The sequence below is a fragment of the Falco cherrug genome, chromosome 1 (genome assembly GCF_023634085.1).
Source record: "Falco cherrug isolate bFalChe1 chromosome 1, bFalChe1.pri, whole genome shotgun sequence".
NCBI lineage: Eukaryota > Metazoa > Chordata > Aves > Falconiformes > Falconidae > Falco > Falco cherrug.
This window is the reverse complement of record NC_073697.1, coordinates 122,478,260-122,622,438: the sequence shown is the minus strand read 5'-3', so window position 1 is coordinate 122,622,438 and position 144,179 is coordinate 122,478,260. Positions and strand designations below refer to the sequence as shown.

The window sequence follows — 144,179 nt, the reverse complement described above, 5'->3', positions numbered from 1 at the left end:
GCACAACTTTCAGGCATTTTACATAGTTCATATATATATGCCTTATGGCAATCTACCCAGTCTACCTTATTAGCTATCAAAGGTCCGGTATGACCTCACCCAGGAATCCATGCACCACAGGTAGAAAATCACTGTTCTACTGCTTTTAAGCTGTATTCTTTAGTCTGGAAAGACTCAGGGAGATCTTGCTGGACCTTTGGAATGTGGTGCTGCGTCTCAAGGTACTTCATCCATTTCCCTGCCCTTTTCCTGATTTACAGAAAGGGCCACAGAACAACCATCGTATTAACAGACTGCACAATATTAGCAGGTGATCAGCTGCTCTGAAAGAAAACAGTTATGAATCACATGGAAGGTAAACATTTGTTGAGAGAGCAAAGTTCTACCTTGAAATCCCAACAGAATGGAGACAGGGAAGGATACATTTAGCCAAGAACCTGTATCTGCAGTGATAAATGATGTATAAATAATTTGTATTTTGAAACTAAGCTCTGGGATGAATGTTTTATAGTGGAGTAAATTCTAAGATGACTGATGCATTAAAGCAATGAAAAAAAGCAAAAAAAAAAAAAAAAAAAGGAAACCCTCCCAAATAAAACAAGCTAGTTATTTCTTAGACTTTAAGTACAGCTATACGTGGAGATGTATCCATTATCTAAAAAAAAAAAAAAAAAAAAAAGAAAAAAAAAAGACGAGGCTGTAAAAGAAGAGAATAAATTCTTGCAAGGTCCTTAAAGAATTGCTCTATTTTTCTCATTTCATGTCATTCTTGCTCCTAAAATACTGAGCCTCCTTGATACTCAGCCCACTCCTCTTGCTCCTGCATTTTTCCTAAGGTATAGACTTTTGTCTTTAGAACAGAGCTTGTGCATTCATCTGCTGATAAACTGTTTATCTTAGCTTTTATGAGGGCGCCTTGCTGCAAGCCAGCCAGAGACAGGATCCTGGGTGTTTGTCTTTTTTTTAAAAGAGGGTCCGGGAAGTGACGGGTATTTATACCTCCCCTTGGCTCTATATATCATGGGAGGTGGAACTCCACTGTCTCTGTTTCTCGCTTTTTCTCTCAGCAGCGTCTTCTGCCGTAAATCTGAATCTCTCAGAACAGTTTTCTTGGCTGCAACCCCACTTGGAGGAATTAGGTCTTTTTATTTATTTATTTATTTACGCAAAAGGTTTGCAACAGAGGAAACCCAAGGTTCTTCTAATTCCTCCCCCTCCTCTACCCCACCTAACTATCCTGCTTTTTGTGCCAAATACTAACATCTCAGCAGTCAAGAGAAGAGACCAGAGCCGGTTAAGCGTCTCACAGTTTGCAGACCAATTCATTATAGAGAGAGAGGCCAGTCGGAGAACTGGCAAACATGAAACAGAAACCAAGGTATTTTTTATGTTAAAAAATGACACTTATATTTACAAGCAATGGCTCCTGACAGGGATCTGAATTTCCACACAGGCAACATTGTTTATCCAAACAAACTCCCTGTAGCAGCATATATTACATATATACACACATGACAAGTAGGAATGCATTTATCCTTTTTTTGCCAGCCTGCTTATTAAGATAAACAACTACTGAGATAAACCAAGTTTTTATTATTCCTTTTTTATGAAACACTAAAGACAACTGAGTGACAGGGATTCAATGAACTGAAAAATACAGCAACCCCCCAAACAAGCCCTGTGTGCATGTGAGTGATTCATCGATGCCAGCTACTGAATAACCCTGATACATAACATTTCCCACCTCTGATATTTAAAAAGACCCCCTCGCCCTTTTAGCACCAATGGAGCCCTTCAAATGTTTTATTGCTAATTGTCTAATGCTATGTGATGAATGGCTGCTTGACTGAAAATGACAACCCCTTTTCTCTGAACTACTTCATTTTCCTGGCTCCAGTGGGGGTGAAGAGGAAAAAATAAATCCCATTACATCATATTTAGCCTGTTGGTTATGAATGAAGGAAAATTAAACTTCTTTTAGAAGTACTTCTATCAACTAAGTCCAGAGCCCCCAGGTCCCTTGCACTCAGTAAATGTTGCCTCAGATGCTGGGGCAAAATGTTCCAAGAGACTCAGGAGTTTTTTGGAAGCACAAAACCCCAAAGGCAGGGTCTAATCCTGAGCAGAGAGCCAGGGGGAGCAGGATCACAAATATATCTAATTCAGAAACCCCGGACTAAATCTAGAATGGCTGCACTTTGTGCTCACAAGTGTTTTGGCTACAAGGTAATAAAAGAGCAGAATTTAGCCCAATATGTAAAACAACTCCTGACTATAGTTTTGCTTCAAGAATAAATGCAGCAGAGGAAGATCCCACAAATTCAGAACTGCTGCTTTATTAGGCAGTCTTCAAATTTGCTCTGGCTAGAGTATCTGCAAGGATAAAGGAGTTTAAATAACTAGAAAAAGATTAAACTGCATGTCTTTCCCCAGCATTTTGTATTTACCACTTCTTTCCCGCTTCTTATGCTTTATCCCTTTAGGGAATCTGATCTCTTCAAAAGATCACAATGATCAGCCAAAGTTGTGTGCAGAGCATTATCTTTGCAGCCACTAACAAAATGTCACAAAATACAAACTCCCAGTGGCAGGGCTGGCTGTGAAAAGCTGTATCTTCAATAGGATACTTTTCAAAGAAACCTGTAACTTCAGTGGCAAATGGAATGATTTCCCCTTTCTCTCACAAATGATGAGGCAGACACACACATGGGGGTATGGGATTAGTTCAGATACAGAAACATAGACAAAGGAGACTGATTCCAAACCTGCTCATGTTCAGTATGAATCTCTGGGATGTGTTTCTTTGGCTTGGGAGTTTCAAGTCTTTGCTTGTGAAGGCAAAGGGACCCAGGCGAGTAAAATAATGAATCTAGGCTTCCCAGACACAGGTCTGACATTTGCTCTCTCCCTCTGACTCAGGCTTTGACTGAGTTCAGGGATTAATTAGGCCATGCAAACGAGTTAGGTTCTCTCTTCTGGCAACCTGGTCACGTAGGGAACCCCCACCCCTCCCCTTCCCCACACTCTCCTTCCCCATAATGAAGCATGACTGTAGTAAAACAAGTCTTTTGATGGTGCCTCTTCTCATCACTTTCAAGACAAACAATGTCTCAGAAGCCCCCCAGCTGCTTTTATTTTTCTTATATCTACAGTTACATCTTGGGTGTGTTTACTCTTCCTCATTAAATATGTTGTTCCCCTCCTTTTTTTTTTTTAATATCCTTCCTTTATTGCAGTTTACACAACACATCAATTACAGGATAGAGTTAAAAGCTTTCAGAGCCATTCTTGGGTATAGAGCAACATCCCACACCACCACCATCTCTAAAGGAGAATTGACACAGGGTATATAGGGTATACTAGGAGTATAAGACAAACAGCCCCACAGCAAGCAAAGAAAGAAGTGGTCACAAATTGCTACTTTTCTCACAGCAAAGCATCACTTACGTATAGTCAAACTTCCTTTGATAAGCCTGAGTAAGGACTTTGGTGTTTTGTTTTGTTTTTTTTTTTTCATCAAAAATATTAACAAGCAACCATTACCCTTCTCCTATTAATACAAATACTTGGAAAGTCTAAGATGGCATAGTAAGAAAAAACAACCTATCATAGGACTCACGATCAGCTAGACTTTCCCACATACCCCTTGGTCTTAGGATCATTTTCTTTCAAGCAACATTGAAATAAGAGGACTTCAACTGATGCTGCTTAGCAAGCCTTCTGAAGCCGCATCACCTTTTAAAGTACTTGTTTGCATAATGAACACATCAGCAGTTCAATAAGATGCCAGACACAATGGCCCATATTTTAACCATTATTTGGATTTGTTTTCCCTCTCTCTATATGCGTGTGCATGCATGTGCAATTGTTCCCATGTAGGAACAGCCTTTCCATTACTCCCATTCTTGATAAGTCAATGTGTCTTTGGAACACTATTCTGTTTTCATTTACAAAAAGATCAAAACCAAACAGAAAAGAGTGTTGCCCTTACCACTGTGGAAGTTCCACAAGAGTTCTCCATACACTGAACATGAAGGCTAACTTTTGTAAGCAAACTGAGCACTTTAACTCAAATATTAGGTATTGAAACAGACTTGACAAGGGATTCAGAGAAGAGGTATGCCTTTGTAACAGAAAAAGTAGCAAAAGGAACACCGCTGCATTTAAAATGTCTCATGGCAGAGATGGCTTTTTATGCCACTTTGACTTAATATCTCTCCACTTTTCCCATCAAAAAAGAAGGCAGGAATAACCTTTCTCTGCAGACCCTAACCTAAATCACTCTCTCTAGGGGGACAATTCAGCTCCAGATATCAGAGTCTGCCTGTCATCATTCTGTGTTAGATCTCTTAAATAAATAAATAAGCAGCTTTCCCCCACCAGCCTGAGAGCCCTTGTGTGCCTAGGCTTAGGTCTTGCCCAGTGGCTTACTGCTGCAGGACCTGGGGGGAGCAGGGCAGGGGGCGAGGTGGGGGCAATCGCCCTCCAACACTGGGAACTGTTTGTAAATTACCCTAAGCTTCCCTTAGTCATTATTCCATTAACTGCCTCTTGGTAGATCTGTCAGTAACTAAGCTGGGACTTATTTGTAGAGAATCAGAGGCTATTTGCTGTACTAAGTGAGCCATGAGAGCGAAAGGGTTTGGGATTTATTTGTAATTACAGTCGGGATTTTTTTCTTCTCCTTCTTGCCTGGACCCCACTGGTACTTTCATTCACATTCCCTAAGCTGAAGCTGGCGCCAGGATCACAGGCTGGCCCTGTGTTTATGTCATTGAGACTAGGACAATATTTCAGTGTGGAGCCAGACCGCAGGGATCCACTCTATAAAACCCTCACTAAAAATAGACAGCCGCCCTGCCCCCAGGCCCGCGGACCGCCGGCACCCTGCGTGGCGCACAGCCCTCGCCTGGGCCACACTCAGCCCTCCCCACTAGCCCCTGCTAGCCCCCGGGCCCTCCTACCCCCATCCCATCCCGTGCTCCCCCCAGTGAGGGTCCCCACGAGTTGCCCCGGGGGCTGGCGGAGCCATTCAGGCTCCAGCTGGCAGCGGCAGCCCCCCGAGGCCTCCTGCCTGCTCAGTGCGAGGGGATGGCACCTCGAGGTGCCCGGGCTCCCTGCTTGGGGATGGCGGGAGCGTGCCGAGGCCGGCCGGGACGCATCCTGCACCAGGGCTCTGCTCAGGCCGCAATGCAGGGACAGCGAGCAGTCCCAGGCACCCCTGGCTTGCTGGGCTGTGGTGGCTGTCACTGGGAGAGTGACAGATACCTGAAATAGCAGTGCCTGGGACTCCTTTCCCTCTGTAGCTTGTAAAGGCGTGCAGAGAGACCCCAGCGGGACAAAACTGGGTCAAAGACTTCACCTCTGTCTGATAAATCTTTCCTGCAGCAAATTAAAAAAAAAAAGAGCCGAACATTTCCATCTCATAGCTGTCAATTTTATTCAGAAGCATGAACCGGGGCAAATCATTCAGCCTTTTCAATGGCAGTGGTGCATGATCCCGCAGCTTGGGAGGGTAAATGTAACTAGAGTGTTTATTGATCAGTTCAACAGCTATATAGATAAGATATGAGGAGCTTAGCGTGCAGATTTTCAAGGTAAGAGCCTGATCCTGCAGCTTACATCCTGACATTGGAAAGGGCTTCATTCAAGAAGCCTGTGAAGTAACAGAAAAAGCTCACGTGGATTTTAATGGGCAACAGAGTCTTCCAAAAGACAGCAACAAAGAGCAACTGAGCCTCTTGATTCCCTTAGATCCCTGTTTGTTTAGCTGCTGAAAAAGCATACTCAGAGGCAGCAGACGTGAGTGTGCCTACACACATAGGTATCCCGAGAAGGGATGCTGCTGCCACTGAGCACCAACGAATGCCAGTCTCCGAGAGGAACAAACCCTTCAGGGAATAGCTTCCTTCCAGATTCCTGTCACTGAATCACTGTCCTGGCATAGGTCATGTTTATTAAGTCAGCAGGAACTGGACTCAAGCTTGAATGCTTGCTCAAACCAGTGGCAAAACTACAGTGTGTGCAGGGGAAGAGCCAGATGCTGAGCTGTGACACAGAACAGCTGGCAGCGAACCGCAGGGTTTGCCTAGCCCGAGGACCCTGTCTGACTCTCACCCAAGGCCCAGGCCAGCCTAACTGTTCTCCCGCGGGGCTGCACGGCTCATTCCTGGTACAGGTGCAGCCAGTCACCACCTGAGCGGGGATGGTCTGAACTCAGAGCTCTGAAATCCCAGGCAGTGCTTTAAAACCCTGCTGTGCCACACTTGACACAATGCAACTTGACTTTGAGTTGATTGGCTCAAACTACATCATTCACTGGGCAAAGAAGCCATTTTGTACAAGGAGAGAAGACTATTGTATCATGGACCGAGCACGTCGGAAAATAATGGCTCCTTGTTGAAAGGCTGTTTTGGAAATTTTCAGAACATCAAGAACACATATACAGTGGTATAGAAGGACAGCCGTGGTGTTCTAAAGAGATGTATCACAGACACTGGGAAGAGAATCCAACAGATTTCATACAAACCGGCACATGTTTTCTGCACCATGCTATGTGTACTCAGCGCTTGCTCAGTGATTATTCTGTCGAGTTCAGCCTCTTCCATCAGTTCACCTTGCTTTTTCAGCTAAATGTATCAGGTGAACGCTAGTGCAGTGTAATCAGGATCCCTTTGCAGGAGGCATTGTGCATGTGTTGAATGGCAGCTCCAGGTCTGGATTCTGGATCTTCTCAATAGATTCCACAGATGAAAAGTGAGAAGATAAAAGCACACAAAGTACCAAACCGGCTTGTCCAATGTCACAAAACAGCAAAACTGAGAAGAGGGCTCCACTTTCCCTGCTTAAGACTGTCTCCTGTCTTTTGTAAGAGTATCATGTTGGCAGAGAGAGGCCATGGGGCCTCATGGATTTCATAGCATCGTCTAATTTCATTACAGTAGAAGTTAGTCATCAATTAGAAAGGGAGATCCAAATCAAAGCTTCATGAAAGACAACAGCAAAACTCAACAGCGCTGCTTTATCAGCTGGCAACAAACATGACAAAATAAGAACTGTAGCTACAGGGAACAGTTGTGCAGTGTGTGAAATACTGGTTGCTCTCTGCTCAACTTCTCAAAGTAATCCTTGCAGCAAGGAAATACTACACAGACAAAATTTACTTCAGAAGCAGCCTTCTAAATTTAATGTAATTGTTGCTTTTGTGGAGCTTCTCACTATTTTAGCTGAATTCTCAAATACTAATCCTGGGGATAGAGGACCTTCAACTGCCTTCAGTCAAAAGCGTGATATATAAAGGAATGAAGCTGAAGGGCCTTCATGTGGAGGAAGCACATTTTTGGAAATGAAGCATGTTCTATCATGTGCCATTAGTGTCTGAGAAATGGCCCTGAATTGTTCTCACACTTCACGCTGCATCTTTTCACTACTTGAGCAAACGCTGTCTGTTCCCGCTGTACTTCTATAGCCAGTGTGTGGCCTTCTTTTTTCATCTTTGGAGCTCGCCGATCGTATACCTGTCAATGAATATGCAACGAAAGGAGACTATTGCAGAAATAGGACTCTCTCTGGTTTATTACAGTAATTAGATGCTGAGTAGTGAATGAAGCAGAAGATTGCAAGAAGATAAAGGCAATACTTGCAGGAACTGACCATCGTCACAAAAAAATGAATTCTCTGAGTTCTGCCAAAGAATCCCTGTGCAGTAGCATATAAACCACTGAAAACTCTTCCACAGGTGGCCACTAATGTGTATGTCTCATTTTCGACAATGCTTAAGCTATGCAGCCTCAGTTGGGACTCCATTCATAGCAGGGCGTGCATTCACAACAGCTGCAATTCAAGCCAACTGGAACTGTGCTTTGAACATAAAAAGTCCTGATATGAAATACCAGCTCTTAGGTGGCTTGAATAAGCACACCCACAATTAGGGGATACTCGATAATTTTGACTGTAGATCATCTATGTCTTGGTTCTCCAGCCATAAAATGACATCACACCCATGGTGATACTAGAAGATTAAAAAATATATCCTTTCAAAGATTTATTATTTGTATTATCACAGTACCTAAAAGCTTGCACATGGACTGACCATGTTTGGTATTCTACAAATGTGTAAGAAAAAGGCATCCCTGCCTTCATAGCATAAATTAAAACCATGAGGTAACAGATGGTATGACAGAAGAAAGACAATGGAACAGTACTGTCTGCTGGTTTGCTTCAGCACACCTGTGCCTCAGCACCTATGCTCATAATTTTTTTTTCAGATAAAACAGAAAAAAACGCTTTCAAGAGAAGGCTTAAAAGATACAGATACTGTAGTAAGACCCAGAAAAAAATATCTGTACAGCCTGTGCACTATGCTATACAGCCTGTGCTCTGTACATTTTGATGAATGCAGTCTCTTTCAAAAAGTCAGTGCTGTGAACTGCCAGTGAATCTGTTTTAAATAATGCTGAGTGCTGGAGAGGTTGCCTCCATACAGAAATGATCCCATATTAAGAGGTAAAAAACCTGCCTACATATACTACGGAAGGACATGGCAGCTTGAGTTTTCCACCTAAAACAAAACAAAGTCTCTATTATAGTTATTTGTTTATTCTCTGTACTGCTGCCTGGCCAACCCAGTCAGATGTGAAGAGCCCACTCTCTCAGGCCCTAGGAATACAAGCTATAGGGATTGCTCTCACCACCGGTACCTTATTAAGTGATGGCTTTCCCAGGTCATTTGAAAGGTAATCACTTCTCTTAATTTTAAAGGAAAAGTTGTTCTGAATCTGCTGATCTCTGCAAAGTGAACAAGCAGTCCAGAGAATTTAGTAATCAGCTGGATTTTATACATATTTTCAAAGTATTGCAGGTGTCTGCTGTGGGAGCAATCTGCGGACTCCCTTGAAAAGTTCATGGAAATGTATTCCTTCAAGTCATTACCCAGCCTTTCTCCCTACCCTCTACCATTTCAGGACAGGAGTACATATACAGCTCTCTCTTTTCCTTGGCATCTGGACAACTCTTCTACTGTCACTGCCCTGTAGTCCTCAGCTGGCATAAGAATTCCAAAATAAATGAGCGTGTTGTAATCAGGAGAAAAATATTGTGTCCTTGTGGTGTTGATGTTTTTGCAGCTCAGCTTCTCAATGGCCACCACAAGTTGAGCTGCATATTTCTTTACAAAAATATGCTTGCATCGGTAACTTGGCAGGCCACTCACTGAATAGGCATTTAGCTACCTGTTTACTGTCGCCAACAAAGTTCAGTTGATGAAATAGGGGCGAAGAGGCACCCTGAAAAACAGCACACGTTTAGCAAGTCGGCGGCCAGTCTTTACGGCAAGCAGACTTGTACTGCAGATCTGGTGGCCAAGAGGCTTTCACAAGTTTCTGTGAAACCCAAAAGCTAATAGCAAGAGCAAAATAGAACAGAACGTCTTTAAAGAGACAAAGATACTGACTAAATATCTAAGTTTAACCATGTTTCAAGAAATCACATAAGCAAAATAAGCCTCAGTGGGTAATTTACAAACCTGCCTCCAGGCAACTAAAGAAGAACATGAGCCAATACTCAAAACCAGCAAGGAAGTACTTAAAGGTGTGTGGCTGTGTGCAGTCACACAGCCCGAGGGAACGCATTACCCAGAGAACTGAAAGGGCCAGGATGGCATTTTTAAAGCACTCACTGTCAGCTTAGCTCTGCCAACTTTATCTCCTGCCAAAGCACATCCAAAAAGGCAGGTCTTACCTGTGTTCATCTCCCAGAACCAACACTCTTACTGGGGCCATTCAACTTCCAGTATCTGTCACTTCTTTCAAAAAGTGTCTCAATGTCATTTCCAGTAAAACTGGATGCACAAATCCAGGGTTTTTTTAATCTCCCAATTTGTTTTAATCTGTAGCCTCAGTGCTCCTGCAAGTGTTTTTGCCTGCCCCCCATCAATTCACACCAAAACCACCTTCAAAGTACGCTAATTTGCACTTCCAGCCCATGCCTTCTTGCCAGCCTAGAGGGTGCAGGTAGAGCCAGAGCTGTGTATTTGTTCAGGTTGGAAGATTTAAGTCATGACCACTCATGCTGCCCATAGTTTTCCAATGGCCTTTCAGAGGTCGCAGGGGAAGGACAAGCTCTGTGGCCATAGACTGGGGCAAAGTCAGCACCAGGAGCTGGAGGAGATGCTCCCACACCCGGGCGGGCACTGCCCAGATGGCAACGTCACCACCGTCCGGGCAGTACTCACTCCTGACTAATGACAACCCAGCTGATCAGACTACCTACTCACTCCTCAAACTGTTGAAGCAGCACACAAGTGTTAGTGCACTGCTGCGCTGGGCTCTTTGCTTTCTCCAGCACAGCTCAGCAGATTAGGACAGGGACAGAAAGGCCGCAGAGGAATACGTACAGCACAACTGCACCATTTTTTCCACAGCTGTGGATTTTTCTTTTAAAAGGGTAGTGACTGTGTGTTATGAAAGTCCACAAAATATGAAGCTAATAATAAACTGCTAAGCATCATGTGGAGTCTAAAACTGCTTAATTTCAGTGGCTGCTAACATGCAGGCTATTTAGACTCGTTAACAATGTAAACCAAAATAATTCCTGTATGAATTAAAGCATGGGAGACAAGAACTGTTACACCAGCAGGAGTCGCTAAATTATGCTGAAAATATGTACACCAAATGTACATGGTGACATTGGCTCTTTTTCCACAAATTTCACATAAAAGAGAATTGCCATACTGTACCATCCAGTATGAAAAAGCATTCAATAGATATTTTTTCATTTAAAGAATAAGCCAACACAAGAGACATTTTCCAGAGGTAAAGTTCAATCCATCCTTCAGTTTTTCTTATAACTTTGCACATAGCCTTAAAAAAACCCCAAACCAGACTTGGACACGCAAATTCGGCTGAAGTGTGACCACCTGAATTGATTTTTCCTTTAATGACTTCATCTTTATTCATTTCCCTCAACTTTCACAGAAATTATGCGTGCGCATGAATAATGCATACACAGGGCCAAACACAAACTATTTTGAGAGCACAGCTCCTCCTAAATTTTTTCATGGGAATACATACTGTGGTATATGTATCTGATGGTACATCAAATACACTTTTAGAGTTCATCATAACTCACATTTTTTGTTTTTCCATACTTAAAAAAAGGTATTGGGAGGCAAACAATTTATTACACACACCCCCCACACCCCCCATCTAATAAGAAATATGAATTTAGAGGGGCAGTTAGTGCAAAGGGCCAATCAATCTTCAGCAAGTTTCTCCAAAAATTAATTGTACTCCCCATTTCTACACAAAACTGCTCCAGTACCAAGACACAGGGTCTCACAATGCAGTTTCTTTTTGATTTTGTTGTTGGGACACCTTTACAATCTGAAGCACCCTTCTCAAGAACAGACATACTGAACAGGAGCTAACAGCCCTTAGTCATCTCTTGGTTAAATGAACTAGAAAGAGTTGCCTAGGTATCTTGCTCTAAGGAATGTCTTCCAGTCCTTGAATCATTCTTACAAATCTCTGCTGATACTTCTGAACCTTTCTGAAGTCTGACTTCCAGAACAGATGAAATACTTGCATTAGTATGGATCTGTATGTGGTAAATCTGGTCATTTGGCAAAGAATTAAAGTTAAAATAATGGGTTAAACCCGAAATAGAGGAGACAGTTAGCAAGAAAAATACCAGTGAAAGACATTTGTTTGTCTCTTCAAATTAGATTTTTAACATGAAAGCTGAAAACTAGATTATTGCCTACTTGGAATATAATCAAGAGCTGATGCTCAGTACAGCTGCATTCTCTCCAGCTTTCATGGCTTCAGTGGATGCTTGAATGAATCTTCAGTTTGTTTTTAAAATTAATTGCCAAAACGAAAATATTTTTCCTCAGCATTGGTTGAACTGATTTTCTGTAAACTGATTTAGCAAATAATATGGAACATGTTGAAAGTGAAATAATAAAGCTATCTGTCACAAAAACAATGGACCTCTCATCATCTTGCACATTAGTGGCCCAACAGTATGGATCTCATTTACTTCATACTTGCTCCAAAGTGAAAGCTATCATCAAGTATGTAAAGGATGTTCTATTCATAAATGGTAACTACATTTCCTTGAACATAATTTTATTCAATGGATTTAAAAAATACAATATTGGACACTGGACGCAATCTCTGCAGAACATAGGAGATCAGTGAGTGCATGGGATAAATTTTCTTCTGTGTTGCCCCTTTCCCCAATATTGCGGGAGTCTGCTGATTTACTTTAAGCAAAAATATTACCATAAAAACTCCAGCTGAGTAAATGGGCTTTTCAAAGCTTGTTGCATTAAGCCTTTTATTTTACCTACATTCTTACCCAAATCCTACCTTGACAGATGCAGATAGAAGAACTATGGTCTTTGAGTAAGTCCAGAATTGTATATATTCATCACGTATTTGTATTTTAAAAAGCAGTACAGTTTCAGTAGCCTCACTCTTTGAAAACTTGTAGGACCCAATGCCAGCATGAAGCTCGACACAGAAATAGTTACCACTTGAGCTTACACAGAAGAGAAAGCTCCATCACTTTTCAAGTACAATGCATTAATGAAGGGAGAAAGTCAACAGTGCTAAATTCATCCTGAATGTTAAAACCACGGACTGCAATGGCACTAAGGGTCAGAGATGAGTTTGGCCTTCTGTGGCTTCGGCTATCTAATTTAATTAACATTTACGTTCTAAAAAAACCCCCATTTGCAAGTACTAAGTAATATGGTAAATATGGAACAAATTATCAGCAACAGCAGGGGAGACTTAAAATATGCATCTTGCGTTTGGAGTCGCTCAGAAACCTGTGGTGATGCCATCACTCAAACAGAGTAATCTTTATGAGTTTAACTTTGCCAAGAATGCATGTGCAAACCATCACCCAGCGACTCACCCGCACGGAGGACACACCAGCTGCCCTTGGCTGTGGAACTGCCCAGCCACGCGGACCCGTGCCTGAATGCTCTTGCACAGGAGGTGTCTCCCAGCCACTTAGGGCCGTGCTTTTCAATCTCTTCCGATTTGAAAACCCTCACCGCTTTTCTAAGGCGTGACGCGGATCCCTGTGTGGTGGAGCTGAAGGGTGGCGATGGCTGCAGGCTGCAGCCTGGGGGGCTCAGGGCGGCCATGAGGCAAAGGCCTGTCCCCGCCACTAGTGCCCCAGCCCAGCCCTCAGCGCCCCGCTTGCCTCAGAGCCCCGAAAGCGACCAGTACCTGAGAGGTGACAGCGACTGTCGGTGGCTGGCGTAGAGGAGGTGATCCACGCGGGCTGGGGCACCATGTCTGGGTGGGGACCTGCCATAACGTCGCGTCAAAGGGCCCAGGGGCTGTGGAAAACATCGGGCGGGTTTTTTTCATCGCCCTCGTTTATGACCCCTTGGTTGTTTCCCCCCTCCGGCCGCAGAGCACCGTAGGCCGTTACCTCAAGGGCAGGGCACCCCCAGGCGAGCCTGGAGGCCGCCATTACCTCAGGCTGCCCAGGAGAGGGCGCCGCGCGGCGGCGGCGAGACGCCATTTTGGGCGGCGGTGCGGGGCGGTGCGGGGGGGCGCGGTGCGGGGGGGCAGTGCCGCCCGGGCAGCGAGCCCCGGCCCGGTCCCCGAAGCACAGGCGGGCCATCGGGCAGCCAGAGCGAGTGGCACCGGGCAGCCTCGGCGCGGCCGAGCGCCCACCTGCCCCGCCACAGCACACAGCGTTTTCCCGCCATCACAGCACACAGCGTTTTCCCGCCGCCACAGCACACAGCGTTTTCCCGCCATCACAGCACACAGCGTTTTCCCACCATCACAGCACACAGCGTTTTCCCGCCGTCACAGCACACAGCATTTTCCCGCCGTCACAGCACACAGCGTTTTCCCGCCATCACAGCACACAGCGTTTTCCTGCCATCACAGCACACAGTGTTTTCCCGCCGACACAGCACACAGCGTTTTCCCGCCATCACAGCACACAGCGTTTTCCCGCCGTCACAGCACACAGCGTTTTCCCGCCGCCACAGCACACAGCGTTTTCCCGCCGACACAGCACACAGCGTTTTCCCGCCGTCACAGCACACAGCGTTTTCCCGCCACCGCGGGCTCGGCAGCGTCAGGGCTTGGGGCTGCTGAGGTGTGAACCTGCACAGCCGCAGCGCTGCCCCAAAGTGGTGAAGTTAACGAGGACGAACTGACTTAGGCTGTTAAATATATATCAATGAAAAATACCGGTAGTGTTGCAAGGGGTGTTAGGTTGGCATGGAGGATGATGTGGGTATTTGTGATATGCAGCAAATGCAAAAGACGGGATAGGAGGTTGTGACTGAGCTCCCAGCTCAGCTCTTGTTGGCGTCAGGGGAAGCTCTGGGTGCGCAGGGGGGGCTTGGGGCGAGCCCTGGCGCTCGCAGCAAAGCAGGAGCACGGGGCAGGAGGAGACCACTGCTCTCTTTGCTGCCTGTACTGAAGGACAGAGCTGCAAAGCTGAGCAGCACGAACCAGCATGATTTAGCAGAACCACCAGCCTTTGTAGTGACTTTTTGTAAAATTCCCACCTCTGGTGTCTGAGGGAGGGTGAGGCACGCGCGGTGCTTGGCAGTCATTGACGGGCTCCCTCGGCACCTGCCCGCTGCCCTCCTGTGCGGCACAGCCAGGGCTGGTTACCTGCTCGCTGCCTGCGGGGACGGGCTGCGGAGGGTGCTGCCGGGAGGGAAATGCAGCCAAGCCGCAGGGGGACGCATCCCGGCTGGGGCCGTGAACACGTGCAAAGTGCTGCTTGCACACATCTTCCCGAATGCAAAGACAACGAGCAGCTAAGAACGGTGCAGGGGTACGGCCACCCCTGCAAGACGGGGCGAGGGGCCGGCGGCGCTCCGTGGCTGCTCTGACAGAGTCCCTGGAACAGCCCGCTGCGGCTGAGCCCGTGGCGGGTGCGTTTGCGCATGGTGCATCTCACATCTGGAGACAGGCGGCGCGTAGCTCGTGGGCTGGACCTGTGCCAGGGTTAAGCCCCCAGTAGTCGGAGCTGGATCCCTGGTAGCACTCGTGATGGGAGGTCAGGCGCAATGAAAGAGCCCTAGTAGTTTGAGAAGGAACACACCAGCACCTCTCCTGATGGGAGGTCAGGCGCAGTGAGCAGGAGGGCCCCCCTCGTGCTGGCAGCTCCGTTCCAGTGTTTGGCCGGACTCCAGAAGATTAAAATAGAGCCTTAGACTGTCCCCTCGGCAGCACTGCCAGCTAGAGCCCTGACAATCCTGGGGTTGTACTCAAACGTGAGTCCCTCGGGAGCGTGGGCTTTACCCTAACAGCTGAGGCACTGAGTAGGTCGAAGCAGGCAGGGTTATTGCTTTTGTGACTCAGACTCGAGGAAGAGAGGGATCAGGATGGAGCCACGAGAGAGCAGGGGATCGGAATGAAACCACAAGGCACAGAGGGGGAAGGAGCAAGTGTGCCCCAGAAGAAAGCTTAAAAATCCTTGTTCTGCTGGGGCCGGGTTTAAAGCACGTATAGCCATGAGAATTGGATGTTAAACTATTCAAGCCCAAGTTCTGATTTAGCTTCTTTCTACAACTGTTTCAGGGAAAGAGAAGATAAGCAAAAAAAAAAACCCCAAACCCCACCCCCCCAAACCCCCAGTATTTTCCTTTTGCAAACATTTTAAAAAGCAATATGGGAAAAGGCGAAGGCCATGCAGGTTCTTGTGAAGAACTCCTTGTAGGTAGAAAAGTCTTTTGTGGTCCAGAACTGATCACAGCTGAGGGGAACTAGAGCCACATTCTCATACACGTGTGACTAATGGTAAGTGCTGGAACAAGACGCCTGATTTTCAGAAGTGAGAAGCACTCCCAAGTACCACTAAACCCCACAGCAGCGGCAGATGTCGGCATTTCGTACAGAAGGGTGTTTCAACCTCGTCAACTATTACAGATTTATTTATTACCACTTAATGAAGGCATCCACACTTGAGATGTTTTGCTTCAGGATTTTCAGAAAGTGATTACAAACACTGCCAGGCAAAACATTTTGGCATTGCATTTTTTTTGGAAAATCAAATTTGGTTGAAATTGTAAAATAATTTATTTTGAAAAAAATCACATCAGTTCAGTAAAAAAAATCCCCATATCACCAAATTCAGTGATTTTATTTTTATATTTCCAAAACAAAGTATTTATATTTACTGGTATGAAAGGACGCTTAATCTTTAAATTAACTTTAATGTTAGTTTATAAAGCTCAAAAATTGCTGCTCAGTTTAGCATTTTTTTCTTTAAAACTGAGTGTGTATATGAGCAGCTGAATCTACCTGAATTTTTTTCCCCTGTGTGCTTGCCATGATAAAGATGAACTTAAAATCAGAATAATTAGACCCGTTATTCACACAGGTAAGGAGCAGAAGCCCTACTGATTAATTAGGATTAATTATTTAATATTTATTAATTAAAAACTCTTAAGAAAATAGAAATATTTTAGTAAGCCTTGTCTAAATGAAAATATATTTGTTTGAAAAGAGTTTGAAAACAACAGTCTGGGGAAGAGAACGGCGAAGCTTATTAATAACATTTTTTTCTGTGTTTGCAAAACAAACAAAAACCCCAAATCAAACCCAAAGCTTTTATTTAAGGACAGAATTAAAAAATAAGTTAACAGTTTGCTCAGCGAGATGGCAGTTTATATAAGTTAATACAGTTGAATGGAGCAGCGAAATGGTTATCTTTTGCTGTCAGAAGAACGAGTCAAAAACATGCCTATAAGAGTTTGTTAGCTTCTTTCCAGTTGGTTTAAAAGCATTTCAGTAAAACAGCATAGAACACAGAGGCAATTATAGAACAGCACTGTCCTTCAAGAAACCATGGCAAAGTTGTTGCAAAGGTCTGTAGGAATTGCACTGTTCACCTACTTATCTTCTTAAATAAAGAAGAAATCTCGGCTCAGGGCAAGCAAAACATACGAACAACCAGGCTCTAAAAATGCATGGTACATGCAAAAATGCAGCAAAGTAATTTAAGTACATGCACACAAAATTCCTTCTTTGTCTTGTGGTGTTTTTTCTAATTAATTTCTTAGGTTACTGTACATGCCTAATTACTTGCATTTGGCTTGGGTTTTTTTTTTTCTTTTACTGACTTAGTAAATGTGGTAGCAATCTTAAGGTTTTGAAATTAAAAATCAAGGAATCAGAAATGACTGACAGTCACATTTTTTCTTACATTTTAAGAATTACTTTGCTCTGCTGCTTAATTCCGCTTTGGCTGTGTTTTGAATAAAATATATTCCATGTGAAAATATCCACAGATAACTCCAGTAAGATGCTGTTATTCTGAAGCTTGCAATGCCTTGGCATGTCATGGCTGAAATACAGACATTTGTCAACATTTACATTACCATATATACTTGTGCACAAGATACAGCTAATCGACTGATGATTTTATAAGGATGCCAGCCAGAAAATTGTGTCCCTGCTCTGTCACAAGCTCTTTGTGTGATCTTGGGCATGTCACTTACTCCAGTTATGACATTATCTGTACAAAAGGGAGAACAGTACATGGAATGTTGAGAGGCTCAGACAGTATGGTAGTTAAAATATGGTTAGCAACCTGCCCACCTTTGAAATAAGGTAAACAGTGACCCAAAGCAGAATTCTTCCAGTTTTACTTCAGTATTCAAAATGTGGAGTTGTTCGTATTTCTCTTGCTTACATACCGTAACCTAATTTTATACTACATGGGAAATGTTGCTGTGCTTTTCTGTCTACAAGAATATGTGAAAAACAGAGGAATCACAACAAAAGACTGTGTTTCACTTTTGTAAGGTAATTCCCTCAGCAGGTAATATTTGGGGTGTTTCTTGACTACAGGCAGGTTATACATATCTGCAACACGGTACTGTTGCAATGTGGCCTGGAAGCAGGGATTCACACCAGGAACGCACAGCGGATTCTGCCAGGCTGTCACTGTAAACACGCAGCCGAAAGCTGCCGAGCCCCTGCGACAGCCCTGGGCTGGGGGAGAGGGCTCAGCCTGCCGGCCTGCGCGGTCGGGGTGCTGCTCACTGCCTTGATGCAAAGATGCTTGCGTGGCAGCAACTTCTGCGGTTGTAATGCATGGATTAGAAGGGTGCCACTACAAATCTGACTGCCCAGATATCACTTCTGTATTAAGGCATTTACATTTATATAATTTGAGTTTCAACTTCTGTTGACTTTGATGAGAGGTTATTTTTACCCACAGACTCTGGAAGCCATGCCTATTTCATTTAGGTTTCTGAATATGTAGACCAAAGTCAAAATTTGGAGACCATATTTGAAAGCTTGGCCTTAGAAAAAGTCACTTCCCAATAAAAATAAAAGAATTCAGGGAACAACACAAACTACATTCAGATTTCCATGGATTGTAAAGCTCATATACATGGGTACTTGAAGCTAATCAAATGGAATGTATTTCAAAAAATACAGTTTAAAGATTATACACAAGTACACATGGTATTTAGGATTATGTGAATGTATACAATAGCATTTTTTTGTTAATGAGGGAGAAGACAAAGTATATAATTTTAGAAGATCACAGGAGCTGTAAGAATGCAAGAGCACTTCAAGTCTTCTAAATCTTAAAAGAGCTAGGTTTCTATGATATTAGATCAAACAAAAAAATCTATGTTAAGAACATTTTTATGACAACGATTAACTTGAATAAACCTAAGATTTCTTTTACTAACCAATCTTTTTTCTAAAATAGTATTTAATATCTGAAGTTATAAAAAATATTTGTAGTCCTGAAAATTATTTTTATTGTCTATTTTATGTACTATACATGCCTCTTTCAGGAATTATTAAAGAAGCATGAGTCATACGGCACTCATTTACTCTTGGCTCATGGCCATCCTCAATATATATTTTGCTATTTTCAAACCATTTGCAGGTACATATGCATGAAAATATTGTTGTGTCAAGTCCCAAGATCACAGTTAGCACAGCACACATTGTTCATCTATGTATTTACAAAGTTTTAAAGCACATAAAATTGTGCATTATTGTGTACCAAAGTTTAAAATTTAACATACGCTTGGTTGCATATATAGCAAAAAGTTACAATAAAAATCTGAACAAAGACAACCAATAAACAGCCAAATTGCTATGTACAAACAAGGCAGGAAGCAATTAAATGCTGCCTTGCACATTTCACTTAAATTACTTTTTCTCTGAGGGGAAAAAACCAAACAAGCCCTCTTCCCCTCCCCCAAGTCCCCAATAACCCTAAACAGTCTTCATTTTTATCAGCAAAAAAACTGGAACTCCCATTGCATTCAGTAGGGGATTCATTTGCATAATAAGGGAGAGAAATTTGGTCCCTATTATAAAATGTAGCAATATATTATGCAGTGTGTATCCCCCTCCCCCACCCCCCCACTCCCCCAACACGTAACACAGCAGCAGGGTGGGCTCGCTCTCTGGGCCCACCTCCGACAATGGTCCCTGTGACCTCTGGGGGAATACTCCATGAGATAAAACCCCTTCTGTCTTCCTTACACATACCAGTTTTTACACCAGCATAAATGTGTTGTCATGATGATTCCACTGATCCAGATCCTCAGCTGGTACTGCGCCAGCCCCGTGAGCGAGCGGAGGGATGCCGATGTATACAGGGTGATGCCTGACTCAGCTTCAGTGGAACCACTCTTGATTTACACTGGTGCAAAAGAACCTGGAATGAGGTCCAAGGACAGCAGGATTGGGCCCAAACTGACCTTTATATAATAAAGTCAACCACAAGAAGTCTGTGCATTTAGCTTAAGATCTGCTGAATAAATTACTACAGTTCACAGTAATAAGGTAGATCAGTGCTACACCAATCACTTTCTCTAATGTTAGATCAATTTCACATAGCTTTTCCAAGAAGGAGAAGAAAAATAACAATAAACATAAAAAATATTATCTGACAAGCAAAAGAGGTTTTCTGTAGCCTGGTGACAGACAAGCTTAGTAACACATTGCCCTGATATAGGATGACTGGTTTAAAGGTTAAATCGTGCCCAAGTACTTGCTGTAGTACAGAAAGACGGAGGAAGATACTCTACCTGGCTCTTACTTCCCTCCAAAAGCCCAGTATGAGAGAGCTGGCTGGGCAGGAGCCCATAAACACCAGTACCGAGGAGGGGTGGTCTCTGACTGGTGGGATCTGTACAACTTTCAGCAATGTATGGGGCCAGCTCCAAAGCCCGTCATACCCACACAAGGGCTCCTCGTGACCTCACGAGTGCTTGCCTAGCAGAAGGGAGGGCGCCCGCGCAGGGGGAGCTGCTGGCCAGAGCGTGCTGCGGAGGGGCACGTGCAGCCCACCTCGGGGAGCGCTGCCCTTGGGGTTTGCAAAGAGTGTACTGGGCGAACAGCTCTGCTTCTCACTTCTGGGCATGATTTAGCCTTATGAATTCTACTTCATGGAGTCGAAAGATAAATTATACTTACAAATAAACTATTCTAGCTATTTAATGTTTTTCTGTAGTGGAAAAATCAGACTCAACCTGATGAAATCTCTGTTGTCTGAAAATTCAAGGCCTCTTTACTAAAAATACTTTTTGCTGATGGCAAAGTTCAACACCTCAGAGAAATTCAGAGTAAGTTTCCAAGCTGTACACTGTATTTTCAAGTACACTATACCCTTGTTGTTTGTAAGGCTGTATTAAAGTTTTACATAACAGTCATGAGCCATGCATTTAAACACCTTGAAGGAGTTGACCAGCAACTTAATGCGTTTCTTTATGCCATAGAGAATTTAAAGATGCACTATCTCTTTCCAAAGCACTCTAAACATAAATGTTCAGGATAAAATATTCCGTCTTCCCCCTCTCGCTTTAATGTCTGCATTTCAAACTATTAATTACAGGTTTCTCTGTGTGTGCTCTTACTGTATAGAAAAATCCAGTTGTTAATTAATATCTAAAGGGAAAGAAAAAAAACAGAAAACAAGTATGGGAAATAAATGCTTGAGTCACAGGTTTCTTGAGGCAAACTGTCCATGGGCAGACTGCCTTCTTGCGGATGCAAGGAATTCTGAGTGTAAACCTTGCAGTTTACCTATATCTTGCTTCCTACCAGCAGAAACAGGAAAGTTTTAGACCACTAAATGGGGAGATATGGTCCACGTCTTTTTTCCCTGTGGAGTCATAATATTAAAGCACTGTATTCTTTTCTAGCCAGTCCAAGTCATGCCTAGAAATAGGAGGGACTGGGTTCAGCCCAGGTGAAAACACACTCCCTGAAAAATGCAGGACAAAGGTTCTGTGGCAAGATATATGAATAAGAGAGAGATTTGCAAAGCCTAAGTACCCATTTTAGAGCAGAGCTTCAGCTGAAATAAGGTGGGTACAGACTCACTTGAATGAGCTGTGTGCTGGCTAATGAAATTCTAGTATGCAGTGGGCTCTGAGCCACACCGTTTCCCATTTCTGTGCAAGAATCCTTGGAGGGGCACTCTAGCTCAACCTGGAGAAAGGGTTCCTAGTAATTAAAGCAAACGTCTGAGTCTCTAACATTAATTTTATTCTTGATGGTGAGCCTTTACCTCTAAGCTCTACTCAGAAGAGTCACTCATGCCTTTATGGAGTGGGGACAAGGGTAAGTGTTCTGCAGGATTCTTCTGAATTGCAGTAGTTTCTTGTGAAATGTGAGCGATCTTCCTAAGGGAACTGCAGAAGTACTATGATTAGTATTATGACAGTACTTGAAAGGCACCACTTTCTACTATTATTTGTCTCTGGGTGTTCGTTACTATTCTTTTAAGGAGCTGCTTTAGTCAGTCACCCGCTGAATAGGTAGGGAGAGCAATTTTGAACAAAGAACACGTATTTCTATCAAAAGATAATTCAGTACTTTATAACCAGGAGTATTTAAAGTCAGAACCATCAATTACTATTTTGACTATTAAACTGTGTGGAAGAACTTCAGTCAGGAGGTAATGGGATCAAGGAAGCATGCCTCTGTGGCCATCATTTAAACACTACTTCTGTATGACAAGGTTAAAATCAAGATGGGGTAGACCGTGGCTAGCATTGGCACTCTCAGAGTCAAATTCCATCTTAGCACAGGAGATTATGACGAAGTCAAGCCCTTTCTACTAGAAAAGGATCCAGCACTTTGTTAGATACATGACTACTTCTGGAAAAGTCCAGCAGACGGAGTAGGCAACAGATTTTTACATCCTAATCTAACCAGCAGTGTATACCTGTTCTGCTGTAGATTTTTCTACTTCTTGCCCTCGCTGTTCCTGAAGAGCCAAAGCAAAGCAGGGTGGGTTTCATTTAGGAACATCTTGTTTTATCTCATCGCTTCCTGCAAAAACATATGGCCTCAGCATATTGTTATTTTTATTCTTTAATAGACAGTTTTACGGCAGTTTTACTTAGAGGCTAAATAGATTAGGGAGAGCCTGGGCTAGGTGCTGTACACTGGAAAACAGTGTAAATTAGTTTGACTTCTGGATATGAGCATTACATTGTTCTGGCCCTCCCTGGTGAAAAGCTTTCTGCTAATGAATGTAATCTAATGTAGCAAGCTGTCACTGCCTTCAGGGACAGTGAACCATCACTGTTCGGTTCTATGGTGTGTGAGTCAGGTTTTCCCCGTGCAGTTCCATGTGGCATAAAACATACAATGTATGTCCTTCTAGCTGCAAATTGGCACTGACACTTCTGCTCCCCCCCCTGCATCTTCTCACCCACAGGAATTTTCAGTATGGGTCTCATTCCAACCCTGTGGAAGTGAAAGGAAGTCTTTCCATCCTCACTGAGCTTTGGATCAGCTAATGAATGAATGTTTTTGGTGCAAAAAGTGAACTTCCCTCTCCCAGAAAGAAAAGTTACAAACTTTAATCCCTTATAGAAAGTTTTTGCCCTTGTATCACTGCGAAGACTCTTCTTGGCTTCCACACACTGACCAAGCATAAAATAGTGAATAACATTTATTTTTGAATTTATGGATTGAGTTCACAGGGATTTTAATAGCACCAGGGTTATGGAAGTGCTATTTTAATAAGGACCACAGATCATGGGCCCAAATCCTTACCTTTACCTCAAGGACTTGTAAACTCAACTATTTAACTCAAATCTCTTTATTGGAGGCCTTAGAATGTATCCATCTGGAGGCTGAAAAATTGAAAGGTAGAAGGCTGCGCAAACATGGAGTGAGGGAATTTAACCAGCAGGAATGTGGCCTATAAAATTAAACTTCAAGAACTGTTTAAGAAAAACTAAAGCTTGTGCAACAGCTGGGGTTTCTCTCTACATTAGTTCATTTTTAAGTGACTCAAATGTTATGGTTCTCATTAATACAGATTTAATTTTTGAAATCATCTTCTGTAGTACTGTAAGTCTTATTCTGGTTGCAAAGGACAAATCACGACTCACTGTGATCTGCCTTTAGACAAATAAAGCATGCTAAAACACCACCTCCCACCCTCCTTATGATATTAATATTTATTGGTGGCCCACATAAAACATCTTAGATTTAAAATGCACCCCAAATTTCCCTAATCTGAATTGCCAGAATATCCCACTTGCAGACATGGTGACCAAATACCCCGGAAGTTTACCATGAATATTCAGGAACAAAAGTAGGGGAATTTCTTTCCAATGGGTGTTTGAAAGTGCCACCAATATAAAGAAATGTGCTCTTTTGTGGTGGGCAGAAGAAAAGACCAAGCTTCACTTCAATCTCACTTAGACCCCACATATTATTCCTTCAGAATATTCGGAATTCCTTGTCCTCATTCTGCCTGCTCTTGACCTCAAAGGTTCACCTCCTAAGCTTTTAAAATAACTTGCTACTTATATAATTTGAAATCTAAGCTCCTGCAAAAAACCACTGTGATAATTATGTCAGGCTGTGACAGCATTCAGAGATGGTGTTGACAGCGTTTTCTAGATATTGAAAGGATTTTCATTTCTATGTAAGTGGCTAGAAACTCTGGGTTGACTGTTACTAGAACAGTTAGCACTTCAGTTATATGCAACCTAAATCCATTCAAGAAGGGTGAGAAGTAGAAAAATTTATAGGAAATGGTGGAAAACAGGTTAACAGAAGTTTAGGACACAGCCCTAACATGAGGACACCAAGGATGTTACAGTTTCTGCTAACTTGCAGGCAGAACCTCTCATGCTTAAAATCTTGCATGCTCAGAAAAACATGAAAATCAAGAGAACTGCAAAACCTGATTATTAGATTTGCAGCCACAGACCGTTCTGTTATGTGGTGACTGTTACGACTCTACCTGCAAAAGCTGCAGATGCCAATAATAGTGCTTGCATCATGACAGATACCCCTGTATGACCAGAAATCCGGTGAAGTCCAAAGATTAGAGTTCTTTTGAGTGGCATGAGTTGCCATTTCAGAAGCTGGATTTTTACAAATGGTTTTGAAAGTAATGGCCCTGCACGCGTAATGCTCACTATTTCATTGGGAAGCAATGGGAAGCAATGCAGAAGTCTAGGGTTAAAGCGTGCTGCTGAAGACTTCTGAGACAGCAGAACCCGACTGGTCATCTGGACCCATTATCTGTTGCATAGCATTGTGCACATCCCTGTGTTCTACAGACTGTGCGCTCATTGCCCAGGACTTGTTCTCTTCACCCAGAAGTGGTGTTTTACAAGGTTCCACATGTATCCTATGGACATTCTGCCTTGACTCCTCATACTTGCCTTTCCCATCTTCTGGAAGGCTGGATGCATGAGGTAAGAAAGTGCTCCGAGACCCATAGATGGGAATCTTTAACTGCTCACTGGAGGTAGGTTCTTGAGACAAGTCTGGAGATCTCATGAGATGCTGAGTGTACACACCTTCAGACAGAGAGCCAGACTGTGTCTCGCTGTGCACACGCAGCCAACGATGATGCCGGCTGAAGTAGTTGTAATGTTGATGTTTCCCTAGCTTTTTTTTCCCTAAAAAGCTCAGTGGCTGCTTGGAGCCAGAGGACTTATCAATGCTTTTTGATGTAAGCCCTGACATCGTTAGATTGCCTATACTCTCTGTGCAACATTCAGCGTTAGTATCAAAGGCACTACCCTCCGTCAGGCCTTCTTTCAATGTTAGGCAAGGCTTCATGTCGTGGACTTGGAGAACGTCAGGTGCACTGCCACCCAGGCCACTGCCTGCCTGCTGGGATATGTCGTGTGAGGAGGAATAAATCAGGTCTAATTCTCTGGGGCTTAGTGCATCACTGGAGTCATAGTCACTGTCGGTCGGAAGGAAAACTTCAGAGCAGCCTTCTTCATCTGAGCAGGGCTGGGAACCTGCAAAGAGAACTGATTAACACTAGGAAGACAAGCACAGGAGAGAAATTGCTTAATTGTCAGTTATGTTTGGTTTTTGGTTTTTTTTCTTAATTTAGAACCAAATCTACAAATCTTAAAATGTGTGTGTGTTTCCTCTGTGGAACTGTGCATGGGCCTAGGTGACAGCAAAGACAGTAGTCAGGGAGGATTTGCAGATGTGTTAGAGAGGTGGTGGTAGAATTAGCAAAACCAAAAAGGATTAATTTATTATAATAAGTACAGGGAAGAATTTATTTTGAATTGGGACTAAGTTCTGAAGGGATCTGTTTTCTTTTATGTTGTTTTCACCAGAGTTCTTAGACATGGAGATTTGGGAGAGAGAAAAACTCTAATCCAGATTCTGGTTTTATTAAAGATGTCAGTTAAGTTACTTCAGATTTATACCTCTGTGACTGTGAGTAGGGTGCAACTGTATGTGTGTGTAAAAGGCTTGAGGCCAGACATGGAGGCAGATGAGCAAAACCCACCCTTTTGCCCATCAGGTGCTTTATGCATGTTCAAATCCAAAGCACGATTCACATTTGAATTTGTTGACCAAAACTCACGCTAGCACTGAAATCACTGCTCTCTTTTGGCTACAGAAGGATCAATAAAATAGTAAATAGTGGCATATGTGGCAGGATGGGTTGATGCGCTGGATGGTTTATATTAGATCCAAGAAAAAAAAAAAAGTAGATTCTATACAGTGCTGACTATTCACTTTGACCTAAGGTACCATGTAGCACAGCAATAATGAACCAAGCCCATGTAGGACAAGGTAATGCTCTACTTTACATGGTGCGAGACCTAAGGATTATTCTGCTTGTAATACGGGGCAAAATAATAGCTCACAGAGAGATACTGAGAAAGAACCCCACTGTGCTGGAGCGAATTAAAGCACCACCATCTTTGGGTTTCTTTCCTCTTAACCTAATCTATTCAGAGTAGATTTATTAATTTTTCTTAACTGTATAAACCTGCCAATTTTTTTAAAAAAACAACCTTACAAAAATGTTCACGGCAGTTGTTTAACACAGCATCTGCTGCTTTTGTTTCTACTGTTTCATTTAATTGTTGCTTAAAAACAGCTCAGCAGAATGATGGTTTACATTTTTCTCCAAAGTCCTTATTCTGTTAGCAAATTGGGTATTACTGTTTAATCTGCTTCATCTTTATTTGCTGTGATCCATTTCTTTCATCAGTTTAATTTTCCCACTGTTCAGAGAAGGAATAATGGCCAATGAGGTGGGTACTTACTTGTTTAATTCTGTGTTTTAAAGTGCTTGTCTAAGACACTGAAAACACTGAGGTATGTGAAAATGAGTGTTAAATCAAACTACTGTTGGCACTAAAATTTGCACTGTCAAAACAAAGCAAGAGGAGCATTGGAAAGAATGGCTTCAAAGCAGAGGAACACTCAAAGCAAGGAAAGAAAATGACGATCAGAGAAAGAGAAGGTGACACATGGAGACTATGGAAAAGTCTGACTTAGATTCTGGACAAACTATTACAAACTATAGTGTAGAGTAGATAGGTGAGTGATGAAAAAGGGTCAATAGCTTTTTCTTAGTAACTCATGTCTCACCAGTCTAATAAAATGCTGAATTTGCACAATTAATACACAGGCATCCTGAGATTTCCGCAGAGCATTTGACAGGCTTCTTTACCACAGGTTTTGAAGCAATGAAGTTGTAATTGAGATGAAGGGAAAGCTCCCTTTATTTATTAATCACAGATTTTTGGTGTAGACAACAAGTGAGGTAGCCAGCTTTCACTGTGGATGGATTTTACTAGTTCTGGACATCATGGAGAAGTCAGTGATAACACTTGTCTCTTCCAACCTGTTTGTTAAATGATCTGGAACAGTGAGGTGACACAGTTGGCTGATGAGTGATTATTCCGAGTAGTTGAAACAAAAAAATGGTTGTAAAGATTGTAGAAGGATCTCAGGGTATCGAGTTGCAAATTTTGGTAAAATGATTGTTAAAATACCTTGGCAGGTATGGGAAAGGTTCACTCCTTTTAGAAAAAGAACTGTTACAAGTGAGTTCAAGGATTTCACCTGACGAACAAAGAAAAGTTCTCTTACCATTCACAGCTTTTCTCCTTTGTGTCCTAGCCTCAGGTGAAGGGGGAGGTGAAGGAAGACAATCTAGATGTGAAGAGGTTGAACTGATTTTCTTTTGAGAGTGTTCCTCTGAAAGATCCACAAGCTTCTTTATGGGTAGGCCAGCTGCTGGCTGCTTGTATCTTGCATACTGCAGTGCTTCTGTGATCCATCTCATTTCTCTCCAGATCTCATCAATTTGCTGTAGGGAAAAAAATGGTGAAAAAGTACAGTGAAGTCTGTGTATTAATTTTATCTAAGTATGTACTTTCTTCAGGTGTCCAAGTAGGTGTGTAGTCACTGCCAACAGAAGCAGGATCCCCTGACAGGACACTCAGATTCAGGTGTTAGAACTGCCTTTGGTTAGGTGCTTGTTCTCTTCCACCACTGCAGAGGCTGCTTAGAGCCATCACACTCTCAAATTAGGTACCTCAGTTAAAAACCTGTAGTTAACAGGGGTGAATCCAGGCCTAAACTCTGACATGGAAAGGAAATGAAAATTGTCTTATGATGGAGTAAGAAATTTGATCAATTTTGTAGCACACTTGAAAGTTGGTTTCGTTCTGTGTTGGAATGAAAGCAAGACTTCTTGAGCATCCTTGCAAATCCAGGATTGTGTTCAAAAGCAGAGTGCTCAGAACAAACCTAGTTCTTAACAGAAGAATATACATACATGTGGAAGAATATGTATATACATGGAGGGTTGAAGCACAGGTATGAGCCAAACTGCAGGTTTCTCCCTTACCATCATTCCGGTCTGTATACATTTTAACAGTATAAATCTACACTAAGACAGTTCTAAGACATGCCTGTTGATGGCAATAAGAGACAAATGCCTGAATCAATATTAGGATATAGCTTTAAGTATCTGCAGAGAGAAAGATGCTGTTTAATGTGGGTCTTGAGAGTCTTTTAATAATGGAACACTTAACATCTTCAAAGTAATTCAAGATGTTTGATGACTGAGCAAATGCTGCTGCAACCAGCAAATTACAGTGGCTGTATCATGTCCTTCTGCTCCAGTATCCCTTCTAGAACTTCCCTTGTACTCCTCTTTCTACAGAAGATTCTGCATTTAAAGAAGTGATCCTTCATAGTAATATTGCAATGTTTCAGGGGAATTACAGCCCTATGCAGTTACACAAGCTGCATTCTGCAGGAATGCAAGAACGAGAGCCCTGGGTCAGTAAAGGGACAGGCAAGAGGGAGGGGTACTTCGTGCAGTATTATCAAATCGGGCAGTGGCAGAGGGGTCAGTGAAAATGGGACCGCAGACTGATACATTCTAAGTCCTCCAACACATACTCTTACCTGGAGATGCTTCTTCCTAAAATGCACATTCAAAGTGTGAAGTTCATTGCTGAGGGATACCGTAGATGCCAGATTAGCTAGGGTAGTTCTTGGTGAGCGGTTTGGGGGACAGGATAGCTGGATAGCTGGATCTTTGTTTTGACCTACTATGGCCACTTTTACATAAAGGTGAAATCCCGACTCCAATGATGTCAGTGCAAGCCTTGCCACTGAGTCAATTTGAGCTAAGAACATACACTGATAAGAATAGTGAATGGTTCAGAATTAATTCATAATCCTACATCATTTCAAGACTTCAGTGTAGCTCCATGAAGAGAATGTCAGTTAGCAAACGTCCCACCTATTTGATTTTGGAGATTTTAGGTTTCCTTTCCGTGATCCTCCCTCAGCCCTGAACAAAATTAATACTGCATGCAGTTTAATAAAATGCTAATCCTGATGCCATTCTGTAGTGTCTCCTGGGATAATGGACCAGTCATTTTAATGATTCTTTTACACTTTAGGAACATTTGAAGCATTATGCTTATAAATTATTTGAAGCATTATAAATTGCAGTTTAACTTCAGGTTTAGTTTCAGTGCCTGTATATTTCTTTTCTTGCTGGCTGTGTAATATTCTGGTAAAGACACTCGAAGTATCTTATCTGCTGGTTGGTTTTTGGTTGTGTTTTTTTTTGTTTTGTTTTTTTTTTTGGTTTTTTTTTTTTAATTTTTACTTTTCAGTTGCGCTCTGACTCCTTTTCAGAACAGCATTTATATAGACTCCCTTGCTCTTTACAATGTTTGGTTTGTGTAGTGACTTCAACACTGTCTTAGATGTAGGATCACACAAATGCTCTTGCGGTTTTGTGGTCACCATTGAAGATTGCGGTATGTGGTGGGCTGAGATACTTTGCCAATAGGTGGAATACAGCTGGTTTTCATTTGAGAGGAAACCTGACAAGGCTAATACACTGTCACAATAATTCAGCACAAAGCACTGAAGTTTAAAATGTTCTCCCATATTTTCCCAGCGTATGTATCTGACTCAAACACTGAGTCACATATATACGTCATGGAGTCATATGGAGAAGTCACATGGAGAAGAGAACTGTCTGTACAGTGCACGCATATTAATATACATAAACTTATTTTTGGTGTGAAGGATAAGATTTTTCCAAATGCTCTTGCACACTGGGAAAAAGCTAGATTTTCTGAGTGAGAATGGGAAGATGAGAAGGAAGGAGAGGACTGAGCGGTGAAAGGACAATGGAAGATTCCTCTCTGCTGCATGCCAGGTTGCCAGAAGCTTCAAAGTGGGCAAGGCAAAGAGGATCTGACTTCAAAGCAAAGAAGAACAGAAATCTTATCATCTTGTTCGTAATAATGGAGGGCTGAATCCCATTATAAATGGGATAAATGGTTGTCTTGGCCTCTATTCCAACAGAAGGTTGCTTGAATATGAAGAATATAGAGCTGTAAAATTATCTGCACCTCACTTGTAGAATGACAAATTAACTATGTCCATAGATGCACAATGCAAAGGTCATGAATTTTATCTATAAATAAGCAATTGCCAGAATGGTTTGCGAAAGGGCAGGCCTGGCTGTGCTGCACAGTGGGGTGTAGTTTGAACATCCCTGAGTTGAGCAGCTGAAGTCCTGATCTGGGAACAGTACAGGAAAATCAGTGTGAGAGACAAAGGCTAAGCAAAGTAGACAAGTATGGTAACATTTGTGGTCCTTCTGCGTTGGGGGACTGAAGCAATATTACTGCATAGTGCTGGACTGACTTACAGATGCTTTTTGGGCTAAACTGCCATCTTAAATGCAGAGCTGCTTTCTTCACTGTGATATCGTTGGTGAAGATTGTCTCCACAACCTAGTCTGAATTTTCATTTTATTTTTTTAAATTGGCAAGTTATCATAATGAAAAATGTTCTCAATTAAGGAAGACAAAGGAGAAAAACGATTGCACAAATGAATGCCCAAGCATAGTGCTACTTACATTAGATGGGAGGGAGTTTTACAGGCAGACTGACACATTTCTTTATAACAGTCTAGTATAACTGTCATTTGATTTTACCCATAAAAATCCTTGTATAAAAGCAACTACTAAGGAAATCATGTTCTGGGTTTGAATTTCATAAAAACAGAATTGCACTTTTGATACAACTGCTCTTTTTATGATGTCTGTGAATAATTCTCCATTTAGATTTCAAATTACAGCCCTATGCAGTTTTTAAGAAAGCCACCTTAAAATCTCCTTGGAATAGTCAGAAACAGACTATTACCTGTATGTAGTCTATAACTTGCTGGTGTCTTTGTTTGGCTGCAGCGACTTCACTGTCTGAAATTGCTTCCCTTAGGGATTGCTGGGTTTTCAGAGAGTCCAGCTCTATGACAGCAGAAAGGCGGCAATACAGGCTTATAAATTTTTCCTTGTAACAGCAAAAATGAACTGTGAAAAGACCAAGTGCAAAGGAAACATTGTTATATTCTGGTTATGAAATATGAAATCCTTAGTCTTCAGTACACAAACTTTATTAAATACAATTGCCAACTCTGGGTGAGTTACTTTAAGCTAGAAATAAATAATACAAGCTCTTAGTCTCCTCTCATTTACATTGGATTTACTCTGTAACTTCACTGATTTCAAAAGAGCAATTTCTAATTTATATCTAAGTGAAGGGATAATCAGGTCCGTAGTATGCAACTCCAGAGGCTATCTTGCCCTCGATAGCTTTAATTAGAAAGGCTCTTTCTAAGGCTTTTATAGCTCATAATTTCTTTTATCAAGAAAGTAGTGACATGACTGGAAAATGGAACTCATCTTTTATTTTTTTAATTGAGTGTTTCAGAAAGAAAGTATCATTTTGAAGGATGATAACTTTCTCATGGGCTAGACTAGCTTAAATAGTAACTTAAATGTAAATGACTCAGTAGTAAAAGCATTTCAGTGATATCACAGTTTGGGTGAAACAAAACTCTTTTAGGTGTTATCATCATCCTCTGAACTCTGATGCAGAAGGGTAACCCAGCAAGTTCAGGCATGACCTCTTGCTTTGTGTAATTTGACTTTGGAGCAGCACAGAGCTCTCTGAGCTGCCTTTAAAAGAGGTAACTAGATAACGGAGTCCGGCTGCAGTGCCATGGAGCTTCACAAATGTTAATTTACCTGGCCTCTTAAAGCTACATTATTCCAGAATCTGCAATTGCTCAGGCAAAACCTACCAGTTATCTCTATGAACTGCAGTACAGGCATACCAAAGCTTGCTGAGGGAGAACAAGTTTTCAGAAATACCTCCCCATTCATTGGTGCTTCAATAAACGCAAGCATACAGCGTGATTTTGTTATAGCAGCAAACGCCAGTTGGGTTACTACTGCTGCTTGTATGGATTGTGGCATATTTTTCAGGGTGTTTAAAGTGTAAATTGCATATATTATCCTTATCATAAATATTAAAAAAGAAACAAAACCAGTGTTATATGTCTACTTGTCCCTTGCAAACAACATGGTAAGAATAATTGAAGAGAATTTCTCAAACTAAGAAACCCAATCACAGAAGCGGAATTAGCATAACAATAAAGGCTTAATCTGAACATAGAAATCCCACAAAAAAGAGTGAAAGAAAGAACTCTACATTCTGGTTTCTCAATGATGCCTAGATATTGCAGGGATCTAGTCTGAATACTGTGTGGTCTTACAGTACATATGCCATATGTGGTGGACTCTTGAGTGAATTACAGCTGCGGTTTCAGCTTCAGTGCTGAAGTTTCTAGCCTTTGTGGTTTTAAGTCAGACCCTTTAATGTTACTTTAACAAATGTTACTTCAACATAGTCTTTTGTGGTTATGCAATTATATATTTGGTAGCCACCAGCTAATGGGGAATGGAAGCTTCTAATATTTGAGATGTGAATCACAGTCACTTTATAGAACATCAGGGATACATATATAATAAGTCATACAGAAATGTCATCTGCCTTTGGCCAGATGATTGCTTACTTTAAAAAAAATATTCAAAAGTAAAATCCAGCTTTCCATACTGTTTTCTCCACCATGAACTGCTTTTCCACTGCTAAACAGAGGTCTGCACCCAGAATGATTTTTGAGAGATTACTCTGTCACGTTTAGCTGTACTGCATCGTCCCATTCAGTGTCTATTGCTTTGTCAGCCCAATGCATAATACGTCGCAGAAGTGAGAACGACTCCTGCCCCTGGCCTGTATACCATATAAAGAGCATTAAATAGTCTGTGTGGAGGTTAATTTCACCAGAGGTGAAGATGCTTCATGCATTAATTTGCACAGCAGATGCAGCAGCCACCTCTCACAGGGAGAAATGACATGGGCTCAATACACAGCCCAGCTGTAGGCTTCAGGGTTGCATGTCAGGACGGTAATAGGTCTGGCTTTAGGGCACCGCAGCCATGGTTATATGACCCAAAGCACTGAACTAACTCTTCTAGTTCAGTTATGTTAGTTTTATTTTGAGGGGGTAACTTTGCCTTGACAGATTACACCAGTTTATGTATTGTCTGTCTGTACAACTCACAATTTTGTGGCAGCTCAGCTGTCATCTGTCCTCCCACAACCAGCATAAAACCCCAGTGCTGTCACAGACACCACTTTGCTGTGGTTGGTGTGGCATAAACACAATCAGGTATTCCTGCCTGATCCAAATAAGGCTTGTGGTGCTGGATGATGGCAGGTCATGGATCTATTGTGACTGCAGAAATGCAGTCCTGGTAAGACCCTCCATTAACGTCTAGTCGTTGTTCTCCTACATTAGTGACTCCAACAGCGCTTAGCAATGATGTATCAGGAATAGTGTGGTAATGGTCAAGCACGGGAACAGGCTGCCCAGGGAAGTGCTTGAGTCACTGTCTCTGGAGGTATTTGAAAGACATGTAGATGTGGCACTTAGGGACATGGTTCAGTGGTGGGCTTGGCAGTGCTGGGTTAATGGTTGGACTCAAAGGTCTTTTCCAACCTAAACAGTTCTATGACTCTTTGATTCTGTGGTGTCACATAAACACCAGAGAGAGATATCACTGAGCTCACAGTTGCCACGAGACACGTATTCTGTAGTGGCTCCTTGTGTACTGACTCCATCCGTTTTGGCTCGTGTCTTTGTGCCTTCTCCAAGGCAGAGGAAAGAAAGAAATCCAGTTTTACAGTCCAGAAAGAAACAGAAGAGACTAATGTGTAAGGCTCAGCAGTCCCCATACTTATAATATTCTTCCTATAAAGAGCTATTAATTCCTTATGAGCTGCTTTTATGTGGAACCTTTCTTTCCTCTGTGGACCGAAGAAGAAGAAATGAGAAATAGAGGACCTTGAAGCTAAAGCATCTTATGCCTCAGTGAGATAGCTGGAAAACTCTGTTTTAGGGAATTCTTACCCAGTCAGCAATGCAGTGGAACAAGAGGGTTGAATTTGCTACAGCAGAGGATGAGCTCCCTAGAGAAGCAGATTCAAGTCCAGTGCTTTGGCATTTTTCACGACAGGCTTTTCCTGCACCAGAGCAATAGGACTGAGTCTTCTGCATTTCCCCAGGAAAAACATGACCCTCATGTGGGAAACTCCACTCAGACCTTTCACTAAATTGTGAGGGCAGTCAGACCTTGCAGACCATCTGCAATAAGGAACTGTAAAAATTATTCTCTACAAAACTAGTGATTATTCTTGTGACAATTTAGAGGGATTTTTTTCTTTTTTTTTTTGCATCTCCTTTCACACTCCAGCCTTGCTATGTTGTGTGTAATTTTTGGTTCTGTTTTTTAAAGAACATCATCTTCCAAATAAGCTTATAGGCACATACTGGATAACTGTGGGCTTTGGTCTACGCTTTGCATTTCAATAATGATGGTTACAGTATATGCTTTAACCGCTCTGCTCCCTCTATAACTTGTACACAGTTATAGGTAGTGTTGTTGCCAAAGCCATCGTGTGATTTATTGACTCTCCACTGGGACAAGGGGGAAAACAGATACAACTTTGTGATTTTATTATAAGGAGACTGGGTTAATATTTCTAGGTGAAGCAAGCTACTATACCGAGTTCAAACATCTGAAGAGGGAGGTTAAGAAATCCTGAGTGTGGGGTGTAAGGATTATTCTGTCCTGGGGCAGTGCAGACGTCGTCTGAGGCGGGGAGCAGGAGAAGAAAGGAGACATTGTGACCCAGTTCCAACACCTCCTGTGTATACAGACGGAAGTGCTTAGCCTGTAGAGGGACACGCGCGGGGGAAGAAATAGGAGAGAATTACAACATGGCACTTATATAAACAACACCCCAAATGATATAAAACATTAAAGAAAATTTGCACAACATCAAGCTTGGAATTTTTATAAAACATAAATATTTGGGGGGGGGGGGGAGCGCTAAATGTGGGTTCATGTCACTACATAAAATAAAGATTTAAAGCTGCAATGTTCCACATTAAAACAACACACACAGGCACAACCCCCCTGAAAACAACATTTATGTTTCTTATTAGGCAGAAAATGATCACATGCCATGTGCTTTTCAAGATTATGATTGCATAATTATGTGAAAACATGAAAATGGATTCAATTAAAAACCTTTAAGATTCAATTTAGGGTTGGTTAAGAGAAATATGCAGCTCTCCCTCAACACAGCACTGAAAAGGTTTAACAAGTGCTGCAGCACGAGAAAATGGCACACACAGGAGTTGGCCTGAGGCTGCCGTAGAGCTGCTGTGTGCAGCGCTGCATTTTGCCCTGGGTATGCACCGGTGTCACTGTCCATGATATGGTTTACCACAAAAATAATAAAAATACTTAAATAAATCTGTTGAATTAAAAATTCAATTCATTAACATAGAAGTTTAGTCCTGAGTCATCAAAACATTTACAACTATGTTAACTGCAAGGTCATGTTTATGTCTCTCTCTCATGCACAATAGATGAGCTTAAATGCTTGGCTGAACTGCAGCCTAAGGAACATATTGCACATTGAAATATTTTAGTCCCTAGCTTAAAAGAAAAAAAAAAAAAAAAAAGGCACAAAAGCTATAACCTCCAAACCTCCAAGAAAATACACCAGCACAGAGACCTGTACAGAGCCCTATTGAATTACAGTGACTGACCACAAAGCAGCACGCCATCTGTCTTAATTTTGGATCTACTTGAGTCTTACTTGGCTCTTCACAGGCTAGACGGTGCAGGACTGATGGATTCCTTTTTAAAAGCAAAACCTAAACCTTTCAAAATCAAGAAATGTAGAACTAGATTAATTTATTTTAAGGCCACATCTTTCTAGCTGCACAAATGGACCTTGAACTAAATATAAAGATTACTTACTTCTACTTCAAGCCCTCTTTACCCTTGTAGACAAAAATAAAATGGAATTCATGTAAACAAGAAACAAACTCCTTAGCTTATTTCTTCATGGATCTTTCACATCATAGATTATCCTCCCTGACTTTATTTATTCACATACGTATTTCTTGTACCTAAATGTAAAGCCAGAAGCCAGATACCTCTCCTCACCCACAGCAATCTGGAGGTCTGGAACTATGTGTTTTAAAAGTGCTATGTTTATCTGTGTGTAAAAGAATAGCAAAACACTGTGCCTTCGGCAGGGCTTCCATACATCCTCACTATTACCTCCAAATGAACAGTCAGTTGCCCTGCTTGCCTGGAAAAATACCTATTTTTCTTTGCCAGCTGGGTAAAGGTGCTCGCAACTACTAGTTTCATTCAAAAGTGCTTATTTGCACCTGCCTGAGGTTGCACAAATATGCTAGCAGATGCAGAAATAGGAACTCACTGAAAATTTGTGTCTTAATACTTGTATGTTCACATATGCAGGAAAATACGTGTCTTATTGAAGATGTTCCCTGCATGCACACTTAGGATAATGGAATACAAAACTTCTCTGCTGTTCTTTTCTTGTAGCCGTAACATTTAATACCTACTTGCAAGTTACACAGTTTGTAGCTTTTAGTTGTGTTCTTAAGAATCAGTTTTTAAAAAGGTGATAAATACCATAAAGGAAAATACCTGATGCAGAGGTAGATTGATCTGTTTAAGGAGAGCTTTCACTGCCATCTGGAGCTCATACAAGAACAATTGAGTAGGGCAGTCTGAAGTATGATCCATACTTTCCACAGATTCTGAGCCAGAAAGTGTTTGGATCCATTCCCACTCATCTCTGTATGTTGAGTCAAGTTAAAATTAGAAATATAACAAAAGTTCAATGCACAAGCAGGAATTCAGTGTATGTGCATTTGGGATCTGTTGATAGTTTAATCCTCATACAGCAAAACATTCTAAACTTGTGCAATCCTGATTGTTTATGGTTAAAAATCTGACTTGAAAAGTTCAATTTTTCTAGCACATGTACATCAGGCTGAACATTCCTTGCAAACCTCTGAAAGTCCAACTACCTTTGACATATTTCACTAAGGCTTCACACTCCGGTTTTCTTTTTTGCATACTTCATTCCTTATCTACCATGTTATTTTAAAAAAAACATGCATTGGAAATCCCAACAGTGATAATTAGCAGGAAGTTTAATTTCTGTGACAGACTCTCTTGAACTCACTGGAGCCAAAGAACTTCCTGGTTTGCTCGAAATATATCCATTTTAGACCAGATAAACATGGGAATCATCTTTCTGGATCAAATCCTTAATTCACCCTGTCCAGTATTCAGTCTTGAAAAGCAGCCAGCACCAAACATTCAAGAAAAAAAAATTACAGGAAACCCCACTACAAGATGAGTAATAGATGTGGTACAATTTGCTCCTAAATAAAGATCTGATCTTAAACTTCAAGAATCAGAGATTGTTATAAACTCTGAAGCATTAGGCTTTATATTTCTTCCAAATTTTTTGTTAGCTTTAACTACTACATTCTGGATATCCTTATTATCCATATAGTTATCCAGTACCTTTCTCCTCATGCAAAATTATCAGCTGGTTGCTGAAATGATGTGGGATTAAAAAGCCCCAGAAAAAAGCCAGTAAAATGCATCGCCCACTGGGCAAGGACTAGGCAGCACAAAGAAGTGCACTTGCCCAATAGACAAGGGAAGCAATGGCCAAGGGGGAGAACGGCTTTGCCAGAGCACAGCAGTTCAAGGGCTGATAGCATTTGTCTGAATATGTCTTTTCAGTTGCTGCATGTTTGCTGTGGATTAGAGTGAGAAACCAGATATTACACAAGGGCATACACAGAAAGATCACCAACACCGCATGGTCAGTGAAAATCAGTAGAAAGGGTGACATTTAATTCACTGGAGGCTGAATCAGGGCTTCAGGCTGTGATCTTCCTAACAGAAACATGAAGATCATTACCACTGTGCAGAATCTGAGTGACTACAGGACACCGTCCTTGGAAGCCAGAGGGCTCATATGTGCGTGTTCTGGACAGCCCTTCAGACTGCTGGGTGCACGCAGGGTGCCTGTTTGGTTCAGCGCTGATCTCTGTGATGCTACGCACCCGAGCCAAACTTTGCTGGCACCTATCATTTTGCAATGGCAGAATTGCCTTAGTGTTTAGATTTGATCAGTTGTTTCAAACTTAAAGCAAATGTTCTCTTCCTACATATGTGTGTGTAAGTATGTATATATTCACTTACTTGGAGACATTGCTGTTGTCTCGGATTTTAACATGACACAGGACGTTAGGCAACTTCTGCAACACAAGCACTTTGATTTGATCCACAGAACTGCAGAGTTTAAGGTAACCCAGATACAAGCCGGGAGGGAGGCGTTGCTGACTTCGTTTGTGATAGGAAAGTATGTCCTGTTTTAAGAGAAACAGTCCTACATAAAAATCTTATTTTTTTCTCCACATAAGTGGAAGAGTTTGGGATCAAAAAGCAACAAATGTTTTTATAGCTGTCTTTTTGTTTCAACAGTGTTCCCAATTCACAAAACATTTAAGCACATGCTTGAAGGTATAAATAATCTCTGGTAGTTTGGATGCACTTGGACAAGTTTTTACTTAAAGCCATACACAGGTTCCCTCCACGTCATGCAGGAATTGGGCCTAAAACCCTGAGGTTTCAATCTTCTACAACTGTAGTATTTAAACTAGCTTAAATAACACCCACCTCTGCGATCCTGTCTGATCATTTCAGCAGGGAGCTGGGTCACGAAACTGATTCAGCTGAAAAACAACTCAGGAAAAAGAGCAGTCATTTTTCAGCCAGAGCAGTTCCCTAGTTTGCGTTTGGTACACAGCTACACCGATGGAGCAGAGCAGCACTGGGAAAAAACTGTCACCTGGGGAAGGTGGGAGAGAGGGGCTGCATAAGCCAGTACTGTCACCAAAGAAATCCCTGTGGAGTCCCAGCCTACATCTCTCAAAAACTGTTTCTGTATCACCTGCTGTCAACAGGAAGAGTATGAGTATGAGTGTGAGCTCTATGAGTATGGAGGTTGCTGGTTTGCAGAATTTAGTTAAAGGCTATGTTTTCTGAACAGATGTATTTATCAACAAATAGAGCTTACAAGGAATTAATAACAATGGTGTATTTGCAGAAGCCAGGAGACATTTTTAAGGCTGTGTATAGCAGTCCCCCAAAACTACCCTAAAAATGATGTCCGCTGCCATCCTGAGAAATGTGTGCTTCTGCAGTGGGTGAGGATTAAGACACCTGGCCTCATGCCTTTACTCTTGGAACCATCAAATTATCTGCCAGTGCTATGCTTGGCTCTGACCAATGCAATTAGACCCTCATTTTCACAAGCACTTCATGAACAAAATACCCATTCGATGATTAAACAAGTAATAGAAGAAAGGGTGGGCATTAGATAGGAATGTGTAAACCATTAGGGGAACATTTTTTCCACTAGGATCTCTGTGGAAATCTGATCAGGCCTGCATTTTGGGTTTCCTAATATAAAACTTTTGCCCAGATTGACATTTTTCTACACCTTTAACACATTTTAATACATTAAATCTAACATAGATCAGGTAAGTTTTATTGTCTTTTGGAAATTTTTTAACGTTTCTAAAACCTGGTAATGTGTATTTTGATTGCCTGTCAGTTTCCGGTACAAAAAGCACAGTCTCTGCCCAGGAAAGTGCCTTTAATTCAAAAATTAACCACAGCAGTCATCATCTAGTTGAGGGTGCTAAAGAAGGGATGAAGACAATGGCTTGTCTTCTAGTATTTTGGGTAACCGTGCAACTGAGTTTTAGAGAGATTGGCTCCTGACATTTTGTGAGGAATCGGTTGCTGTTACCTACAGAGGACATGTGTTAATCTTTATGTGAGCTATCTATTCTTAACTTGAGGTCACAGATACCTTGATTCTTGCAGGGCTGAAAACCCACACTTCTCAAAGATGTTAACTGAACTGACTATGCAAAACAACTTCTAAGATCGATCCTTACCTTGGTATTTTTCTAATTGTGAAGCCCAGGGCCATATTATGCAGAAATTAAAGGAGACTTACAGTCAGTAAAGAATTCTTTAGCAACTATACCAGGCTCCAAGGAACTCTGAACCTCACAGAACAAGTTTATTAAGTAGAACAGTAAGGTTTTAAACCTAGATTTAATGTTCAAGGTTGGATGGAAAAATCTTATGGAGTGTAGAAATTGTAAGTGTCTGTATAGGTGCTTAAGAACATCCCACAGAATTTTAAAGGGTTTTATATCCCTTGCTACAGAATTCTACAGCATGATTTCCCGAAACTGATAGAAACTACTATTCTCTGCTAGGTCTTTGAAGTAATTTCTTTAGAATCTCATGGATATTTTACATATTAAGGATCTGATCCCAGACCCACTGGAAGTAATATAAGTCTTCGCTTTCAATGGGAGCCTTGCCATTAATTTTATTGGGCACTGGATTAAGGCCTAAAATTCTACAAGACTCTTCCAAAAATCAGGGCTCTGGCACAGGCTTTACAAAAGCAAATAACATACAGTAAAGTAAAATACATACAGAAATAAAGCGCTACCTGGATTGTTATAAGCAAGATGTCTAATGCTGTTGGCTCCTCTGGAGTTGAAAGGGATTTCCTCTGGCTTTGTAGTTTGGATACCTGCATCCATTTGCCATTAAAAAATGAATAAAGACTCTCCACTTCTCTTATAGTAACTATCAGCATATTGCCATGTCGATCCTTGATTGGCTCATAAAAAACTCTGCCTAAGTTGTGAGTTCCCAGCAAATTCTAGAAGAAATGCAAATTGTAAAATGACAGTTATTCATCACATATCAGGAGAGTGGTATTTTTTGAAATTTTGTGCTCACTGACATCAGTTCTATTGACTTCAAAAAAAAAACCCTAGACACATAATGTTTCTCAAACCCTTCCCCTACAGTCATATCATTCAGTTACAGAAGGAAAAGTTTTTCCCCAGGTTGTGTTTGTGGGTTGAATTGTGGATCCTCCGATGTATTTGGTCCAGCAGTATTTAGTCCAACTTTTAATGGAGAACATCAGAAAGACTTACGACCCAAAGCCTTTGTTGAAGGCAACACTGCAAAGTAATTCACTTATTTTGACAGAACTTCCTATTTTTGCCCAGTAATGTAAAGATAAAGGATGCAATTTTCAAAAGCACTCAGTGTTGGTCTAGTGGATATTCCTTTGCTATCTATGAAGCCCTTCTGATGTGAATTTACTGAAGAGCTAGGTGCTTATCTTAACCTCCCTGTAACCAAATGTCAGAGATGATACAAAATTATTCCTCTACCAAATTATTCATAATGGACACTTCAAATATTTTCTGTTAGGGTCATTAACTATAATCTCCATTTTCTGTTCTGTTTTTAAAATTATTCAGATTATTTTCAGCAACAAAAGAGGCCCTCATATCTGTGGTGAATGCAAATAATTCTATAGCTAAATTGTGGTGTGTTTGTGAAGGAACACAGAAGAATTTGAAGAGACACAAACCCTGTTTCTTTTACTTCAGATACCAAGAATGTGCTAGACAAAACTGGCAGAAACTAACAAACTACCAGGGCAAAGCTCTCCAGGAAAATATGTGAGGATTAAAGAAAAGTAATTTTAAAAGACTCCACATAAAATACATATTTTGGTCAAAATCCCTTTCCTCACACAGTAAGGCATCTGCTTATAGGTGCAAACACACTCAATCCAGTGACCAGCCACTGAAGAGATTCCCAGATGTCTTAAAGAAAAATGCCTAACATTTAAAATATGCTCATTACTTTGTGACTTTTCAAGAGATCTACAGTAAGCTGGATAGAGATGGGGGTAGTTTAGAATGCAAACTTGAATTCACAGTGTAGCACATTGTATGTTTGGGGAAGTGCCGTACATTAACTTAATGACACTGTAAATGGATAAATTATCCTGAAATGATTTATCTGTACTTAGCAGGCAATATTTACTTATAAACTGTATTATTAAATTGTTTATAAACTCTAGGTAGTCAGCACAGTGACTGCCCTTTATGTGGCATAACTTAGCTATTTCAGCTTTATGCATCCCTCTCCAGGGGATACTGCTGATGTCTGTATAACACCTTCCCTCTTCTTTTTTTAACTGTTCTGCCTTCTGAGGTTAGCCTCCATCACTGCTTAACACTGCGTGTCTTGAGTATACACTTTGTGTTAATCCGTGTGTCCACAAATCATTGTGTGTGGGACAAATCATTGCAGGTAGGTATTAGCCATCTAGTTGTCATATTAATCACTGCAACATAGGAATGTGCCTAGATTAAAACAGTTTTTACTGTCACTGACTGTATAGTCTGAATGGCATTCTAGCATAGAGAATGTGGGTACCTACTACTATGAATATGTGACTAATTCTTATACTAAAAACATTTTGTGTCTGCTTAGTTTGGCACCCCATCACTTGTGTTTTGTTTGCTTTAGTTGTGTAGTGGTAAAAACAGGCAAAATTACAGTCCCTGTTGTCTCTAAATCTACTGATCTAGCCCCTTAGCAGCTGTGTTGTCACTGGTCTTTTCCATTCTGTCCTAAATTCCTGCAGAGCCAGTCTATTAACTGCCTCAATAAAATGCATTCAACCGTATAAACTTTATTGAGATCCTTCCATTGGTGGATCCCATTAGGCCACACACCGTTGGAGGTTGGCAGATCGGTGACAATCCCTGTGTTTGTCAGGGGACCAAGAGAACAGAACAAATGTTAAGGACAATAAATTTGCCAGAAATTCAACAGAGCAATATACCACATGGACACATTTCCTATATCTCTGTGCTTCAAGCTCTGCTCTTAACATCTCCAGCAGCAAATAATACACTCAGTGTACTAGGAGTCTTGTTTATCTCGAAATGCAGTCCGTGCATACTGGCAGTGCACAGAGGGAGTGAAACTGAGCTAACCAAAGGAATATGTGCTACCTAAGCTGAGCTAACCACACTGGAGGGACCATTCAGCAGATATAGTTAAAACTTGCTCTAGTGACAGCTCAAAGGACTGACAAGCAGCTGCTGCTTAGCACAGGTGGTCCTCCAATAAAGGTACAGCGGACGGGCATTCCATATATTTCGGGATACTTTGGGGAAATCAGTCAAGACAGGTGGTTGCCCAGGAAGGCTACTCTCCTGTACGGCATGCTTTGCCAAAAGATGTAAAACAAACCCCACATGGATACTCTTAATAATGGTCACAAAGTATCTGGCTCTCGTAGCTGCTATAAAACCTAGCTTATTGCATGGCCTGGCAATAACAAGAGGGATGGCTATATGGCTAATACATGAGCCAGGCCATATGAAGGCCTTCATTAATTCCATGACCGTACCATAGAATTTTCTGGGAAGCTTTAGTGACTTCATTCAAACAAAAGGCAGGAGAAAGTGAGGCCTGGATATACTTTTTCTGTAAGAATCATGCACACATCTTTTTGAAAATAATGCATTTTGCCACAAAAGTAAGTATTTTATAGAAGCGTCTGCCTTCCAGCTAGAGAATTCATGTTATCATGAAACCCATTCTTCAAAAGCTTTACAACAAATGCCAGAATGTTCTGCCGGAGAAAGTTTAATCACTGTTCGCATAACAAATAGTGGACTGAGACACAGGTTTAATTGACCTGTTCAGTACCACTCAGGTTGTATCTGTAGCACAGGTTGGAATGGAACTGTCCTGAGAGTCACGGCTATGCCTTAACAATGTGCTATGAATAGTGCATGTAGCGCTGCTGTCCTTACCCACTGTGCTGAGGCATCAGCACAAGATCTATGCGCCACTTAATCTCTCTTAATCTCTGTTTTTATAGGTCGAAATAGTTCTCTGCACAAAGGTACATTTCACCTTGAAAATTTTGGTGGTTCAATTAAGAAATTAATGAAAGATCCGTTTTTATTCCCCCCCTGACAATCCACAACACCATAGCTATCCTGCTAGTCAAACAGTGTAGTTCTGCCCTAGAAGCTGTACTTGAGCCGTTTGTAAGCCATGGGTGAATCAAGAGTATTATTTTGGCAACTTCAGCAGCCTACTTGTCCTTCCTGTTGGGGACAGAAGCTATCTATTGCTGCAGCTTCCCATATAGCACAAGGGAGTGCTAAATCTTCCCCACAGTTTAAATATTTCATTAATATATTAATAATTAATAATGAATAGGCCTTCTAAGAGGCTTTTGAGTAGCAAATATTAGCATTATAACTCTTAAATTCCCAATCTGCAAACCCACGGGCTTATCTGTGGTCATTATTTACTGGTTCATATCTGTGTTTCTTCATCTGCCACTATTGTTTCTTTCCTTTCCTTTTCCTACTCTTTACTTTTAATGTAACTCCTTCCTTCCAGCTGGCAAGGGAGGCTCAGTGGCTCATTTCATTGTAGACGATAGCGCTGCTCCGAAGAACAGGCCAGTGGGGAGTGGGGAACCATAGGACAGCTGGCAGTACTATCCCTTAGCAATCAGGAAATCACTAAGTTGATAGCTAGAAATATGCAACGCAACCAACCTGGAGCTGTGCTGTGGCTGAAAGCATCTTTTGCCTGGCTTGAAGTGCTGTTGATGAGGACACAGATATAGACATATTCTGCCTTAGCCATCTAATATCGTCCCACATGCAAGACAACTGCAAAAAGATAACCAGTTCAGTCAGTTTTTGTTCTCAGCATTTACAAAAGCAGAAATGAAACTAAAAGCATTTTGGACTTGGAAAAATCAGTAGATACTGCTCATTCTGAATTTCTGCGGATGGCAATAGCCTAAATAAACATGAAACAGATCTTGAGTGAGACACAGAAGTTGTTCTGTAAACGTCATGCACCTGTTTCAATCGCTTTTGGGACTATTGCGTCCCCATTGATTGCGTGAAATTGATTTACTTTGGGGTGTAAAAAAAAGTGTGAAGATATCTTGAATGATGGCATAACCACAATACCAACTTTAAAATTTCTAGTTATTTCTTTAGGCTTTTGCTCTTAAATGTTCATAAAACCTTTATTTACCCAAGTAGTAATCACTTATGTAGGATCATACTTAAAAAAGTTAATTGTGCCACTGTCAGTGACTCAGAATTTAAACCATATAAATGGTTTGTGAAAACTGCATTTTAACATGAGTGAATGATAAAGCACTTCATCATTTAGCTTTGTAATAACATTGTTTTGTGTATTCAGAATGATGAAGGCCTATGCATTGCTAGCAGCAAATACCTAGAAGCATATTTAACCAGGCTGCCATTACCTTTGTGAACCATAGGAAATCCTGCATAACTGAACTGCTGTGAGAATCATCAATTTCCACAATTGGGATTTGATCTTCATTGGTTACTAATAAATTGTCTTTGTAAAAAAATATAACAGATAAGTAGAGTCCCCTAAAGAAAGAAGGAAACATTGTCAAACACCTTTCATGTCTGTTCACATCCATGCTCAATTTTAGTCAGAGAATTGTAGATGTTAAGCTCTGAGGAGATAAATCAAATCATCTGGTCTTAACTTGTGTGTTATACAGATCATGCAACTTCAGTCAGTGAATTCTGAAAAATATTTGGGAAGCTTATCACTTTAGATGACGGGAGACTACAGGAATCTAAGAAATTACAAATCAGTGCAAGCCACTGACATCAGTTCTAGTAAGAATTTTGCCAGAGTAAACGGTATACAATGGAGGCTTTATGTCCTTTAGAAACCAGAAGTTTTACTGAAACTTTTTGTCATTAAATGAGGGCTTAATTCTGCCCTCTTTACTTCAGAGTAAATCTGAAGTAACTCAGTTGAAATCAGGTGGGTTATTTTGGATTTACATTAGTGTAACTGAGTGTAATTTGGCCAGCATATCTGCACAACTGTTTATAGAGATCATTCCTTTCAATATTTACCCTTGCAATTAGTTACATACGTTAAGTAGCTGCCTTAGGGAATTTAAAGACTCTGGAGAGCTCTTCTGAAAGAATCAAACTCTTACCAAAATACAAAGAAGAAAAAGCAAACTGAACACTCCTGGCAATGAAAGAAGAAATAATACAGCATAAGCAACTTCCGTTTGCTTAAACAAATTATCAGGGCTGAGGGTTGTTTGAATCACACTGGGTTGCCAACCTAGCCAAAGATGTTAGAGTATTCTGGAAGTGTTGCTTGTGGCCAATGGGCTATTAAAACATGTTATCTGAGCTCTGCGTTTTATGTTATGAATGAAATACACACCATAGTTTCATTACTAAGCAGCAGCAGAGGCAGTACTTCCAAAATACCTCAGTAATTGCACTTTGTGTCGGCACAGAATTTTTCACTCTGTTATAATTTGAATCCATTTCCAACAGTAACAATGAAAAGATTCTGTTGATTTCAGTAGGAACTTGAGCATTATTTTCCTATCAGCTGCACCCGTCTTACATGTATGTGATTTGATCAGGTTCGTTCTGATTGATTGCTCTTTCATTGGTAGTGGAACTTTCACATATATTTCTAAGGTGCTTTTCCCTATTCTGTAAGATCAACAACTTCTGGCTAAAACTCAGAATGTTTGGGAGGTAAAATGAATGACAAACCGTTTCAGAGTCTTCACAAACTTGTTCGATGAATGGAAAAGGTGCTTCAGGCTTCTGGAAACGGATTGCTTGCGACCAGCATTCTGTAATTTAGAACTTTCTAAAATAGAAAAGAAAAAGAAAACCAAACCCAGCACTTAAATTTGAGTTCATATCTCATAAAGAATCTTTGTCTCTTGAACCACAATACTACATTTCAGGCCGTGCCCACTATGTTCCTTTCAAAAGACCACATTTAGAAACATGTTCACATACAACCTTTTGCTTGTATTTTTATTATCTTAGTGATCTGCAACAGCAATTTCCTTATGTGCAGCAAATTCAGTTGGTAAAAATGTTTTGCTCCTAGACAACGTATAGCTTGAACCAATACTATGTACTCTTAATGTTCAGAATGGTTATGAATTTTGCAAGTGGTCTCAAAAATCCAAGAAGCGATTTGAGCCATCAGTCAACATTTTAGGGTGCTGTAATTCCTCAGTTTCTATCCATATATAGCTTAAGTTTCCAAGAACTCAGTAATTGGTGCCCTGCCAATGACTAACATCACAATATCACCAGTCTAGCCTAAGTAAGCTTTAAGGAAACAACTAAATTGACCCTCACTTTCTCTGTATCACATTAAACACATGTGCTTTTGTTTGTTTTTTTACCTCATCACAACTTCCACTCACCTGTATTGCTTCAGAGCTTTCACAGTCACATTTGCTCCCTAGTACTGGATTCCAAGGAAGAGGTGTTTAACTCATTTGTTCACTTCACATCAAAGCTGAGACCTGCTGTGTGCCCACAAGGATTTCTGGACCAGCTCTCTCAACAGAAGAATTTTATAAATTCAAATATTTGCCCAATATTCTAAAATAGGTGATTACATTTTTATACATGGTATTATTTTTACCTTTCATGAATTTGACATAATGGCTTTCCTTCTCTCATGCATTCCCTGACTTCCCTTGTAAGCCCAAGAAAAACCTTCCAGTGGGAACTGCACCTCACAAGCTCTGTGAAACAGCTGTGTCCACCTGTATACCTGTAAATGGATTTTAGAGGGTATGCCAATAGATGGCAGCCTGGAACATGAAGGATTTAATGATATATAATATATTGCCCATTGTTGTCCACATATGGCATTTAAAAGGAACCGTTCGGGATTTTTTTGCATTGTCTTTAGTGATATCCCTCCCATTTAATAGTATTGTAAGAGAAACAGCAGAAAAATTTAATTTACAAAATGGATTAATTCTTCAGATATTTACTGTGATCTGAAAAGAAAGAGAAAAAGAAAAATGTAACTGTGAAACTACATCTCAGTTTTCCAGGATCTGACTGTTTATTTGGATGAAGCATGGATACCCATCCAGACTGAAATATGACACATTTTGAGGGATACCCTTCTCCAGTGGGGAAAAAATATGGCTCATGAAGAACTGTTTGCTGAAAGCTGCTGATTGGTCTGCTTAGGTGTTTCTGGAGTAACACAGTTCCCACTTACCTCCAATTCAGAATAGGAGGTGTCTGTCTGTGTCTCCCTAGTGAGTTCTAAGTTTGAACATTTAAAGAACATCTAAATTTGCTATTGTCAAAACCCCATCTGTAGAAGTGCTCAACATATTTTTAAATGATGAATAAATTCGCACCATAATTTGCACATTGAAAACCAGAGAAAGAAGACACATTGTTAGCAATAATTACCACTCTGCTGAACAGCAAGTACAAAGAGAACAAGGTTCTATTGGGGGTGAAATCATACAATTCAGATGTATGAGACTTATTAGATCATCAAATCCATTGTATTTCCAGTGCAAACTTGTTCTCCATGGCGTAGTCTCTAACATACTGTTCAGTTTTGTTTCAATACTCATCCAAATCCACCACTGCTCCTTTGATGCAACTGATCTTTGTTTTCTTTTCCTTTTAAAAAAAATTAATTTGTTTTTCTATCCACATCTCCTCAGATAATTTTTATTTTACTGTGAACTTTTTTCAGTCTATCATGGTAATGTAAACCAAATGCTGCATGAAAACTCCTGTCTTACTGTTTCCTTCTTCCGAGGTTAAGACCAATTTAGGAATATAAATTTCATTCTAATTCTGCAATTTTTATTTTCTTCTATATTAAGGATGGAGGGAAAGAAGGAGGAAATTGCTGAAGGCAAAGCAACATAATTCTGTATAAAACACCCAGAGACTGCAGTATTAAAATAAGAGGGCACATTACAAGTGAAATATATGTTATTGGGCTATTCAGTGGTTTGGGTTTAGTCCACAGCTTTGCAGAAGCCAACAGCAAAAGAAATAATGTAAAACTAGATGGAGACTGTAAACTCTCCCGCATTGCTATTTGCTTTTGTTTTACAGTATAGTGTGTCTGGAAGCCAAAAAACATGGAGCTGAGATTAGAGGATAATTTGGATCTACAGGAAATCGAACTTTGTTATTTAATTAACTAATAAATAACATAGAGTAACCTGTATAGAAAAGTACCAGTAACAACAAAGTAAGTTTACATTAATAAATGATACAGCAATAGAGCTGTGAGCTCTTTTAATAGGAGCTCAGGAGTGGCCAAGATTAGAGGGTTGCCAGTGATTAGATTTAGATCAGAAGTATTCAAACCTGGATTGAAACAGGCAATTAACTACCAAGGTATATTTACAAAATTAGCAGTTTTTCTCTTCTCAGGTAGGATATATAAATGTTTCTTTGCCATTCAGTTAAATACAACAAATACTTAAAAGCAACACAAGCTGGTTGTGGAAAAATTAGAATAAAGTTGCATACTCAGGCCACTAGTGTGCATCTGGGGTCTCTGCTCTAGAGGAATGTCTGCTATGCCATGCCATTTCTCTGAGGAGGAAGATCATCTGGAATTCTTTGTCCTATCACTAGACAAGCGGGTGCCTCTCCTCAAGTGGGGCAGATGTGGAGTAAATGGAATTACCTCAGCGCAAAATTATCTGAGATCTTAACCCCAGAAATCAGACAGCCCGTGGAACAGCCAAGTATCATTTAGGGTGACCCTGAATTAGGAAGCAAATTAGCACAAGATGAGCTAGATCCCAGTCCTGTTGGAGAGCATAAAATGGGGTTTAGAGTTTTCACGAATTGTGTAACCTTATGAAAATACATCAAATAGCTGGAAACTTCCAGACAAATTCAAACTCAATTTAAAGCCACACATTTTTAGCAGTGCAGACAACTGACACTGGGATAATGTGCATGGAGACATAATTCCACACAGAAGTTAAAGGCATAAGTAGTGGCCAGACACCTCAATAGCTTGAGACCATGATAGATTCTGTATTACCTCACCTCTAGGTGGGATTTCTTTCAAAATGAAAATTCTGTATCTCATGATGAAGCTATTTGCATGACAGTCATATTACTGGGTGACATATTTTGGATTAGAAAGACAGGCTCAACAGCTGAAGTTGTAGCTTCTTGAATTGCCCCTGAAATTCTCAGTCTATGGCTTGGTTCTCAAGCCTGCTTTTGTAGATTCTCACAAATAATTATAATCTAAACATTTTAAATACCCTGTGGAATCAGAGATCCTTCTCTCTGTTAAATGCAATAAAACTAGGTGCTCTGCTTGTGAATCAAATTAAAATTAGAATATCTTTATTTCACCTCTGACTTGCCTAGTAAAACACATTTCAACGAAATTTCAGAAAGAAAATGTCTGGTAACCTTTCTTAACGAAGCATTACACAATTACTTAATCCACTCAGAATTGTTTAGAAAGAATGATCTACAAGAAAAAAATGCTTAAAAAATACATTTGAAGTGTTGCCAGGACATACAACTGTAGTAACTCAGTTATGATAGTCTGTAGCATGGTATTATGAAGACAAATGGATGACTGTTGTTTGTAATCATCAGGGTTTTCCAGAAGATTAAACATATGAAAGCAAAGCTTCCTAAGTAATTCCCGAGATTTCATCATATCACAGAGCAGGTTCAAAAGTAACAGCTGATCTAATTCCAAAAGCTCTTAAACTCACTGTACATTCCAATGTATTCTTCCTGGTATTTTTGTAAGCTTGTTTTCTTCAGCCCCTGCAATGCAAAGCATGGGGCAAAAGGCAGGCTGCAGTGCAAAGCCTGAATGAACAGACTTGGGCAAGAGATCTGCCTGGAATCTGGGCAATTTAAACCTCCCAGGTCATGCTGGAGCAGTAGCACATAGCTTTGCTTTTCTAGCTCCTCAGTATTCTGAGGCTTTTGCCCATGTTATCCAAGTAATCTCAGACCTTTTAGATCAATTACCCTCAGTTTTTTCCAACTCCCTTGCACTCATCCTCCACTCTCCTTTAGCCAGCCTGAGCAGCAAGAATGTGATACTCCGCAGAGAAGTCACTCCGTGAAAAGCCAAGGTGCCAGTAGCCCAGGTTTGAGTCCTGTCTCTGTCTTCACCAGCTTTAATTCATGCAGAACTTGATTCTGCTCTCATTTATAAACCATGACAAATCAGTGGTTGTAAGCAGATTCAGGCATACTCTACAAACAATGTCCAGCTATTTACTGACACCTCTAAGACAAACAAGGAAAAGAGAGGGTACAGTATTAACATATAATCAAAGAAGAGTGTGGTAAAGAGAAGCATGGCAAAGAACAAATAAATGCCTGGGGAGGTCCTCAGCTTATGTATAACAGCATATCCATGCTGACTTCTGCCTGTGCTAGACGAGTCATGCTAATTTACATTAATTAAGACTCTAGCTCAGGCCTCTGCATTATATGAAGTGAAAGCCATTATTTGGGCTTTTCAGTCATATACAGTAGCTTATCTCAGGTCCTTGATCAAACTCCTCAGCTTTCACTGAGGTTGATACCCTCAGATTTCACTGGCGTTCATAAATACCAGAATCAAATTTCAGAGTCAAACTGGTGTCATAATTCTTAGTTTTTCTGCAAACTCTTTGTCTTTTTTCTTACCAAATTACTGCAATACAAGGGATTGACATCAGTCATATATTTAAGGCAAATTCCAAAGGCTCTCCTATTATGTTACAGTCCCGTTTTATCCAGAACATTCTACTGTGTAATGCTAGCATTGCAAGCAATTATGAGATTTTTATTTGGTTGGAGGCAAGGGCGTTGCTCAAGCTGACTCCACAGTGTAGTACTGCCACATGTAAGCTCCTACATCCTCTTTCTGACATGCAAGAAAATGCTCTGAGCTAAACAGATTTCCTATATTGTTGTTATTTATTATTTAAGGAAAAGGAGTTAGGAAATCAACAACAGAGTTGTCTGTGCTTTGCTTTGAGACTGGGGTTAATTTCTGGAGCAGTGGAATTTTATAAGAACCAGGCAGTGGTATCAGATTCTCAAAAGAAGGGATTTTCTGCATGTTGTTTATAACTGCTTCTGTTCTGGGCTGCTATGTCAGTAAAACAATTTATACTAAGAGTATTTTCAGATTTCCATCACTTATTCCCTGTTGACTAGGAAGGTGGCTCGAACCACCTGAGATACGCACTAACTTCAGAAAGGAAAAACTACCATGGAAAAAAGACTTCTTTAATAGCATGAAAAAGCAATGTAAGAGAATACATCAGCTGTATTTTCAGTAGTAAGACCACCTGCAAGTGATAATGCTTGTATGAATTTTAATTAGAGAAACAACATTTTCTTGCAGTATGTCCTTTTCCTTTCCCAGCAACATAGCTGAATAGTTTAAGTTGCTATGGTTACAATGGGTTGTGGCAGACTGTGGATCATTGTGATAGTGACATATTTGCACTTAAAGAACAAAGGCTGCATCTTTCCATTTCAGCCAAATGATTTTAGCCTGAAGTATTTCTATGATTTAAAATCAATTGATGCAGCTTGACATAACAGTCATACTAGGTGAAGAAAAATGAAAACTTCATGGTAGTTCAACTTCTCAGTTTAAAATAAGTTCCTTTGCAATGAAGCATTATTCCAGTTAGAAGTTTATTTTAAGAAAATAAATAGTACTTTTCAACAACCCGTATAGAACCGGAGTTTTTATATATGCTTTAAAAAGAATGCCAAGCTGTTGCCTTGGCTGTTGAGCTATTAAAGGCACAGTCTGTTTCTCATGAATGAAGAGCAGAGCTGGCTGAGATTTGAACTTTCTCCGAGTTTTGATCCATTCTATTTGAAAATGTAGCAATCTTATCTTTCCACTGCATTGTGCAAGTATTTTTCATTATAGATTGGCATCACATCCACTAGAGTACTTAGCGTCTTCCATTTGGAGGCAGCCAAGTCTCCTCTTTTGATCCAAAACAGTTGTTAACTCTCTAAAGTATTTCTTTATATGAAAAAATAAAAGAGAGATCCTTGAAACATTTTAGTGGAATCCTGTGTGAAACTAATTTGCAGGAAAAAACAAATCAATAGGTGTGTAGGGGCAGAGGGAGAAAGGGTGTGTCTGAGCTTGTGTGCATTCTAGCTTTCAGATGTTTTCATCCAACTAATTTCAAGGGTTAAGAGCAAGATAGTGCGCTAAAGTGATTCCAGATGGGTCAATATTAATATCTTTCTTTTCCTGATGAATGAGAAGGTATGACCTAGTTAGAAAACTGCTAAAATTACAGGCGCCACAGAGGCTTCAGCTGGTGCCCTACCACATAGATATTTATACTTACCTCTGCAATTATAATGCTGATGAGCTGCTCTAACCTGCTGAAGGAGACGTTCCAGGGCCTCAGTGTGTCCCCTGTGCCGAGGTTCTCTTCCACTGCAGTCTTTCCAGTCTATTTAACAAAGGAAATAAACAGAAATGAAACACAAAGGTGCAGAAGATTTTAAAATATTTTCTTGCCTCTGATACTTCTTGGCTTTAGAGGAGTTTTACATCTGGGCATGCAGGAAAAAATGGCAGTTGTTTTTAAATCTGCTGTTGCTACGTGTACAATAAGTTTCCTTTGCCTTGTGCCAGCTAGGTAATTAATCATAATAATTATAAACAAAGAGCTCACAATCAGCTCCTAGAAGCTCCTGTAGTGACTGACTAGACAATGGCTATTTCTCTTCGGTGCATAAATGGTCTCTGTTACCACAGTGCCGGAGCTGCTCTCAGCCTGTACTGTACTGACACTCTCAGTACCTCACTAAGGTCACACTGCGGCTCCTTCTGCATTTTGTTGAGACACCAGGAGCCTAAACGGCTCTCTTACAGTTATAGCAAAAGCAATTGCAAAGCAGAGAACGAACAGCTTCCTACAGCTAGAGCTAGCTCTGTAGCCAGAGAAACATGCTCTGAGTAAAATCACTTCTGAAAATCTGCTCCCAGCAGAGGCCTGAACAAACGCTGGCAATTCTTGCCCTGGAGTCTACGCTCTGCTCAGCACTGCACTCGTGAGGCAAGAAGCTGCGGTTTCTGTCCCACATACCTTCAACTACAAAAGACTGTTTTCACTCATTTGCTGCTAGCTACAATCTCAGTCTTGATCATAAAAACCAGACAATCTCATAACAAACAGGAGGATGAAAATGTGCGTATCAGGGAGGAGCTTTTAAATTCCAGACTTGACTATTTTCATACTTTGATTATAATGAGAAAAAAGTATTGCAACAGTTTCCTGATTCAAAGTAATGGTGGATCAAGGTATTAAGAGATCTGTCTGCAAGGCAGGCATGCTTCCATCTTGCTGGCATAGAGGCCGTGTATGTATTCACAGCCACCAACAAACAGTTTGCTCACTCACTAAATATACAGATCTAGTTTCTAGTGCAAGTTTGGAGTCAGGCATTCCTTCCAATGGGCTGACTATGCCAGGGATATAAATACGTATTCACTGCCATTTGGTATAGCAGCTAGAGTAAGCCCCTTGAAAGGGTGGAAAGAGAAGACATTTGCTATCCTGATAGCCTGTGGGCAGTTGTAACAGCTGCAGAGTGGCTGTCCTGCACGTCGTATGCTATTGCAGAGATCACGGGCCAGTTGCATTTATAGCTCTGTGTAGGGAGGCCAGTTCTTAGATCTCCTGTGAGCAGCCCAGAAGAACCAACTGATAGTCAATCAACCAATCTCAATCAACCTCGTGGTTTCTCTGTGTCAGTGGTTTCCAAACTTTTTGAGCCTCCAGGTTGCTGACTACCTTAAAAATGACATGGAAATCAGACCAGCTTCCTTCATCGTCCACCACTCACATGCTAATAAATAAGCTAGCAATGTTACTACCTGCTATGATTTCACAGACCAGCTGCACACTCTGGCCACCACTTTCCAGGCTGCTCCTGCGTATGTGGGGGAAACAGGAGGACAGTGGCAAACATTCACTGCCATGCTTCATGGGTGCATCTCCAAGGATGTCATTAACCTCTGGTGCTCTGGGATTGGAATGGATGAGGATTAAGCCCTGAAGCTTTCATTTCCTTTGCGTGTTCTTCTGGCTGCCGTTACAGACAACTTTGCAGAGTATTAATGTATTCACATTTAATTTTTAGCTTAGGGCCATATTTTGTTACACAACACTGGTGTAATTTCAGGTTGCTGCCTTCTTGCCAAGCAGGAATCTGCTGGTTTTCAAACCCAGTGGTGAAGGCAGTCACATGGATAAATAAGTGCTTCCCCCAGTAACTGCAGCATTAAATAGCATCTTCTCTTTCAAGCTCTAATTCTGATGTTAGTATTACTTAATGAAAGAATTTACATTTAGGCTCTGACGGTCTCACTTGCTGTAAAGCTTACACATGTGTCACTAAGGATACTTAATGAAAAAAACACATTCTTGCCAACTGTCTATATACAGTGAGCTAAGTCTGCTTAATGATTCTGTGTTCATCAATAAAGGAAATATACATATATAGCCATGAAGAAACCTTTCTTTTTGCTGTAAACTCAGAAAAAGATCCCATATATATCACATGATGCTCTTGCTGTCCTGCAGGGAGATCCAAAAGCCTGCTCTTGTTACCTTGGCTGCCTTTCAGAGAAGCACCCCCACAATGATGTCCCAGGCACTTCAGTAGTGCTCCCATGGATGGTATTGCTCTCCCTGGTGGAAGCAGGGTCTTCACCAAGTTCTGAGCAGCTGCACATGACAGCATGGCCCTAATGCCAGCAAGTCTAGGACTTTCTGCTACTCTAAAGCCCAGAATCCCTGAGACACTAAACATGGGAAATGAACTTAAATATCTGCATAGATTTTGTGTTGATCCACTGAAATCTGCAGGAAAACTTTCCTTACATCTCAAAGCTTTTGAACTGGCACATATTGTCAGATTTCAGAAGGTTAATAATAGTGGACAAGAAATAGACAGTGAAGACAATGCAATATGCTCAAAGCAAAAGTTCATATCGTACAAAGCTACAGTCTTAAATGTCACGTACCTTTCCAGGAGTGCAAGTTCCTTAGGGATATTCAGCTAAATAACTAGCAGCTACTGTAAAAGAGTGTGTTCCTCAGCTGATGTAAACTTTTGTTTTGTGGGGCCAAATACCTGGCTATAGTCAAGGTAAGTGCATGTTATGAAGTTACTCATACTCCAGAGTAGTGAGTTATCCACATAGCCAAGAGTAGAATTTTGTCCCACGATTGTAGCACATTTTTGTTCTCAAACAGACTATTTCTTTAGCCTAGTTCTGGCTTTATTCTGGGGTAAACAAGAGCAAAACTGAAGCAAAATGGGACAATGGTACTGCAAGAGCTTTGTTTATCCAACCCTTTCCATTATGGCTGCTGAGCATAGGTACAGCTTCCTTTATTTTCCCACATTAGCATGCAAGGTTATTAAATTGTTACATTAGCCTTATAAAAACAAGTGCTAATGCAATAAAATGAAAAGCCCCACTTTACTGCATCAATCAATACAAGGGAAGCTGTAATATTCTGAGCCAGTTTGGCAGCGAACACTAAGTCTGGAAAACCAACTAACAATACAATGTGATTATAATAGATTAAAAATTGCAAATGAAAAATCATAGTCCTAACGGAGTCTGAGAAAACCTGTCATAGGTTTGAAAAGGAAGAAAGGCTTTTGGACACGTGTGGAACATTTTAGTGCTTAATAAGGGTTAGATCCTATCAACATGCATGTCCACATTGTTTTACATACAGGATGCTCCAAGAACGATCCATTGCATGGGATCTATAATTCTACAAGGCAGAATATAAAATAACATTACGATACATGTCATACATGTATGTGCTTTGGTTCTAGCAGTTCAAATTCATGTTTTGATCCATTCAGGCACTGACAAATGAGGTTCCATATAGCAGAACTCTATTAAGAGAAATGAAGGTCAAAATACTTCTTGTTTTTTTAAGTGTGACTAGATGAAAATGTACTGTCAAAAGACTGATGAAGAATAAAAGGTAAGACGTATACATATATGATTATTTTGCTTATTTTTGAGGGGTGGGAGGAGCTGAGGGCTTTTATTGATTTAATTCACTCCAAGATGACATGGCAATTAAATCATGATCTCCAGAATATTTGTCTTTTTCTGTTTCTGAAGACATTCTTACAAAGCAACATCACTAATCAAACTAGGAGGGCAGACAAACTCAACCTACTTGAAGGAGAAGCATTTTCAGGAGTAGATTTGCGTGGAGGTCCCCATCCTCTCATGTTGTATGCTGAAACACGGACATAATACCTCTGGCCCTGCAAATGGAAACAACTGGAGTCAAATCTATCACTTGACTCAAAATCTTGGCTGTAATAACTGGAAAGCAGTCCCTCCCAAAGATGTTTTCTTTGAAAAACTTGAACAGCTTTCATTGGCATCAGCTGATGCACCATGACAGATTGAAACATAGTACAAAGATTTCAGGACAGGTTATCTGCTGAGCATTAACAGAACACACCAATTCCAGCTGACAAACCACAATCTCTTCTACCAAAGCAGAACCCTAGGAACTCTTATCAGACTTCAGGAATAGGGACTCTCCTTTTTCCTGTGGTATTTAACAGTCTCTCTAGCAGCCCAGCAATGGAAGAGGCTTTGTTTGGCTGCCACTGAAATCAGTCAGACCTTTATCACGGATTTTGATGTATAAATCTAGGCTAATGGAAAGCACTTTTAAAAGTCTAACTTTTAATTTAAATATGCTATACACTGTGGAGAGAAAAGACAAACACACAGTAAGCACTATTCTTAACTGCTTATGGAAGTGACTGTGCAAGCTTGCTTGATTTTAACTTAAGAACAGATACTGTTTTGTTGTTAGAAAATGAGAAACAGAGTAAATGCATATTGTGGCTCAGCTCCCTGAAAGACGGTGTGCTTTGTATCAAATATTTCTTCAAATAAAAGGCTAGAAAAAAATATTTTTTTTTCTATTTTATGTAGAAGATTTTGTACTGTGTCCATTGCTTACTATTCAAAGTCAATTCTCTCATTTTGAGAGCCCATATTTTGGGGCACTGGTCAAGGGTCACATGCATACCTCCCCCTTCTATAACTTTGTAGACCTGATTCAGTGTGCAGTGAATTCAGTGGAAAGGCTCCAGCTCAGTGGGTGCTGGATTAGGCCCCTCTGATGATGTTTCCAGTGCAAATAGTTGCATTATGAGCAAGCTTTATTTTCATCAGGTATTTTGTGAATCAAAATTTGCTTGCAAAAATGGTCCTGAACAGCCTGTAGGAAAAAGACTTTCAGACACATGGTCAAAACTACTCTGCTTAAGAATCCATATGAGTATTCATAAATTTTCTCTATTGCTGACCCAGTTCTTATCAGTGTAAAACTTTTATACAAAAATACATTACAAAAATGAAGATGATTGCCATCAATGTGTGTGTTCCTGGAAGAAGCAGAAGAGAAAGAATGTTATTTTAGCTATTGGCCATCAGAGTCAGGACTAGATCTTTCACGAGCCTTTGATTTGCACCAAGGTTATCCTGTGATCCACAAAACAGCAGCTTTCAGTCCAGGCTTTTCTGATCTCCCCTAAGCATGACAACTTATAAAACAGTTCATGCTGTCTGTTTATTCCTTTGTGACTTTCTGATTATGGATACCAGACATATTATGCTTAATGACTGGAACTTGTTGCTAGAGGAATGGCACACTACAGTTATTACCAACATATTACCAGGCATGGATGAGAATTATCAGTGTCTTTGTATCACTGGTGCAGCAGGGGCCATCAAGATCTAAACGAGTCATTTGGTACTTACTGTTCTGAGACCCATAATGGTGCACCTCAAAGACTGAAGGTTATCCATAATTATTTCACCAACCAAAGGAGAAAAGTCTTCTGAAGAGCTCCATTCCACTAGGAAACAAATAGCAGGAGAAAATCAAATCAGATACCAGTCCAAGCAAAATAATCAAAGTACTCGAATCATTCACAGGTTACTTTTTCTCTTAGCAGTTTCCCATTCCATGTGGATACAAAAAGTCATGTTTAACAGTAATGTTTAGCAAAACTTCACACAGTAATTAAATTATATCTCTGTGTACGAGAGAGAAAAGCAAAATATTGCTCACAAGCTTTTCAGGAAAGAATGCTTAAAAATACACTGCAGTACAAATTACCTTCAGTCAACATTTGCCCTCATTTAAACAATTTCCTTTCAAAGAAAGAGAAGCAGTGGGAAAGAGTAAGCAGAGGATTTGGGCCTGATAATCCCATTTGGCGGTTTAGACATCCAAACCAATAAAAAGTACTGCTTTGCAACTGGATCTACGTAGCTAGGCATGGGCAGAGTCCTTTTGGTTCCACAGGTTCACAAAATTCTCATCACCAGGCCTTGGCTAATTTGTATTGAAATATCCTCCTCGGGACTAAGATCCGACACTCACCAGAGTCTCTTCATTGGTTTCAGTGGATTCTGGCTCTCTTGTCCAGGCCTGCTGCTGCTGTGGTTGCTGAAATTACAGAGCTCCACAAGCACCTATGAAGTTGTATCCACTGTTGAAGTGAATTCAGTGGTGCTGGGCTGACACATCCTTCCCAACCCATTTTGCAGCCTAAATTACAATGGGTACCTTCACCAAAGTGCTGCCGTCAACTTGTACAGACAACTCATATTCCTGCTTAAGGAGTTATGAAATCAGTAGTCCTACTGTCAGTACTCTTTGTCAGTGATTGCAAAAATGAATGTGCATGTAAAATAGTATCAATCAGACCATGAAAAACCACTAGACTTAAAAAAAAGTATGTCTGAAACTGATGGCTGCAGGTAGGAAAACAGCCTCTTTTGCTTTAACTATACTTTATTAATATTTATTTATGATTAAAGGTTAATCCTGGAGTCATACCTCTGGGATTTAGTAACTTGTACCTTCAGACTCAACTTCCAGGAAAACCTTCAAAAACATAGTGAAATTAATCTCTTAAATTATTCTACTGTAGGCATGGGAAAATCCCATCAATATTCTGGATTTACACTGAAGCAGACAATTCAACTCAAAGGTTTCCCTCCAAGATTCACAAAATAATTTATAGATATTTTATTTGCATATTTTTTAGTATTGGAGTCACTAATTTAGAATAAATCAGAGGACAGAGATATTTTAACTTCAGCATGTGGAATTTCAATTTTCTGGCCGTGTCATACCGGTATTTCACGTTAAAAGAAAAAGGCTTCGCAGAATTTTTTGCTCAGCATATACAGCATTTAACTGCCAACACATTTTTCTAAAATAGCTAAGTATTAATAGCATAACTCATTTTTCCTTTCTCTCCTAATTGCTCCTTTTCTGTGATTGCAGTTTGTGAATACACAGCATGTTCTGCAACATTTTTGTGTTTGCTGCAATGAAAAGGATATTGGTTTTGTCTATGGTCTTTGAACTTTTTCACTGCATATTTTTCTAGTTTTCCACGGGTTTTAAATGTACAATTACTTCCACCTTTAGTGGAAGCTATCTCTGTACATTAGAATGAAAATGTAGAGACTGTTACGTTACCATGTTGTAGGTTTTTGTTGACAACTTCATTATAGGAATACTTGTAAGTACCATCAAACTTGATGGCCTGTCAGAGGTTCCACTGTAAACCATGGGGTTTAGTGTTTATAACTCCACCGTATTAAATCATTGAGGACATCATATACATGCTGCAAACTTAAGACACGTTGTCTGTTTTCCAGAAGGATAAAATGGAGAAATTCTGTTCGAACTGCTGAACATGTTATCAACAGGCATGTGGTCACTTCAAATACCATTTTTTTTCCCCAAATATTCGTGTAAAACAAGATAATGTCACTCGACAGATTCTGCCAACAAATCCTGCCTTCACTGAAATCCCCAGGCACGACTGAATGCGCCTCTCAGCATGAGGGGCAGTGGTAAGGTTGCACTTCAGGCAGCACAAAACAAAAGCCAAGGGTGAAATAAGCAGCTTTAAGCTGCTTTTGAGCTTCCCGGTTTTTTAGCTGTTCTATGGACTGGAGACTGCCCAAACATAAACTGGTAGCTCAAGAAGTATATTTAAATTTGGGTAGCTTACACAAATAAACATTGCAGCCCTGTTCTTGATGTGGGACTCCTTCTCAACCCTTCCACTTGTATTTTGGTGTTTAGAAAAGCGCTCCTAATATGTAGAGATCATAACACACTGCCTGAAGAGGAATTAACTGCCTTAATCTAAACAGGATTGCAATCCTACACATTTGCAAGCACGTGTACAGCAGCAACATCATGATACTAGTGTTATGACTAGCAACAGCACGTCAGTTTGTGCACAGAAATAAGGACCACTGAGTTCAGAGGAAGCTGTTACCAAGGGGAGAGAAGGCTGACATTGCCTTTAAAGCTATCTCAAGAACAGCTGAACAAGTGGGTTCTGAAACAATAAATCACAGCTTTGCTCTGATGTTCTAGGGCAAACTGTAGCCCCAACTCATGCTGCTAGTGAAACACCAAGTGCAGGGCCAACACCCCCATCCAGTTGCTGGGGGACACCACGATCTACCAGTCCCTGGAAGGACAACTACTCGCTAGGGAGAGCAGCCAGGTCTGCTAGTCCTTTCACAAGGTACTGACACTATCACAAGGGACCCTCTGGTTCCCTCAACCTGCCGAGTCTTCACTGGCTGCTAGGCTGAGGCTCAGCTGGGCTTCCCATCATACAGCCAGTAATGCCGGCATTTTGCACTTATCTCTTCAACTTACACTGTGGTGGCTGAGACCCATGAAATTGAAAACATAGGAACATGATATTAGCTTGTGGATCAGGTTATGGTTATTGTTATGACTGAGAAACCCCCTTTTAAAGGATATTTACAAGATGGTGTATACAAAGTTACTCAGAATTCAATTTTGAAATATATGTATTTTAAAACATCCCATTTGGAAAAAAACCTGCCCCCCAATTTCAATAAAAAATTCCATAACTGAAAAATAAATATTTTTTGAACAGCTGTGTTGGATTAGTGCCTTCTTTCCCCCCTTGTTTCAAAGTACTGCTGAAAACATATCAACAGTATACACTGAAGCATTGCTATTTTTGACAAAATGTCATTCTCTGACTCATGATATCTGTCATAAAGAAGCTCCTGAATTTTTTTAAATTTTTTGCTTACTTTTAATTTTAAGAAGTTGGGTTTTTCTGCCATGATTTCTACTGAATCAAGTGAGAAGGGGATGACATGGTATAGTTTTAAAGAAATGCAAATTAAGTCATTTATCACTTAAACTCCTGTTATACATTGCCAGATTTCAGCTTTCTACCATAATGGTAATCTGAAAATAATAGATAAATTTCAGCTATAGTAATTCATTGGGTATTAAACCTTTTAGAAGAACGTGAATACCACTGCCTCTATTTTATAGATGGGCAAATGGAGGCAAGGAGAGGTAGAGCATCTCATTTACTCAGCAGGCTGCAAAACAACAAGGTACAAACTCCTATGACCTGTATTACATTTATTGGGCCAGAGCTGCTCACACTTTCTGGCTGTGTGGGATATATATATTTAGTTCTTTCTGGTACCAATACAAAGCTACACAACCATGGCCTTACCCTTGTGATTAATGTGGATCTAAAAATTATGTAACTTTGTGCATGAGCAACCCATCATGAAGTTTTTGCTAAATCTTTGCCTACTTTCTGAGAGAGTGCTGGAAGAGACTGCTTTGGTAGCAAACAAAAAATACCAACCATTTTTGTAACTCTGTAGTACTTGGGACTTTAAGAAAGAACAAAAGGTGAACTAACCTCAGCACTTTAAAAGTTCAATATAAAAATGCTCAAGCGTAGAAACTTGAAGATGAAGAGGGTCCTTTATAAGAGCCCAGGAACAAGAGCTGGTCTTGTAGACTGTACCAGCTGTGCTGCAAAGGACCTGAAAGCTGTTGGGTGAATTAAGGATGGAGCATGTTCCAGTCCTGTTCTGAACACCCCAAAGGGCTGCTTTGTTGTGAACGCTGAATGTCTTTGCTGTTGCGGCTTTCCATCTGACACTTCACGTTATGTCAGAGCAGGGGTTTTTTGTGTGTTTAATATATTGGTGACTATGTGTTTTAATGAAGGTGCCCTGTATTCCAGAGCTAGCAAATGCACGATGTGTTGCTGCGGTCGCCAAGATAAGTAGTAATTTTTAAATAAACAGCAGTATAAACAGTTACATAAAACTCATGTAAATTGCTGGCACATAATTTTAGACTGGCTTAAGTTATGTAACTTACTTGTGGCCAAGGGTGTTTTTTTTTTCTAATGCTCAATTCATGCACTTTAAAATAAAGGGAGAAGTTTGTTTTCACCTGTTTCTTTTCCATCTGCTATCTTTCTGTTATACTGCGCACACCTTAAACAGCTTATCAGAGAGATTGACAGACAGACAAGAAGCAAAGTGAAGGCACAAAACATCTCCTGGCCTTATTGTAGATTCATTCAGGAGCACACCTCCTGACTCAAATAAATAGCCTGAGCCACAGTAGAATTTGTCACTTCTCTTGGCATTTGTTTTTGCTTGCACTTAAATTACTCACTGAATTGCTGAGTAGATTAATTAGGCTGAGGGACATGAGTCCTGTTGCTAAGTTGATGGGGTCTACAGAATAGTGTACTGAGCTGGGATTCTGGGTTTTATTCATGTATTTGGTACTGACTTGCTATGTGACCTTGGGCAAAGCATTATGCCACTCTGGCCTTTAACCCAGACTTAAGCAACAAAGATTCTCCCTCCTTTGCTTCCTCTCCATGTCCAGGGCCTAGGCTGAAGGACACTAATCTTAGCTTGTGCTTCCAAGGGCCTCCAAACAAATAATTGCATTGTTCAATAGCTTCCTTTGAATTGTAAAGCTGAGAGCACTAACACCAGAAACCACTTCACACCATGCCTGCTGATCTTTATGAAATAATGTTAATAATTTACACTCGTAATGTCTTAGAAACTTGATTTAAGGATATTGAAAATTCATGTGAATAAAATCAGGATGAAAGTACCTAAACAAATATTTAGAAGTATAACACAAGTGAAGAGAATTGAACACTATGAAAAGAAGGAATCAGTTTGTTGGTGCAGACAGCATCACCAGCTCAGAGAACATAGTTTGCAGTATTTGGTCAGCTCCTCCTAGCTGCCTTGAACTGTTCTTTCCAGCCTGAATTAAGAAAGGAACCCAATTTTTGCAGATTTACGTTCAGGCTCTGTTCATGCCATTCTCATGTTTGGAAATTCTCCAAAGAATGATAGAAGAAAGACAAGTCATACCAGCTGTAGGGAGTACTGACAGAGATCTCAGCATAGTGCTTCCATTAGGAAAAAACAAATGTTTGGCACTGAGGAGTTCGTATTTGTTCCCATGGATTTTTTTTTTTTGTGTGAAGGGTATAATCCATCCATAAACGCACACTAACACAGAACGCCTGGAACCAGTTGCATTCTGCTCAGTAAGTGTAGAGAGGGAAAATCTGATATGAGCCACAGCATTTACAAAAGGGACAGGTGAACTTCTAATCTGTTCGTTTTGGGACTCTGACTGGGATTTACTACAGTGTCTGAGGGACTTAGGCATATTGCCGTGCAAACACAGAAGTTAAAACAGCGTAGTCATGGCCTAGGACTAAGATTTCTAGGTACTACTAAAAACCTGAGCTCCTAACTGCTATAAATACTAACGTTCATTGTTTTGGATCTTTGGATCTTGTCTATTTCAGTTATTTCTGTAAACTTATTCAAGACTGTACGGGATCAGTAGAAGCATCAATAAGGCTGAAGAGGAATGAAAAAGATGCAGACAGCACTGTGTCCACCTGAAGTAGATAAAACACAGCTGTGTTTTAGTGTGAAAGAGCTACTGGTGATTCAGAGGCCTCTCCTCACAACAGTCAGAAGGAATAGTGCCGAGAAGAGTACCAAGAAGAGCATTCCTAGCCTATTCCTAGAGAGCACATCTTCATTTGAAACTTCTGTGGCTATAAATCTTCATGATACTCGTTTCAGAGAATTGTTTTGTATCAAATACTTTATTTGCAGTAAAGCTTCTTCCCAAACTGCCGTGGGCTCTTTGACCTTTCAAGCCTGCTGATAACTGATAATGTTAGCTAACCTTTCTTGTGGCCCTCTTTCTGGATGTTCCTTTGGCCCAGATCAGAACACTGTATTTTATGTCTTGATGTTTATGGAAAGTGTTACGACAGCAGGCTGGGTGTCAAAGACACATCTTTGCTTGATCATGATTTCACTAGTTCATCTTATAGCAAAATCTATGTTATATAAATGATTTATAAGATACTATTCTTATTGCATTGTAATAAAATTCTCATCAGGAGAAAATTAAGAAATTGACCTTTTTTTCTCAAGTATTTAATTAGTGTTTTCCTATTAGTAATTCTTTATCCATTTTTAATGAGGTCAGCTATTCCAGTACAAAAAGAAATTTTTTCCTTTCTGCTAGTGAAAATGACATCTTACTAATATTTTATAAATAACTAAGAAAATGTGCCATGTGGGTGCACATTGCCTTCCAATGTGGGCCAGTGGTTAAAAAGCTACCATGGATTATAATAACAGCCAAGATTTGGGTCTCAGCCCTGCAATGACAAACATATCCCACTCTGGCTGTAGAAAGAAAAGTGGGAGAAAATACATATTAGAACTGTGGAAAGGAATTGGAGAATAAATGGGGTTCTTATGCAAAGGCTTCACATCCTAGAAAGGTATAACAGGCTTGGCTCTGGTTCTGCAAATTTCCACTCCCAGTGGGTATGTTTTACTCATGTAATCTGTGTAACCAAAGCTGGTGGGGAAGCTTGTGAACACAAGGAGTACTCATTTGCATGAAGCATGCATAGATTAGGCTCAGCTTCTCCCCAAAATATAATACATTAAAATCTAATTAATAATGAGCAGTTGGGAAAATGCAAACAAGTAATCTATCAGACTGTATGAGACAAACCAGAACACTGACCAGCAAGCACTGTTAACAAAGAAAGTAAATACAGAAACGCTGATTCAAGTAACCCGTTCAAGGGGATTCTCCTTTGGTTCACCTGTAATATGTTTTTAAAGAGGGACTTAGCTGCACAGATATTGATGAATCATATTTAAGGCTTTTATTTCTTTACAAACTAATCCCTACAGTAACTTAAAGAGCTTTCACCTTTTCCTAGCAGTGCAGCCAGGTGTTGTAGGCAAAACGATCTTGATTTGAGGAATTTTTACTTAATTTCATTTATTGCCAATTAACACAAACTTCTGATCACTCATTCAGAGTGAGAGGAAAGAAAACATAAACAAACAAACACACATTTAAGTGAACACCTTTCCACTGCCTTTCCCAGGCTCAACTTAAGCCAAACACCTATCCCTCCCCCCTTCCTACTGTCAACTTCCCTTGTCTTCACCATGGGGTTACACTCAGCAATGGGCTTTTCCACCACATTTAGAGCTAGCCAGGAAAGTTGTGACCAGCACCTGGCAACTCCTGACCTCCCCCCACACCAGTGTCCCTTGGCTACTGAAACCTGTCATATATGCCCAACACAGCACTCAGGCGTGGGCTAAGTAGGTGCTTATGTACTAACTCATTGGGTGCTTAGACATGAGCTAATAGGGTGCTCATCTGTGAACCATCTGAGTGTGCATTAGTAAATTAAATGGGTGCTTATGCATGAACTGATTGGGTGCTCATACATAAATTGATTAGGTGTTCATGCATGAACTAATTGAACACTCATACAGGAAAATGGTAAACCCTGCAATTTATGCTCAATACATGAGGTAAGAGATTGAAGCAGATCTAAAGGCTCGATTCCAAATTTACATTCATTTATCAGTTCTGTGGGTCAGATCTAATTACTAGAACAGATTCAGATTTTGGTTGGAGAGACAAACTGACTTTGTTTTAGACCCTTTATGCTTGTAAATGGTCCAGAAAAGTTCATGATGGACCAGAGAAGACTTCAGACAAAGCGGTGAGCAGGAAAACTTTGCCATAACCCCTCTGAAGACATTCTGGTTTTGTTTAAGTCTCCAGTGAGGAAGCATTCCCAAACCCACGAATCAAAAGATCTAAATCAGGAACCTCCTCCAAGACAGAAGCTGAAGGTTTTGAGTTCCAGTCCGGCTACTGACTGTAAAAAAAGTCACCTCTTCTATGAAATACCTATGAACTGGAAGCTATAATGCTTGGCCACATGCAAATAACTTAAAAAACCATACTAATTTTGATAAGTCAAAGTAAACGTAGAAGGTAAAACAAAGTCTAAAATTCAGCAAGATATGAGCCTTTTTTCTTAGACACTAAAGGCACTTAGAAACTAGAGCCTGTATGTCTGGGTTTTCTCATAGCCATTCATCTTGAGCTGCTGTTCAAAATCCTTATAAAACACAAAGCAGAAGAATGATTGAATTGAGTAACTGGTGTCTGATCAACTACATCAGTTAAATATACTGTCACTTAATATGTGACCCATGTTCAAAGGTGTTTTAAATACATATCAAACTTAAAAAATAGAAGTTATTAATTTTTATGTTGTCCAACACATACTACAGACATTCACAGGCGTTAGAAATAGAAAGGTTTGTTTTAACATTTATACATTTCTGTACTTGCTAGGCATAAAAATAGAAGTCAAATTGCACAGTCCTGTTAGCTACGAAAATGTAATGTGCAAATAAAGTGCCCAGGAGACCTAATAAAATGCCATAAATGAACTACTGTAAAAAATATCAGACCACACCTATTCAGCAGGATAAATTCAAATGTCTGACAAAGAAATGTATTCTTTTTTTTTTTTTTTTTTTTTTTTAATGGAGTAAGAACTGTTTTGGGGAAAGAAAGAATGAGTTTCAAAATATACAAAGAAACTTTGAATAAGTGAAAAGGATTTCAAGATTTCAAGATCAAGTTGAATGCAGAATGCTACTTAATTCCACAATAGACTGGAAGAAGATCAAGCAGTGACATAACTTCTACTTTAGAAAGATGCATAGGTATTAATATTAAAGCACCACATTTTCATACCTTAGATTCACTTCTACAAGCATTCATTTCCATAATCAGGGTTCTTCTAGAAATCAAAGATAACACAGACTTGCTGTCTTGGACTTTAACACTGCTATGTGCACTGTTAATTGTCACCAAAGTGGGGAAAAAAGCTGGAGATGTCATATATATATATATGTATTTAAGGCTTTGTGCAAGCTCTGCCTGTAATACTAGCTAAATCTGTCTGGAGTCAAACCTACTGTACAGTACTAGGAGGATCACTGCAGGAAGCCTGCTATGGAACAAATCCAAATTTGATCAAACATGGCAAGACAACTATTGACAAATCAAAGACATAATTACAAAACATATGGAATATGCTGTTTGTGCTCACAGGGACAAGCAGAAGCCCACGCAAAATGATGATTATTTGGTTGTAAAAGGATAACCCAATACAGAATCACAAAAAATATGTAGATAGTTTTTGTAAAATCTTTGAGGTTTTTGACACCGAAATTTTCAACTAAAAGTTTCCGTTGGCACAGTGAGATGTCAACTGAGAATCTCAAATACAGATGTTTTTTGAGCTACAGAACATATATCATACAGGTCCAACCTGGCAGGCTTCCTCGTCCCATGATCTCAGGTGCTGTTCCTTAATAAAAGGCAGCTCCATTCATCCTTTAGTTGAGACTTCCAATGGTAACACCAAATTGCACCAGCCTTTCCTGTACAAAGGCATTTGACTATAACCAACCCATATCATGCAGACATGTGATAGCAATAAACTGTGGCTACTGCATATCTAGCTAGGACCGAACCAGTGATTTAAAGACAATTTAAATTATTCTCATGCAAAAAATTCTGAAATGAACCACAAATTGCCTTGGAAGAAGGGAGGCAGGGAACGACTTTTTGTCAAAATTCAAGCAAGACTCCTTCTCCTGATCTAAGCCAACATGATTTTTTTTTTTTTTTTAAGAGCTACTTTGACATAGAAAAAAAAAAAAAATATCTCCATCCAACAGAAATCCTAGAAGGCAGCTGGGCAGTCCTGACAAACATGAAATATTCTGCTAAAATATCAAACTAAAAAAGGTAACAAGGGCTAAAGTGGCCTAGACGGCTTAGCATCACTATCTGGAAAATAACTTGGCATCCAATCCACAGCTACATCCAAACAGAGAGAAGATTGGCCCTGTTTGCTATATCAAACATGGCTCAGATTTTTTTCTCTCTTCCTCTCTCTTCAAACATAAATAGTTTCAGGCTCTTAAATAAATTAGCTCAGCTTTGGTTATACAAACTGTTTCATTTTTTTGCCCAAAGGGAATATCGATATTTGTTTAAAAATGGTAAATAATATATAAACGGAGATTTTCCATTGCATAGTGATCCTTTTTAGTAGGTAATGTGCTATGTCCATTCTTCTTCCTTATCCTATACTTGGGGATCACAGCATTGTTGTGTCCCAATAGACTACTTCTATTGGGAAATGGATGAAAAAAAAATTATGCTATATGAAGAGGTTTACTTGTACTTATTAAATATAAAAGCAAAATAACAATCAGGTTTAAAATGCGCAGAGAGTAAGTGCAACAAAATTACTTACCATTACTTATAATTATTTTTTTTAAAAGCCTTATGTGTGTGCCTTGTGTGGAACATGTGAACCCTAGAAAGGCTAATTAGTGAAAGACAACAGCTCTTAAAAGCCCTACAAGCACTTGCTGCTGAGCTCTGTTAGGACTGTTACTGGGAGGCAAGTGGTGCCTATCTGGATTATGTTGCTGCTAGGATTCCTTTGCATCAAGACAGTTACAACAGTGTAGCTCTAGGATAAAAATACATCATGCAGTAACAATATGGCAGTGTAACAGAACATTTTACCCTAGCTTCAACTGTGCAAGTTATTTTGTACATTAGTGTGGAATGTTTTGATTGTATTTTCAAAGATGTAAAACTAAAGCAGGTCTTAAGTACTTCCACAATGGGATGTGAAGTTTGACTTTAGGGCATGATTAGCCAAGGGCAGGGTTTTTTCTACTCAATATTACAGTGATTCTTCACATCCTTCCAAAAACTGGCTGGGGTGAGGTGTCTCTGGCTTTGACTCTTTCTCTAGCATGGAGCAGATTATTACTGTTATTATTGATTTATGTCATGCCTGTCTGCTTCCAGCCCCAAAACACTTTACTAAGTTACAATATACATAGGAATAATTTCACATCAGCCACGACCATGCTGTAGCCTTCTCTGGAGGGAAGCTGAAGGGAGCCATTAGGATGGTGCCTGCAACATTAAACAACAATCCAGGAGAGGAAGTAAAGAATACTCTGGCTCCTTAAAGCAATGGCTCAACAGAATGCAGTCACTGAACTGCCATCCAGCTGGGACACCAAAGTCAATACCCGTTCACCCTGTGTGGTTAAAATTAAATCTCCTAATGAAGTGAGATGGTTTTAGTGGTTAGAGAGTGAGTGCAAAGTATTATTCTCCTGTATTATTATTTGTAAGTTATACAGCTAACAAGGGAAAAGATCACACACAAGAAAATAGCAGACAGTTAGATAATGTTCCAAGGCCAGTTTCTAAATGACATTTGGGCAAATAAAGCTTTGGAAAAACTATGTTGAAAAAAAGATGACACAGAAAAAAGGAATTGGCAGTTTCTCACTGTTTTTAGGGAACTATGCTAACCAAACAGAAGTGATGTCAGTTTTTATCCTCTGTAATTCAGGTCCAGAGAAAAGAACAGTATGGTATTAGCTTCTGTTAATGAGCAGGTATTCCCTAAATATTGCTTTAAATGCTCCTGAATTTCAATTTTCTTAGAAAAAGAAAATAAATTATTGAGGGGAAAAAACCCCGCCCTAACAGCTAATTTTTGTCTGTGGATTAGCAAAGTGTTTAGATGGTTTTCTGGATAGGAGGTTTATATATATCACTAAAAAGATCCTCACACAATGTTATCAAGCTCTCCTTTCAGGGCTAGTAATTGCTAGCTGGTTCTAATCATTCTTGCAAGTGATCATTTGAAAGGTTCATTTTATGACCCCTCAAACTAACACAAAGAATCTCACTCCATAATGTAATAAACAATTCTACACCCAGTGCTTAATTAATTCCCGAAAGTCACCAAAAGAAGCTATTAATGATCTTTCTTTTTATCTAACCATAAATATGCAAGTCTCCTGGGATAACGGATTTAAAAAGAACATTCTGGCAAAACTAACTGTCAACTTGATAAAGCATAAAATGATCACCAATGAGAATAACTCAAAATACAACAGCAATGCTACCTAGTCTGATTAGAAAGTTAGGTCGGGTTGGATTATATTTGTCTGAATATTGTGTTTACCAAAAAGAGGACATGGTGCAAAGCAGACTCAACCTAAATGAATACATAAAAGAAAGATACTACAACTTTTAAAAAAATATTTTAAAAAATCAATTCTATTTGGGAATTTGCTTTACTGTGAAAATATCAACAGTCATTATAATTAGAGCGTGGCCAATATTTCAAGGTTGTTTAAAATATATGTATTAAAAAGAATAGGCTGATATTTTCAAGAGACCTTAAGTATTTTAGGAGCCTACGTATTGTTTTCACAAGTAAATCAGACAGTAGGAAGCCCTTAAATGAAATTTAGTTTCCTGGCAACCCAAGCTATTGCTGAAAATTAGATTTAGGCTTCTAAAGGGCTTTGATGTTTTTGAAAATCACACTTCCTGCAGCACTGCACAGCTGACTAGGTGTAATACAGTAATTTACCCTTCTACTGAGGCTATCAGGAATGGAATCACTCTGATGGCTTTACTGATGTCTGGGAGGTTGGGTTTTTTTCCTTACACTTTAAAAAAAATTTTTCCTGGACATAGCCAGTGATGACTGGAACCTCTGACCAGAAACAGGGGGGGGTAAAGAAAGACAGACTCTGCCTTTTCCAAAATAAGCTCATGCAGTCCTTTGGGAGATTGCACTTGATGCCAGCAGAGCCTGTGCACCAGCAAGTCCCACCTTCAGTAGAGCTCCCTGAGCTATTGGACCCTTGATGGACTGGGGCTTTTTGAATCTCTCCTGTTGAAGCAATCCCTGTGACACCCACACAGAGAAACATGAAATTCTCCTGCCCCACAGCACAGCCATTATGTTTTTGCTATATGTATGGAAATCCAAGTTTCAAGTACTTCTCAGATGAGTTTTTGATTATTAATACAAGGAAACAAACACAACAGGAAACGTTAAGAGAGGCACAGTGGGAAATAACCAAGAATTTTCAGGCTCCCCACCCCTTGACTCCCTTGTGCTAGGTAAAGGCGGCCTCAGATCTTCAGAACAGTGCTTTTCAGTTTCTTGACCTGTGGAAGGACTCAGGCTCCCACCGGAAGATGGACGCTGTGGACTGCTGCCCTTAACACTGAAGAACATACTGTTCCAAGCATTTTAGAAAACCTGGAAGTTCCTTTAAACAGGAAATTTTAAAATTTCTCATTTTTGTTCTAATCTTCAATAAAACTTTTTTTTTTTTAATGTTGGAATTTCCTGTGGAACAGAAATTCTGTTTTAAAACCATTTCTATTAAATGCTATTCAGATGGAAGCATTTTCCTATTCATTCCACTTTGCAACTAACTGGTGCCACCCCAAATGTATTGCTCTTCCAAGAACGATGTGGCAGCCCTGGAATAGCTAATTAGTTGGGCTGTATGATGCCTCTGCCAAAAGTTTCAGCTTCCAGAGGCATTCCTTTAAGGAATGGTGGTGTGGGTTTGGCATTTACAAGGATACACATGGTTTTGGGAGCCCACAGGCACCAAAAGTTAGCTTGTGTTTCATAACTGCTCATCTCAACCCAGTCATTGAGTCCTAACCACAGTGAGTCAAGCAAACTTCTTCAAAGCACTCATGGAGAAAGCTTTTGGTTAATTTATTTTTGTTTTTTAATAAAAACTGTCTTTGGGGAATCTTTTAAGAAAATTCCACTTCTACAGCTATTAACTGGGAAAATAATTATATTCAAACATTACTGGCATTGTAATATAATGTCTTGTAGATAAATAACTTTGTCACTTAGTCCTCAGAGTTTCTACATTGTTAAGGTAAATGAAACATGTCTAAATCCAGTACCTTTATACTTGGTCACCACAGCTGAGTTGACACTCAGAGGTTCTTGGAAGGTGACAGTGAGTGATGTACTGCTTGTTACCATGAGACAGACATTGGTTGGCGCCTCAGGGGCTCCTGGGAGAGAAGAGAAAACATCAGCTCTTCAGCACAACAAATCCTATTCAAACAATGTTTCTGAGTCTTCAAAGAACCCACTGAAAATCACCCTGCAATTGTGAGCTTTGGGTTGTAGGTGTTTGTGCTGTCTGCCTTTTGAGCATTTTAATTAGTGCCCCTGCTAACAATATCCTGCAGACACCATTTGTTTCTATCATGGTTTTTGGCTCCTTTTGGTTAAAAATATCTTCCTGCATATATGTAACCCAATAAAACAGATTCATGCTAATTATGTCAATGAAAAGCCTCTATAAATCTCTTGGGGTGGGTAGGAGGAGAGAGAAAGGACAAAAACCACAAAGAGCTAATTAAACCTTTATGGTTTCACTAACAAACTCAAATTTATCAAATAACAGAAAACAATTTTACATTACTGTGATTCAGAAATTGCAAATTCCACAAATGTTTCAGTGCAATAGTTCTAAAACCTTGTTATCAGTTGAGGCCCAAGATTTATTTTTTTTTTTAAAAAAGCTCGATTTGCAGAATATTAATCAGACTCAATTCAGAAACCAAACACAAAAAGTCATGACTTACTGCTGGGATTGATTTAAAAAAAATCATTACACATACTTACTAAATACAGGAAATACAGCAGTAGTGTATCTAACACAAGGAGCACTACATCTATCTTGAAGAAGTAATCTTAGAATACAATAAATTTGAGAAAATTATCTGTAAGTAAATTTATATAAATATGGTTGTAAAAATGTTAATGGCGATGATTGTATGTCATTGAATATGATATGGCTAAAAGATCTACAGGTGGAAAAATTCAGCCCTGTTTTACTCCTTCCCTTGGGCCCAAATTCACATTTACTTTGGGTACAGACTCATTTGTACAACTGTTTAAAAGTAACCCATTCTGTGACTACGCTGATGAAATGTTATACATGGATGCCAAAATTATGATTATGTTTTCACAGTTTTTGTGTGTAAAATGAAATTGCATTGTTTGATCAGATTTTTAGAACTCCATTCTTCTAAAACAGAATACATTTATTTTTTAAAAATCAAATTACAACAGAAAAAAGGCCAATGTTCCCATCCCTCTTTCTCCCTATTCATATATTCTTTTCTAATCATCCTGGTTTAAACTCTGAGCACATTAAATGAGATCAAGGAGTAAATGAAGAGAAATAAGCAGGACAGAATCATTAGTTCCTGAACCGAGTCTGGAGGTCTAATTTTTGGCAGCCCACTCCTTTAGGAGCAATGTGCTTGCCGCTCTCAGATTTGGTTCTCGATTGCTCTAACATCAATTTCCTTCTCACTCTTGGGAAGGCCATTTAGACATATACCTCATTTTTCCCACCCTAACATTCGTCTGCTTCATGTCAGTGGTTTGAGATCAGTTAGTGAGAGTGTCTTTGCTCAACAAAGTCAGAGTGTTCTCAGTTGTAGAGTTCTTGTCTTGGAATTTTGCAGCTATTTTCTTCTACTTACTAGCGTGCTCGTAGCCTGCCTTCATGCGCTTGTATAGCCTGTATCTCCATTCCCATGCTTTTAGTTGCTTCTCTTTGTCTGTGTTGTCTGTACCAAGGCCTTCATTCATCACTTGTGCGGACAATTCAGTAACTCGCTGCTGTGCTTCCTGGACCAATGTACTCAGATGCACTGACCTGCATTCCATGTTAAAAACTACCAAGAAAAGGGAAAAATAAGTAATTGCTTGGTAGACTTATGTGTCAAAATTCTGGCCTTATCCATACTGGTATAACACATGGAAGGTCAAATCCCTGAACACTCTTGTCTTCCGGGAGTTATCTTATCATCAAGTGGATTACAGTATGCCAATTTAGACACTTATGGATCTAGCCGCTCAAATGGGATTAATGAAATGCATAAATTGAGCAAATTTTTCTTCCAGTGTTTCTCATATGCTTAAAAATGTTTTTATTAGACTGAAATTGCATATATGTTTTAAGTTGGTGGAATATTAAACATGAATAAAATAATACAGCATTTGGTTTCTATCCAACCCCTACTTTGCTGTAATATCCTAAGCTTTCGTAGAAAAAGAGAAGGTTGTAGCAGTTATAAACACATACAATATATAAATTTCTACAAGCAAAGAGAGATCTAATTGGTAAACTTAAGAATGAGAGTTTTGTGCCCAAGAGCCATGGCTGGTATGGAATGGGTCCCTTTCCAGGTTTTCTTTGTGCCACAGCTTTGCCCATGTAATATCTAATCAGTCCACTGACAGGCTGGACAGATAGCGAGCAGCTTCACACACGGAGAGTTTGTTTTTCTCCAGTGCTTAGAACAATTTAATTTGACATTTAGCAGTTCAGATTGTCTGTATGAACTACTGCATGCTACATAAAGGTGAAAATGAAGATCACATAGTTTACAAACTAAGATAGGTTTGATTTTAGCACAAAGTCCTCAAGACTGCCCTAAACCAGTTCCTCAATTATCAAGTGAAATGGGGTGAATCGATTCCTTTTTTTCAGAAATGCTCTTAGCCTGAAACTGTTCAAACTATTTGCAGTTTAGAAAATAGGACTCATAAAGGTGTTTAATCTGAAAAGAAATGCAACCACTGATCTGACATTCAATATGCAGGAAATAATGTACACGAGCAGAAAATCTGAAATCACAGAAAATAACTTGCAGAAGAACTCTGAGACAGCCTTAATTTAAAAGGCCCCTATTTACCAAAAACACTGCCACAGCACAAGCAGCTACAATGATGGGGAGTTGCTGTGTAGGGACAGCCAGGTCCCCCCAGCTCTGACAGGTTTTTGACATCAAAACACCACATGAACAAAGATGTCTGCGCACACGAATGTCTTATTCCTAAACTGGAATCTTAGTATTATGGGACAAATCAGATTGGAAAGGACCTTCTCTAGTCCAACGTTCTTATTCAAAACAGGGTCAGATATAAGGTCAGACCAAGTTACTGAGGGCACTACCAGCCTGGTCTTGAGAACGTCCCAGGATGGAGGCTTTACAACTCTAGGCAACCTGTTCTACTGCTTTACTGTCCTTATGGTGAAAAAGGTGTTTGTTTTATCCTCTGAACCTCTCGTTTTAACTTTTGCTCTCTCTTATATCACAACCGAAGTTTAGTGGAGTCTAAGAATAACCCTGCATACTAATGTGAAAAGTGCCATGGGATCTTTAAAGCCACAGGAGGAGAGCAAATAATTACTCAACGCCTCTGACATCCAAAAGGTTGTTTTTGAAGAATGTTTGTCTCTAAGACTTTGCTTTCAGAAGCTGGCTTGAAGCCATCCTTCTTGAAGTTTGATCATCCTTCATATGGACATCAGAGACATATGGCTAGGCTTACTGGAATCTGCTGGTATCTTCAGAACTGCCCATTTACTGGGAGGCCAAAGGCGATACGATTTCCTGGATCCATGCCTGCAATAAGCATATAACACATCTGATAGCACAACAGGACTGAGGAAGGAGTTTTTATGTGCCAGAACTTCAGGTGATTGAGAAATGGCATTGGTTCAAGTTCTTGCTAAGGATCTGGCTCTATCTGCTCAATCAATATTCTGATCCACAATTGTCAGGTCTTGGAAATGTGTCCAATTAGCCACAGGAAATTTTAATCTTACTTTTATTTGGGTTCACACGAAGAAGCCAAGCCAAACCATGAGTATATGATGAATAAGGGTAACTGAAAAGATAATGCAGTGGACTTTGCCTCTTCCCCAACTAAATTAATATTTTAAATGCTGTACTCTATGATCTTTCTTATTTTGTGTTTAAGAGATGTTGGGTTCCTGTTAAGATTTACACTGTCTGAACTCCACACAGAAATGAAGATCATAGTTTTACTTTCTATTGTTTTATCTGCTGCTGTATCTTAGGCAGAAATGCAGGTGATACAGATGGAAGTTATCTATCCTCCAGATCCTCTCTTCTACATTGTTAGTTTAGGGCCTATAATGAGATTTCAGTTTGATCACTACAGCTAGTATGGTAGAAAAGCAAGAGTTTTCTCTGTAGGAAGCTTTCTGTGTGCACTTGGAATGGGGAATTCCTCTACCTTGCAGTCTCCCAGATCTGTGCATCTGTTCTATACACTTCCAATCAGATTAAGAGATGTTTGTGTCCTGTCGCAAAATTGGGGTGAGTTAGAATTTTCATCAAAATCCCCTCCCCTCCCACTTAGCCTGGGGAAGTCTTGTTCAACTGCCCACCACAGAGAAATAAAAATGCTCCCACTGGGTGCTGGATCATGTTTTTGCAGCCCTGAGATCATACAAACAGAAAAGACGGGTTAAATACAGAAAGCAAAGCAGAAAGACTAGAGAGAATAGAAAGTGACTGTTATCAGTTCCACAAGAATGAAGCCACATACAAAGATGCTGTAAACCTTTGTTCTGAGTGCTGAAAATAACATTTTGCCTTTTGCTCTCAACTAGCAACAGTAAAACCTTAAGGTAAAAAAAATGCAAACCAAACAATCATTTGCTTTTTATTGAGAATACTTTATCCATTATTTCAATTAGAAAAACTAAAAATCAAGATAAGTGAAGTGGAAATTTGGTGGGTATATTTTGAAATGGAAATGAGGTGGTTATATATTCATATTCTCTGTGTTCATAGGCATGTTTGCATTAATTACAGGAAATGAATACTAATTTATGATTGCCCCTGCTCGCCATCAGACTGCATTTATTTACAGATGAGGTCAATGAAAAATTAGTTTAGTCTTTTTTACTGCTGTTTAGAACACTCAAGACTGTGTTTTCCTCTAGATTTGTCATGGTTAATGAATGTTGCTTCAGCAGTCAATCATGTACTCTAAATGCTGTCACACTTTTTTTTAAAGCCTCAGTCATGAACCATGACAGAAAAATAAACAAATAAATATAAAACTAAAAAACTCTTTTCACTGAGCAGCTACACTATGCAAAAATCTCCAGGGAAGGTTAAAGGAGGCCAGAATAAATGATAAGTGCTGTGGACATAGAAAAGCAATAAAGGTGTACCAACACTGAGGGTCTGGCAAAAAAACTTAACACACACATGCACACACACTCTCCAGTGAAAAAACTGGCAATGTTAGTAGCCTCAAGGTGCAATTTCCTGGAGCACCGAGATTGACATGCCAGCACTAAATGTTGTTAATTTAACTAACTTCAAATTAATGGCAGAGTCTGCAGTGGCCGAACCCCTCAAACACAGTCTCATTATAGCCTTGCTGGGAATGTCCTAAATATAGGCATTGACAGTTTAAAACAAATTCGCATACATTGGTGTATTTTTAGACACAAGTAAGGCGTCAGAGTTTGTGTCATGGTATACAGTTGATTAATTGGGTTGGTAAGTCACCCTCCAACCCACAAATTGTGCATAAAAATGCCCACGGAGGAATACAAAGGAGTTTTATAACTACAATATGTAGTTACAAGCAATATTGGTATTCCAGTAAAGCAAGGAGGTCTGTTTTGTGTTTAGAGTTTCTCTGGTTCTGTAGAACTTTGAAATTCTCACTTAAGTGAGGAGTCTGTGGGTAATGGAAATGATAGATTTCAACACAACCTGTCTCCTGAAGGCAGCATAGTCAAAATCAAAAGGATAATCAAAATAAACCAAAGTCTAGACAGCCTATCGTCCTTTCATTTTTGATGACAAACTCCGTATTTCAGACCACGATCTTTGAATCACTCAGTTCCTGTTTCCGTATTTTTAAAGATTTTTTTCTCTGTATTGATATTAACTCAACTGCCCCAGTGTTAATCACCAACCTGATTCATCACTTGCTGTATCTGACATGAAGAACAAAAAAGATCCACTGAGCATGCATTCAACAAGCAGATATTGCTGCAAATGTCCTCCAGCACTGTGGCACTGTTGTTGGTATAATCATCTTTATGATAAAACCAGGGAGTTTTTCTTTGTACCTAATTTCCAAAACCAACAGCAAATCTAATCTCCTTTATTAGACAATTATCTCAGAGAATTCAGTTTTGGTTCTTTACTTACAGTGTGGGCTTTCCTTTGCCCCAACATGTAGAAGGGTCCTAGCAATAGGGACGTTGTTTGTCAAAATGGCAATATCCAAAGGAGTCAGTCCCTCACTGTTCGGTGTGTTCAGGTCCAGTTCCTCCAGTGTGTATTGGTAAAGAAGAATCTGAACAGCATCCAGATCTTGCTGTTCTACGGCCTCAAAAATAGCTTCATTGCACTGGAAATTCTGTGTATCAATAAAGAAAAAAATTCAGTAAAACTTTTCACATGTCAGCGTTTTAGAAATATATTGAGAAAAATCATTTTTGTGAGATTGCTCCAAAAATATTCATCTCCAGCCCCAGCTTAGGTTCAGGTAGTAACATGGAAATTTCATGGAAATTAAGGTCTGTGGGAAGATTCAAGTAAGATTCAAACTCATACAAAACAAACCCATACTTATTAGACATCTGTCCTGTAATCAAACAACATGAAGGACATTACAAGTTTTCAGCGTGAAAGTGGATGAAAGTGATTTTGGCAGAGTCTTGGACTATTGATTTTTTCAAACTCAAAATTTTATATAAAAATATATAAACTCAGGTGACCAAAATCCAAATCAAACAAGCTATTCTGGAGAAAATCCTTCACAGCTCCGGTGTGAGCTAGTAATCGGTACTGTTCATTCAAACACTTCAGTCATTTCTAGGTGCTCATAGTTTTGCATTTAACTTCTAATTAGAAGCAGCTTTGAAATGTAAGGTCCTTAAATAAAGAAGTAGAAATGAGACTGAAAAAATTGACTATCTAGTGTGCATGTCCAGAAAGTGATGTGTCTGAATGGCAGAGAACACAAGCAGACAAAACCAAGAACATACATGGCACTGACTTTCGAGCAGGGAGGACCACCGAACCTTTTCCTTACCGATGTCAAGGAGATAAATGAATGCTATAATACAAAAGAAACCCATCGTTTCTTAACTGAGCTGGGGAGAAGCAGGTGCAGGAGAATAGCATGGCCTGCAGGGCTCTGTTATGAGAACATCCTTCTGGAGCCTACAGTGATGACGTTATTTGCCAAGATTCTTTAAATTCTCTCCCAGTGTCCCATTGCCATCATTACCCAATAGGTTTTTTTCCCTCTTAAGAATGAATTAGTAGAAGCAAAAGCCCAGCTAAACAAGGAGGGCTCAGCGTGTGGTCACATAAAGGAACTGAGATCTATTTAGACATGTTGTGCCAATAGGCATACTAAAGAAGTGGATACATAAGAGGGCAAGCGATCCAGCTACATGATGTAAAGTAGCTTCCTGTGTCCTGAAACCCACCTGGAGGAAACACAGAAAATTCTTATAAGATAATGTATTCTTTATGATATAATATTGAATTGAAACTGTTCTCTACTGTGATTAGAAATTAGCATTTCAGCCACACCAAAACTTACATTTCTTTTTTTAAATTGGTGAAGTTTAATTTAGCACATCTCTGTCCAAGTTTTGCTGTCAGTAAAACAACACTTTCTGAAAGACCACTTATCTGGTGGAATGTCTTTTGTCTCCTCCTAAAACACATGAACTAATGGTTTGCAAGCAGTTCTGAAAACTAGAGTCCACAGCTACACCTTGGGATTCGATCAGTCCTACAGGGTTTGTTTTTTTTCAGTTGTGCTTGAAGTTAAAAGTGTCTTCAGAAATTCTCAGGCCTTACAGAGAGCTTCTGGTCTACTGTTTTGCATGTGAAGTCTTGGTGCCTCACTAAGAAATTGCAAAGATGATGTTATTTTAAAGTTTTAATGTGGACCCCACCTATGCTGAATATTAGGGATCAGCAGAACAAGACAACAGATACACATAAGATGACCTTTACCCAAAACTGTCAATATAGAAAAATGAGTTATGTTAGATGACTATCTAAGGATGAGGTGAACTATGTATGCAGCAATAAAGCAAATCTAGGAGTGCAGTGCCAATTTGGAAATCTGCTTTTTAGACAGAAGCATAAAAGATAGCTCATGCTGGAGAAATATTTTTTCTGTAGATTTCTATGCAGAATAAAAGACACTACTTAAACAAGTGCTTCACCGAAATGGGTCTCTATCCAATTCTTGCTTTCAGATTCTTCTCTAGATAGTAAGATTCAGATTCATTTTGTTATCAAATACTTAGATCATACTTCCGTGTTAGGTGTAAGAGAAAACTATCAGAAAAAGGAACAGTTGAATGGTAAGCAGCTAGATTTATTATTCTTTATCCACTGCTCTATTCAAGGCAAAAAAATCTGTCTTTCAGGGCACATACTGTCATTAGAGAGGGTACATCTCCAGAAAATTTTAGAAAAAAAGGCCAACACATGTTTCTTTTATCATAAGATAAAACTTAAAAATGACAGAACTTTTTACTGCAATGCAGCAATATTTCTTTTCATTCCAGTAGCTACACATATCTGCTGTATTGCTTATATAACACCACCTTATCCTGAAATCAGAGAACCTACGCTTATTCTAGGGTCTTGTCCCTATTCTGAAGGGATGAAGGGCTCTAGCTAGAAACGAAAATAATTTTAATTGATTTTAATTAAATTTTTTATTTAAAAAAATATTAAAATTACATTATTAAAAATATTTTAATTAATGGTATGATTCTGATACATGCGATACATCATCAAATTTCACTCAAGACAATGGCATGCATTTAAAAGCTGCACATCACTGTACTATGCATTCAAAATTAACATAAATTGATCATTGATGTTCCACCTAGAGGGAAAAAACCCCAAAACTGTGCTCCTTCATTCTTTGAAACTTCATTATTATGAATGCAGAACTGTGAACTGATAGACTGTTTTGTTTCATATAAATTAGAAATGCAACATATATTTACCAGTTCTTCAAAACTATTTATCAACATTCTAAAAAGCATTAATTTCATCACAATTTAAAACCATTTAAAATTCTTTTTCTCCTGATTTTGGAACTTTCTCTATAGTGTTGTTTATGTAAATAAAGGGTAATTATGCTTCAGAAGCATCTGCATTTTGATCCAGTCAGAGAACAAGCAAAATGGTATTACTCTTGTAATTACTTATAGTTAGGAAAACCTACTTATTTAACAGTAAATTCATAAAGAGCTTACTAACAAAGGGAACTGAAGTAAATTGAATGACTATTAGTTTCCATTTCTTTTAGTTAAGTTCGTTTTGGGAAACACTGGCTAAGAATCTGACAGCTGAACAAAAGGTACAGCTTGTGAGACTACTCAATGACAGGCTTGTGGTGCTCGCTTAAGGACAGGAAACTATGTATTTCTTGGTTCACATTTCCACTTCTGTGGCACAGGGTACACATACAGTTTTCCCATTTTTTTGAAATCAGAATAGTAATTTTTTTAAAATCTGTTTTATGTGTGTGCATAAAAGTTAAACGAGTTAGCATTTGTAGAGTGCTACCCTAAGTGGTCAATACCATTATTTGGCTTTAATTCCAGTTTTGTGTGAAACTCAATAAATCTTGTAATACGTCTCAGGAGTTTCTTGTGTTATATAAAACAAAAAACCCCAACCCTGTTACATAAAAATAATAAAAAAAAGATGGCTAACTCCAGTATTACAGCTGAAATTAACCCAATGAAATGGCTGACAAAAGCATTTAGCCCTTTTCAAATATATATACACACACACTTTAACAACAGATTTTACCTACCTGAGTGATTATTGTAGAATTATTTTAAAACTTTTGATTTGAATTGTTATTTTTGGATTCAGTTATCAAGATTTAGACCTGCCTAGATGCCTTTGAAAATGCATCTTTGGATTTTTGCTTGCCAAATGAAATACCTGAAGTATTTGTGAAATTTTGGTGTTAAGTTGCTGAACAGAATCTAAGCGCATGCTTAAGTTAATTCCTCATAAACACTTGCCAGCTAATCTGTTGGCTCAGGTTCACCAAAAGGAGAAAAGTAAAAGCAAATTTCTATTTCTTTATTTCATTAGAAAACTGATTGAAAAAGCTATGCTGATTTAAACAAGAAACAGAGCATCAATTTTAGAAGGTACTTCATCCAATCCAAAGAATTATGAGACCAAATTGCAAATATCACGTTTTCCAAATGAACAATTTGGACACAAGAAACAGGCTGAAATATGTTGGCAGGTCTCGTGACTTCAGGGTATAAATACATGGGAACCGCATATGGGCTTTCTAACTGGGCATGTATGCATCCCTCATCCACGTAGCTGTGCACATCTAACCATGCTATGGTGAAACAGCAAAAACATCTACCTCATTTTCAACCATGCCAGTAAATTGCCCCATTTGCAATGTGCATCGAGGCTAGATCTCCAAGTCCAGAAAAGTGTTCTATATACCTGAACAATTTTCCCCAACTATGTTTTCATACAGAAAACAGACATATATTTGAAGATTATATAGTTTTCTGCAAAAAGTTCGTCATATTATATGTAAAAGACTCTCTGGTATTGCAGCATGATTCAGACATCTTCAGCCCACGGGTAAGAAATACAAATAGGGGTAAGACATAGTACATTTTAGACCCCATGTCCTTAATTTTTTACACCCCATGTCCTTAATTTTAGTCCAGCTGGTATTGCCACAAATACTAATGAAAGCCTTCTAATTTCTTGGCTTCTTTTACATTTACTAGATTACTTTCTCCTGCTCTGAAAAGACAAAACCATTGGATTCAAAGAGAAACTGAATCACATTTACAAGTGATCAGGTAAAGTTTAGGGGCAGTTTTTACATTGCTTTTTCCTTGACGCAGTCCTGCAGCCTCTAATCATTAGCTAGACAGCTGTGCTATGTGATTAATTTATTTAGGTGTTGCTCTGATGCACAAATGTATATACTGAAAAGGACTACAGTATTGCTTTGCAGTAAGTAATAACCATGTTCCAGTAAGTGATTCAGTGCTGGAGTGTTTAGAAATGCAATCTTATGTAGCTTAATTAAAATGAAGTGCCCCTTTCAAGATATTTGCTCCAGGTTTGACTGAAAAAGTCCACTATGTGCTACTGGAGTTGGAAAAAACGTTAAAGCAGTTTCTCCAAAGACTTGTTTTGATAAACATGAGTTCAAGAATAAAGCTATTTTGGGACATTGCTATGTCTGCAGCAAGACAACAATTTACTGAATGGAAAGTGTTTCACAGCAAGAGAGAATGGAAAGAAAAGTCTTCACTAGCCAAAGCCGAAAGAAAACAATTTCTAACAAATGTTGCTCACTTGTCTGGAGACATGATTTTAGCTATTGACTTAGCTCTGTAGCACAGAAACTCAGTGATTAGAAAATACATCAGCTAGAAACTTGAGCTGGAGTATTTCCACTCTTTCACTGATGGATTCCTTGCTATTTATTTCTAGGGAAAACTGTGAAAAAAACCCGGGCAGAATGGATAGAATGGAATCCAAAGCATTTTGAGTTCAGTGGGAGCCTGACTGTTGTGGACACCAGCTCAGACCCCAGATGGGTAATACTGAGAGGTACCTATGCTCACTGTAGGTCAGCAGTGACAAGAGTCATGCTATTCCCATGACAGCATAGTAGGTTGGGGAAAACAAAAGTAACACAAGTCTATATCCCATTAAACTACCATCCACATCACAACATAAAATCAAGACTCCTAATTAAGATTACTAATTGCACAGGAAGTCCCACCACCTGACTGAAAGGGAAGACAAAGTGAGATTTTAAGTAGTTAGCTCTGTGAATAGCAGAGGATTTGAGCCACAAAAGCAATATGCTGCTCCTCAATCTTTGGGCTATTCTCATTTGCAATTTCTCTTCTCATTAGTTAAGTATGACAAAAGGCCCCATATTTGAAGAAGTGTGTAATTTGAAGTGTATATTTCAATAAGCACTGGTCAGAAGATATCTAACAGACAGGCATTCATTCAGTCTACATGTCAGTCTGCTCTGGCATGGTCCCCAGCTCTAGTTTATCCTTCTCTCTCACTCACCTCGCCATACACAAGCTTGCAATTGAAAAAGAAAAGGCAAGAAAAGATAGTGGCTAAAAAATTCATCTTAAGAATCTTTTCCTACAGTTCATACTTAGAGACCCAAATTCAAATGATCCCTACAAACTGAAAGCATCTGGAAACCCACTACCTCAGAAGCGCGGTTGTTGGCTACTATGCTAAGGTTATTCTCCACTATCGGGCTCCGATTTGGTTTCAGGCTTCTCCTGTAAATCAAAATGTATTGGCTGTGGCAGAGCTGAGAGGAAGGAGCCATGATCCCCTGCTTCCTTCAGGTCATAGTCTTTCTTCACAGGAGAGGGACAACAGTCTCTTGACTTTCTAATGCACTGAAGCTACATTTCAGCTTAGCTCTTCCATGGGGCATGCATGGATCCTCTGAGTTCAAGAAGAGAGTGATCCTAGGGGATAGGGTCATTGAATTGATTTAAAAATTATTTTCAATTATTGCATTGATTCATATAATTCCAGTGTGCTTTTTCTTCTGACTAAGTGTAATATTATCTGGCTCAACAATATTTAGCGTTTAGTCCTGCATTGCACTAAGCATCTGCCTTAGTGCAACAATGGTTCCAAGAGGTGTCTCCTGGCGCATTCACAGACACTTATAAGTCATGGCTCTTCAGAAGAGGAGAGGAACTCTTTCCTTCAAAATAATTCAGAGAAGCTGAGGGATGTGTCTGTTCTTCCTACTTGTGGAAAAATGGGAATTCATGTTTTTTTGGCAGTATCAACAGCAAGTTCATCTTCCTCCAGCAAAGATAAAAGATTCTGTGTGCACTGAACTTACACTGTGCCATTACTTCAGCAACACAGTCCATTCTTCAAAATGTATGTGCTGGAGGTTGTGTAACTTCACCAGCACTGGCATAAATAGGAGCACTTGTGAGTGTTAAGTCCAGCAGGTGCTGATACACTTTCCTGTACTGGCACTAGATTGCCCAGCTGTATTCTGTGACTAGGGTAGGGAATCCAGGCCAGACTGCTTCATGCGTGATCTCCTTTTTCCATGATCTTCTCTAGCGATCATCAGCACAGTCTGTGAACAACCTTGTATTTATCTGTCACAGCATGTAAGTTCCACTTGCACTGTTTGGAAAAAAAGATGACTTTAATAGTCATCTTCAGTTTTCTTAAAATACTTATTTCCTTTAAAAGAAGCACTTGTGTATATGTATTTAATCCACATTTTGTCACATTAATGGCAAGTTAAGATCTTATTCCTAAAATAAAGCATTATCACTTGAGTAAGGTAGCTTTTCTTCAGCCTTCAAGAAGGTCTGACTTTATTTTGACACAGGATCATAAATGGTAAGCCTGGGAAGAATGTACAGCACTGGTCAGGGAACAAAGTGAGATGATGAAAATTGACAGATTAAAAGCAAAACGATTAAGGAGATTAATAGGACAGTAAACTGGCAATTTGATAAATATCAAGTAATTACCATTGAAGTCTTGCGGAGACTGAGCCGGTCAGATCGAGCTCTGAAATATGCTTCGTCAAAGGATGTATGACTCCCCTTAAGCTTCTCTGACAGGTTCCGATACAACCGCTTTGCAGCATTTGGAGAGGATGGCACGCTGTTCTTTTTAGTCTGAAGGAGACTTAAGTTATGCATTTGCTGTGTCATTTTCAGCTAGTAGTTTCTAGAAGAAAAACAACAGCTGTTTAACAGCGTTTTGCTACGCGAATGTTATTGATTAGAACTGTATCATTGAAATGCACATTGCAAGGCTTCTGTGGCAAAATTCACTTTCACACACACAGTTTTTAAACACTCAGAAACATTTTTTTGAGTTTGTTCCATGGCAAATTGCTTTTTATGGAATTAGTCCCATGGATATCTATGGGGAGGATGAATAAAGGATAGAAAAATAAACCAGACCATTTCAGAACTATTCTCTAATTTGTATAAGAAGAAATGGTTTAATTTAGTGAGGGAAATGGCCTTTTGACAGAGTGAGTTCTGGTAATACAGGTGTCAGAAACAAACACACCCAAATGTAAATGTTACTATACAATTTGGATAACATATACATAACCTGCATTTTGTCAGTACAAGGTTTTCTTGAAACAAAACTGAAGCAATTGAGAGGGGGGGAAAATATCTAACTGATTACAGAACACAATACAGGACTGAAATTTTTAACTGGTCAAGTGACTTAAGTTTGACACAAGCACAACTGTGGCAAGATGTGCTTTATTTGCCACATTACTATCTGCTAGCAAACCGTGTGCTCCAAAGACCTGTGATGTTTTCAGCTGGGTGGGTGGATTCTCTTTCAAAGCAGTATTTCTCACTCGGGAAGTATGTCTGGATTAAAAATATTTTTTCATCTCTGAACCCATCGCAAGCTACTACAGAAATAATGCGTGAAGTTACATTTAATTTGCATCAGATGCTGACACGTTACCATCCAAATATAGGTTCATTGCTACAAAGAATGTTCTTTTCTTAGAGTTTTGAGGAGCATTTGGCAGGGAGGGAACCTGCTCTGTGACCAAGACTCCTAAGGCATTAAGTTGTAGCAAGTAACAGCTGAAACACGGAAAATCTGTTTAAGCTCTGTGGTAGGCATAATGAAACATATATGCATTTTTAGTTTTAACTACCTATGGCCAACTCATGCCTATGTTATTGCAAAAAAAGCCCTTACACCCCATGTTTTACAGTTAAAATAATCTGTGATTCTAACTGTTGCTGTTTCCAGCTTCATACTGAGCAGTTTCTTCCCTCAGTTAGTGGACAGGCACTGGTTTCGTCTGTATATTGTGTAACTTTATCCTGCTCTGTTTGCCCTGTCCAATTAGACTAAAAACTCTTCCAAGAGGGACTGCCCCCTCTCTCTTAACACTGTCTAGCCTAGTAGGATTTGCATATCACCTCATAATTAAACAATAGTTTCTATGCTGTATGATTACAATAATTTTTCCATATTAGGAAAAATTGAATTAATATTCAGCTCTCTGGAAATACTTTATGTGGGAATAGTTTTGCCTTTCTGAAGGGAAACTAAGAACCAGATTTGACTCAACTGCAAGCACAGGAAACAATCCCCAGGGATCTCTATAAGTGAAAGGTGACGAAAATGCACAATTTCTTCATATTTCCTTTTTCCCTGACAGGGGTATTTACACATTTATAAGACAGTGTCTCCCTAGAAAACCTCACAACTGCAATAGGAAATCTGACTACCTTTTCAGACTATCTTTTTGTGGAAGTAAGTTTTAGATTCTTTGTACTATAATACAAATCCTGTAACTTTTTGTTCTTGTGGTCTCAGCCTGCATCTAAGCAAATCAGACTGCAGGACCAGACTCTAATAACTACTTACAATTATGAAAGCATTCTTTACTAAACGCTCACCCTGCTGTTGAGGCTGCTTGTTATCATGAATTGGTTCCTAAGATTAAAGACACCACCCAGGTCTTGTAAGCTGTCTACATCTTCCTGTCTCATTTGTAAATTGTGGTGAAGCACACATCCTGAGCACAAAAGTATCTGATAACAATAATCTCACATATTCTCTGACTCATAGGGTATTGAAGAGAGACCAAATCTGAATGAAAAGAGACAGAGTCAACATAATTGTCATATATGATGAGAAGACTTTGTTAAATTAGGTGCACAATCAGAAGGTAATTACGTGAGTTGCATCTCTGAAACGTACGTGCAAGAGTGGATATGAGAGGAAACAAGTTCCCTGGGTCTCAGGGAGCAACAATACTACCATGATTTTGGACTGCTTTTCTCTGAGCTTGTGGAATTACCTTACTTCAAAGGTGAAGTGAAGCTCACACAAGCAATTCATCCTGCCTTTTAATTATTACATGCATTTCAGCAGTGCCTACAGTGTAGGACTAAGTGGAATCACTGTCTCTTCAAATAAAGCATTTTATTTTCTGCCCCAAACAGCAGGCTTGCATAGACTAGATAGAAAGGCTGAGTGGAAACCAAGGAACAGAGCAAAATATGTTTAATCAAAGTCTCTGTCATGAGAAGTTGTTTGTTAACATCAGACTAGAACATAACACTAAAAGTATGATCACCAATGCCAACTCGCCAATGTTCCAGACATGCCAGAATTATTTGGAACCACATGCTGGAATCAGTGTGGGTTAGGTTTTACTCTATGACAGTTGCTGAAAAGTGTTGAGTTTTAGTATGGGACAACTTAAAAGACAGCCTTTTGTTTTACAGACACATTCATGCAACCATTTGGGAGTATAAACATGAAAAAAATTCTTTTTAAGATGGTCAAAACATTCCATTCACATCTGTCTCTGTTTAGCATAGATTTAACAGTTCAGTTTATTTTCAGATATTTGTTCAAAATAAGCTTAAGAGATAGTTGATTATCCCCAAAGCTGATTACCCATCTTCCACTGTTCAATGTTATTAGTATTTTAAAGAAACTCAGCAAATTACCAAGTATAATAATTTCTCTGTTAAAGTAACTCGTCCACAGTTTTTATGGGTATCAAGAGCTACAAATTATCCCACATAAATTTCTCTTCTTACCTCTGTTCTTAAGAATTTCTTCCTTTAATCAATGAAGTACAGGTCAAAAATCAGTCCCAATTTGTGGATAAAAATAGGCCAATAAATGTCAGGCATGTTTGTAAAGGAAGCTTCAATTTCCCAAAATCATTTGATTCCAAGAGTACAGTCATTGAATACCAAATACCACACAGTTACTAGTAAGCTCATGAGAGAGAGAACAGTTTGCATTTACCACACAAACAGAAATATCATCAAGGCAAGGACAAAAAAAGAAGAGCAGACTCATTCAATACTTAATTCAAAGGTAGCTCAGCATATTCCACTGTGTTTGCTTCAGGATTACATGTTTTTTTATTTAAAAAGCAACAGGCTCAGCACCTCTGAGTGGACAATATTGCATTATGGATAAATTCCAAGCTTCATCAAGCCTGTATGCCAAAACGTAGCAAGAAGCTATGTAGACATTTAGTAAACTTACATTAAGTAAACTAGGCAAACCTATTTAATAGGACGTCTTATACCTATTGTGGTATTATTAAAACCAAACAGGAATACCTGTTATTAAAGCTAATATGGCTTATGCCTTTATCAGTCGTCCCTAGGCTGATAAAGTCCTCCTTCCATCTTACTAAACTACCTGCTTGTTGACTTCAAACCTCTAAGTTGCCTGTGGAGAGGACAGCCATTGAAGAAGAGCTGATCCAGGCTGGAAATTTTTGGTGTTGATGTGATGAGGCATTTATTTATATTTAAAGTCATGTTTATAGAAGCTGTAGTGCTTGTAGTTAATAGAACTAGTATTGTGACAATACTCCCGAGGATTAAAGTAATTACTAAAAAAGAAATTTGGCCAGCCTGACTCCTGGAAAACCCAATATCTTCTCCAGCCTTCACTATGCAGGAAGTCTATTTGTATCCATCTCCTTAAAATCAGGTGCCCAGGTGTCTTTCACAGAATGCCTTGAAAGTCAAAGTCAAGCTTTTCTTGAGAAGTGGACAAGTTATTTTCAGAATCCAACTTTTTACACCAAACAGCTTGACAGCACCATTTTCTTTTATGAGATGATATTAACATGAGCAAGCAAAGGAGAAGCACCTCTCAGTCCATGAACAATTTTCCAGGAAATCTGAGGGTTTCATAGGGTGTTCTAGCCACACATCTCCCAATACACATTCAAAACTCCGAATGGTTTGCAGCCAGTTCTCTGTTTCAATGCATACGCTGTAAAAAGAAGCTAGGTTCTCTAAATATGTTACAGCACTCTAGGATGCTGGTGTAGTCTCAGAACCAAAACAAATTTAGGTATCATTGGGCTGCTAGCCTATGTTCCCAACCCAGAAAAGCCTAGCAGCAGTTTATACTAGGTCTGCTTGGGCCTGTTCCCCATGGCATGGATTACCGTTAGTATTGATTCTATCTGAACAGTTTGACTACAATTCCTAGGAGTTGCTGGAGTCCTTTTCACCTTGATCTGGTTAATGAAACAGGATTTATGCATTCAGAAGAAAACAGTCTGTTACTAACCATTTATACAATGGCTTCTGAGGACAGTAACAATAAGTTGTCCACGTTACACATGAAAGCTTTTTCAGTACACAGCCAGAGCAGATCCCCAAGACTAACATTAATGTAAGGAGAGGACAGACTTTTATAATCTCATGAAAGTTTCTCTTAAGTCAAGCAGGTGAATCTATAGAGAAGCTAAGTAAACACTAAAAATTGCAGCTATTCAATGATAAACCAGGTGGCATCACTGCTATCCACACAGAATCAGTGCATCACAAATGACTCGAAACATGTAAATGTGTCCTGTATACTAACCGTCAATATCCTGAACTGAATTAGTGCATGGAATAACTGTGAAACAATAAAGCAATAGGTTGGTTACATATATGTGTGTATATATACATATATGGTTGCATAATATAATGCAAATTAACCACATTTTTTACCAGCGTGCTGAAACAGTAAGATACAAAATGCTACTGAATATTATTGTACTTAGCATATTTTCTACTCACATACAAGGTATGAAATTATAAAAGAAAAGATAAAGGTGAGCTGCATATTCTGTAAAACCTCCTGGAAGTGCGATCTTATTAGGTTGTAGAAATGACTCCCGGGACACCAACAGAAAAGATATTGGGCAAAATTATGGGTAAAATGTATAATAAATAAGGAGTTTAGACAGCTCAATTCACAAGATTCTATGATTGAAAACTTATTATTTTTTATTGTATGTTGATATTCTGTTTTTACAGACAAACTATTTTGTAAGAGCTGTCCGGCTCCTTTTTTAAATCATTCATTCATTTTGGATTTTTTTACAGCCATGTCCTCACCTCACCGATCGGGTAGAACCCTGAAATATGCATTGTCTTGATTGAAATAGCTAATCTCTCAACTGAAATGCACTTAGCCTGAGGATATATCATTGTCACAGCCAAAAGTGTTACAGTATATCCAAGACTAATGGTTTAGAAACAGGAGATGTCCAGAACAGATCCATTTGAGATTTTAACCTATGGAAGTCTCTGGACATACCTAGGATAGTCAGAATGAAACAATAAGGGCATCTCAATATGGTTCAGAGTAGCCCTACTAGCATTCTCACAGCAAGTTAAGAACTACAGTAAGCAGCATGTTACAAGGTTTCCCAGTAAAAGCCAGAACTAGACAGAACAGCAACAGCAGCTCCCCTTATAACTAGTTATAATTAACAGTAGTTTGCATTTCCAATAACTAAAAACCAGAAAACTTACAGCAGTACTGTGTTACCCTGGAAATAACCACCAAAAGTCTTGTCCGTGTGACTGTCATCCTGCTGTAGCATGTACCAAACCAGCAACCAGAGTCTTCCAACACACATTTCATGCTGCACATACTGTAGCTTCATCTTTGTGATCAGATTTCTACTTGCATTTCTAAGCACTGAAATAACTGTTTTATTCCCCAACAGCAGGATGCTTTAACAGCCAAATTCAAATACAAAGGAATATAAATTCATTACCCTTATTAAAGCCTTTTCATTTTAACTGACTAATACTGACCCAATATTCATGTCCTTTTAAAAACATATTGCAGAGAGAGAAAAAAATCTAAACTATAAATCACTGTCTGTTGTATGTGACATACATGCTGCACTGTATAGACAGGTGCACCAGCAGGACACAGCATAGCTGTAAAACCATTAACTTCAGATTTTAGGAAAACACAGTTTCTAAGAAACCACTCAATACTATGTGTTCTTGAATATGTTTATTAAAAAAATTTATACTTTAAACTAAGAGTTAAGAATATATGCATTAAAGAGTTAAATTTGACTTACCAGCTTAGGCTATCCAAGGCAAAACGTGACAAGTTGCTGGTAATCATCCACTGTCTTCGTTCAATGAACCATATTGGCTTTGCTGTCTCTGCTGGTTCAGCCTCTGGGCAGAATGAGTAAACCTCTTCCTTATACTGCATGAATGATCAGATATGAAAAAGCTTATTACTAGCAATTACTGAAGTCCAAGATCACTGATAAGATCTCAGAGCAAAACAGTATTTAAAGCAAATAGTGCTGTATCACAGGTAAAACGTTTGGTGCCTTAAGTCTATACTAGTTACCTCTGTAGCTATAGGAATGATGAATATATAAAGCTGTTGCATCCATAGTCAAAGATTACGTGACTTCTGTATGCTTTTAGCTTGTTGTATCCCTTAGAATTGATCAGCAGCACAGCACACAAGTAGAAAAAATAATTACTGACAGAGTAAACAAAACTGCAATTGTAATTAATTTGCCATGAAGTATGAGCAAAAAGACATTAATATAGCCATCTTAAAGCAGTTAGTTTTATGTTAAACCAATAAAGGGGGGGGCGGAGGGGAAATCACCGTCCTACACTCAGTCCAGTAATGCATGTTGCATGTGATGTATTGTTTCTTCTTTCTTCAAGCAAGCTATCACTACAGCTGTCTGCAATCATAGCAACAAAAGCAGCAACCATATCCATAGCTATGTCCATCTGCAAGATCATTTGAAAGCTCCCTGCCCGAACAGGTTACACTTAAAGATTATTAAATGAATAAAAAAATGTATTTTATTGATGCCTATGTCTCGGCTAGAACAGATCCTTTAATGTCTGCATTTAAGAGCTTCCAAAATAGTAGAACAGTGATATTTCAGAATATAGGGGTTTTTACTATAGAGCAAAAACCACAAATGCTGTATCCCACAGAAACCCAGAAAGATGCTACAAAGTCAGAATATGGAATAACCATACACAGCCTTAGAATTCTAAAAACAGTGTAGGTGAAACAATCCAGAAAATTGTTATCCTTCTTGGACAGTCCACTGGGTTAAATTCATGTAACCAGTACACTCCTATGTAACATCTGGCAATAGAAAAAAAATTAAAGCACACTAATTCCTGGGTCTGTCACAGCCCATGATTATTAATATTTACAGAAAATGTATATTTTATTGTTTTTAAAGGGATACCAGAACTACTGTTACAATCTGCTGAAAAATTTTCACTAGTTTTATTCAGCCATAATGCTTAATTTTTGGAAAATTTTTGGAAACCTCCCAAAAGCTGGTGGCCAGTCTGATTCTCCCACCCTTTAAAACACAGTTAAGGATACTGTACCTCATAGCAAATAATGTCCTTTTGCCAAAGTAGCTGAAGCTAAAAATCTGGTTCTGGGCCTGACATTTGTATGTATTTGAGTTTTTTAAATCAATCTGGATACAGACCAAACCGTTTTTTAAAAGTTTTTCCATATGCATACATATATTTGTGGGTGCATACATAAACCTGCATATACACATATTTCAAAGACATAACAAGAATATCAGATGCAACTACCTGCATGTTTTGCTGCAGCAGAGGATTACAAAGTGCTGTGACAATATGCTACACACAACATTTCTCCTCCTATACTGTGAAAATCACAGGCTGTACATGTATAGGAGTCCCTCTTTTGTTCTGCTGCTTCTAAGGATCATTAGTCAGAAGGCTGCAGGACAGCTAGCTGAGGTCACTGCTCCTTGCCTACAGAAGGAAGATTGGGAATCTTCTGAAAACCACCAAATCCCTCTGTCACTTGGATAATATCTGGGAAAAAAAGCATGCTGAAAATCTGAAGCATCTAAATTAGTTAAAATTAAATGTAAGCATAAAAATTCCATTTTCAGGGCTGTGCTGAATAGGGATGATTCCTCTGAGTCAAAATCCCAGATCAAGTTTTTTTGGTCTGTATAGACCCCACCTATGGTACTCACTCGTGAAAGAATTCTCAGTTTCCAGCTGTTTTCAGGGGAAAAAGCTAAAGTGAGCTTACTGAAACTAGTCAGTCAATTCTTAAACATTTTCTATCAATTTCTCATTGCGGGTTGGTACTCTCCCTTCTCTCCTTTGCTTTCTCCTTTCGGCTTGGTAGAAAGTAGACCTTTTGCAGTTGCCACTTCAATTTTTATAATGTTTAGTACTTCTGTATTGCACCTAAACATTATTTAGTAGAATAGTAGATGATGTTTTCTTGCCCAAACTAGTTCTATGAAAGACAGTTTGTTTATACATATTTCTAATCTTCCTGTCATATGAATTTAGGTTCATTAAGCTGTTCAAAAGCCAGAAAACATGAAACAACACTCAGTAAGGTAAGAGAAGTAATCATAAATTTCCCAAATGAAAAACCATTGATGAATGAATGTGTGTAAGTAAGTGTGAGAGGCACCAACATCTAGCTCTGCAAATGAAAAAGACTAAAAGACCTACAGAAAACAAAAAACAGGGTTTATGATAAAACATACGCAGGTAGGTTCGCTAGTCTGATCTTGTACAGAAAGCTGCACGTTCTTTGCCTTTGATGATTCCATTAGATGGCTCAAAGATGACAGCCATTTATTAGTTCACTTGCCTGTATTTCATACTTACTAGTTGAACAGAATATTTTGTTTGCTATACTTATACTGCTTACTTAACCTGTTGTGACAGATGCTCATTCCATGTTTGATCACTTTAAAAGTTTACCTACCTGCAGTACACATAATGAGCTGATTCCACAAGCTGCTATTATTATTGTTGGTAAAGCTGCACATTTCTATGAAGATTTATGTTTAGCAGTACATTTCATTTAAAGAGGCCACCCAAGTTGGCTGATTGACTGACACATTTACCAAAATGTTTACCCTGTATTGTTCTCAGCTTTATCCACTGCAGATATTTTTAGCAGTCAAGCAGCCCTTTGTATTGGCTATTAATTCCAGTTAGCAAAGTCTGTTTGTTTCTTCTGGACACAGGTAACATATCTGGGATGAGACAGGCTGTTCTCATGCAGAAGATGAGAGAAGCTCACAAAGCTGTTCTGTATAAAATCTCAGGGCAGCTGAAGACATTCATTTTCATTTTGTCAATCAATAGGTGGCAGTGTTTATTCACCCAGTTCAGAAGCTGGACCGGTCCATGGAGCAGCAGCTACACGCAGGCATTACACTGTCCCAAGTACACAATATCCAGTGTTTAATTGCAGATGGTATTTCAGTAGCAAGCACGTCCTTCACATACAGAAACTAACATTCCTATATTTTACAGTGCCTTATGTTTCAGCACTATGCCTACTGAGTTTGCAAAAAACGCTTGGTAAACCAACAATCTGGAAACTGGGTGGGAAGTTTGGAGCAAAGAAACTCACTCAAACATTTGGAATTTGAAAGCTTCACATGGAACCTGACTTTACTTCCTAATCAGTCAATGGCAAAGCTGTCATCATCATTAGAGACAAAGTTGTATTTTAGACTGTTCATAATCCCCCTGAAAGAACAAACACTGCTCAAACGTCAGATCTGACATCCTGTACACTGTCATGGCCAGAGTCAGGCAATGTAGCCAGGCAGGTCAGATACTTGAGAATGGGATCTCCAGCTCCCCTCCCAAAGTAGCATGGTCAGGCCAACTCTGTCTGACATCTGTGTGCTCTCTCATTTTGGAAAACTGTGACTAGAAAGGTGGTTAAAGTGACTCTGCTCCTTGAAACAATATTGGGGTGTTTTTCTCATATAGCCAAAGGTATTCAGTGGGAAAGGTTAAAAAAACAACACACAAACCAACCTTCAACCCCAAAACAAGTCTATAAAACTATATCTTTCTTTGAACTCACACTTACTCTTTCTTGCAAACTTTTCTACATACAAGCTACTGTAGTAAATTCCAGCTCTGGTTTTGGCAATTTCTGCCTCTCTGGCTGCTTGTGTACCTATCATCTTTCATACATACCCTTTAGCCAATTTGTTAATTCTCTGTCCTATTCCCTGGTTTCTTGTGTTTCCTCAAGGACATTGATCTGAGTCTTATGTTTCACTAGTTCCTTCAGCCAGTGTTCTTGATCCAAATCCATAGCAAATAACCTATTATCCACAGAGACACAGAAGTACTCAGTATATTCATAAAAAAGACAAATATTTCCCAGTGCATCAGTCATAGGCATGATCAAACTCAAGAAATTCTGAAATTGTGAGTGAAGAAAAAGTAATTGTGTTTGGACTAAGTTTATAAAATTTCCTAATGAGATAATTTTCCCAAGTGTTTTGAAATATTTGAGACACCCATGATGTAAGCGACTAAAAGAAACCGAGCTTGGCAGGCCCCACTCCTCCAGGCTTCCTGCCTTAGCTGTGGTTCCTCATCTACAGTCTTCTCAGCAAAACCTGGATTTCAACACATACAGCTCTGCTGCAGGGCTGAAGCTGGCAGATACACCAATGCCTGGGGCTTGCAGACTCCCGCTTCCGCTGGAGGGGATGTGCAGACCAGGAGCTCTCCAGCTTTATGGCAGTCTGTATGGCAGCAGTGCCTTGGAGCTGGCGACTCTGGTTTCTTGTATTTCTGAGTACGGTTTTAGATGAACTAGCAGGAAACCAGAACTGTTTCGTCAGAATTCTTTAAAGATGGCATGGTTTTTGTACAGTTTGTTTTTTAACAAAGTGGCATTTCCTTTTTTTTTTTTTTTCTCCGCTAGTCTTTTTAATTGGAGAATTCCTGAGAATAATAATCTGCAGTGCAATAGAATCAAGCCTGGAGTGTTTGAGCCACGGAACACTCCTTAGTCATTTGGGATCACCTGGAGTGTAAGTTAAGGCAAACAGAAATACTTAGTATAAGAAATTTGTCAAATTCTTAAAGCCAGTACTGTTTGAAACAAGGAACCAAAGAGCAGCTGCTGTTATCCCAAGTGATCTACATACATCCAAGATGTGCTCACCAACATTGCTTTATGGAATTGCTGCGCCCTGTTGCAAAAGCAATGTAGAGCAGAATGCTCTTTGCTAATGGTTCCTGCAATTGTTCTCCATATTAGGAAAAACCTTAAACTTCTGCAAACACATCCATCTTCAGAAAGCTTATAAAAGTACATACATGCCATGAAACCTATCTGAAGATATTGCTCTTCCTCAGAAACAAATTACCCAGCCAAACATCATAGAAATAATGAAGTTGTCAGCAACAGCAGTGAAACTCTTGTTTTGTCAGTCTCATGTTGATTATACTATCTAGTCAGACACTCCATATAGAGATAATTTATGCCATGTATTGTTTAGCTATGACTACTCCCAGCTGCACTGCATTTAATCCAAGTTACACAGAACATTTTACAAACAGAAATTGACAAGCTTTTCATAGCTGGACATTTCTAGATTAGGAGACAATAAAGAAAAAACTGGATTTACTAAAACTGAGTATAGAACAAAGCTGAACAGAGGCAGACACACAATTCCAGAGAAGCACCCTTTCTTTTTTTTTTAAGCTATAGCTCTGAAGTGATGCTGTCTTCAAAGATTAGAACTGTTTTTTTAAGGTTGTGAGATGGTCATTGAAGAGACCAAAAATAACTTATAAATAAAAAGACAGGTGTCATTGCAACTTTTGTATGACTGCAGTAATTAGCAATGTACTTGGTAATATAAGGCCTGTTTCTGAAGGTGAATCTCCTTTTTCTTCAAAACCTGATGTATAAGAGGATCTATTATAAAAAACTAAACAAGTGTCATTACTTTTCATACCAAGTAAAGAAACAACTTTGGTAAGAGAAGAACAACTTCCTACTGTTCTGTGAACCCCAAGCAGTGTTTATTTCACTAAACAGATGTTCCTTAAAGAGCAGCTTGTTTGCCCTGATAAAAGCAGAAATCTGTTTAAGGGCAACGATTTCTTTTTAACAAGTATTTTATAGTGATTAAAATCAGGCATTTAAAAAGTAAGAATAAAGTACTCTTTCAGAAAAATTTTGATCCTGAGGACAAGGAGTAGGAGGATGGGGACTGTTTTCAAAGGCTAACATTTACCTGAGGAGAACAATTTTTCCAGATCCTAACAGACAGACTACTTTAGATAACAGTTCTAAACAAGAGCATATTTGTCTGCATTATCAGAGAAAGAACCACAAAGAGATCTGTCTCACTACACCAGCTTTTGTGAAGAGCCCCATGGGCCATCTCCATAGCAGAGAAACATCACACTTCCCAGCTGTGATAGTTTTACACAGGCTGGATTTCATACTGCTATCATTTGGTCTGATGTGACTGTTCATTTACATCTTAGTTAAAATGAAAATAACTCTGAGGAGTTCCAAACCAGTCTCTCACAGGAGCAATACAAAAACCTAAACAGAATAGAAGTGATTGCCATGAAGTAGCTCCAGGCTTTCCAGTGCAATTTTATTTCACATTGAGTTAAAAAGCACTTTTAAACATTCATTTTTGCTGAGCATTTATGATAGCTTTCAAATCATGAAGATCCAAGGTTTACTACAGAGGCAATGTGCATGGATATAAAAGAGTTTTTGTTAAAGCCTTTTTATAATTTACAGAAACAAGGACATATGATTATGTATACTTTGCCAGGGGTACACGGCACAGTAAAATCAGTGGCAAAACTCAGAATGTGTGATTGTTCTTTCCTGAAGTGCAACATTTCAATAAAAGTAAAATTAAAATGCAAATAGTGCAACCAAATCTTTGCAGTGCAGAATACAGAGATCTGTAACATACTTTGCCAAAAATCATTACTTTATTATTGCAGCGGAGGCTTTGAAAATATGCAGCAGTTAAAATAGCAGTTCATGAAAATATCCTCCCATCACTTTCCTTAAGCCCTAAACCTGATGAATCTGTTTCCTTTCAATTTAGTTATGTTCACCTCTCAGTAATAAACATCATTACTAGTCCTCAGTTTGTTGCCAGGGGTCCCATCTCCGCCACCAAGAAGAACAGAATAGAAAGCAATTGTTGCTCTCTAATGAGCATATACTTTTTGGATGGCTTTAGTTCACAGCTTCACTTTCCATTCCTGCACCTTCCTCATGTCCTAATGCACACATCAATCAACAGCAGAGGTGAGAATTTAATATAAAATAAATTTCTACTTTCCATGCCAGGTTGCAGCAAGCATTACTCTGTTTTCCAACAGGTCAAAGAATCAGATTCAGACCATGAGATTTTGGTTTTATTTCCCAGATTCAAATTCTGATTTAGCAAAATACTTGGGATACAGCCCTCAAACCACTTATTATTCTTTTCAGGACTTAAAAAACCCCAATCCCTCTTCATGAGGGATTGTGTTATAGGCCAAATCCTATCATGTTAGCAAAAGTCTCTGACCTTTCATCTTGTTAATAGGCCATCTGGGACAGGCTTTACGCATTCTCACTCGTCCTTAAATCAGGGAGAACAGTGCTGGTTAAACTTGGGGCAGAAGGTGCTTACAACACACGACAGCCCTCTAGCAAGTGCCCACGTTCACTCTAGGTAGTACAACTGGCATGGCCTGCTCTAAGTCACACTTTGAACTGGTTCAGTCACCAGCTGGGCCAAATTTCAAAGTTCCTTTTGTTCTTCAACTCATACTAACACACTTGCTAGTCCTTGAGTACAAAGACATCAGCTGGGAAAACCTTTGTGATACCAAGCGCACATATCTAAGTTTACTGTATTAAGAATGTTTTACCTACATATTCACTTATCTTTCAGTTACATACAGAAAATTGAAACAAATATTAAAAATTAACTTCAAAAAGTGTAAATAAACCAACACCCCAACAGCCTATTATAAGTAGCTACTACCTGTATTTTTATAAATGAAGTACTTAGAAAATGTTTGTACACCGCCATCCAGACATTATGTTCATTAGAGTTGTCACAGGAGACAGATGGGGATAATAATTTGGTGTTGTGTTAAAAGGTTGAATATTGATTTGAAAACAAGGACTCATGGTCCAATGAAACAACATTCTCTGCAGCTAGCAGTGCTAATCTGACTTCATCTGAATTGAGTTAATAAATATTTGCAAAACCAGGCAGCTTAGGTGGCTTAATTAAGAAAACACTTGCTTTTCACCTTTAGCAATTCATTTCCTCCAGGGTCAGAGTTTGGTGGTCTTACAGCTATCACACAAACTTTTTCACACTTTGGAGTGATTAATGATCTCTGTTCAGAAAAATTATGAGGTGCTATAAGGAAAAATTAACTGAATTCACACAATGTGAAACCTCTCACTGAGTACCTTTTCTCTGCATTTTTTTTAAAAAAAGGGGCATGATCTGCATGCATGTATTTCATAGATAACTTGTACACAAGTAACCTTCAAACCTGCACAGAACTATCTTATATAGTAATGCAGAGAGTCTCTCCTATAGGCAACACTAAGTGCAATTGAGCTCTTACAGATATTAAGTGTTGGCAAGGGAATTACACATCAAGTATCATTGATCAATGACACCTAGAGCCCTTGTACAGAAAAAAAATGCCCACAGGTTTTAATTCAGGTGCTCTTCTTGACTGTAACAAAAACAAAAACCCAAACACACATTGGTTTTACCACACCAATGAACACTTTAATTTTTTTTGTGTTTTCCAATTAGTAAATAATATGCTTTAGATCATATTCTGCACTGTTTTGCTTAGTGCAGATTTCTGAATGTTTGCAACTGAGAATATAATTTGCCTCTTTGAAGGTAACAGTTTGGGCAAACTCCTGCTTCTGGGCCTCTATCCACTGTTCCAAATAGCAACAGATTCCATACAACATCCAGTGTTGCTACTCAGCTAGCAATAAAGTCATGTATTTGCAATGAGAAGTTTTCTTTGTGATCAGTTTTTGGTTTTGCACTAATCTGAGCAGTATTGGCAAATATGCACACCCTGGTCAAAACCTGAGCACTTATTCTCCACCTCTTTTGGTGATAGGTTGTTGATCTGTGAAAACATGACTAAAATCACGTGTTATGATATTATTAACCAAAACCACTTCTACTCTGATGATGGTATATTAAAAGTTGATAGCAACAGCTCTTTAGGTAGAATAACCTGTTTCTTTAAGAAGAGAAAGGAAGTCCCAAAAAATAATGAAGTTGAAGGTTCAAGATGCCCAGACAGCAGTACCGGTTCTAATATGACTACAGACACCTCACTGTGTCTTAGGTATGTTACAATTTCCTTTTCTCAGCTTCTGATCTGTTAAATAGAGAGCAGATAGGCAAGCGTGAAGCTTACCTCACCAATATTTGTTAAGTATTAAGATTTTCAGATGGACAATAGTTTATTATGTACAGTCCTCTAACAGAAAATCTTGTGCTCTCATACTTTGGAAGTACTTGATCTTTTCAATTGCCTGTACTTTATAATAAAACCATGTATTTTGTTTTAATTAGGGGCCCCAATTAGAAAGAACTTGAGAATTACCCACTATCAGCATAAAGGATGAATTTACTGTCTTGCTTCATCTTTCAGATCAACTTGTTGAAAAAGAGAAGGTCAAACTGATTATTCCAGCTGCACTTTGTAAGAAGCAATGTTAAACATAACTTGTAAGATTCCTTCTTAGAATTGCTGGCGCAGATGGTTCTGTTGCCTACCGTTCAATACAAATAAGGTGAATTTTCTTGAGAAATATTGAACTACAGAGCTGGGGGAGGGAAAGTCAAGCCAATAGGAATGACCCAAATCTTGAATCATAGAGAGCAACCATGAAAAAACATACAGAAACTCTATTTAATTTTTTAAAAGAAGGAGCATTCAATGACAGTAATATTGTAATTCCTTTTACAATATTCTATCAGAAAACTCAGATACATTTCCACGCTGACTTCAGTACAGAAATGTACATTTTGTACTGGAATTACTGTTGTAAGTACCAATACTTGAAAGTTCACTGGATTTCAAATAGGGCAGGAAAAGAAAGTAGGGAGGGTAATTTGTCCATTGGTTACTCAGTGTACTCCTGGCAAAGCTCGAATAATTAGACACTAATATTGTTCTTATGGCTATTTATATCTCATAAGTCTTACCAGAAGTGCTGGAATTTTGTCCAAGCTTGGCTTATCTGACTTACCCCCCAACTTCACTAAAGTACTGTGGAACTGAATTTTAAAATCACTGACATGCTACACTGATACTTGTGTTAGAAAAGCCCATAGATTAGATAGAATTAGAATAGAACAAAATTAGTGGGTAATGAATAATGCCATTTTTTCTTTAAGTGAGGCTATATTAAAAACCAGCTTAACACTAAGAAATGAACCTGTACTTCAGCAACAAGCTAAAGGACCAGTATTTCAGTATCATAGAAAAATCTGATTACTGAACCCATTACTATATCACAATCTCACAGTTTAAATACCACTTCATATTTTATGAAAAACATCCAAACAATTGCAAAAAAAATGTTCAAACAAGCTCAGTCCTTAAAGAATGATTCTTTAGATGGGTAAGATATCTGAGACTTAGCTACCAGCCTCCTGAAAACATAAACTGATAGGCAATCTAAAAATTGGATGCTCTGATATATCAGATACAGAATGTGCTGAGAGAATACAAAATTGTGGGACACGCAAAAGGACAAGTGGAGCAGCTATGTCTTCTAACAGTGGAGGCAACAGATACAAGCTTAATAGTACTAGCCCACCACAAAGATTTTCTTCTATTTATACCAGAACTTAACTTTTTAATGTAAGTAATAGAAAAAACATAACTCAGAACTCCAAATAGTTCTAATATGAGTTTAAAGGAATAATGCAGTCATAGTTACACAATGTTAAAAACAGAAATTTCAGGGTTTTTTTTCCAAAAACTTATCTATGGAGAACAGAATTATTTTAGTATGCAGCATAAGGAGAATACTACAACTGGTTAGTTCTAGACAGAGTCAATTATACAGCCCTCATGAAAAATAAGGAGTTCAGGCTTTAGAGTGAAATGAAACTTCTCTAATTTTAAGTGAAGTTCCACAGCTCCATGCTATATGACATTCATTCCATAATGGGGGCTCCTATTTTGCTGGCAATTAATAATCACCGCTCTATGTTATTGCCTTTCGGATATCTCCTAAAGATCTGGTGGTTTGTAAGCTTCCTCAGCACTTTGAACTCAAGTTTGGGTAGGAAGAATCTCTCAATAGGTTACAGACATGAAACCTCACTGCATATGAGAAATATCTACTTTCTTTAACACCAGATTCAACCGTTAAAACCAGATAATCACAAAAGAAACATCAATCCTAACTTTGGCAGTACTGAGCTACTGCTGTTCTGTGCTATCAATCAGTTGTCAAAACGTAGAAGAAAACTGTTTCTAAGTTCAGGCACTATTTCCAATTGCACACATGGCGCTTACAATAGATGACAGTATAAGACTTAAATGCCACTTGTGTACCAGAAATACATTTGAAATGTGAAGTGGAAAATGAGTGATCACAAGTATACAAGAAAATAAAATAGTTAGGATGTCAGTAGTAAGTTTTTGCAGTAAAAGGTGTTTGCCTGCAAGATGTGGTTTTGAAAGTGTATGCTCCAGAGAGTCAATTCCTTTTGATTTCTTTTGCCTATCTGTCTATCCAAAGAAGCATCTGAACTGTATTTCCAAGCAAACAACTATGTAACACTAGATAACTTCTTAGAGATAACTCATGAAATTCTCCTTTCCTTGAAAAGCGATGCAGAAAGTGAAGGAAGTACTGTACTGGCAATTACTGTATCAATATGTATCCATCTAATAAAAAGCATCCAAGAGAGAACTTATTAAAAAGAAAATACTAGATACACGCAATGAGCTTTTTAGACATGATTAGAGAGCAATTGTATTTCTTCATTTATAACTACCAGGTAAATAATTTTCTGTAATACTTTTGAGAAAACTGCTTGCAGATGATTTCTGAATAAAAAGAAAGGAAAAATTCACTACAGCATTTGCTTCAAATTCTACAACCAACTAATTATCAAGCAGTGTCTTTCAATATGGAATAATTAATACTGATTAGTGTACACAGATGGGTGAGAAAATTAAGTTTATAAGTGAAATGTGAAAGTCTGAAAGTAATTACAATGGAATTTTATTCCATTAGTTCTATATAAAAAGAACTTTATATTAGTCCTATGTACACTCATTTTCACCTCCCTCCCTAAGAAGAAAAGGCAGCACAGTGATATACAAATTCACCTATTTCAAGTAACACAGGATTTCACACCGTTATTAATCCAGGAAGAAATGAAACAAAAAAATCTCCTTTCTTTACAATTGACGTGTCATGATTAAAAAAGGTCCAAAAAATGGCATTTGTATTATCTGTGCTGTTCTGGAAATAACACTGTATTAAGAATGAATGAAGAAAATAAAGCCTCAAAAAATGAAGATGACCTATCATGGATTAGGAATTACTCATCCAAAGCTACTGACGAGTATTAACTGCAACAGGATTTGAGCCAATCTATTGTTTTGAGAGTATTTTGATTCATTTAATTATTTTGTTGGACAGCACAGAAGACATGGAAGGCTTGCCTTAACTACAGACTGAACATCCTGCAACTCATCTGTCTATGTTCTTTTATTGGCATCTTTTATGAAATCTGAACACCCAAGCTAAAAACTTCTTTAACTTCCACTGATATCTTTGTAGTAATAACAAGCAACTGTTAAGGGGTCAAAACATGCAGCATCCACCTATTACTGTTTTGGAGACATTTTTTTTTAAATCTTGAAACACATTTTGTTTAAAAAAAGGCAGATGCTTAGAAGTCATGTAGAAAATTACTACTCCACCTACAGTATTTTTCCAAGATAAAGACCAAGGCAGGAAACGTGCTGGAAACTAATTCAGTACCAAATGACAGACAAAGTATAGATTATAGTGAAAGAGAAATAGATGAAAATGTAATTTCAGTGATAGAATGATCTCTTGTCTTACAATAAGCTATACTCTTAAAGAATTCTCACCAGTTTCAACTGATACAATTTCTGTCAGCAGAAGAAAGCAAGCCAGTGTTTTGGTAAATCATTTCTAAAGTCCCAACAGATGTGTATCTCAATCATTCAATATGAACACTTTAAAAGAAAAAATGGCCCAGGACAAGTTGACACTCATCTTTATAGAATGGATTTGTAACAGGATCTGGGAAAGGAAAACATACGTGGGACTTCTAAGAGCAACTTTTGATCATAGTTCTTCAATTACAGTAGCAGTTTGTAACCAGCTGAAAAAATAGCACACCCTCGCCTTTAGATATATTCTATGACAGAGGAAATTGGAATTTGCTTTTCCTAGAGCCAAGTGAAGCACAATTACACAGACTTTGTGTAACAATGAAAGCAACACTCCAATTTATTTTATCTTGAAAGTATAAATAAACAACATAGGATCTCTCCTGAAGTATGTAGATATACATAAAGCATTTTGTATTTCTACAAAGCCTCCAAAATGTCAGTCATTTGACTGAAGTATTATACGTGGGAATACAAACAATACCAGCTTACTGAAGAGACAGACAGTTTTCTAGTGGCTTTGGAGTAATAAAAAGATATACAATAAGAAGTCTGTGCAACTGTTCAAAAATCAGATTTTTTTTTTGTTGCAATTTAACAACTGTTTATTACAGTGTAAAGATGCTCCAGTTATTACCTCTGTGCTGTCTGGTTGTAACGTAATAGAAGACTGAAAAATTACATCAGAGTTCCTAAAGCAAATGTTTAACTAAGATTGTTTCACTCTTAGAAAATCAGGATCTTTGTTTTCTCACTGCTTTGATGGTCACATTCATGACAATAATCCTGTGAAACACACTGCTTCAGAAAGGACTTGGGGATAAACTGCTCTGATATTGAAAAAGCAGAACTGTGGTGCGTTCAGCAAGAGTTGTCAGTACCTTCAACTCACAGAAACTATTATTCGGAAAACAAAGCTGACTGTTACCCTTAAAACTATTCTGCTGTCAACATGCAACAAGCTAGTTAAAACGATTTAATAACAACTTACTATACCCAGAAATTAATTGTAGTTATGAAATTGCTTTCTTGTATTTGGAATTACAGCAGAGCAGTTTTAGAAGTAACAGGAAAACATAAAGAAAAGTCTTCTTTCACACTACTCTAAAAGAAGTAATTTGGAGGACTGGCAAAATAGTACTGTGGAATGAGAGGTCTGATCAAACTTAGTATCTCATTAATTTTGCTACTGCAGGAATAAACCCTTCCTGATCAATGTCTGGATAAAAATATAAATATATTTTACTTAAGTATGTCATAAACCATAATATAGTAATTTCATAAGCATTGGCACATTGCCCTTCCCTCACAACAGAAAAGAAAACCTGCTTTCTTATGTCCATTCATTACCCTTTAAATGAAAAGGGAAAACATATTAGTCCAATAAATGTAAGAGCTGCAGTCATGATAAAACATACAAAGTTATCAGCAGAAAAATGTTACACATTAATGGTGTCCTCAAGTACCCTTCTGTAAAGCTTCCTGATGTGTGACACATCACCACTTCAAAGACTAGGGAACTGAACATATTTTTACACCGACTTATATAACAAAAGAGGTTTTAATGCAACTCCAAGTAAGTCTACTAGATTTTTAAACTGTGAATTTAATACTTAACAGACACCCCTTTAAGTTTTAATGCAGCTGAAATTGCTTCCATTCTAGGAAACAAAATTAATAGAATGAGTCCTGCTTTAGTCTATATTTTCCAGCTTTTATGACCTTAATGTTTGATTTAAATTGCCTGCAGAGGAGCCTGAAGGCTCCACAAATTTGAGCAGCTAGATGAGTAGGCACTATAATCGGCAATGCCTATGTTCTTACTGAGCTCTGCACTGGTGTAAATATGGTTCAACCTAAAGAATTCAGGAAGGTTTCACATACTGAGGCAATAAAGTATTTACTTCTTAATGAATATTTTTATAAATTTACACAGTGGAAACTAAATTTTACATATGTGGGAGAGGAAGGCCAAGATCAAACATGTTGGACTTGGTCCTGCAAAATTATGAGCACATGCTTCACAAAACACATGAACCAAGCTGTTGCAGGAGCAAAGCTTACAGTCACAGCCATCCCTCAGCTGTGCGCAGGGCAGAGTAAGATAAAGTAAAACCCTCTTTGCGTTGTGACCTTGCCCTTAACTAGTACAGTGGGGACTTCATGTTTCTGGAGCTGCAAGGCAGGGCTGAGAAAAGGGTAGTAGAAAGGATTTCTTCGGAAAAATTTCCAATTTCTGAAGGATATGAGGGGAGTTACTGCAGGAGACAGAAAGAGAGAAATTCTCAGGAGATACAAAAGGAGACAGAGAGATGATTAAGACAGTTCTTTTGCAGGTTGCAAGGTGAGTGGCAAATGTCCTCATGAAATACTTGTGCTACTTCTTAATGTAGATAAATATTTCTTTAAGCTGCCTCAAGTGTGCAATGGCAAGCCATAGACCTATAAGCAAGCCCAGTACCAAAATAATAGCGAAGGGATTTGAACGCACCGAGGTTAACTGATTTGTAAGGCTAGGTTATATTAAAGCACTTACACAGCTATTAAACCTCATGTTCCTTCACCACAGCCCCTTTACTAGTGATTGTAGGAAGAAACTGTTCTTTGATGAGTTCCCTAGTGAATGAGACATTTCAGACTTTTCTTTACGATTAGTCTTGTTTTCCCCACCCACTTACAACCTCAACTATAATGGGGCTATTTAAGGTAACTACTACAAGGCAAACCCACATTTTTTGATGTGTATATGCAAACCCAGCGCTCCACTTACAAGGCATGAAGATGTTTGCTCTATTAAGGGCACTGATTGGAATTCTGACTGATCTAATTCTGATGTAATGACTGATGTAATTCTGCCATTTTAATATGCCCCTCATATATCCCTCATGGGGATTCTTGTGTCACACAGCACATGGCATTAATCAGCAACATCATGTCACACAGCTGCTTTTTGGCATCAAGATCAATGATTCTGTTGAAATAAAGTTGTCTCCCTGGTCATGCAAAATGAATAATTTCCAAGCACATGTATGACACTAGGACTCAAAGCATTGTCACTGGCACACCAGTTATCTCCTGGAGCCAGGTACGACTGCAGCTACGCTTACAGTAGAAATCCTTCCACTGAATTTAACACTAAAATGCCAATTTATTCAGGCCTCAAGAAGGCAGTTATTTCATTCAACACCAGAAGTACAACTGGATTAATAAGGATGTGTTTTTAAAAGTATTGAGGAAAACCTGGTGTGAGGTTACAAGCAGTACCTCAGAAAGTTCTTCTTGAGACAAGAAGCAATTTTTTAAAACAAATGGAGCAGTTCCAACAGATTGGACTGACTCTATAGTGTTGCAATTAGATCACTAAGCTGGTAAAAGGGAAGCTTATTCCCTCTTCTCCACACCAGTCCACAACCTGCAAATTTTTAATTACTCCTCAATCTGCTTCTTCCAGAGAAGAAATGTAAATATGGATTGGAAGAGCACAGATTCCATGTGCAGTGGTCAAAGCTTCCAGTTCCCACATTCATTAGTCAGAAATTCAACCTGAGCCTGAGAAAATTACCCAAGAGTTGATGTCATTCTATTTTGACAAAAGTTTCAATTTTTATGAAGAGCTTTCCAATGAAAACAGTACAGTAAAAATGCCTAATTAGCTCCTATTTAGCATGTTGTGGATGTGCCATAATGACCACCCTCCATTTTGTGTATGAAACCAGCTGAAAGAATCTAAGTATATGAAATACAGAAGCTTGGAACGTTCTGCAACATGCACAGTAGTTGGAAACAGGGAAAAAATGCTGCTGAAATCTTTACACTATGAAGATATGAATAAGAAAGATAAACATATACTACATAGTAAGCAACAAGCATAAAGCTTTCATCTCTTCATGGGAAATCGTACAGAAGGTGAATAAACCCATACAGACCACTGTAGGAATTCATGCCATACCATTTAAGAAAGTTTTCTTTTATCCCAATAACTTACAAAGCATATGCACTTAGAACGGATTTCTATTTTCTTGCATATTTGCAGCTAACAGCTATTTTTAAAGCTACTCATTTGTTTAACTACCAGGCTCAACAAGGAAAGTTGTCAATTCAAAAAAGAAAATAAATCAAAATCAGTTAGATTTGGCACCTTCCTTGTTCATTCTTCCCCAGTAGTCCTAAATTATGAGTGGTTATTCTTCCTTCGCTTCAGATCCCTCTCTAAGCTCTCTCATCAGGGTTTCAAAGTTAGATGATCAAATGCTCAGAGAGGCACCTAATTTCTCACAGGCACTTCTGAAAGCTCCTGACTAGGTCTACAGTGAACAATTTTCTTTCTCTCCCCCTGCCCCCACCCTTTTTCTGGCCTTTGATCTTTAGAAAGCACAAATGCCATTACAGTGAATAAAGTCATAGCCCACAGAGTCAATCCCCTACTATTTACCTCTTTCCTCCCTGCCCCCCTTCATGACCAAGACTCTAGCACAACCAAGCTAGTTAAGTTGGGCTAAGATACAGCAGCAGGTATCATCAGCACTGTGACAAATGAGAATGCGTGTCAGGGGAGACTGTTTAAACAAACAGTTAGATGCTTGGGAACGCAGTCAGAAGACCTAAGATCTTGCTCTTTTTTCTTTTTCTTTCTCCCTCCTTCTTCAAAACAGAAGATTAAGTTTGCTGTGAACATGAGCTGATGAAAAGAATTCAAATAGTGCTTTGAATAGTGCCACTGGGAGCGTCACAGGAGAATTACAAATTGCTGCTGGAGACACCAGTCTCCCTTTACAGAAAGTTAACATAAAAGTACACATATCTTCTTTCTATAAGGTACTAACTTGTAAATTAACCTTTAATGGAGTATAAATGATGTCCTGAAAGAACTGCTTATGCAGCTATATTTATGATCTAGAAAATTGCAAATATTTACAAGATTATAGGTGTTAATGGTCTGTCAAAAATGTTTGTATATTGTACATACATTAAACCTCAGTTTAAGACCACCCTGCTATAAAGACCACCCCATTTCTTGTCCCATATAGAATTTCACTTTGATTCCATATATTCCGTTCCTTATTACGAGGCTAGGCCCCAGCATACACCCAAACCATTCAAGGAACTTCACCTCCATAGGATCCACTTGCTTTACTCTGTGCCCAGAGCCTCTGTGAAGCTCCCTGCCAGCCAGTATTATCATTGTTATTCACCTTCAATAGGAGATCTGAAGAACAGTCCAAGTTACTCCACTGCTCATGACACACTCCAAAGGCAAAGCAAAGCAGGAGGGGGCAGTCAAACACAGGCTTAGGAAAACTGAACAGCACTTCACTGCAATACAAGCAGCAGCTCCACCTTCCAACATTCCTGACTCAGTTTCCCCACTCTGATATAAGCCAGTCAAACTTTTTAACGAAGCATCTTTAGCATCACTGTAAACATATTTACTGTTCTGCCATGGGTCATCAATAAAGAAAACAGATAACCACATCCTGCTGTCTGGCCTCTTTTAAGACCTCTGCTTCCAAGGGCTTCTGCTGCTGTCTACACAGCAGGTGTACCCAGGAAGGCCTTTCATCTAGCTGGTAGAGCAAGCCCCCTTCCCTGACCCAGCACTTCTACAGTAGCCCCCTATTCCCTACAGCTCTCTCTCAACTAAGCTTCTTGTTGTTCTTTTATCTCACCACCTGGGTGCAGCTAATTAATCACATGTGGGGCTACACACCCAACTCTTTAATACAATATTCTCTCCCTGTGGCTCAGTAAAATTCAAACTTATCGTTTTCTACATTCAGACCTCAGGTCTGAGCTTTCTTTTTTTTCACTCAGCTCATTATTTAAACTGTAATTTTCCTTACAATTATTATTAACCAGTGCCACCACAGTGAAATAAAAAGAAAACATTCCTCTCTGGGTCAACAGCAAATGCTACATTTGTCTCTGATTTAATTTTTCTTTGATAAATAATCATTAATGTATCTTTTCCAGACACGTTATAGTGACAATAATTTTAATACAAGCTGTTGAATGTATTTGCTATGCAAAGTGAGAGATTAATTTGTACTCTGATGTATTACAATTTCTTTCTGGGCAATCAAGTAACTTTCTATGTCAGAAATTTGATTCAGATTTCTGAACTGAAATGTCTTTTTCTGCAAACATTGTCAAATAAAAACAGTTGGAACCTGTCAGTTGTGATAGTGAGATTTCAGTAAGTTTAAAGTTTGAATTTTGAAAAAGGAAAAACTTTTTTTTTTTTTAAATGTGTGTATCTAAAATGAGTTTCTTGCTCAAAAGGCATTGCATTTTTTAATACTTGCTTTAGAAACATCAGTGTATTCAGGCATAAATACAGCTGGGGAAAAATAAATATTTTAGGAACAAATACTTGGTCCTCTGCCCAGGTTTTATTACAACAGATTATTTTCTTTTGTAATTTATCATTTGCTGTACATTACCTTGCTCAATGACTGGGGAAAAAAGTTTCTTCTTTAGGAGAAAAAAGTCAAATGAAAACTTGAAAAGGCTCTGTCCCCACTGACCTCATGCACATTTTTATTGATATCGAATTGCTCATATTTTTTGCCTTGCCATTTTCATTTTTATACCTGCTGGGTCAGATCTTCAAATGATGTAAACTGGCATAGACCTAATGGTTTCAATGAAACTATCAGAACTGAGGATCTGGCATTAATTATTGGGGATTTTCTGTTATCCAGTGAGATAATGTAAGAACGGTTCCTCTCCTAACTTTGAAACAGAACTATCTGTAAGCTAACTATAGAGATATGTTGTAAGAGAACTGCTATTAGGAAAACATTAACTTCTAAGATTTTACATGAATCTTCAAATTATCTCATTATTTTAATGCTGTAATCCATGTCAAGAAAATAAAAAAAGTTGTTTCTCAGAAATTATGAAACATTTATTTTTCTTCAAAATACAGAATTTTCTTAGCTCAATGAAATGATGCCATTTCAATTTTAGTGTTGTTTTACACAGAATGAGCTGGCTTATATTAGTTTGGCTGCTAATAAGTGCCACAGCAAACAACAAAGCTTATATATAATTTTGGTTTTCAAGCATTGTGTTTAACCCATTTTTTTGTCTGGCATAACCAGATACATTACGAGGTTCCCAGGTATTCCTCTCATGTTGAGCGCATAGTTTCAGTGACTCTTCTCTAAGTCTTCTAAGGCTGGTCAGTGAAAAGGACTTTTTATACAAGTCCGTAGATAAACTTCAGAATTTTATTTTTATAGTCTTACAGGTTATCGTCTGGTTTTGGGGCATCCACTGAGTGGGTCAAAAGCCCAAGATCTCTAGCAGATCAGTGAGACGTTCTGTTGCAAGCAAACATTGTACATATGCAGCTTCTGTGCTTCTAACAGGTATTCCCTGTGTCAAACAAAAGCATTATAAACTATGTATTTAGAACTCTGTTATAGAACAAACAAAACCTCCACACAATCATGAGTCTGCGTCAATGAACTTTGAAGCCTCTAATGTTAGCTTTCAAGGATAAAGAGAAAACTCAAAAATCTAACTAGACACCTGAGACACCTCTTAATTTTCTCCGATCATCAGAGCACTGAGCTATATTTTTCCATGAATATAGCTGGATTTCTTGCTGCCAATACTCATACTGAAGGGTGTTTTCCACCAACAGATGGAAACATCCTGATGTAAACATTTGTACATTTGGCTAGTTTATATTATTTTGATTTTTTTTCCCCAGTTTTTTTCTTTGGAAGTGTATATCTAACTTTGGTGTCTTCCCTCTTGATACTTATACATAGAGTTATTGTGGATCTTGAATCAATGTCTTTGTGAATCTGAGCCTTCATGTTTCTGCATTCAAGTTTTCCCCTCTGTAAAAGAATAAACAGTCCTTCCTTTCCTCTCCTCTATATGTTCATGTTCAGACTGTAAATTCTTCAGGGCAAGAATTCTGTTAATAAATGTTGGTTTAGTGCCTACTACAATGGGTATCTGCTCACAGTGGGGTACTACTATGCTACAAAAAAAAAAAAAAGAAAGAAAGAAAGAAAAAGTAAATATTACTGACAGTAAAAATACAGCTCATCGACTAAAGGTGCATGAAAAGAATTTTGTCCTGCAGGACATCAAAGTTCTTAAAAATTCATATGTCAAGAATTGCCATCTGAACTAAATTAGTTTTGTAGAACTAAGATTTCATGGCAAATAAAAATAGTATATCATCTTAATAAAAGCATCATGTGCAAAGGGAAAATAAAAGCAAGAAAGATATAATTTTATAGTACTTGCACAGTTCTTCTTACTCTGAACTGAAATTCAAAACTACCAAAAGAAGCAGCCATCAGCAGCCACATAATCAATCTGCTCCAAAGCTGGTGCTGGTCTCCAACTTACTTGATACAAAGGACAGTGGAAACAATAGAAAAGTTTGCAGGAGTGTAGTAAATAACTCTAATGCTTTGAATTGCAAAGGGTAAGCAGCCTACCAAAAGTATTTATCAAAGTCATATTGGGGGAAAGAAACATCACCAAACAGAACGGTGCAAACCAGATGCTTGGAGATTAAATGGGGTCAAAAATGCAACCCTAATTTTCATAACATCCTCATAAAAATTCACAGGAAACTGCTTTCTGAACCTGTTATAGAAGAGATTTTTTGAAAGTTAAAGGGGAGTTGCAGATTGAGATTCTACTGAATAAGGCCAGAATTACAGAGGAAGGGGAAAATAACCTGTTCATTAAATAAAACTAAGAACATAAAAATCAATACAGAACAATGTCTAAAAGTAGCTGACATTCATGTCTAGACTTGTGAGATCAGATTTACATCTTTCAATTTGCACTTGTATTGAAGGTTCAGATCAGAGTCAGATCTTTAGCCCCTTTAATGAAGGAGCTGCAATTGTTGCATATAAGGGAACTAACATACCTGACTTCTGTGAACTCCCCAGACAAGACCCTAAATATAAATATAAATATAAATATTTATTACTGCATATCATCTGCTCAGCAAACTGAAATCACATAACTGAAAATCAACACTATAGAGATTAAAATGTTTGTGTTTGAGTGTTATTGTTTGAAGCTACTCAAAACATAAACAATTTTTAGCTGTATTGTGATTTTTTTTTTCCTTGAAATCTCAAATTTGAACAAAAGTTCATATAAAAAGTTCATGTTTACTTTTTTACCTGTTACACAATGGGTTGGGGGAACAAAAAAAGATTTTTCGATTTACTTTCAAATTTAGCAATATTGGACCAAAAATTTTTTTAAATGGTCTGAGACCTTCCAGTTTGGATGTGTTTTTTTTCTACATTAGACAACAAGATTCAATGAAAAATCAGTTATTCACCTCTAAAAATTCTTATACCGTTCAAGATGACCTGTGTCTTGTTACCCCAGGAGTTCTGAAGCAAGTGCTATTATTTTTTGTCTGTATATATAATAATAGGGGATGTCACTATTTTTATTTTCTCACTGGGACTAGAGACATATGATTCAATATACAGAAAATGAGGTTGCCTGAATTTTATCAACATGAGCTCACAATCAGACCAATTAGTGGTGCACAAAACTAAATTTCTAGGTGAATTTCTAGAAGTAGAAGCATTGTTAGGATGTTGATATCATATTTAATTTACAAGATTGCAGCTGCATTACTGATAACCTAGAGAATACTCACACATCTGTGCGCTTTGTAAATCATGAGTGAGTGATCCAAGAGGGGTGTAATAAATAAGGAATAGAGGGGAGGATGTGGATAGGGGACTCGATCACACTCAGTGTATAGATACTTTGCTTCTGCCTCATCCTTCAGTAATGAGTTTCTTCAGCTTCTTTAATCTAAACACAAGTGTAAAGAGTAGGAGCAATACATGCACTGACAACATTGTGCTTTTTGATATATACAAACCCAAGCCTAAAGTCCATTGAATATAACGGAAGATGTCCCTTATTATCTCTGTGGTGAACAGACTTCAGCAAAAGAGAGGATTTATTTTTAAGAAAAAATTAAGATGGAACCCCTCCACGTGCAAAGGCCAAGAAACCAGAAGCCTCAAAAAAGTAAACTAAGGCTAAGTTATATCTCTTAAATATAATGAATGATGGAGCCTATTAGAAATTAAAGAAAATAGATTTTGTAAGTCCTCGTGATGCCCTTTAGCTGCCGTTCAAAAAGCCAGCTGATGTTTTCATTTACCACTAACAGTGCCCGTGTCAGCAGCTCTAGGACAATGCCCAAAGTAATGACAGGCATTTAATTTTCAGGCTTTGATATTGCAAAACAATGCAGCAAAGAGAAATGAAAACAACAAATTGGTTGACAATTTTCTTTTAGACTTTTCCCTTTCATATCTACCATACCAATTTACCTCCTGCTGACTTGCAAAAGAAACACAGTGTAATTAATTTGCTTGAGTGGACAGTGAAGGAATACAGAATGCAAATATGAGAACTGTAGCTTTGGTGTATTTTGGCTGACAGTTTAAGCTGTAATAATTATCTGCCAACAATTTGCACGAAGTGTAATTTCTGATGCAAATTAATTCTTGGAAGAGCAGACAGCGAAGTTTTAAACAAGGAAAAAGCACCCCTATCTGAACATACTGGCCATACTCTTTTTGTGAACAGAAAATTTAATAAGTTGGTGTGTTGATAGAACATGTGATATAAACACACCATGCATAGGAGTGACTACACAATGCAATTTATTTCCATCAATGATTAAAATAATCTACCATACTTATAAAGGTCATATTTCTTCTATGGAAATTAAGGAACACATTTTCTTTTTCGATTTTAGAAGAAAAGCGATTCTTAAATAATACTGCAACTGAAGCACAAGTTGCAACTCTCTCCTAAATACTCAAAGCCACTATGGCTGTAGAACATGGTTGTGTTCTGTGTTCCTACAGCCTATGAATGAGTCTATACTCAAGGCTGCCCTATGCAAATATGATCTGTGTGTCACATGGATGGTAAGTCCAACACTCCTGCGAATCATCAGACCTAGTGTGCATGTGCTGTACAGACTCTTTGTGACCAGATCACCTAGTCTGATGAGGTATGTCGGATTAATACACATGCTTGAAATTACTCTATGGCACATGCACATAAAGGCTGGCATACCAGAAGCACTTTCTCTGCAGCAGAGTTGACTTGAGGTGTTCCTACCCTCCCTCATCTCTGGTTCCATCATACAGTTAACAATTCAGTGCCCCCTGTCCTCCTGTCCTGCCATAGCAACTGTTTGTGATTGCAACTGTTTCAGCTAAACATAAAACATACCCTTCTGGAGTTCCTTTAGTAAGTCCGGATTGAAATACACATATGCTGTGCAACACCTGTGCAGCCGGATCAACACCTTGAAAATATAGTATCAGACCTACTGTATGGGGTATAATTGTTGTGCACATGAGGAACAGAACAAATCTGTGCGTGCAGGGAAAAAATACACAGAGCTTGTGAGGCAGGTCAGATGCTTCCTGAAAAACTTGACTTACTGGGTGAGTGCAGCCTGAATTGAAAGCACATGTGTGGTAGGGCAGGTCTGTCCAAAGCTTCCGGCAAGTGTCAGATCTATTGCAGACAGACAGCAACTGTGTAGTGCATGTGCACTTACTCACTTCTTGGAAGAACCAGCTTACTACAACTGCCTCATGGGACGCAGTCACTGATGCTCCTGTTGGCCTGCTGTGTTACCAGAAATCCTAGATGAATGTTTGAATATCACAAAATCTTTGAAGCTAAGAGTTTTATCCAGAAAGAGGAAAATCTGGAGGTGTGGTATCCCATATTTCTTCTTCAGTAAACCCCTGTGTGAAGAATTGTTTCCTAATTGAAATTCTTGAGTCACTGTAATGACTATAATGTTAAAACATGTCAATTGTATCTAGTCTGACACATGTCCTAAGTACAACAAGCTAAACATTCCCATACTGGAATTGTGAGATAATGTACCTGTATACAACATGGACAATGTTTCTTGTAGCTGTGGGATACTTCATCTCTCTCCCTGTATCCTTTGCTACACTTGTACTGCAGCATAAAGGAAGCAATCTCACTCCCTCTCTCACTAAAAAGGGATTCAGCTTTCCATAAAATTGCATGTTTGATTCAGGACAATATGATTGACTTTCTTTTTTTTTTACAAAAGACAGCTTGTGATAAGATGGACATGGTGTACCAGTAAAAAGAGTCCACAGAGGTTCTGACTTAAGCTTAAAAGTTGGTACAAGTTAATTATTCTTGAAGCTAAAACAGCTTGAAAAGAGGTGTCCTTTGACAATCCCTAAATCTGAATATTTGGCTGCAGAGACTGCTAGTTTACAGTCCTTCCTACACACTACACTTTTATCTGTGAAGAAATTAGAAATGTGACTTTGAACATATCATATGTACAGAGGAAACAAAGAGATCATAAACTCACTATTTACGCCAAACTCATTTTGCCTAATGTGCTATTTTGGTGCTAAAATACAACTGGAATGATGGTCTCTGCAGATAAAATTAGAAAACTGATACTACACTTGTTAAGTAATTTGCTATACCTGCACATTGAACTGACCTACTGAAAACTCTAGTGGTGCTTATTGTCACATCCAGGGTAGGTGGGCTCAGATTTCAAGCAGTGGTTGAGCTTAAGAAATACCTAAACATACAGATGGAGAAGCAGTGTGGAATACTGGATAACACTGGGTTTGGGAGTGAGGAGACTTCATTTCTATTCTTGTTCTAGTGACTGTGACCAAGTCGCTTCCTGTTTCTCTGACCCTTTCCACCCTCATTCATCATCTGTCTGCACAGCAAGCTTGCTTTCTTACACGCAATACCTAATAAAAGAGGGCCTGTAGGTGATCCTGTAACACAAATATATCTGCACAATGCTTCTTGCCTATGTTTATTAGGATGTGTTCCCTCCATGATATTGTATGTTTATGATTCAAGAGATGGAAACATGTAACCATCAAACTCACAGAAGACATTATTACCATCATAATTCTCAGTGGCAAAACAACCTTACAAATATGTAGATCATTAATGGTGCCAAAGGCTTTTTGTTTCCTTTTTTACTCTGTAAATCTTTTAGTACATATCAGGTACAAATGTATTTTCAAGCACCAATTAATATATTTTATCTTACTTATTTAAGTGTGTGGAAGTGTTCATCTCTGGCAATGTAACTCACTACTGTACCTGTCTACTATTCTTTACTCATTTTTTAAACCCACAATTTCATGTATTCTATTTCACACAGGGTTTGATTTTTATGGAAAAGGCCATCAGTAATTACTGGTACTTGAAAGCTAAATTTTCTCAAACAATTTGTAACTTTAAGCAACAATGCAAAAAGGGAACAGAAGTTATGTTCAAAGTGAATAAAGACTGATCTAAAAATTGTATTGCCACTTCCTAAAAAATGTGAATAATAAGACAAATGGGGGAAAGAGTATGAAAGACAATTGGAGCTTTTTCACCATTATCTGAGGACCAAAAATACAATTTTTATTACACACATACTTAACTATCAGCTGCCATACAGTCTTTTTTGAGCTACACGCCAGCTCTGATCAAACTGTAGAACACCATGGATAACAGCTGGCAAATGTAACACACACTCCTTGGTTAAAGTTCATGTCATCGGCAGAGTAAAATGCATAGTGCTAAACCCTAAAATGTGTTTAGCATTCTGGTCTTAACCCTGGAAAGCATTAAGCACATGATTTTCTTTAACCCCTCAGAAGTCAAAGTAGTTCCACTGAAAACAATAAGACCTCAGTACTTAAAAGTTAAGTGGAAACTCAGGTAGGCTGCTGGTTTGGGACCAACAGACTTTGCAGATCCAACCACTAATTCACATCCTTGTTTTCAGATGAATACATTTAGATCACCCAGCTCTGTACAATGCTTGATACAACCTATGGGTAGCAGCAGAACCACTAGTTCTGTGAAGGATAAATAATGTTGCTACAAGTAGATTGGATATATTCACATTACAGGTGTTACACTTCAGTTAGTACTAGTTCGGTCAATCTTGCTTATATCCTTGATATTATAAATATGCAACATTAATAAGAGCCTACTACGTCAAATGACGTTAAACAATTTGTAAGCCAGAAGTTTTTGTGAGAAGAGCTCAGTTTCTTGAAACACACAGCTTGTAATGAAACTGAGAAGAGCAATTATTTTTTATCTGATAATAAATATAAGAGTAAAAGAACACAAACCTAAAGCTAAACTAATGAAAAATCTATGCTGAGCAATAAGGTGATTAGTTTATAAACCTTAAGTACCCCAAAATACACAAAAACACTGTAATAATTTAAGATGGAATACCTCTACTAAAATAACTGCTAAATAATGCAGATAAATAGGTTTAAAAAAAAAAAAACAAACCAGAAAATATCTATGCACTGCCATGTTATTGACAAGGTTTTCTGAGCAGACCTCTGTCTGTGTAGGTCTCCCCACTCCAAGTTCTGCACGTTCTCAAAACATCAAAGTCACTATGTATGTGCCAGTGAGTCAATCTGCCTATGTACAGCACCTTTTCTCCAGAGCTCTGAAAGTTCAGAAATCCTGAAAAAATAGTTTAAACTCTATTCTGCTCCAATAATTCCCAAGTGAAAATAATCCAGCCCTTCTGAGTAAGAGTTCTCACAGTGTCATGTGCTGCCCATGGTGTCTTATGTTTTTTTGTTTAAAAAAACCCATACTATCTCTCACTAATCTTGTATCTAAAATATTTTTTTTTAAAACTATATGATTACTCCTAAAATGTACCACTTAATACCCCATTGAAACAAATGTCATGATTGGAAAACTCATAACAAAATCTCTTTTTACAGCATAGTCTCTTTACAATGTAAGACTATTTTACATGTTTTCATTTAAGAAGTAGAAAATAAAGCTCAGCAAAACCCTTTAATGGGAACAATCTTAAGGCTTGTCCACACAGGAAGTTAAGCTAAATTAGCTGAAAGGTGTGAATTTAAAGTGCATTAAGGTAAAGTGAACTACAGTCACGTCACTTCTGAATGAGAACATTCACACCAAGCTTTAATGCACTTTAACTAATATACTTTAAAATCATATCTTTAGTTAATTTGTCTTAACTTCCTGTGCAAACAACTCCTCACTAGCACTTACTGAGAGCCACAATATAGATTGATGTGGGTATATTTATAAATATACCTATTAACCTTAAGACTCTGAGTCAATAAAATTTTGGATGTTAAATAAAAATAAGAAATATGTCCTTGCATGAACTTCTAGTGCAATGAGAGTGCAAACAGTCCTAGTGTTCTTAGTGTAAACATATCATTAATTTAGCCTTAATTTGTATAAAAGTATATTAACTACTCAGAGCCAGATTAAAAAAGGAAGCACTTGCCTATTGTCACTGACTATATTATGAATTTATCATGAAAAAAAATGAAATGTAAATAAACAGAAAAAAAAGCTACGTTTTATTTAAATACAGCAGATGTATTGAGATTCACCAAGAAGGGCTAAATATAAAGGACTTATATTTAAATTCATTTCTTAAAAAAGCAAGGAGAAAAAGCTCTAAATTGCTTTCTTTTCTGAGAGATGTCTGAAAGTCATGGTTATAAAGGATGCCTCAAATTATCCAGAAAAAGCAAAACAAGACTTTGCCTCAGATAACCTGCAAAATCAATATTAACTGTGTTTTCCCTGCCATCGGTCAAGTTAAAAAAAAACAACAAACTTTTCAGAAGCAGCTCTTACAAAAAGAGAACAGAGAGATACTTAACACCCCATGTATATTTGCAGAGTGACTTAGTGCTCTGACAAACCAAGGAACAATGGTCTGGCATAACCACCAGTGCTCAGGCTGTTGTGCTCAGACTGTTTTGCTCTACAGACACATTGAGCTCAGCTACCAGGAGTCTAACTTGGGAAAAAAAAGATGTCCCTTGCAAGAGGAGGAGAAAAATCTGTTTTTCAACTGGGCTGTCAGACTGACATTATCTGTCCTCAGCACACAGGCAACCCTGGATGCAGCCCCACATGTTCTCAAGATTACATAGAAGCCCCTCGACTTCTCCCTAGCTAGCCTCTAAGTCCTTCCTCTCTCTTTGAAAGCCAATGAATAGCACACATTTGGATCAAAAGGGAAAATGCAGTAGTTCTGAGTCCTTTTTTTAAAACTGATGACTTAGAGAATGGGATAGCGGATCATGAAAAAGATTCTCTCTATAAAGAGGACTGCTAAAATAACAGCACTGATGGTTGCTGAAGTATAAACTTATGAAAAAAATACACCGTTCAGCATATATGACCTTTTTTATTTTATCAGTTCAGGAAAACTTGACCTGATTCAAGCACTAGATGTTCTGACTGACTAGGCTACAACAGAATAGAGATAAGATGGTATATAAATAAATATTTGCATCAGCTTTCATCAATATTTTTAAATGCTGAGTATTTCCAGAAAAGTTACTTTAGTTAACAGAAGAACTCCATCAGTTAAAAGCTTCCTTAAGCGCATTGATAATTGTGCTCTAACAATTTTATATGGTAACACAAACTAAGAGTATTATATTAACACAGGTAGCAAAGCTATAGCCATTTACAGTTCAGCAAAATGTAAGAGACTGTCCTGGCTCGGGCATCCTGGTGCTATGTACTGCACGTTACAAAACACCCTCAGTGATGAGAATATCCAGGTCTGTTTGATAGCTTTTTCTGAGTTCCGACTGTTGCTTAGACAACAGAGCCTTATGCTTTGAATCTCAGTTAGAGCCACAATCCTCTTTTAGTTCCTCATATTTTCTGATTTCACCTAACAGGGCAGCACTCAGTACTAATACAATCTTTGGACAGTTTTCCTATGGCTTGATATTCTGCATTTTGTGCTGCAAGAGCTTTTAAATCATGGTTCATTTTCATGATGAAAGCCAGTCACAAACTTAAATTCTCATACATAAACCAGAAAGGCTAACTATTAGGTTAAGAGTCACAGTCAAAGGCAGTAAGAATGCGTGTGGCAAAATTGAGCTATTTGTCCCATAGCCCCTGTTTGTGTGGCATCTCACTCATCTCATCTCACTTGGTACCTTCCCTTCATTTCCACTACGTTCTCTTCAAAGCCCTTAATTCTGTTGTATGTCATAGAAGAAGTCAAGGAGAAAAAGCAGTTGTTGCTTTTTCCAGCACTACAGTAAATGTAGATTGCCTTTAGGGGGTGTTTTCCCTGAGCAGTGGGCACTCACCAAGTTGAGCTAACCAGAGTTCAAGTTTGTAAGCGAAGATCTATGGTCATTTTCTGTTTGTGCAACAACATTACATAGTCCTAAACTTTTGGCCTCCCATCATCTTTCTTGTAATTTCCCCCAAATAAGACTGTCAATATGCTTTAAGAATTCTAACTGATTTGAAGTTTGGTTGTTTTACACTCTCAGTCCTTTAGAACCTTACTTATCCCAAGAGCCTCTAAACATGATTTCCACTAGTGTGATAAGCAAGGAACAGCTCCCATCTGATGCTGTTTGCTGTGTCCTTCTCTTCCCCTTCTTTGTAGCTTATGGAGTGGGGAAGTTTGCATTTCACTTTTTAATTATTCCTCCCTCCCTGAACATCACACCAGAACATCACTGTCTACAAGAACTGAAAAGTGGGAGCCGTATTCTACAGGAGATCCAGACCCTGCCTGGCCTGGGCTTGACTCAGTGGAAGGACAATTTTCTCTTTTGCTCAGCAATATAGGTCAGGGACATGATGTAATCTATAGAAAGTTGTGCATCAATCTTGATTATCCCAGATACCACATCCTAGAAATACAGAAAAGCCTTAAAACAGCAAAAACTTTAAGAGAAAATGAACCTCAGACAGGCAGACATGTCTAATTCATACTGTCAAGCTACGAGCTAAAAATTTAACTTCAGTGATTATGCCTGAGACATTTAAATGGTTTTAAATTATAAGTCTAGCAGAAGTATTTTTCTAATAATAAGCCATTAATTCTGACAGTTTCAGACTGTCTGAATCTAGGTGCATAAACTGTAGCTGCCTCAATCAGTGCTATGTGTCTGGCTATTTCAGGCATTCCTTGTTGGTGTAAAGAAAGAACAGTTTGTCCACCAAGCACAACAGCAGCTGAGATTCCCGTTGATTGATAACTAAATGTGCCGTAGTGAAAATATATTCGGATAGAGCTGAAGAAGCAGGCACAGCAAAGATGTAATGGGGGTGGAGGAAGGAGAGATGAAACTGGCCACAACAGGAAATTCCTTCTCATGAGTCTTCCAACTAGCTGACAAGAAGGATTTCATTCCTGCAGGTAACAGTGCCTTTATATTTAATTTTCTACAACATCTGTAACCATGCAAATTTTTACTACTCTATATGCAAGATCAATTACTGAAAATTTGTTCTTGTTGTTCAGGTCATTTCTCCACTGTATATTAGTACTGTTTCACATGCAGGCTCCACTGATGTCAACAAAATTGGGTTGTAAAGAAAGCATATATGTAAAGGGAAGTTATTCTGCCAGTTGAAGAATTCTTTATTGATCACAATTAGGAAGTTGGAAGTTTCTCAAGCCTAAAGTGGTTTATCAAGAGGCTTGTAGTATTTATTTCCAGAGAACCAATTATTTTGCTGTTAAAATTGGCACATGTCACAGTATTTAAATTGAAGAACCTTATTTTAAAAGCTTTACAATTCTATCTAGGAAAGGAGTATTTTCTGCTGTAAATATCAGTATCAGTATTGTACACAGTGCCCAGTAAAACTCAGCTAATTTTCCAGTTTGGTGAAAATTTAAGTTTTTGTGTTCTTGGCCAAATGTCTGTTTGAACTTCTGAGCATTGACAGCCTGAAAAGCAAGCTAGAAGTTTCAGAGCAACAGATTTCTACCATTTGCAAACTGTGAAAAACTAGACTATAACACTTTGACAAAATTTGGCCCAGATCCTGATTCTGTAGATCAAGTAGATGAGCATCACTACAGCATTTAACACCACATTAGAATTTCCCATTACATTAGTCTCTTTTCTAACACACCTTCAATCAGTATGGAAAGACTTTTGTCCTCCTATGCAGTAAAATATTAAAAGTATGCACTTAAGTTTAAACAGATGCAGTCTTTCTGTCAATGACATAAAAGTTTAAAGTGCAACAAGTACCTGAGAGGCAGATAATCCTGTAATCAAAATGCCATGCTGTTAGCTCTGTTGGAAGACATTGTGAGGAAGAGACAGCCACCCTGCCTTCATTTTAGGTGTATACGTGGGTAGTAAATGCTTCCTTTATTGTCAGAGCAGTGAGGCAAGCATCTCAGAGTAACTGAGACTGGTTAAACCTGGATGTCATCTACCTCCAGGGAGGTGAGTCTGGGCCCCCCATTTTGCCACCTAAGCAAAGTGGTGCAAATCCATACTGTAGTGAAAATAAATTACGTTCCAAAGGACTGAACCATGAATCCACAGGTATATCTGAAAAAAATTTGGAACAATCTTTTCACCCTTAAATACATTTTATGAAATGCAGATTTCTTGATAACAGTTGAAGATTTCAGATGCAGTTAAAAAAGATACTTGAAGGCACAAGTCCTTCTTTAAGACTAGAAATTTACACAGCCATTTCAGCACAATCTGCTCATGTTTAGGCATGGGCTGAAATATCCTGGTCAACTGATACCTGAAAGGGGAAGAGCTTTAAATGCAGCATCACAGATGTGATTTTTAAATCTTTTTGTGGTAATAGTCAGATTCAGAGCTCAACTTTTCAAGGGACAAAACAGGGAAAATAACTATATTGAATTAGGTTTCGCTCTGAAAGAGAAGAGGACGTAGGAACACTCTGCTATTGAGACAGCTTCTTTACAGATGACAGCCAAGCTTTTGTTCTTATTCTAGTTCATGACTTTTGTTATCTATGAAGCTCTCCAGTATTATCTTTGATCAGTTGTGAAAAGCACAAAATCAAATGACGTGGCAGAGGTTTATGCTCTTGAGAAATCAGCCTCCTGGAGTGACTTCTAAATTAAGAAAATACAATTTTTGTTTCATCTTTTTCTTGGAAATTTCCATATAAACTAAAAAGATACCATTCCCCATCCCATCAAGCCACATAATTCTTGGAAAAAGAACCACAACATTCAATCATACAGAAGAACTTGTCTGAAACAAGCTAGGAATGAAAATCAGATTTATTTTTATTTCCTTATGAGTTTGTTGCACGACCTAATGAAGGGGCACTACCCCATTCCTGGTGAACAGAATTAACTCCAAGTTATCTTCCCCTCTTCAACAAGAAGTTCTGAAAGAGATTTCCAAGGAGACAGAGCTGGGGATGACTACAGGGAGACTCAGGCTGACACACTATGTAGAAGCTATTACTAGTAGTAATAGTGTGGTAGTATATATCAGTCATGGATTAGTGTCACCTGATGATACTGAACTCCTCTATGAACTGGCTGTTCCCCTGCTCCAGTTAAAGACATTTCCCTGTAGAACTTTTTCAGATAACAAGGTAAAAAATGAACGTTGGTTGGTCTGTCTTGCCTAACTAGAGAAGAGGGGTAGAAAGATCCCTTTGTGTTTCCTTCCCTCAGAGAACTGGTAACAAGCCTAGTCTATTTTGTTATTTCCCTTTTTCTCTTCTGTTTTGTAGTTTCCAATTTTGCAATGAAAAGCATTCTTTTTTATCTTTGCCAGAACAATTTTTGTCTTGCAATATTAACCTTGCTGGTGCAGAAGCAGGCGCAGGGAAGTAAAACCTCTTTTGCTCCTGTTCACTGAAGGTGATGAATCCAGATAAACCTGCGCAGTATGCACAGGCAAACCCCGTTACGTCTGTGACCAGAACACATTTGTGAGACTATTTGTTTCCTGCCAACCTGCAAGGAGCACTGAAGACTGATGTTACTAGGTGCTCAAATCTGGGGAGAATCATCATACTTTGCAAAAATACACCACTGTCCCATTGCCAAAAGTCGAAATGACCCATATATTTCACTGTTGTTCAAAGGGCAAGATTTTGCAAAGAAGCCTATGAGATTTAGTTGTTGAGGTTCCCATTAAAGATTTCAGATTGTTGTGTTTGATTATTAAATTTCAAAATCAAAATCAAAATCAAATGTCAAAGGGAAATGTAACACTGTGTTTATGAAAAGAGCAGATTGTAACAGTTAAAATGAGGACATGCTCAGGTGCATGGCTTATATGAGTCAGTTTTTATCTTTGTATTTCTAGTTACAATGAATACATTTAACCAAGACAGAAAAGATGGCTGTGGGCCTTTAGGTCCCGCTCCTATATCAACAGCACTTTGCTGAGGGTCAAATGCTTTAGTACACTAAGACAGAAGTACATAAAAAAATCTTCTCCACCTTTCCCATACACGGGGACTGCATTTAATTTTCATAGTGGTTAGCAGATAATTTATTGTTACCACTTCTTCCTAACATGTTTGACCAAATATGCCACATAAAAGCTCTCCCCATGCACTGTTAAGCAGACCAGGAGAAACTAGGTAAAAATTGTATTTCATTTTGAAACCTTCTACACAGATCAGTCAGATGCAAACTAGGGTGGTTTGTCTGCCACCAGTGATTGTCTTACAGAACATGAAAACAAAACCACAAAGTGGCTGACAGTCTATTTTTATATTTCTACCCATACAAGTTTGGTCATGGCTTCTCTAAGGATGCATAGCTGTCCTAGTTTGAACTTGTAGGAGATCTCAGTATCCCCTTTTATGGATTGTGTTTCCTTTATATTCAGCCAGATGGAAACTTGTATTTTTTTCCACTTTTGCAGTCTGGATTACAAATTGGGGGTTGCTCTGCTTCTGTCTGTTTATTTCCATTTCATTTTCCGTTGCATTTGTCTACTCAGGAAATTACTGCAAATTACAGCATACCGATTACTTTGCAGGAATTCTATGTGTTAATCCATTCACCATACCCCAAATCCTTAGAAAGGAGAATAAACTGTCTTGTACTTACTGAGTGTTTAAAGTTGCTGCATATGCTAATACACATAATCCAACACCTTAACTTCCTTTGCAGCAATTTTTCTATTAACTATTTTAGGTGACATTTAAAAAATATCTTGCAACAGGTATATTTTGGATCTGCTGCTGCCTCGTTTTGCATGTTAATAATCCAGTTCTTCCCATACAAATCTCAGAGTCCAACTTTTAAATGAAAAAAGGAAGTGACTCCCAATAAGGACAGATTTCTAAACCCCACTGTTTTAAAGTTCTTTCTGTTCAGAAGAGCAAGCTCTTTATTTTATTAAATGCCTGCTGAACCCTCAACACTGGGTGTTCTCTCACACATGGAGAACATTGTCATATATATGGTCGCAGCCATTATTAATAGCTATAGTAAGACACTTTAAGAAAGAACTTTCAAAAGCTATCCATTGCTGTTTCAGATTTAACCAAAGAACAGCAAAACTTGTAGAATCATGTACAAACTGTTCATGTTTCACTATGGAAAGGAAACAATTTATCTCATTTACTCTACACTTCTAATCCTGAGTCTATTTTTTTTATTGTCTGCAAGAATTTCCCTAGTCACACCAGAAAGACAAGCACAGCAGAAGATTCCAGTAAATCTTTGCACAAAACCAAAGTCTCTTTCTCCAGCGTTCCATACTTACCAAACATGGTGCACCTTTTTGTGTTGTAGCACTCAAGTATTATAAATCAACAACACCAATTTAGTACAAAAATTTCCACCTGCTGCAAACTGGAACTTTGCACATGACCGACTGTCAATAAATATTTTTTTTCAGCTTTACAAAACAGAGAATGATGAACAGAAGCCAGAGCTTCCAGAAAGAATAAAAAGTCTAGATCTGAAGAAAATTACTCTTCTTGCAATACGGAAGTACAAAGAAAATAAGAGAACATGTTGAGAGCAAAGACTGAATTACAATCTGTGGAGATCCCTAATGTTACAGATTTTGGATCAGGGAAGGAATGTACATTGAAGAATAATTAAACTTTTTAAAAATAAAACAATTTAGTAATACATGGAAACATGGCAAGCATTTTTGTTATGTTTGTTACCGTACTGGTATTACATTTCAGTTTGTGAGGGGAATAAAGGTTAATAACTCCAGTTAAAAAGAATATTGTTGGCAAGCTTGAGGACACAAACCAGTTATTTTGTACCCAGTACAGCAGCCAGCACGAAACATTTCTACCATAATCTGCAGTTGGTCAACTCTAAAACATCTAATTAAAGCAATTATTCTAGACTTTAATTGTTTATTTTTATTACTATCGTATCAATAAGCCCCTGCTGAAACTGGAGCTATATGCCCTACAAACACTTAGCAACAGAGAATACTTTGCCTTTCAAGCCTTCAATATAAATAAATAACACACAGAGGAAACAGCAAGGTGAAGAGATGATAGTTACGTGTGGGTTTAGTTACATAGTGGTGGAGACATGATTAGCAGCTGACCCTGCTTAGCCCGTTCCAGTTGGATGCCTTGGGTTTTACATATAATTTCGATCTTTTCTTTAAGAACAAAAAAACACCAATAAGAATAGGAAAATGAAGTATAAGCTACTATTTCAGATACAATACTGAGTTCTGGAAATTTCAGGATTCTGATCCTAAAGACCTTGTGGTTTTTAGGTAGAAAAAAAGTGTTATCAGCTTCATAAATGAGATATCTATTTAAATAAGCTAATTGATTCTCTAAAACAACCTTTGAAAGTTGAAATCAAAGCTCATTGAAATCAGCTAAAAACTTCCATTAATTTCTGAGGTTTTTGGATTATGTTCACTTTCTGTCTCAACAAAACCCTTTTATAATACTCATTTGAAGTCCCAAGATAAATCTAAAGACTCTATTTAAGAAATGTATTGGCCTAACTAACATGAAATAAACAATCTTACCACTCGTTGGGAAGTCTATCACTGTTGAAACCTGATCCTGTAAGGCAAACTTTGTTAGCAAGATAAAAGCCCCAGTAAAATTGGCTGGGCACTTTGAAAGAACTATGGTACATTACGTATTTTACTGCTAACATGCATAAATCAATCAGTGTCCTGAAAGGAGTAGTCTTTCTTAACTCATTGATTTAAGGCAAGAAAGCCCAATCGGCACGCTCATGTGTATAAATAGCTGATTTTGATGAGGTAAGACCCATGAGTAGGTGTTCGCAAGCGTAAGGTCTGAGACATACAATTTAAAGGGAGTTTGTTGGGTTTACTACTAAATACACTTTATGTCAACAACTTAAATATGAAGTCTAAAACATTGCCTTTTTCAATAGCAATATTAAGCTCAGCAAAAGTTTTCAAAGGAAAAAAAATCACACTCAACAATGACTACACTTATTCTCAATATACAGTTTCTCAGTATCGCATTAAAACAGTGCCTTACTATCACCTTCTCTCTACAGATACCTGCAGGGGAGTTAGTTTTTAAATCATTTTAAAATCCACTATTAATCATCCTCATAAAAAGCATGCCAGAAACCTGGACAGAAGTTCATAACAAAATAGCAGAGACAGAGAACTAATTGATATCTATAAATAATGTTTAGCTGCAAGATATGAAGATTGTGTAAAACCATATGTTTATGTCTCACTTAGCCATCTCTTCCTGCAAAGGCACACTGTAGTCTGTGAGTGGGTGGCGAGTAGATTAGGAGGAATTGGCTAAAACATTTTTACTTTTCCCATTACCATCCACCTATAGCATCTCTGCTCTTTCTGTCCCAAGTTCTTTGTTTCTTGAATGATGACTGTAACTATAATCCTAACTGGCACTCTATTCAGGCTGTGAGGACTGAAAATTCTCAGTGCAAATGGTACCACTTTCACAGATTTACTGTTGCATACTGTGGGTTTAAATAAATAGCCATATGAACACAACAGCAGATATCAATCGGAGAGACACTTTTGCCATTCTGTTTTGTTCACTTAAATAGAAAATAGCAAAGAATTATTGTTGTTCAAAAGGGACAATAACGAGATAGGATGGGAGCTGTCTGGAGCAATGCTTATCACCAAACTGCAGACAAGCAGTGACAAAATGAAAGAAATTTCAACTCCTCAAACTAATTTTTCCCTCCACCCTGTTTTTCTCTTACACTGCTCAGAATCTGGTATGCTGTCCAAAATATCATCTTCCTACCAACTTACAGAGTTTTAAAAATGCATAAAACCTCATGCCTGTAGCATGACATGATGTAAAAACATATGTCTCACCATAAGACGTCAAATGTTGCAACTCTCAGCCTCTTATTATCTAAATGACATTGAATTATTTTTTAATGTACTGCTGCAAGGAACAGTTAGTTCTTTAGCTAATATAAAGCGTAGTACTTCAATTGAATTTGGTAGTGCCAAAACATGTCACAGCTGAGGCTCTATCCTTACCCTTGTGAACATTCACACTGCAGAGTTTCTGTCCTAAATGCTCAAAATAGATACAGATGATGAGATACAAAATATACTTTATATAAGAATATTCTGGAAAGCAGTGAACATGCAGCTATTATGACATTTGTTTTTAATCCCAGATCGACCACAATGGTCAAGTTCAGACAGCATCGGTCTAAGCATTATAACATTGTGTTAGAAATCTGAAGGACCCTTTAAACAGACAACATAGAGGCAGTCAGCTGCCCAATGATATCAGAGTTTCTTTGTACACAGTACTGCAGTGAAAATCAATCAGATTATACAAAAGGAATTATACAATGGAAGTAACTTCTAAAATAATCATAATTAACTAATTGGATGTGGGATATTTTATAACGTATCAGCCCATTTAGTTTTCAAAAGCCCCTAACAACCATCATCTGGTTTAAATTCCAACTCAAACAAAGTAAAAAGCTATGTTGATTATTTTTAAAGAATAACTTTCTGGCTATATATTAAATAAAAATTGAATGATTACCTTCACTTGTGAGCCAAAAAGTATTGTCACACCAGACAGAATCCAATAAAAATGGCCAGTTCTTTTCCATATCCTTTTGCAATGACCATAGATCAAATTTTCCATATATAAAATGCCCAGTGATATATATACATTTCAAGAGGTACAAATGGCTAAATGGCAATTCTAACTCAACATTAACTTCTGAACAAATTTGATACACTTCATTATAATAATTTTTGAAATAGTAATAATTTAAAATATTATTACAGAAACCTACCCAAACAGTATAATCGTATATTCAGTGAAATATTTCAAACTTTTTCCTTTGCTTTTCAAAAGTGCACTGACTGCAAATGTCAGCTTCCACAACATATTATTTTAGTCATTGAAATGTTGGACCTGAAATTCCTATCTATTTCAAGTGACAGTCTGACTGATCTAAAACTTAAATTTGGCTACAAAAAGCATTGTGTTTCAGTCTGAATATCTACTCTCCTTTCAAAAAAATTTTTTTACTCCTCTGGTGATGCATAATAGCTATTGTACAATCTTGCACTGCCCAAAAGAGACTATGGAATCCAGCCTATACAAAGCAGAGATTTACGAAGTGGCAAATATTTGCTTGAGACAACTGCTGACCTTGAAGGAACATCTTCAGGAGACCAGGCATGCTGAGTGTTGCCATATGATTCACACAAGGATTAGCTCTGAACAAAAACTGCAGCAACTTAGTATTTAGAAGAAACTTGGATTCAGGTACATCTTCTCAGCTTGATTTCATTGTGAAATTTAAATCCAAACATCATTAAACTAAACATCATCAGGATGCAAAAGGAAATGGAGACGTTAGCCTTAAAAGATTTAGAACAGGTTGTTTTAGGATCCCTCAGCAGATTTCTATATTTTTCAGCTTACCATCTGCCTTCAGGCAGGAAACTAACCCTGAACTCAGCGCCATTGTACAGGCATTTCTGATATATTGCTGGGGAAGGCCAGTTTAGACATTAACTTAAGCTCATACTGAACTTCCAGACTTTCCACCAAAATGCACTCCAAACTCTCAAGGTTTACTACTACAGAACAAACCTAATCTGAATCATATATGAGATGATCCTTAACACAGGCTTGAAGACGACACAAAAACATGCTACAAAATCAGCAAAGAACTTTTTTCAGGTCTTGCTTTTACCTTTTTTAGGCCAAAGAGAAATATTTCTAGAGACAGAGAAATGAAATGATAAACCACAGTTATTGTTTATTTTGAAGACCCTTCCACTTAGCTTTTCCTACAACTGTCCCAGAAGAATGATCTCATGAATACATCTATTACAATTCAGAATAGCTTCTGTATAGCAGAGTCTACAACGCACATTTATGTGCTTTTCATAATGGTGCTGAAAGAGTAGACAAGGGAAAAGAAAGAAAAGATGCTTTTTTTATCCACCAGGTGGAAGAATAAGAGAAAGGAAGTATGAAAAGGCAACATCTACAAACAAAAAATTATACTAAAGTAATATCAATTTGTCATAGGAAGAGGAGAAAACATCCCCACAAATCCCATGACTAAAGAATTAATAGAAGCAGGTGGTTAAAAATGAGGGCATAAGGCTCTCGGTAAAACTCTCTTGATAACATTCAGGTAGAGAGAAGAAACATTAACTCTTCTCATATGTATGATGTTTGTGAATTTGAAAAGGCTTTGAGACAAGGCTTGTTTATCCAAACTCCTTGGTGAACTCCTTTAGATGTCCCACCTACTTCTTGCACTTCAGAAGGTGTATGTGCACTGCTCATTGCCATTATGTTTTTTCAGCACATCACATTGTGATTTTTACACCTTAAATGCTGGGGAATATGTTTTTTCAGTACAATAAATCTTTGGGCTATAACCATTTCCAGTTGTTTATTCAGTACACTTCATACCATATCAAGTATGCCTACACATCAAGCTAACATAATGTCATTATCGCAAATTTTGTTGTAAATGAGCTAGCAAGGATGACTCTAGCAATGAAGATATGAAGGCATTAGATTTAGTATACCTTAGAAACTAGAGTGCTCTCATGTGTCTTTGAGGAGTTTGTCTTCCCATCGACCTGGAACAAGGTTGCAGTGTTTTTATAGCTGCTGTCACCTGTGCCAGTAGAAGAAGAATTGTATTTGGCTCAGTGATATGACTTGACTAAGTGGAATGCTGGGGCGATGAAAGACTTGGGGCACTTAGTCTACTTTCAGGGCCTCCATCTATGTAAGCAAGTAGCTGGGCCATTAGTCCCATGGACTTACTGGCATTTGCCCACATGCGTCTCTAGCTACATTACAAAATCTGTCATGTAGACATACCCAGAGTCAGGACTTAAATGACACAAGGATAAAGACTGTAGCTACTTTGCTCAACAACAGCTACAGACTGTATATGGTCACTAGTCCTGGTTTCTTAAACACTTTAAGGCTCTCTGAAAATGCCAGACAAGTTCCAGGATTGGAAACAGCTCTGTAAGAGCCATTCACAATTCCTAGATTTTCTGGCTCTTCCCACAAAAGCTGCTGAAAAGTCTTTACAGAATAGGATGCCCACTGTCTACCATCATGCAGTGCTAATGTGTTTTAGCCATGGATGGATGGTAACAGGTTGCTACAGGCAGTATCGCACCAGATTATCGCATCAGTCCTCTTTTCAAGACTACAATATAAAAAGCCATGATCCATGCACAAGCTAATATACGGTTTTCTTTTTAGCCAGAGTATCCTGGAGGAGTTATACCTGCTGATTAATGAATAAATCAGACTGAAAAAAAGATAAGGCATGCCTTCCACTTGTTGTTGAAGAATCATGTAGTATATAAAAATGGTAAAATCCAGAAATTTGATCTGTATGAGATTATCCTTCTTGCTAAAAGCATGAAACTTCTCCAACTTCTTGGCTGCCAGCCACATGAATAAGCTTCTCATAACTCTTCCTATAGGTCAATCATAATTCATTTCTTTAATCTTTAAGACTAACATCCACTTTTTCTTCCGTTCTAGCTTAGTATATATATGTGTCCTATATGTAAAACATCAAGAAATTGAAACAGGTGTTGGTATCAGTCTAATCTGCTTCGACATTAGATCTTTGCTTCCTATTCTAAGATATGTAGCCCTTCTGTAGATTATTAGAAATCTTGTTATTTACTTAGTTTCTGGATTAGTGATCCTTAGTGTTACTTCCTTGTCTCCAGATTTCTATGGAGGCTTCATTTACGTTTGCAGCACCACTTCAAACACTTGGATGAAAGGCACAGCATAGCTACTGCTAATAACAATACAAACTTATTAAATCTGAAATAACTCACAGTGCTGTCAGTGGCTTACTCATACAAAAACCTCTAACAGCAGGCCTGGCAAAAGGACTGACATTTTTGTTCATCTGAATGAAAATACACTACCCAAAAAGATAGGGTAAATGTTGAACAAGGGAAAACTGCAGAACTACACATGAAATGGGGATAGCGAAGTAATAAAGATAAATCTGCATTTACTTAAAATCTTTGCTAAAAAAACCCCTAACACCTAAACTTAGGATTTTCTTCTATTACAAAATATATATAAATAGAATTTTAATTATGAACTCAAGCACTACCTACTAAATGTAAAATATTTTAATCCTGTACCTTAGCTAGTGTCATGGATTCATGCAGTAGTATTGTTCCAAGTAGAGCATAAAAGGAGGGAAATATAACCACAGAGAGAAAAGGGGAACAATTCATTTCAATGACATTACATTATTGCCTTTGTCTTTATTCAGGCACAAAAGCTAACAGTATTCATAAAGGTGCAAACATAGCAATTTTTCTTAATTTAAATGGGAGCTAAGAGACAAATTGCTATGCAAAAGGGAGCATTACGACTGTCTGAACCTGTGAAACCTGAACCTAGGAAAAGCTCAGTGGTACTGGGTCCTGTACAAGCACATAGCAAGTGATATGTAGAAGGTTAGCATTGCATAAGGAATAGGAACAGTAATAACAGTATATTATTGACATGACTGTGGATAGCTGATCCATGACACTCCTGCAGCCTCTCTGTGCATGTATTTAGCAATGACTATTTTTCCTGCAGTAATCACATTTGAAATAAGAGCAACTAAGTTGCCTGTAGTGGTAAATGCATTCACTGCGACATTAGAAGGCTCATCTGTTAAGTGTGGAATAAAAGGAAGCCTGCATCCAAATATCAATAGGCATCACCATTTGTCAAAATATGAACTTGAATGCTGGAATTTTAATTCAAATATGATGAGAAAATGTGGCCAGAGGAACTTTGTACATTAAATTAGGAAGAACTGTGAGAGAAATTAATCACTTATGCAAGTTCCCCACAATATAACTGACTTAAAATTAAATTAATTTGATGTCTCTTTTTAGGTAAAATGACTACAAACTTATGGAGTTTATGCCTTAGCCTTTTCCAACTAAGACTGGCAAGAGCTCTGGTAATACGTAACACTTTAGGGACAGCAGAACAAATGTTTATTTTAATACATACAAAGATTATATTTCATTATTTTGTAGTATGCTGTATTTCACTGAAACACAGACAGTACTTTACCAATGCTATAGCTATTTTGAAGGAAATAAACTGCTCTATTTCTGTTATTTATACATCAGCACACACAAATTTTTATGCATATACACATTTATGTACAGATACTAAATGCACACATCTCCTCTTCTGTACCATGAAGAAAAGCAATTAGATCTACGTACAGAAAAGTTAATTGAGTTAAATCTTAATGAGAGAGCAATACTTTCTCTCAGATTCTGCATACCTTATCATTAACTTCAAAAACAAATATAATTTTGACAAGCAATATGGTATATTTCTACAGAACTTTACAGTCCTTTCAAGATTCTTATGGCATATCATCTCCATTTAGTGGATGGGGAAGAAAAACAGAGGTGAGGTGAGATGCTCAGGGTTATAAAAGAAGTCAGTAACATACTAAGGACTAGAACACAGTTGTGCTAATGTTTCCAAATCCTGAAATGCTAAATGCAGACATACAATCCTACCAGTAAACAAGGTAAGCATTACGTTAGTACCCCTGTTTCAAACATACGTGCCTACTGGGAAGTGCTGGACACTTCTGGTTGCCAGCCAGTAAACTTTCCCCCTCCTCAGCGTGAACTCTGATTGTGTGCCAGTTCACTTACCCATGATTATCATTTTTTCTGTCTGATGAGCGTAGAACAATTGCCTTTCGAGCAGTGGTTAGATAGAGCCGGAAGAACCATTTGCCTCCAGCCCAGCTGTCGGAGTCTCCATGCAAGATGCTGTGCAAAATGTTGAGTTAAAAGAAAATACGAGTAGGGGGAAAAGAGAGCTCTCTGAGAACCTCCACATGGTTTCTGTTGCTAAGGGAACCACTCCCTTTGTCTGCATAGGTTAGGAATGGCTGCTTCATTTGGAGTCTGTCTCTTAAGTACTGAAAACAGCACAACAATTTCACAAGAAAAAAAAAACCCTTCAGAACATCTCAGAATATCTTATGACCAAAGGAAAACCGAACTTCCTAGCAATTCCTACATTAAAACCAGCTATTAATTGTTGATTTGAGTGACTCCAAGGAGACCATAGAACTCATCTGTGCCATCTGATGGGACAACATACCACTGCACACAGTTTAATTTATTTATTGTAGTCAGCTTTATGGGATCCAGGTAGCCAATTACGGAAAGATAGATCAAGGAATCAGATCGTGTTTACTACAGCAAATGGAGAGAGATTAATTGTAAGAAATAGAAGCTTTTAATAGGTATTCATGACAGACTATGCCAAAAAGATGCCTTTACTTCTGTAGGCTCCTATAAAAATCCAAGTCTGAATCCTTAGCTCTGTTCTCTCTGGCTGTTTTCCCTTGCTGCCTCTTGTTCCCCAGGCCCAGCACTGCACTGGCCATGTTTCTGAATCCCCATATATCTGAGAATCTACATTCTATACAGGCCCATTGGTCTCAGTCCAATTCAGCATCTGGAGTTAGGAATCCCTGCTTCTTACGCTTGTCTGTCCCTGACTTTATGGAATATACCAGGATGTGCGCTTCTGGATAAGGGTGACTTCACTGTGAGTCTGAAGCCCTACAACATGAAGAGCTAATAGAAGTTGTCATGCACACTGGGAACAGAAACACCTCAAGTCTAACCTCAATTTTTTTCTTTGCATTAACAAAATCAGCCTCTTTATGAAAACATACAGCACAATACAATCGTATCTCACTGTCTTTCAGGTGACACCAAAACCAGCATCCCAAAACACTGTGAGTGTAATTTTTTTCTGTGGCATTCCTTGTTTCAATACCTTAATATTATGATGTAGAAATGATCAAAGACTTAGATCGAGATCCAAATTTTCAAGTATAAACTTATCTGAGCCCTTTAACACATCCAGAGAACAATCAGAAAAATGTGTTACATTACATCGGGGTGAATAGACAAAAGTTCAGAATCTTAGATGATGTATTTCTGTATGGAAATCAGTTTTTGTCATTCCACCAGAGAGCAGCTGTGAATGCCTACAACAATGGAGAGAGGTCAGAACTAGTTCAGTCTTACGGTAAAGACCTGAGCTTGACTTTATGCAAGGTAGCTGCTGAGGAAAGTCAGTGCCAGTGTTCTATTTTCTGGAGACTTGAACTGATTTTTTCCCCCCTCTCAGTCAGACTGTTCCTCTTAGAGAACACTAGGCAGATAAGGGTACGAGACGTCTTTGCTTACACACTAGTCTAGCAGTGATTCTTTGACATAAAGACCTGAAGAATTCAGCTGTCACTTCATTGCACATGTTGAATTGTATTTGCAGCATGATATGTGTTGCACCCCCCTCCCTTTTTCCTCTCACCCCAATGAGTCAAATAAAGCAGTCAAGATTGCTTTGTAGAGAGGCCCTTCTGCTCTCCTTTGCAAAAGATTAGGAGATTAGAGAGGGCAACTGAGAGTTCAATTTCGGGACATTAGGAAAGCAACCATTAACAAAACAGCATCATTTTCAGCAAGGAATAATTAATAGGAAACCAATTAAAAACGTTGGGATTTTATTTATTAATTTCATTTCAGAGGATTAGTTTGAATTGCTCAATCCTGCTGTGTATGTGTATGTGCGTATACACACACATCCCATTTTCTCCTCCTCATGGATGGACTGATACCAAGGTGAATGCAAGCAAAGGATCTTGGGATTCTGTGCACCCACAGCAAGGAACACAACAGCTTTTAGGACTGAAATAAAGTTTCTGCCAATAAATTCTTTACTCACTTTCTTCTGCTGCTGGCAACCCATGGAGCCTTGTTCAGCGTTATTACAATGACAAGGGCGAAAACATGTGCATTTAGAACATTCAAAATCCCATCATAGTAAAAATCTTCAGCACTCCAAATTAAAGCTTAGTGAGTCTAACAATGCATGCTTCCTAAGCCTTTTACAAGTATTTGTGTACGTAATGCTATCATTAAAACAGGAGTATTTTGCTGATCATTCCCATTTTATCACTTCAGAATAAAAAGACACTGGGAGCAATTTCAGATCACATTACAATTTTACGAAAAAGCCAGGGATAGCATCAATGCAGCCTCCTGGCTCTGCTACACAATGTCCTGCACAAAAAAAGGACAAGTAATGTTTTTTTGCCTTATTTTGATGAAGAAAGATATTTTCTCCATTTAATAGAAACTTTAGCATCTTATACAGGACATTTAATATTTGCCTATTATTACAAAAGCAACATTTTTTTTGACAGACTGTCACTGAGGCTCAGACTTGGTGACCACAACGCCAATTTACACAGAAGTGGAATTCTACTCTGGAACCTTTCTTTGACAAAACAGAACTTTATCCATTACTATAAATCCCACCTTCTCAAAAGCTCAATTGAAAAATTAACTGCTTCAAGCACTGATCTCCTAAAGAGTCTGACTTTGTTATGCTAATCCAAGGTATTAAGAATAATCAGAAAAGGAATTCATTAATGGCTACTTGAATCAACTGCTTTTTGTCTCAAATGTGAACACACACTCCCAGTCAGAAATTACCTAACACAGTGTGATTGAAGTTTATTTATTTACTTACATATAATAAGTGACTGAGCAGCTTGCAGTGCATGAAGTGAGGCTATGGAAAAGTACATTACAGTGCTCCTGCTTCAGGGACCTCTCAGTCAGAATTTCAGTGTATAAGCCTATTTTCTGTTTATTATTCAGCCAAAAACATTGAAACTCTCTATCCCCTCAGTCCACAGGCTAAAACTTAGTGACCAAGTAAAGATTGCCTGCCTTATTTAGGGCAGGTTAAAGGAATTTTTAAAATAAATATTTACAAAACTCTAAAAATATCATCTTGTTTTGTTAAGGTTAAGTGTTTAAACACCTTACCTGTTACAATTATAGATCCTGTTATGCAATCAAAAAGAGAAGCAGATGGAGCTGTTAATAACCTCAATGACAATAGTGCAATATGCAGTTGCACAGGAACTAGTATTTCCCTTATAAGGAAAATTTTTCATATTCCTCAATTATTTTTTTTCAGTTGCAACTTAGAATTAAAATTCTGACATAAGAAATTTTCCATAGGAGGGTCATATTTAAAAGACTCTCTATGTAAAAAAACCTTTACTTTGAATGAACTGACATGGATTTAAATGACCTGTGAGAGTATTTGTATGGTTGTATGTGCATGTATAAGGTTTCTTGTCCACTTTTGTGAGCCCAGACTCCCATCCTTTGTGGCAGTCTGCCAAACAGGCCAAGAACGTGAAGAAACTTTACTTTCTGGCACCATTCCATGTGAGATGCCGGGGAGCTGAGAGCTGGGAAAAGCGGGTGAGCTGGCAGGAAACCAAGCACATTTCCATCAAAAATTTCATTGGAATAGACATTTTCATGCAACGTGTTAGGTTTTGGTGAACCAGCATTAGCTGAGAGAAAAATGTTCCACTGGAAATTTTCCAACTTGTCCTAGTGCTAAGATTTTGACACTTGGACCTCCTATTTTTCATTCAACTGAAAAATGGATTTCTATTTCCCAGCGTCAAGCACAGAGATAGAATATAGTTTGTTGTACTACTGATTGTCTAAAATTATTTGTCCCAATAGCGTAGAAAGAAGGTTTCTTTTGCCATACTGCAGTGAGTGCTGTTCTTTCACGCCTGCATGCACTTTTGCAGTCGCCCCACCCCCCAGGTCTTTCATCTAAATGGATCACAACATGGAGTGTCAGCAGAAGAGGGACTCAGTGGCAAGAAAACTGGTTTGTACTGAGAGGCAGATTTTAATATGCAACTCTACATTTCTCTACAACTACCTGAAAGGAGGTTGTAGCAAGGTGGGGGTCGGTCTCTTCTCCCAGATAATAGGCAATAGGTCAAGAGGAAACAGCCTCAGGTTGCGCCGGGGGAAGTTTAGATTGGGTATTAGGAAAAATTTATTCACTGAAAGGGTCGTCAAGCATTGGAACAAGCTGCATCACCATCCCTGGAGGTAATGAAAAAAAACATAGATGTGGTGCTTAGGGACATGGTTTAGTGGTCAACAGCTGGACTTGATCTGAAAGATCTTTTCCAACATAAATTATTGTATGCTTTTATGACTCTATGTTTCTATTTCTGGAACAAGTTCTCTGTCTTAGATTCTGTATCAGTTCAGTAGGGCAAACAGTACATTCCCACTTCGAAGTGTTATTAGAATTGATACATAAGGATTATAATAATAGACCTCTAACAATTCTGACAAATGTATAAAATATATTAACTTCAACTACCAAACTGCAGAAATCTCTTGAAAATGAAGCCTTTAACATTATCTTGAGTAACGATATCACAAAGTTGTAGCACAAAACAGGTAGAGAAGTCTATAGTGCTGGATGAACAGTCAACCGTATGTTGAATGCACATACAACACCCCCACACACTTCAAATATTTGACTTTACAGATTCTTTAAGACAAAAATGTATATACAAGCTTAATTTAGCCCATGTGTTCCAACACTCCTTTTAATTATAGTATTTGCTTAATTAAATCTGCTGATTCCCTCTCCCCTTTATTATTCCTTCAAATCAGGAGCTGAAGGGTTTGGTGTGTCCATATGGTCTTCTGCAGGGTTTTTTTCCCAAATTTTTCCCCTTTAAATATAATTTCAGCTAACAAGAGATACTGTCTCCTCTACCAGCCTTTCTTCAGAGATCCATGAATCATTATGGACACCAAACAATTATTCCAACATGGCCTTTTGCAAATCTGTTTATTTTGCCATTTCTCCAAGGTAGCAAGTTGAACATGAGAAAGCCTCTGTGCATGAATTAATAGAAAAAACAACATGCCTGTAACCTGGCCTCACTAAGCCAAAACACTCAGCTCTGCTTTCAGGCACATACAGAATTTTTTCAGTTCAATCTCATGTTTGTGTGTGAGTATTTCATTTATCCTACTTCAAAAATTCAGACTGTGTATTAGTACCAAAATACTAGATTGCTTCAAAAAAACCCCAGTCATGTGTTGAACAAGGGTTCTTAAAACTAGGGAGGGCTAGACAAGAGGTGCAATACCTGCTTTATTAAAGAAACTGAGACACCAGGATGGTGCAAGTACTGCAGAAATTGGAAGTGACATCTGGATGCCACTTTAACTAGTGAAAAGGATAATTAATGTAGTGCTTACTACTGCTTAATAATCAGGAATAAAACCATGTCCAGAGCTAGCATTCCAAGAATGTTCCTGGATATTTTCTGAAGTCCAACTAACAGCCTACACAGAAAACAGCAGCTTACTTTGACCAGCTCTGTTCTGCTTCTTATAGTTGGTCTTCATAGACCTTTGTGTTAACTGATTTTATGCTTCTACTATATTTGAGAAATGTCTGTTTGTGCTCCACCTGTAATTAGGGTAGCTTCATTATACTGCATAAACAGTTTTAGTTACTTAATGAAGTAAAAGTGAGAGGGGCATCTAATTTAGGAAAACAATCACAAATAGCAATGGATGGAAGTAAGAAAGACATAATTTCTTAGTTCATTCGTAAAAACTACCACCAGCAAAACCAACTATATGAGTCCCAGGATAAACCACCGGTTGACTGTAAATTGATATTTTATCTTTTCTTTGTCCAAGTAGGCTTGCATCAAGGTATTAAAGGGGTACGTTAACATCTTTTGCATTGTGTTTGAACAGAATCCTAGTCTTTAACTAGGACACAAATTTTCCATTAAAATATTGAATGATAACCATACTACAGATTTTGCAATCTGTCTTTGCAATAGCACTTTATAAGGAGGTAAAACCATGCAATTTGGCAGGTATTTTTAGAATGAAATTCTGACATTTTTCTATTAAGACCAAAATGTTCTTCTTAAATCACAAAGTGGATATGTACATTAAGGTGCTTTAAAATCTAAATAGTATTGTTAGAATTTAACGTTTAATGAAACTTATCACATAAGTTACAATAGAAGTTCATCTTATTCAAGCTGCACATGTGAAATTTCTGAGCTTACCAGAAAACTTGAACCAAATACAGCTTTGTCACTGGTTGGAATCTGCAAAACTGGACAGTTTCTCATTCTTAGCTTTTGAACCTGCCTCTCAGAACACTTATTCATATTATGCCCCATTCAAGGAAGCGATCTCACTGGAAAATCTGAGTAAACAGTAGGACAGAAGTTCCAGACTCAAAAAGCTAAAGAATATTCTTTTTTCTCCCTTCGTCGTGTTTTAAATGAATTTAGTGCTTGTGTAAAGGATTAGATCAACAACCCTGAAGACCGAGCGTTATTGTTATGCACATGAACACAGCCATTTTCAGTGTCCTTACTTCGCACTGATGTATGTTCACTCTGAGTTGCAAGTTTAACTTATCATCTTGGACATTAATAGGGCTTCCCTCAAAACTAGCGAGAGATAAAGCATAGATTTCTTAAGCTTGAGGGTAAATATCTACATAATCGTATAGACAGTTGATTAATGCAGTAATTCATCACCTGAGCTTTTAAGTTCTCATAGCAGAAAGGAAACTGAACAACACATTCTCAACTGAGCACTATTACCACTTGTACTGCAGTAGTAGCCTTCAGTCACTAGCTCTTTCACTTTGAGCAAAGGCACCAAATTTGAGCTCAAGACAGCATTAAACATATCCCTATAGGACTGCTGTCTTGCTTTTTGCTACTAGTAATTAATAAGTATTAGTGGAGTAACAATATATCAGCCAGTCTTGTGTTCTATACAGTACACTAAATCCCAATCCTAGATATATTACAGTAAGTCTCAAGGAAGCCTGTGGACATTCCAATAGCTTAGTGAGACAGAGTTAATTCAGCTTCATT

At 38.5% G+C, this 144,179-nt stretch overlaps 1 protein-coding gene across 1 annotated transcript; it reads right to left on the bottom strand.

Moving 5' to 3' along the window:
• Positions 1 to 24,476: 24,476 nt before the first annotated feature.
• On the bottom strand, positions 24,477 to 86,788 carry ANKFN1 (ankyrin repeat and fibronectin type III domain containing 1). The gene is made up of 17 exons (XM_014281540.2): positions 86,603 to 86,788; positions 79,200 to 79,410; positions 74,685 to 74,879; positions 73,083 to 73,196; positions 58,745 to 58,842; positions 57,135 to 57,225; positions 53,259 to 53,366; positions 46,636 to 46,735; positions 45,330 to 45,462; positions 44,599 to 44,715; positions 40,641 to 40,856; positions 38,303 to 38,469; positions 36,722 to 36,872; positions 34,751 to 34,919; positions 30,984 to 31,150; positions 27,384 to 27,603; positions 24,477 to 25,273 (listed from the first exon to the last, which is right to left on the bottom strand). Exons 1-17 carry the CDS (start codon positions 86,786 to 86,788, stop codon positions 24,477 to 24,479), a joined length of 3,240 nt encoding a protein of 1,079 aa, XP_014137015.2.
• Between the last annotated feature and the right edge of the window lie 57,391 nt (positions 86,789 to 144,179).

Excerpts from the sequence above, each read along its gene's own strand:
- ANKFN1 (XM_014281540.2), bottom strand. The coding sequence starts at position 86,788 with ATGACACAGCAAATGCATAACTTAAGTCTCCTTCAGACTAAAAAGAAC. Across the intron at positions 40,857-44,598 it reads CAGCCACAGCACAGCTCCAG|AATTTGCTGGGAACTCACAA; the intron begins GTTGGTTGCGTT and ends CATTTCTTCTAG. Across the intron at positions 27,604-30,983 it reads AAGTTATAGACTACATACAG|CAAATTGATGAGATCTGGAG; the intron begins GTAATAGTCTGT and ends TTTTCCCTACAG.